Source organism: Euleptes europaea, chromosome 14, assembly GCF_029931775.1.
Source record: "Euleptes europaea isolate rEulEur1 chromosome 14, rEulEur1.hap1, whole genome shotgun sequence".
Taxonomy (NCBI): Eukaryota; Metazoa; Chordata; class Lepidosauria; order Squamata; family Sphaerodactylidae; genus Euleptes; species Euleptes europaea.
Window position 1 is genome coordinate 42,406,432 of NC_079325.1, and position 142,716 is coordinate 42,549,147.

General features: G+C 46.0%; 5 protein-coding genes across 5 annotated transcripts; 3 read left to right on the forward strand and 2 right to left on the reverse strand.

Annotated features, from left to right (window-relative positions):
- The first annotated feature begins 6,857 nt into the window (after positions 1-6,857).
- On the forward strand, positions 6,858-27,327 carry PHF19 (PHD finger protein 19). The gene is made up of 14 exons (XM_056860523.1): positions 6,858-7,037; positions 9,538-9,619; positions 10,549-10,644; positions 11,043-11,143; positions 13,785-13,933; positions 14,767-14,862; positions 16,163-16,231; positions 17,393-17,513; positions 18,177-18,244; positions 19,770-19,928; positions 20,898-20,985; positions 23,411-23,496; positions 24,148-24,243; positions 26,825-27,327. The coding sequence occupies exons 1-14, from the start codon at positions 6,858-6,860 to the stop codon at positions 27,177-27,179; spliced, it is 1,746 nt and encodes a 581-aa protein (XP_056716501.1). The 3' UTR covers positions 27,180-27,327.
- A 6,725-nt stretch (positions 27,328-34,052) lies between these two features.
- Positions 34,053-45,421, reverse strand: CUTA (cutA divalent cation tolerance homolog). Its single transcript, XM_056860908.1, has 6 exons — positions 45,335-45,421; positions 41,115-41,263; positions 35,231-35,290; positions 35,087-35,132; positions 34,578-34,627; positions 34,053-34,171 (listed from the first exon to the last, which is right to left on the reverse strand). The coding sequence occupies exons 1-6, from the start codon at positions 45,419-45,421 to the stop codon at positions 34,075-34,077; spliced, it is 489 nt and encodes a 162-aa protein (XP_056716886.1). The 3' UTR covers positions 34,053-34,074.
- Positions 45,422-48,874: 3,453 nt separating this feature from the next.
- Positions 48,875-67,020, forward strand: PSMD5 (proteasome 26S subunit, non-ATPase 5). The gene is made up of 10 exons (XM_056860657.1): positions 48,875-49,059; positions 55,071-55,215; positions 55,670-55,783; positions 57,835-57,963; positions 59,298-59,407; positions 59,906-60,048; positions 62,035-62,226; positions 63,968-64,077; positions 65,787-65,927; positions 66,737-67,020. Exons 1-10 carry the CDS (start codon positions 48,875-48,877, stop codon positions 66,992-66,994), a joined length of 1,527 nt encoding a protein of 508 aa, XP_056716635.1. The 3' UTR covers positions 66,995-67,020.
- Positions 67,021-75,007: 7,987 nt separating this feature from the next.
- Positions 75,008-78,687, reverse strand: B3GALT9 (beta-1,3-galactosyltransferase 9). Its single transcript, XM_056860145.1, has 2 exons — positions 78,682-78,687; positions 75,008-76,117 (listed from the first exon to the last, which is right to left on the reverse strand). The coding sequence occupies exons 1-2, from the start codon at positions 78,685-78,687 to the stop codon at positions 75,008-75,010; spliced, it is 1,116 nt and encodes a 371-aa protein (XP_056716123.1).
- Positions 78,688-96,054: 17,367 nt separating this feature from the next.
- Positions 96,055-142,399, forward strand: LOC130486846 (kelch-like protein 20). The gene is made up of 9 exons (XM_056860146.1): positions 96,055-96,115; positions 98,320-98,411; positions 108,161-108,344; positions 114,256-114,399; positions 117,260-117,393; positions 118,242-118,450; positions 119,978-120,084; positions 121,347-121,434; positions 142,127-142,399. The coding sequence occupies exons 1-9, from the start codon at positions 96,093-96,095 to the stop codon at positions 142,397-142,399; spliced, it is 1,254 nt and encodes a 417-aa protein (XP_056716124.1). The 5' UTR covers positions 96,055-96,092.
- The last annotated feature ends 317 nt before the right edge of the window (positions 142,400-142,716 follow it).

The following is a 142,716-nucleotide window of genomic DNA, read 5'->3' on the forward strand; positions in this document are numbered from 1 at the left end:
AGTATTTGGATGGGAGACCGCCAAGGAATACCTGGGTGGCTGTGCAGAGGAAGGCGCTGGCAGACCACCTCTGATGGTCTCCTGCCGTGAAAACCCCAAAAGGGGTCGCCGTAAGTCGGCTGCGACTTGACGGCGCTTCACACGCACACACCCCTGTTCGGATGGAGGATAGGCCCCTCAAAGGCCGTGATAGCTAAACAGAGCCTCCACGTGCAGAGGCAGTATACCTCTGAGTATCAGATACCGGGGGCAGACAATGGCCATTTATGTACTGGAGGTTTTGCCTTGGATTTGCTGCTCGGTAGATGCACATTTTTCCCATCGGAATGATCAAAACTCAAAAATAAGACCCTATGCAGAGTTTTGAGAATTCGGATGGGGAAAATGTGCATCTAGAGAGCAGCAAATCCAAGGCAAAACCTTCCATGCATAAATGGCCAATATGGGAAGGTTAAAGCCTTCATTTTGTCCTTTTTGAGATTTTCCCAGATGGCATCTGGCTGGAAACAGGACACTGGATTAGATAAATCCACAAGGTACTGCTTACACATCCTAAAGCATCATTTCAGGCAGCAGAAGAATGAGATTTCCCCCATTATTCCAGGCGAACCACTCATGATTCCATTTAAGGCATACTTTAAGGATGGCACAACTTTCTGAAATTTGCACCTGCTAAGAATAACTAGGGATGAAACTAAATTTCGCAGTCCTTCTGTTCTGACTCAAAAACCCATTATAGTCTTGCTTCTCCCTTGTCTGAACTATTGCCATGTCTAAATTTCACAGTCCTTCTGACTCAAAAACCCATTATAGTCTTGCTTCTCCCTTGTCTGGACTATTGCCATGTCACGATCTGTTTCCCCATGCTGAGTGATCTCCATAAATGTATGCATCAATTGCATATGAAGGGCAAATCAGGTCAAAAAGGTGCAAGTGAAGAAATGAATCAGGGGCTAAGAAAAAAAAGGCTCACATTGACAAAATGGGAAAAGACAAAGAAAAAAAATCCCGAGTTCTAACCTTATTAGCTGTAGCCTCTTGCGGGATTATAATGTGGAGGCAGAGAAGTGTCTTGCAAATGGTGCTGGGCATCTTTGCTGTGCTCAGCAGTTGTGTTATGTTTACATAATTTGGGCCCAATGGGTGCTCTACTATGACAACTTATCCCGGGTACCAGTTTGGAGGATTTTTGCCTCCATCTCAAGACAAATGATAGGAGAAAAAAGAAGAAATGGGGAGGTGGGTGGGGGAGACCTACAAGAGGTTATGTCTGCAAGTTTCCCCCTTTTTTGACACCCACCTGTCCACCTTCTGCTTCCTCTCCCTCATTAAGGATTTTAGTTCCTTTAATGAATTGCATGGGAGGGAAGGCAACATGGTATAGCGTGATCTCATCAGACCTCGGAAGCTAAGTAGGGTCAGCTCTGGTTAGTATTTGGATGTATGCTACTCAAGATCAATTGATCAAAGAGCTTCTAAGGGATAAAAGGAAAGTATTTGGATGTGAGACAACCAAGGAATACCAGGGTTGCTATGCAGAGGAAAGCACTGGCAAACCACCTTAGTCTCTTGCCTTGAAAACCCCATAAGGGGTCACTATAAGTTGACTGCAACTTGACGGCACTTTACACACACACACACACACACACACAATGAATTGCATGGACCAGAGTGTAAGATTCACTATGGCTGCAGGTAAGGATTTACCTTAGGTTTTTTTTTTGTTTTTTTTTTAAGATTCTGGTACTTGGACCTACTTTATCAGCCAGTTGTAAGGGCGAGTGACACAATGCGCCCCCCATCAACAACCTGTCATTCTAGTGTGCATGGTATAGAGTCAGAAGTGTGGGCTTCCAGAATGGTGTAGTGGTTAAGAGTGGTGGACTCTAATCTGGTGAACCGGGCTTGATTCTTCACTCCTGCATGTGAGCAGCGGACTCTAATCTGGTGAACTGGGTTGGTTTCCCCTCTCCTACACATGAAGCCTGCTGGGTGACCTTGGGCTAGTCACAGTTTTTTCTGAACTCCCTCAGCCCCACCCACTGCACAAGGTGTCTGTTGTGGGGTGAGGAAGGGAAGGACATTGTAAGCAGGTTTTAATCTCCTTAAAAGGTAGAGAAACTCAGCATATACAAACCAACTCTTCTTCTTCTGATACAAACGGAAAAGCCTACTTCTTATTTTTACCTAGAAAATTCCTACTTTATTCAAAAATTCCTGGCAACTGTGCCAGATTCCTGGCTTTTACACACACACACACACACACACAAACTGGCTGGGTGTGTCTGTGTCTCCCCCACTGGTTTGTTCATTTGCACTAGGATTATTCAGATGTGCAGGAGAGGGTCAGAGAGAGAAGTTACTTTGGTTCTGGCTTCTAGACTTTGAAGCTTGCAGGTGCTGCATGCTAGGCTCTGAATGTGTTGGACCTGGGGGCTTGCTGAGGTTTCTGTGTCAAGACCAGACTGGTGCTTGTTTTATCCCCCCCCCCCCAAGCCTTTAAACTGCACAAAAAGATTTTTTAAAAGGGCCCATAGGCACTGAGGGTCTCTCCTTCATGGGCATGCTGGCCCCACCTGTGCCTTTCTGAACCAGACAGATGACCAGGCCTTTTATTATGTATTTATTTACTGCCTTTTTATCCTGCCCTCCCTCCCAAGAAATTCAGGACAGGACACATGGTACTTTCTCCTCCAAGGTCATCCAGCAGGCTTCTGTGGGAGAGTGGGGATTCGAACCTGGGTTTCCCAGATCTTACTCCAACACTGTAACCACTACGCCATGCTAGCTGGGCGTTTCACAGCCTGCTAAATGTTTGACACATCCAGTTTGGCAGAAGATATAGTGAGGGCTATGCTATATGGGCTGCGTTCAACTCAACGGATGAAGGGGGGGGGGCAGGTGGATGCCGTTTAAGAGTGCCCAGAAGTTATATAGAGTGTTTCAATAATCAAGTTGCTTACAGTATCAGCAGTGATTCTTGCAATAACCCTATAAGGTAGGCTGGTATTAGCATCCTCATATTATTTATTCATGTATTTATTTTATGTATTTATAGCCTGCCTTTCTCACGGGGACTCAAGGTGGATTACACACAGTGAGCCAACAATCTTTATTTTACGGTCATTTGACCAAAAAAAAACACATCTAATCAAGAGTAACATAAATTTGTAATAAAACAGTATCAGTCAATCGAAAAGTCCACAAAATAAAATATATGAATAAAATCCCATATCTAAAAAGGTAAGCAAGCTAGCTTCTAAAACGTTTATCTATCAAATTGTACCTATTTGTACATTACATCCTTTTGGACCTTATATATAGCAGCACAAAATTTGGCCTGACATCTCGAAGTTTGTGTGTTACTATCTTCCAGTAGTAGTTGGATACAGATTTTATCAGGTAGCCCTGTATTATTTCTTAGAGTTTCTTGAATAGTCTTAGATCTTAACTCATGATGGAGAGTGCAGTATAAAAAGACTTGTTCAAGGGTCTCAATTTCTTCACCATTGCATGGGCAGACTCTCTCGGAAAGAGGAATTTTTTTATATCTGCCTTCTAGGTCGGCTGATGGCAAAGCTCCACATCTGGCTAATGTGAAAGCCCTTCTGAATTTGTTCACTTCCTGTGTCATCAGATATGGGGCTGCCGTCATCAGGTGTCTGAACTTCTGTGAGGCTATGAAACCAGGGGACCTTGCGAGGTCATGCTGTCTCTCAGTGTCCTCCACTCTCTGCCTTATTACTTTTTTAAACTGATCTCCACTCAGTGTCCATAGATCCTGGGGTGAAAACCCTAGTTTTCTTAATTGCACCTCCTCGGACCATTTGGACTGATATGCGTCCAGACTAATCATTGCAAGGAGGCCGGGTTTTTGTATATTTGGTTTGGCCCACATGTAAAAGGACATGAGATGGATTTTAGCTTCAATTCTCATCGTGCCTGTCTCCAATCGGATCATAGAATTGGAGACACATCTTGGTACTTGTAAAATAGCGCGTAAGAATTTTGACTCCACTTTTTCCAAGACCTTCAGGCCTGGGCCCACAAACCCCAAGTATGTACCATACAGTAGTTGTGCCAAAACCTTTGGCAGTGAGCCAATGCAATCACGAAAATGGGACATTCAACAACCAGTGCCTTAGGATTTTAGAAGTCAGGAACACCAGAAAGAACTGAAGCGTAGTATAATTGTACACATGATACATTAAGCGGTATAGAAATTACATAACTAGGAACCTACTTACAATAAGCTGGACACAGCAGTAGAGACGATGGTCCTTAATCGTTTATCCAAGTAAGTTTGTACAACCATTTTGTGCAGCGCAACCCTCTTAAAGGTAAAGGTAGTCTCCCTGTGCAAGACCAGGTCATTACTATACAAAAAAGCCCTCTTGAACACATGAAGCTGCCTTATACTGAATCAGACCTTTGGTCCATCAAAGTCAGTATTGTCTACTCAGACTGGCAGCAGCTCTCTAGGGTCTCAGGCAGAGAGAGGTCTTTCACATCACCTACCTGCCTAGTCCCTTTAACTGGGGATGCCGGGGATTGAACCTGGGACCTTCTGCATGCCAAGCAGATGCTCTACCACTGAGCCACAGCCCCTCCCTCTTGAGTAGATCAGTTTTGCATAGTTTGTGGAGGGCCAGGAGGGTGGGAGCTTTCCTGACCTCCGACCAGCAGTTCCACAAGATGGGAGTCACAATGGCTGTGGTGTTGTGTGTGTGTGGGGGGGATGTTTTGAAGCAGAGAGTAGGTTGCATAAGGCCAGTTAGTGAATTCCCGGGAAAGATGACATGTGAACCTGACTCTTCTGGATCCAGAGCTCAGTCTCTGTGCTACAGTTGAGTGGAATGAAACCTAGAGTTTAAAAGTTAATGAAGCACAGACACACACACACACAGTCATCCAGATGAAGGAAAAGCCTAGCTGCGAGAGATTTCATTCTTTCCAGGTTTGTTTATTGTATAATAACGGGTCTGAAAAAGAAAATCGGATGAACTCCAGACCTTATTCCTGGAAAACCGAGGCAGTTCTTGTAGTTTGGAACCCAGCACAGAAGGAGCGAGCCATGTTGGCATCCGGCCGGCCTCTCCCGTGTCTCTTTAACAAGCAGCAAGCAGTGCGTGCCCAGATCCTGCGACTCGGAGGTGCTGGCTCGTGACTAAGTAGCAGGGTCCAAAACGGGAGTGGCCAGGAAAGAGGGGGGTTTCCAACCTCCCAACCCTCTTGAGGGCTGAATAGGGGCAGCTGCTTTATTGGTGCACAAGAAGCAGTGCTGATTCTATTGGAACACAGATGACACATGGGTGGACTGATGGCTGCAGTTGGATGTAGAGGTGCGCCGGCAAAGCAATGCGCAGGCCAGGTTCCCTTTATTGAGTTACTTGTCAGGGCCTCAGATTTCCCTGGCCTTGTGCAGAGCCCCCACCCCATTCGGTAAAATCCAGAAAGCCCAGGCCTAAGAAGTCCTTGGTAAGGGCCAGCTGGTTGCTGAAACAGAGGGCTGCAGCTGCACCATTTAGAACACCAGGAGGAGGAGCTGTGTTGCGCCTGCTGTAGCTCAGTGGCAGAGCACCTGCTTTGTATTCCCAAGGTCCCAGGTTCAATCCCCAGCATCCTTAGTTAAATGGTCCATAGTGGCAATACTTTTCTCTGCTGGAGAACAGCTGCCAATGGAATAGACGGTAATGCACCAGAATGCTCTGATTTCGATCTCCAGCTGCTTTACATGCCATCTCCCCAGGTCAAAAAATTTCCTGCTACCCTTTGCCTGGGACAGACCCTGAGCAAGTGTCTTTCCATTGGCCAAACTGATCTTGCAGGCTTTACGGACATTCTTCATCAGGCAGAAGCATTCAAAGCAGGTTAAAAATAGATCTTGGCATGCAGTCCCCGCAGTTGGCTAACTGGTTGGATCCTCTGTTCTCTGGACCAGAAGAAGTCAGAGCAGGCGGTGGTTTTACGATGTGAAACCAAGGCAAATGTCATTCTGCTGGCAGGCTGCTTTCTCAATCCATTCCAGGGATATTGTCATCTTGAGGGACAAAACAGAGAGCAGACTGTATGACTTAGGCCCTATTAAACGCTTTGCAGAATCAGACTCGGGATCCAGCTGGTAACCTGGAAGGGAGAGAGCTGTGGCTCAGTAACAAAACACCTGACCCACATGTAGAAGGTACCAAAATCAGTCCCAGGCTGTACCCACTGGGAAATACCATCTTCCACCTGTGACTAGTCAGAGACCCAAGAGTAGCCCCCTCCAGCTCACTGCCCCATAGCTAACTGGATGTCCCCAGATCATCAGACTGCCCCCCCCCGCAACGAATAGCCTACTACCCTGACCCTCCAAACGCACCCACCTAAAATAGAAAATCTAAAACGGCGACCTAAATCACAACCCAAAAAAGCAACAAACAACCCTAACATTTCATATTTAATACAAAGTCATAAAATCAGCGACCAGCTAAAAGTGCGACAGTACCAATTAATATATTGAATAAGTAGGGTTGCCAACCTCCAGGTTGTGGCTGAAGATCTCCCACTATTACAACTGATCTCCAGGTGACAGAGATCAGTTCCCCTGGAGAAAATGGCTGCTTTGGAAGGTAAACTGTATGGCATTATACCTTGTTGAAGTCCCTCCCCTCCCCAAATCCCACCTTCCTCAGGCTCCACCCCCAACATCACCAGGTATTTCCCAACCTGGAGCTGGCAACCCTACAAATAAGGGAGAAGGGGCACTGCTTTCAGGATGTAAAAGAAGTCTTAACAATGTTCTTCACGAGGCAGTGAGTTCCAGATTCCATCATGGTGCCTTCTTTGTGTTTTAGTATCAGCGCCTCTACAGGCTCATGGAGAACACCAGCGTTAGGCATGTCTATGCAGCACCCAGACACCTTCAGCAACCCACTGTTGACTCTTCCACTAAGAACCAGAGTGGCCGGCAAGAGCTGATGATCAAGTTGACGGAAGGACAGTATGTCTTGTGCCGGTGGACTGATGGGCTCTATTACCTTGGGAAGATCAAGAGGGTAAGATCAAGTATTTCTTTTGCAAAAATTTGTTTCTCCTCTTAAGGTAGCAAAACTTCATTTATTCTCTTTGGAATCCTCTCTGGTGTTAGTGGTTAAGAGCGGTGGACTCTAATCTGGAGAACCAGGTTGGTTTCCCCACTCCTACACATGAAGTCAGCTGGGTGACTTTGGGCTAGTCACAGTTCTCTCCGAGCTCTCTCCGCCTCACCTACCTCACAAAGTGTCTGTTGTGGAGAGAGGAAGGGAAGGAGATTGTAAGCCGGTTTGATTCTCCTTAAAAGGTAGAGAAAGTCGGCATATAAAAACCAACTCCTCCTCCTGCTCTTCTTCTCCTTTTCCTTCTCCTCCTCCTTCTGCTCCTTCTCCTCCTCCTTCTTCTTAAGGTAGGTGGTATTTATCTCTGTTCTTCAAGTGCAATTCAGCCAAAGTTTAAACACGTTTTAGTCTTGAGTGCAGTGGGAGAATTCAACATCCCCATCTTTCCAATTTCAAACCACCAGGATTTACAGTGGCTTAACTTTGTGAACTGTGGTCCTAAGCAGTTGGTGGTTTGGCCAGGACTTCCTTTGAGTGGAGGCCATAAGTCATCAGGGTTTTCTAACCAGGGACTCTAGCAGAGGGATTCAACTGGCTCATTTTTTGCGCCGCCATAGTTTGTCAAAGAACGAAACTGCTGTTTGCTGTGTTTTGGTGCCACCAATGCTGATGGCCAGAGTGGGGTATAGCAGCTGCCAGCTGATCCAGGGTCAGGTGACATCAGGGGCCAATCAGATTCTACCTGGTCCAGCAAAGCTGCTGACTGTAGAAATTCCGCAGTCGGGGTCAACTTGATTTTAAGTGACATGCGCTTATCTGCCTGAGAACCCGGCCCCCACTAGCGGTGGTGTATCCGTGCAGAACAACCAGGAGGGGAAATGCAGATAACATAATAATAAGTTATTTAATTGGATTTATATTCATAAAAATAAAATATTTTTTAAAAAACTGCGGTAAAGTTCAGATAGCAGATTAAAATTGTATTCATCTTTAATCCAATTAAGTAAAGAACAGAAAAAAGAGGAAAATAAAAGCCATATCACAGCAGCGATTACAATTACATCAAAGAAAAAGGAAAATACATATGATATAGTAAGCATGATATAAGCAATAAACAATATATGATGATAGCAATAATTATTTGCAGTAAATAGTGATATAATAGTGCACATTAAATTGTGACTATCATAATAAATCATGGCATAAATCAGAAGATACCCTATACCAGTGGTTCTCAACCTGGGGCCATATGGCCCCCCCGGGGGGGCAGGATATTCCAAGGGGGCCATAAGTGAAAATTGCGTAAATGGGGGGCCAGGGCACAAGATTAGGGGGCCACAGAGGGAAGTGAGAAGTGATGAGTACAGAAACACATGAAAACCTAACACATGACTTTCTTCATTGCACTTCTATGCATCGTTTGCAACTGTGGATTTTTGTATCGCTGTAACCTCGTGCAACGGGGGTAGAGGCTTTGTTCTCCCTTGTATGTGAACATTGTTGTTTATTAGCATGTTGTATTCCCTTTTTGTGGGATTTTTTTTTTTTTTGTGTAAATTTCAGTTTCCCAATAAGAACCGCATGTGAGCATTTTGTGTGGCTGTTTATGCGTCTTTGTTCCTTGGCTATTTACAAACAAAAAATTTAAATAGCTACCTTTCTACAGGTAGGACAGGGGGGCCACAGGAAGGAAACAAGGTCGGAAGGTGGCCCACGGTCGGAAAAAGATTGAGAACCACCGCCCTATACAATACTTGATAAAAATAGTTTTAAAAGCTTGCAGTGAAGATTACTATCATAAATTTCTATAAATACTTCCCAAATAATGAGAAACGAGTTGACATATTATTACCATCTAACCATGATATGTTTAAATGTTTTCCTCCCTTTTAACAATATGTCAAGAAGATTTTTAATAGTTCATATGTATCATTTCAACCATCTCCTTCTCTGCTCCCAATTAAAAAATAATAAGTAGTATGCTTTCCATTTATCTTTTAATATTTATAGAATGTAGAAATTTCTCCATCTTCTTGTCTTAAATATTGCCTTTTTGGTATAAGCTGGTATAATAGGCTACAAATTCTTTCTGTATGTCTGTTGTTGTATATGCTGGTCCTTTTGTAGTTTGTATTTTGGCTATAATTCTTTTTTGAAAGGAATCTCTTAGTTGACTAGCCAAAAATTTACCTGGGCAATTTGCATGTTCAAAATATCTTTGTTTCGCAAATTTCAAATTTTTATTCATCTCCTCTGTAACCACCAAATTTAACTGACGTTTAAGGGCATTTATCTTCCATAAGATAGTAGTTCCCTGGCTCTCTTGAGATGCTTTCCATTTATCTTGAAGTCCTTTAATGGGTCTTTTATTCACATCGTTTGTTAATTTTGCCATTATTGCATATTCAGCTAATTTGCTTTCCTGCAATTTTTGAGTTTTCTGCTGTTTCCACTTTTGCAGGTGAGCGGTTCTAAGCAAAGCTGCCTGGTGACCTTTGAAGATAACTCCAAGTATTGGGTTCTCTGGAAGGACATCCAGCATGGTGAGTTTTTGGTCTTATCCCTTTGGCAAGAGTTGCTGAAACTAGAAGCAGGCAACCTCTAGGCCAGGGGTGTCGAACTCATTTGATACGAGGGCCAGATATGACATAGATGTCACTTGGACAGGCCGGGCCATGCCTTGCCAGCCTGGATCGGGACTGTGTGTGTGTGTGTGGCTGCCTCGGCTTGAGGGCTGAATCCAGATCTAGCCCATGGGCCATATGTTTAACACCCCTGCTCTAGGCTTATGCAGTCTGCATTTTTTGTTTTTTTAAATCCTCACAACAACCTTGTAAGGTAGGATAGTGACTGACCCAAGGTCACCTAATGAACTTTGTGGTTCAGATGGGATTTGAATTTGGGTCTTCCCTGCAAAACGCCAGCATCAGATACCCCACGCTCTCTCCCCTCTTCACTGTGGCTCACCCTCCACCTGGTGGACCACTAAAGGGGGGGGATATAAAATAGCAAAGAATTTCTTGCTCTGCCGCCAGAAAAACTCAGCATTCAAGGAGCACTGCAGAGATTATCAGGGGTGTGGGTACCTTCCTGTTGGTGAATGCCGCTGGCTGTCCACCCTCCGCTTGGCCACAGTTCAACCAGTGGGCCTTGGTTAACTTATGGACTGCAGTCAGACAGCTCACTCCTGTTCTGAGATGTAAGCGACCAGAACTGGAGGCTAAGAAGGCTGAGCTATCTTCTGGAGGTACTCCCAATGTCAGCCCATAATCACTGATGAGTGCAAGCCTTGTGTGCTAATCCCCCTGAGGTCCCAGCAGCTCTGTGGGATTCAGCTACGCAAGTGTTAGCACAACAGCATGAGATTCAGCCTGGGGGAAGTAGTGAATGCAAAGATGGGGACTGGGTTCATAGGAACCCTCCATCCCTTTACCAAGGCAGCACACCACTGGTCTCTCTTCCTCTCTTCTAGCTGGCGTGCCAGGCGAAGAGCCCAAGTGTAACATCTGTCTTGGAAAGACAACGGGCCCCTTAAATGATATCTTGATATGTGGAAAATGCGGTCTAGGTAAGAAGAAATGTCCCAGGGGTGGAGCTGTTGGGAGAGGAGCGCGAGGCAGAGAACGGCATCGAGAAAAAGCTCCCTGGTGATTCAACAAGCCCGATGTGGCATTTTAATGCGATGACCCATCTGCCAGGCTTTTCGCGCATGACTGTGGAGTTCAGTAAGCTCCCTTGCTGTGTATTGTGTAGTTCCCTCTTTGGCCACAGCTTTGGGACTTGATGTGAGAATCTTGATGGCAAAATGAAGTCAAACCCGGGCTTAAGCAGCTGTTGACATCTGGGGGGTGCCGTCTTCTGCACAAAAATCACAGCTGCACTGGTGGATCATCTTGTAGCTCCTCCCATCAGGAGGAGGAGCTTAGCTTCTGCTTTCACTTATGCCGCTCTGCCTCTCCCCTTCAGGTTATCACCAACAATGTCACATCCCAGTGGTGGGCAGCCGCGAAGGCTCCTTAGTGAGTCCTTGGTTCTGCCGGAGGTGCATCTTTGCCTTGGCTGTGCGGGTGAGTGGTGATGTGTCCTGCCATCCTTCTTGTCCAGAGTATGTCTTCTTTGGTGATGCTTGGTTACAGCATTCCCAAGCATGGCACTAGATTGACCAAATCCAGTACTCTGTCTCCAGCAGAGGACAGCTGGGTGACCGTAAAATGTTCACAAGCAGCACATAAAAGTAATAATCCTACCTTCTCATTTTCGCGACAGCTAATAAGGGGGCTGGCATGAGATAAATTTATAACATGATGAATCATTTGGAGAAAAATTTAGAGGGCTTTTCTCTCCCACTCCCAAAATACTGGAAACGGAAAGGAACCTGTTGGGTAATAGATTCAAGTCAGGCAAAAGGAAGTATTTCTTTTGTGGGACTCACTTGTGGGACTCACTGCCACATAATGTAATAATATCCACCAGTGTCAATGGCTACAGAAGGGTTTAGACAACCTAGTAAGATATGTTAGGCTGAGAAAAAGAGTAACTGGCCTAACGTTACCCTGTAAACATTACAGCTGAGGCCCAAACTAGATATTTCATGTTACACGTGACCATCATGGGGCCTTGCAGCAAATTGGCAGCTGCAAGTTTCCTGTGGGAACCCAATTCTGAAGCCCCACAGGAGCCTGATTCAGGCTGGGACCCCCTGCTCTGCAGTCGCAATACAAATCAGGCCCCTTCGGTCCTTCAGAAGTTGAGTTCCTGTGGGGAACTCATAGCAGTTGTCTTGCTGTAAGACCCCATGATGGTCATGTGTTACACGGAACATCTGGTTTGGGCCTGAATAGATATTTGAACCTGGGTTTCCTAGTCCACCGGTCCTAGTCCACTACTCTCCTCCGCAAAATTAAAACTATTGGCTTTAACTTCGACTCCTTGCTTATTCTTACTGAGGCAGAAGCTTTTCAAAGCTTTTCAAAGGATGCAGACTCTTAGAAGATGCTGGAACTGATGGAGATGGCGAAGCTCACAGCTTTGGTTAATCAAAATGATAATGTACAATTTTTGGGGGAATGGGAGGCGTGGAGAGTTTACTGTGAAAATCAGTTTTAAAGGATATTCATTGATTTAATCCCTTATAAATATATGCCAATATGATAAAATTAAGGTATTGAATGAAAATGGTAAGATTAGACAATATAAGTATTTGTTAAGTAAAAACATAAGGGGGATTAGTATTGTTAGCAAAGGTATACACAATTTATTTCAAGATAGAAGAGAGAGAGGGAAGTCAATATATTTTTTCTTTTTTGTTATTAACAATGTTACATGTTTTAACTGTTTTATACTAACTTCAGTACTATCTGCTCATTTACATGTTATAATATTAAATGAAAAACAATAAAAAAAATTATATATATATAAAAAAATGCAGACTCTTAGATATAGGACTTCAAGACCTAAATAGCGCTGGTAATAAAACATGCTCCCCATCAAATTTAGGGGTATCTTTTGACTTTTATCAGCCTTCCCCATACTTATCTCACCTGTCTGATCCTTCTCAACCTAGGGCCATTTCCCTGGCCAGAATTAATGTTTTGCCATCTGCGCTGCTCGAAGGCAGATTTTGGAAAATCTCTCTGTCCGACAGGCTTTGCCCTTGTGGCAACAATTGTATTGAAACGGTTGCTCGTGTCTTATTTTATTGTAGTTTCTACACAGAATCTCGTAACGAACTTTTAAGCCCCCTGTTGGTTAATAGACAGAATGTCTCAGATTCTTTTAACATTTCTTATTTATTGAACAATCGTTCACCCCAATATTGGAGACGGTGGCACAGTTTTTAAAGTTTGTTTTAAAAGCCTGCCAAACAGTTAATTAGATGGCAGTAGCAACAAACAGCGCTATTCGATGTAACAGTCTTTTAACTTTGAAGTTGAAGACTTTCTATTCCTTGGTTCCAACATCAGCCAAAAGAGAGACTGCAGCCAAGAAATCAGGAGATTGAGACTGGGAAGGGCAGCCATGAAGGAGATAGAAAAGATTCTGAAGTGTAAGGATGTGTCACTGGCAACCCAGATCAATTTAATTCATTCCATCGTATTCTCTATTACTATGTATAGGTGTGAGAGCTGGACAATGAAGAAAGCTGATAGGGAAAAAGTAGATTCCTTTGAAATGTGGTGTTGGAGGAGAGTGTTACGGATACCCTGGACCGCCAAAAAAAACCCCCAAATCAGTGGGTTTTAGATCAAATTAAGCCTGAACTGACCCTAGAAGCTAAAATGACTAAACTGAGGCTGTCATACTTTGGACATATTATGAGAAGACAAGAGTCACTGGAAAAGACAATCATGCTAGGAAAAGTTGAAGGCAGCAGGAAAAGAGGAAGACCCAACAAGAGATGGATTGACTCTATAAAGGAAGCCACAGCCCTCAGTTTGCAAGATCTGAGCAAGGCAGTTAAGGATAGGACACTTTGGAGGACATTGATTCATAGGGTCGCCATGAGTCGGAAACGACTTGACGGCACTTAAAACACACACACATACATAAAGGGCACTTCTTAATATCTCCATTCCTTTTGTACCCTTCTGTATTATGTTTTTATGCCAATAAAGGGATGATGATGATGATGATGATACTCTCCTCAGCAGAAATGATATATCTTCCTTATTTGTACCCTAACCCTGTGGCTGTTGTTGCTTTTCACAGAAAGGCGGGGCCCTGAAGAAAGGAGCCATCGCAAGGACTCTGCAAATGGTCAAGATGGTTTTGTCCTACAACCCGGAGCAGCTAGAATGGGACTCGCCTCACAGAACCAATCAGCAGCAGTGTTACTGTTACTGTGGAGGCCCCGGCGAGTAAGGCTGATTGGAGCATGGGATGAATGAAGCTAGCCAAAAGAGAGACATGATTGGACAGTAGTTGGGCTGTTGGGAGATGTCACTACGAGAACCGTCGCGGTATAGTGGTTAGTGTGTCAAACCTGGATCTGGAAAGCCCGGGTTCAAATCTCCGCACTGCCATGGAAGTTCTCTGGATGCCCCTTGGCCAGTCACTCTTTTTCAGCCTAATCTATTTCACAAGGTGGTTGTTGTGAAGATAAAATGGAGGAGGGGAAAGAGATGTTGTAAGCCGCTTTGGGTCTCCATTGTAGGAAAAGTGAGGTATAACTATGTAGATGAATGAATGCTTGACGGGGGAAAATCCTATTACATCATCCTCTTTCTCTTCCATAGGTTTCCAATTTTTATTGAGAGCCAGCATGGAGTAGTGGTTAAGAGAGGTGGTTTGGAGCGGTGGACTCTGATCTGGAGAAATGGGTTTGATTCCTCACTCCTCCACATGAGCGGAGGAGGCTAATCTGGTGAACCGGGTTGGTTTCCCCAGTCCTACACATGAAGCCAGCTGGGTGACCTTGGGCTAGTCACAGCTCTCTTAGATTCCTCTCAGCCCCACCTACCTCACAGGGTGTCTGTTGTGGGGAGGGGAAGGAAAAGTGATTGTAAGCCAACTTGATTCTCGCTTAAGTGGTAGAGAAAGTCGGCATATAAAAACCAACTCTTCTTATATTTTGGCTTGGGAGGGTGAGAAGGTAGAAATAATGTGCAGCCAGAGTGTACATGACTCCGGTGGCATTGGTCCTTCTTCATCCCCATTCCAATCTAGTTTTGTTTTGTTCCCCCCCCACCAGATGGTACCTAAAGATGCTGCAATGTTACCGCTGCCGGCAATGGTTCCATGAGGCTTGCACTCAGTGCCTTAGTGACCCCATGATGTTTGGGGACCGGTACGTTTGTCTATTGAAGACTGCTCACTTGGCTTTTCTGCTTCTCCTTTTCCTGTCACTTCTTATACCTGATGAATAGTTAGTTTGTGGAACTCACTGCCACAGGATGTAGTGATGGCTGCTAACACAGCTGCCTTTAAAAGGGGCTCAAAATTTTTGTGGAGGCTGGATCTATCTGTGGCTGTAAACCATGATGACTAAATGGTGCCTTCATGTTGAGAGGTGATATATGCTGAATGCTAATTCCATGGGGCGGGGGGAACTCACACATGAACTCATGAAGCTGCCTTATACTGAACCAGATCCTTGGGCCATCACAGTCAATACAGTCTACTCAGACGGGCAGCAGCTCTCCAGGGTCTCCGGCTGTGGTCTTTCATATCACCTACTTACCTAGTCCCTTTAACTGGAGTTGCCATGGATTGAACCTCGGACATTCTGCATGCCAAGTGGATGCTCTACAAACTGAGCCACAGCTCCTCTCCTGAACAATGGGGTGGGGGTTGGCTACTTGACCTGCTTGGGGACCTGATAGGGAAATGCAGTTGGCCATTGTGGGAAACATAACGCTTGGGTCTGATCCAGCAAGGCTCTTCTTAGGATCTACTTAAAAGGTACTCAAAGTGGCTTACCCAATCAAGATAAAAAATTGTATAACGCTCAATATAAAAAAAATACAATAAACATCACCCAAAACAAGCACATTTCAGAAAAAAACCCTGCTGCCATTTCTCCTCTTCCCGCGTCTCATCCACTCCTCCTCCTCCTTCATATTTCTGTTGTTAAATAATAATAATAAGTGCTATCAATGTGCCAGGAGACAGCTCAGTTTCATTGGATAAACTCAGGACACAATCCTTGTGACCAGGTTCAACACAAGGACTTTCCATCATATGGGCACTGGGAATTCCCCACTGGGAATTCAGTTCCCAGGGGCCTGATTTGAATTGGGACCATGGCCTGCAGAGAGGGGTGACTTAAGCCTCTCTCTGTGTGCCTTTTCCCCAACCTAAACTGAACAGACCTCTGCCGTCATCTTTCTTTGTAGGTCTCCCCATAGGTAAAGCTCAGAGTGGGGGAGGCGCATGGCACAAACCTGAGCTGCAGTGGCACATAGGTGAATAATGTATTTGGGTGACTTCTTGGAGATCCATGTGGGCGGCTTCTCTCACGTAGGTCACCCATCATTCGCATGCAGCTCCCAGCGTTACCACAATGAAGTGGCTCTTGTATGGCTTCATATTGAAGAGGGCCTTGGGGAAGACTCCCCTCCTTCTAATCATCTGTTATTATCTTTCAGGTTTTATGTTTTTTACTGTTCAGTGTGTAACCAGGGGCCAGAGTACATCAAACGTCTGCCTTTGAGATGGTAAGATCTTGGCAAGGACTTCCTCAGTATTTCATTACATCACATGATGCTTCCCCCCCCCCCACAACTGGTTATTAAGGGGCTAGTTCTCATAGTCATTTCCCCTGCCTTTTCACATGGTACTTTGAGGAGAATCAGCATAGCATAATAGTAGATAAAGCAGGCCAGAACCCTCGACAGAACCACTAGCTGCGCATGGAATTAAAACCTTCCTCTTGTTGTTTATATGCTGCCTGTCGTTCTGTTGATCCATCCAACTGATCTCCCCCTAGATTGTCAGGCACCATAGCAAAGTTTCTACAGCCAGAGTGATGTAGTGATTCAGAGCAGTGCTTTGGAGCGGTGGACTCTGATCTGGAGAACCTGGTTTGATTCCCCACTCCTCCACATGAGTGGCAGACACTAATCTGGTGAACTGGATTTGTTTCCCTACTCCTACACATGAAGCCAGTCACAGCTCTTAGAGCTCTCAGCCCCACCTACCTCACAGGGTGTCTGTTGTGGGGAAGGGAAGGTGATTGTAAGCCGGTTTGAGTCTTCCTTAAGTGGTAGAATATTCGGCCTGTAAAAACCAACTCATACCATACCAGAAAATATTTTTGTTAGTCTTTAAGGTGCTACTGGACTCTTGCCCTTTTCTACTACTGCAGACAGACTAACACGGCTACCCACTGTGAATCAACTCTACTTCTTCTTCTTCTAATGCAAGGGTCCCCAACATGGTACCCCCCGACACTTTTCTCGGTGCTCACCATGTGTTTTTAGGAAGTCGGTAAGGCCAAGTGGTGCTCTTGCCAACAGGTCATCTTATTTGCCACTGAAAATCTGATTGGCTATGCAGATTACAATAACGGGTCTAGAGCAACTGCCCTATGAGGAGCGGTTAAAATAGTCATATGGCAACGCAGAGATACACTGCCCTGGAACATGGAGTTTCCATTGAGCCATCTAGTCGATCTCTTCATAGATGGTCAGGCTTCATAGCAAGCAACAATCGCAACAGCTAATTGGTTAACGTTTGATAAGGCTGTTGGGGTCAAGTAATAGTGGCCGGATTCAGCCGGTGGACTGCCAATGGGTTACCCCAATGGAAAAATTACTCCCCCCTCGGTTCCCGCACTAGGAGGATCTTGGCTGCTATCATTTCCTTTGCACATGCAGGGTTGACGTTGTGCACCTGGTGCTCTACAACTTGGGCGTGCAGAGCAAGAAGAAATACTTTGACTTTGAGGAGATCTTAGCCTTCGTCAATCACCACTGGGACCTTTTGCAGCTCGGAAAGGTAAACAGCCGGGCGCTGTGATCCGTTTGCTAATGTCTTGGGTTAGCAAGGGTTTAGCACCTTGAAGCTGAAACTTGGGTTCCCCCCCGTGGCCATGAGGCGAATAACCTTTTTGAGTAATGCATACAGGACGACTGCATGAATCACCACTGCTATCTGTCATATTAACACTTCAGACTGTTGCATTTCCCCTTGCTCATTCCAACTCCCATTGAAGGCAGGTGGCTGCATGACCCTAGCTGCTCAAGATAGGGTGGGGTGTAGTGTCTGTGATCTAGGAGGTCTCTGGTTCAAATTTCAGCCACATAGTCACTCAGTGACCTTAGGCAAGCTGACCGCTGTCAGCCTCGATTCTCCATCTGCAATGTGGGGAACAGTAATGCTGGCCTACCTTCCAGGGCCGTTGAACGGTTTGCTGCGATAATGTATGTGAAATGCTTTGAACACAGAGAGGGCTCTAATGGTTATGGGTAATTCCTTGATTTTGATAAAAGTTCAATAAATTGTATCAAAGTGCTTATATTAAGCTAGTTAATACTTTGCTGTTTTGCATTGGCTTAAGGGGTTCACCCCTTTCTAGCACCATAAAATGTACAATCCTGGGAACTGCCTGCCATCCAAACCAACTTTTACAATGCTTTTGTCTTAAATTCTGCTTCCCAGTTGACTGGGACCCCCGTGGCGGAGCGAAGCACTCATCTGCTGGATGCACTGAATAGCTACAAAAGCAGGTAAGTGTTAAAGGCTGTTTCTCCATCCAACAAATTACTGTAGTAATACCAGTTTTGGGTTACGATTGGAGAGATCTGCGATCAAATCCTTGCTCACCCATAAGTCTCATGCCGTGACCTTAGGCCACGATCACCCCTCTGTCTTCTGGCCTTTTTATCCCATTTCCACTTGGAGGAGGTGACTGTACCTGTCTTATCGTCAAGCATGATTGAATGATCCAGTCACTCTTGATGCAGAGTAATGACCAGTCAGGATTCTTGCCACATCTCTGTTTGATTGATTTCTTCATCCCTCCTTGTAACCAGCCTTTGCCGGGAGTCGATCATTCAATCATGTTTCTGCATCGGGAGTGTGAATGATGCAACAGGTCCTGCTTCAGAGGTACCTGGGAGGAGGCTGCCTGTTGCAACCCTGTATGAGCCACTGCTCTAGGCTTGATTGTCTCCATTCAGCAGGCAGTCCTGAACAGAGACATGTTGGTGGGCTCCTCGGTGGTTATAAGATTCTTCATCCTGCGCACTTGCACCCTTTGGGGGTGAAAGACGGGAGTGTATTTTCAGGGGTATTTTTTTTTTAAGGATTTACCTCAGCTATCACACGTTTGGGTAACCGAATTGTAGAGCTATAGTAGTTCCTGTGTCGGGATGTTCTAATATGGCTGTTTTCATTTCTGGTGGTTCTCATCGTAACCAGTCTGCCTCATTTCCATTGCTGCTATTCATGATTTTTTGTTTCCTTTATGCCACTGTTACCCTGTGCGTATGTCATTGATGTGCAAGTGACAAAAAAAATTGAAAAATGTTAATGGGATAAGGTAGAGACCTGGATGGCCCAGGCTAGCCTGATCTCGTCAGATCTCAGAAGCTAAGCAGAGTTGGCCCTGGTTAGTATTTGGATGGGAGACCACCAAGGAATACCAGGGTTGCTGTGCAGAGGAAGGCACTGGCACACCACCTCTGTTAGTCTCTTGCCACGAAAACCCCAAAAGGGGGCCGCCATAAGTCGGCTGCGACTTGATGGCACTTTACACACACACAGAGAAACTGGTACAAAGAGAAAGACTCGCAGTTTCGTTTCTTGCAAAGGAGAAATGGAAGTCGAATGGGGATATTCTAACTGAACCAGCCAGCTGATGCAATTCAGTCTCTACCCTAGGCCTGTACATCTTCATATAATACAATTCTAATTTTTATGTATTAAGAAATACATATTAATAAATGGGATTTTTCTGGAGTTAGCAATGGCCATTTATGCATGGGAGGTTTTTCCTTGGATTTGCCGCTCTCTAGATGCATATTTTCCCCATCCAAATTCTCAAAACTGCATGGGGGCTTATTGTTGAATTCTGAGAATTTGGATGGGAAAAATGTGCATCTAAAGAGTGTCAAATCCAAGGCAAAACCTCCCATGCATAAATGGCCAATGATTCCTCCTGCTGTAAACAAAGCACGCAAACAAGCCCCTTGTGCATCACCAGCTGGAAAGACTTTAATGGATTCTCTGCCCCCCGCCCCCGTCTTGTAGGTTTCTCTGTGGGAAGGAGATCAAGAAGAAGAAATGCATCTTCCGCTTGCGCATCCGGGTCCCGCCCAACCCGCCTAGCAAACTCCTTCCCGAGAAGGCTGATAGCAGAGTTTCTGAGACGAAGAAAGGAGGGGGCAGCAAGCATTCCCACACAAACAGGTCTGTGTTCTGACAGAGTGGCCCCCAAGGCTGGATCTACACATGCAGTGGAATGAGCTGGTAGAGTCCTCTCGTGCCAGGATGGATTGTACCACTTCAGTCTGCAGGAGGTGCTGGTGGGGAGAATTACATTTCTTTTAAAAATTGCTCTCCTGTGTTCAGAGATTAGCTCGTTCAAAACTACCAGTGAGCTGGGCTAGAACCTTTCTCTCTGATGTACTAGTTTTCTTGTGTCCTGGCTGGCCGTGGCTAGCTTGATCTCGTCAGAGGTCAGAAGCTAAGCAGGGTTAGTCCTGGTTGGTACTTGGGTGGGAGACCACTAAGGAAGTCCAGGGTCACCATGCAGAGGCAGGCAATGGCAAACCACCTCTGTTTCTTCTCTGGCCTTGAAAACCCGACGGGGTTGCCATGAGTTGGCTGTGAGTTGGTGGCACTGCCCACCACCCCCAGTTTTCTGCACACGGAGTTTTTGTGTGGTGGAACACTCAACCGTGATACCTCCCCCGAAACCTGCAGTCTGAAGTTATACAGTTTGTTCTCCCATCTTAGGGTTCGACCCCCTCCCTCGATACAAGGTGTAGATCACTTTATCTCATACTAAAATAGTTACGCTCCCTGCCATGAAAATGGTAAAAACTGGCCACCCGCTGACAAAGCTGAAGTCTGTGTATTAAGAGGACTCCCTAGGAATGCAGAACAACATGACTTTGTTTATTCACTAAAAGACCAAGTGTGTGTGTGGGGCGGGGAGGGAGGAACCTCAGAAAAACATGCTGTAGGGATGAGAGGAGGGAGGAAAAACTGGGAAGGGAAATTAGCCTGCAGGGAAATTAGCTTGAAGTCCCTGAGCGCATATTGAATCTCTTATGAGCCAGGGGTGGGAGGGATGGGATTCCACAAAAACACATCACCCACCTGTCAACTGTGTACAGAAACTGAGACTGTGACTTCTGTTTTGTTTTTCTGCAGTTCACTGCCACATGAGCTCCAGCAGGAACGAAGGCAGGCAGCCCGGAGGAAAAGATCCAAATTTCTCTTGGAAGATGCCATCCCCAGTGTTAGTGTCTTGACATTTGAACAAGGAGCTGTCCGTCACTTTGATTTCCTGGAGGCTTTTAAAAAAATCCTGGATTTCTTCAACCTAGAGCGATAGAAACTGTTTTAATGCTTTATATGCTTGGGAAATGGGAGTGGCTGTGGCTGTGAGCCCCGCTTATAATTTTATGGCGGTCAGGTGTGCTGTCTTTTACACATGTGCATTGAGAGTTCTTGCTTTCTTCTTGAAGCACACCTGAGTCCTGGTCTACACTTGTAGCAGACTGAAGGGATAAAGTGTTTGGGCGGTAGAGTAGACTGTACCGTGTCACCTTGCAAGTTATGCATTTTTCATTGATCCCACACATTAAAAAAACAAAAAACCTCCCTCAAGTAGAAACTATCAGGATTGGGAGTGGCCTGGGCCAGACTCTTTCTCCCTGATATTATAGCTTCTTACTTGCAGGGAGTTTTTTTTTTAAATAGGGGAAACTTCCAATATGTGAGAGGCCCTCTTGCAATGTGACTTGGTTTAGTCCTCCCCAGCACCTTGGGATTGTATGACTTCGTTCTGCTGCTTGGAAAAAGAACAAAGAGGGAAATGAGAGATCAGTTTAAATTACTATGAACACTGTCAATAGAATGAATCCATTTTATAGATTGTTTGAATCAGGTTTAAATCATCATGAGTAAAACTGTAAAAATATAGTTTCCCCAATGCCAAATGAAAACATTGGCTGCACTCAGAAATCACAGCAGACCTCAGTTTGCTCCTGATGGGCATGAACATAGTTTGTTTGCTGCATCTACAAGCACCCTCCTCATCGTGGTTGGAAGCTGCTCGAATGTTGATTTTGAATGTTGAGTTTGAATGAACTAGATTTCCTGAGCTCTTATGATAAAGCATGTATAGTTTGCTCCCCCCTTTATTTAGGTTTGTCATATCCAAGGGCCTTTCCTGGATATTTAAAATATTTAACTTTACCACAATATAGAAGAGCGTTTACGTTAGCCAGGTTAAACGCAATACCTTCTCAGGTAAGGTTACTATTAGAAACTTCCTTACTTGAATAGATTATGTTTGTGTCAGTCGGGGCGAATAGATAAATTGGAGCATTGTCGTTTGTAATGTATGTCTTACTCGGATGTAAGAGAATTATGGATTTTGTCGCCTCTTCAAGGGAAGGTAAATATACCTACTGGAGAGAAACTGAGAGTGCAATATAATAATATGAATAAATAAAAGATTCTGAGTCTGGAGACGGGCTATTAGGATTGTTTGTAACTTTATCAGTGTGATACTGCTCAAAGCCATTGGGTCAAATGAGTAGTTTCATTTAAGTGAGCATCCCTCCTCCTCACTGCTTCCTAAAACTTCAATCGTATCTGGGAAGCGTTTGATCAAACTCCAGTTTGCTGTTCTGTGTGAATGGTGGTACCTAAACAAGCTGAAGTTTGCTTCCTCCCCACAAACTGGAATTCTAAACCACAGTGTGATCCCAGTTTTGGATTCTGGTTTGTGGGAAGGAAAAAAAATTCCAGTTTACTTGGGCACCTGCATTCAGACATCACGGCAAATTGGAATGTGATCAAAGGCTTCCGAAACCAAGAAGCTTTCAACTTTGCTAGTGCAAAATGGGGAGGAAGAAACATGTGGGCACAACAAAGAAATCATGTTCATGCTTGTCAGGAACAAGTAGAGGGTAGCCACGATGTCTTAATACAGCTGTTTTTGTTCATAATACTTTGGCAGAAAATTAACAATTACACCCACATCAAAGCTGCATCGCAAGAGCACCTGAGAACTTTTGGCTGCAACAGAAACAAAACCAGCTGTCGATTAGAGAAGAATCCAATGAAATTCATTAGCAGTTCCATGAGGACAGACAAAAGTACTTAATACAGTGGACACCTAACCTGTGGAACTCACTGCTGCAAGATGTGGCAATGGCCATTGGCTTAGATAACTTGGTTTAGTATTAGCCTTTTCTGGTACTCCTCTATTTATTGTCTCATTCTGGCGCAGTTGTCCCATTTTCTTATTTATCTTCAATGTTTTTAAAATGTTGCATATAACTTTGGAATTCGTCCCAAAGTGGCCTATACATTTTTAGCGAATAAATATGGGTGCACTCTTTGCTAGGAGATCTGCCTAAGTTTTGGCACGCTGAGCTAAGCACTGCCTGGCATCTCTGCATGGTCACCCTCCAAATTGTGCTGTCTGCTTAGAACTGAAAAACGGAGGTGGGCAATCCTGCGGCAGGTAAAAAAAAAATGCATAGTTGGTAAACCACATTAATCTGGCAGGATTGCAAGTGGTGCCGGCCCACTTTATGGGGTATAACGGTGCAGATGTTGTTCAGAAAGATAGCTCTGGACTTGGATCTTCCAGCTTTAGATTGCTTTATAAATTCATGCTTCTGTCCTGTTTCTTTTGTCTATCTCAGAGTGACTTTGCTTCTGCTTGGAGCACAAACCATCACCTGGCCAGCATCTTTGATTTTAGTTTGGATGAAATTCAGAGTTTGAAAAGGTACCTGCTTTTGCAGTATGTATGTATGTATGTATGTATGTGTGAGTGAATATACATACATATACATATATATACATATATATGAAAAAAATTAACTTAGTCCTGAAAAAGAAAGAAAGATATGAGGTTTACAGCAGGACTGTTGTAAGAGAGGGGCCATCATCAATGGGAGAGCATATACTTTGCATGAAGAAGGTCCCTGGCATCTTCCAGTAAACATGGATCAGGGGTTACAGAGCCTGGAAGAGGACTTTCTCTGCGTGTCTGATATGGTAAGATAGCCTTATATGTAATTTGCTTGACAAGGGTCAGTACTGTTCACATGTTACAGTGAACACAGGTACATCTTGTAAGAAAGCCCCGATGTGTATTCACTTTACAAATCAAAACTATACCTTGAACATAATGTGTGAATTATAAAGAAAAATCAAGTACACAGATTGTTCATGTGCTCCCTATAATTGACAAGTGGCTCGTTGGTGGAATACTGCTTTGCACCAAAGGCTATCAGGTTCAGTTCAGTCCCTGGCATTTCCACATTAAGGATCTCAGGTTTGGGGGAATGTCTGAGGCACTGGAAAGCCACTGCCAGTCAAAGTATTTTGTTACGAAAGCAAATAAAAACATTGTGACTGTTTTTCTTCTTTTCAGTGCGAGCTCGAGCCAAACGTTCCTTTCGGACGTAGATTCCACGGATGCTGCCAGCACTTCAGGTTCAGCCACGACCAGCCTGTCCTACGAATCGAGGTTAGAACTCTGCAAGCATTTTCTGTGCTTCTGCATTCTGAGGGGCTGTGGCTCCGCGGCAGAGCATCTGCTGGGCAAGCAGGTTCAATCCCCAGCATCCCCAGTTAAAAGAATCAGGTAGTATGTGATGCAGAAGACCCCTACCTGAGACCCTGGAGAACCACTGCCAGTTAAACAATCCTGACCAAGATGAACCAATAATCTGACTCAGCCCCGTTCACATGTTACAACAAATGCATGCTCGCTGGGGAGGGGCCATGGCTCAGCGGCAGAGCATCTGCTTGGCATACAGAAGGTCCCGGGTTCAATCCCTGGCATCTCCAGTTAAATAGGCCAGATAGTAGGTGTTGTGAAAGACCTCTGCTAGCTGGAGTAGACAATGCTGGCCTATGGGACCAATAATCTGATTCTGTATAAGGCAGCTTCATGTGTTCATGTGATACAGACCTCCTGCCGCTAATTGCTTATGCCCAGGTCTTGACCCCCTCTTGGCTGCCTTACCTTTCTTGTGTGCCACATCCAGACTGGTGCAAACCTGCAGGTTGGATTTGGCATGCAGAAGGTCCCAGGTTCAGTCCCCAGCATCTCCAGTTAAAGAATCTCGGATAGCGTAACTTCTGCGGAGCTGTTGCCAGAGTAGGTAGTTTGGGGCCTTTGATCAGATTTGTACAAGGCAGGTTTGTCATTTGGTCAAGTAAGGGAAATTGCATCAATTATTTGAAAGGCTGCCACTGATTATACACATCTCAATTTACTTCTGCATGAGAACATCTCTTTGGGAGCGTCCATACTCACAACCAGCTACTTCGTACACAATGTGCAAACAGAAAAGCAGCTTGGGTGGGGAGGTGGGCTATTCAAAAAGAAAAACAGACAGAAGAGAGAAGATTATTTATTGAGCTATTTAAACCCTGCTTTTCTACCCAGTGGGAACGCAAAGCAGCTTACAACAACATTCTCCCATCTACCGTTTTATCCTCACAACAACCCTGTGAAGCTGGCTTAGAGTGTAAATAGAATGTAAGACATAAAAATACGTAACACACAAAAAAGGCCATGAATCAAAAGCACAATTTAAAACTGCCAGTAGGCAGGAAAACTGAATTTATGGAATGCCCGTCCTGAATAAAACCATCTCGAGCTGCCTCCTAAAGATCAAGAGAGCTGGGGCCATGTGCACCTCCCTGGGGAGATGGTTCCATAATTGTGGGGCTGCCACCGAAATATTGCTGAGCTGGTGTGATTATGAGCATGAGCTGAGATCCAGAAGGTCCCCTTTTGAATTTTTTACAGTAAGAGTTGTTCAGCAGAGGAATCGGCTGTCTGGGGACGTGTTGAGCTCCCCCTCACTGGCAGTCTTCAAGCAGTGGCTGGACGAACATGTGTCAGGGATGCTTTAGGCTGATCCTACATTGAGCAGGGGGTTGGACTAGATGTCTCATATGGCCCCTTCCAACTCTTTCTTTCCCCCTGTTCTTAGACCAAGGCCTTGAACAATAGAACCATAAAAGTTAAATAAGACCCATCTCTAAAAACACCTCCCTTTGACTCTTTTCTGCAGCCTCCAAAAACTGAGCAACAAAATAATTACACTGAAGGTCAGAATCCTCTAAGAGGAACTGAACTTTTTGCTCTAAAGTTGCTCGAGAAAATGCGGACCATTTGTTAAAACATGGTATAATCCATTTTAGCCTAAGTTGGTACACATAAGGACAATGCAAAAGGATATGTACCAAGGAGTCCACTGATGGAAGAGGGCAGGGACGTAGCTGGACTGAAAAAGGGATGCTTAGTATTCAGCCCAGCAAAACCATCGAAAAAGGGCAATTAAGTCTTGAATACATAAAGAGCCTACATAACTTTGGACTAACCAGAGAATCCAGATAGGAAGGAAGATTTCCCTTACATAACAGGCCCAGGGCATGGGGAGAACATGTCCTTCGAGCATCAAAATGAGTGTAGCTCTTACCTCTAGGATAGATCAGTTTGGCCACATGTTTTTTTACATTGATCTACAGAAGAAGAGTAAAGGTCTTCATCTTCAAATTTACAAGGGATAGCTTCTGTTCAATATGCTGGAGCTAGGGAGCCTTATAAGAGTCTTTGAGGGTTAAGCTTACCAAGCTATCCTCCGGGGCCTCAAAAAACCAATAATTAAAGGCGCGTACCCAGGCACAAGCTTAAGACCAAACTCGTAATGAAGGGCTGATGATGAAATGCACCTGGGGAGCCCCTTTCAACTCTATGGGCACTTTCACACAGCCCAAATAATGCACTTTCAATCCACTTTCAGTGCACCTTAACAATAGTATGCAAGTCGATTTTGCCAGTTCACACAGTAAAATCCACCTTCAAAGTGCATTGAAAGTGGATTGAAAGTGCATTATTTGGGCTGTGTGACAGTGTCTTATGAGTCTATGAAATCCCGCCTCTGACATGCACTAATTAGGCCAGCGGCTGTCTCTCAACCTCCTTCTTCCATCTGCAATATGGGGATAATCATACTGGCTTTACAGGGCAGCTTGGACGCTAGAAATGCTGGGTAAGTATTAATTGTTGATGTATTATTATCACCTTCTAGCAGAAGGAATGTGGGCAGTCGGAAGCGCAAACTCTCAGTGAAGACCTACACAGCAATAGAAGCTAAGCAGAAATGCTTGGAACACCCCCAGAGGACCACCCCCGGTTGCTCCTCGGAGGAGAGTGAGGCCGCCTGTGGCCCCGATCGCCTCAACGCCGCCATTGACAGCCACACCTTCGAGAGCATGAGTGAAGATGACTCCTGTCTCTCACACCTCAAGTCGTCCATCAACAACTATTTTGGCGCCGCTGGGAGGCTGGTGTGCGGGGAGAAGTATCATGTGTTGGCTCGGAGGGTGACTCCTGAGGGAAAAGTGGAGTACTTGGTGGAATGGGAGGGGACCACTCCCTACTGAGATGGCGGGCTTGGGTGTTGCGAGAAAGGGAGGGAACTGACTCAAAGGAGTCATGGGATCGGAAGCTGAAACTGGATTGGGTGGTGACTGTCTTAGACATGTCCCCCTAATGCTTTTTCTGGGCATCTTGGGCAAGTGTCCCCTTCATAGTACCCACTGTGATGCTGGGAGAGACCTAGATGAGGTAGACAGGTCATGTTGGGAAACACGATCGTGTCATGAGCTGGAAAGGATCTGTGTCGCTTTTAATGCTGCTGCTTTGTGAGGGGAAGAAAGGGATGGGTTGGGCCAGTACAAATAATATTATCCAGTCATGTTCCCATAAGCTGGCTTCTTCCAGAGAAATCTGATTTTGCTCCCAGGCAACAAATAGGGCAATTGGGCCACCTTTGAGGGATGAAAAGATGGTTGAAAACAACTAATTTGCTTCAAGAAGCAGAGGTCCTCCATCTTAAATATAGGAAGAAGGCTGAATGGTGTAAGAATGGGTGTAGCACAATGGGTGACGGCCATGAAGTCCTAGGTTCAAACCTCACCCAGGACCTGAATTCATTAGAAAGGAAGGCTACAATACTCTCAGCTTCAGCCCATTCCCTCTCCCCCACACCCGAACCTGGCAATGTGTGGCCTAAATTACAGGGCAATTTTAAGGATGACTGAAATAACATACCAGAAGTGGTTTGAGCACTTGTAAACCTGTTACGTCAATGCTATATGTTACAGTCCGTCAGAAGGCTCCTTGGCATAGAATCACAGTCCACCTCTGAGAAAAAGAATGGAAAACAACATGCTGCTACAGTGGATAACCAAACATGGCTATTTCGTCTACACTATCTTTAATTTTAATTTGATTTGAAACCAGCGAGTGGAGTCAGTTTGCAGCGCTTCAAAATATGTGTCCGACCCCAGAAATCTTAGACAGGAGACCCGAGTCCTCTTTGAGGGTGCTGAGCAGGGGAGATTGATCTGAGAGGAAGAACAAGCTCAGGGGGGTCATTGAAAGATCCCCCTACAGCTCCCTGTATCCTTCATTCCAGAGAGTCGTTCTCTGTGGTTGGCAGAGACATCCTGGGGGAAGAAGTACCGTTCTAACAGACAACAGTTCACGAGCAGAGGCTGTGTTCTCCTTGTTTACAAAAAGGATATTTTCCCCAGTTAGGTCTCTATTTCCATGCTAACATTTGATACAGTGGTTTTGAATTCACTGGTTTTATGTGGCGATGATCCTTCAATCAATCAATACCTTTATTGGCATAACCGTAACAAATGCTACTTAAAATTTACCCGTTGAAAGACCACGATATCTAGAGTATTTGCAATTATCGCATCGTCAAGTAAAGCACGCTGGTGGGTAAGCCCATTCCGTGCGATGTTCCTAATGAAGCTTCAAGAAATCTAGCTGCCGACCAAGTTACATGAGTATTACAATCATTCAGCAAATAGCGTAGGAGCCTCTACTGTCTTTTAGAAGGGGTTTTATATATTTCTCTCTTGCCAAGGTATGTAAATTGCAGTGCAAAAGGATGTGGGCTGCTGATCTAGGTTGTGTTTTGGAGCAAAGCTTCTTCTCATAAGGGGTATTGGTACATCTGCCTTACTGCCGACGGTAGAAGATTTAAACGCGCTAGCATAAACTGGCGCCTTTGAGTTGGAAGAATGAGGGAGGAGAAGTAGTTTGACAATCTGCCTCTTCCTGGGAGAATCCCGAAGTGCAGAGGTGCGTTGATCCTTTCACACAGAAAGGACTTGCTGGCTGATCTGCTATCGGATTTGATGGGGGATTTCCACCACCGGTACACAGCTGGGCTTATCACTGTCTCTGCTTCCTGGGGATAGGGTGGGTATCAAAATTGTTCAGACGCTTCTAGAACAGAGAGGAAGCTAGGCTTCTCACTGACTGACTCGCTCCTCAGCGGGTATCAAAGCTGTTGAGGCACGTCTGCAACAGATGGAAAACTGACATTTGACGTGCACATAATCGGAGGTAATTCCTGAGGGGTATCCATGTGAGACTACACTTGTAGTCTGAGAGAATATGATTATGAAAAAGGGACCCAAAGAAGACATTCCTTGATGCAAATGTTTGCCTCTTTGTTGCCCATGCAACAAGGAAATGTGACAGACCCCTTCAATGACTAGTACCCTTTCACGAGTGCCTATGTAACTTTTTTTAAAAACAAAAATCATCACCAGCAGAGGGGGTTTGCAAAGCCCTTTCACCTTAACTGATTTCATCTGCATGTTCCTGTTGCACATAATACTTGTAGTCATTGCAGTTTAGCGAACATTAGTCCCAAGGAGAGAAATGTGGAGCCTCTAAAAATGTATTTGTTTGCAGGGTTGTTTTTTTGGATCGGTTTCGATTGATCTTTTAAAAATGCTTTTATGCACCTTCTTAAAGAAAAAAACTATATGGTTTCTCAAATTGCTGCTTTTTAATAACTGACTTTTGTCATATTCAAGTTGTAATTAATATGTCAGATATACCATTAAAAAGTCTTTTTTTTAAAAAAACTTCTCCAAGCGGTTGCAATCTCAAAAGAAGAGTTGGTTTTTATATGCCAACTTTCTCTACCACTTAAGGGATAATCAAACCAGTTTACTATCACCTTCCCTACCCACAACAGACACCCTGTGAGGTAAGCGGGGCTGAGAGAGTTTGGAGAGAACCTTGACTAGCCCAAAGTTACCCAGCTGGCTTCATGTGAAGGAGTGGGGAGGGGCCGTGGCTCAGTGGTAGAGCATCTGCTTGGCATGCAGAAGGTCCTAGGTTCAATCTCTGGCATCTCCAGTTAAAGGAACTAGGCAAGTAGGTGATATGAAAGACCTCTGCAGAGCCGCTGCCAGTCTGAGTAGACAATACTGACTTCGATGGACCAAGGGTCTGATTCAGTATAAGGCAGATTCATGTGTTTAACCCAGTTCACCAGATTAGCATTCACCACTCATGAGTGGAGAATCAAACCTGGTTAGAGTCCACCGCTCTTAACCACCACACCATGCTGGCTCAGGGGTGGCTGCTTCAGAGAGGGGGATTTTGGGTGCCATTGAGGGTAGCTGAAGGAGAAGGACAGAATGTGACTATGGGTATAACCCATCAGTCTGTTCTGTGCAAGAACTGAAACCAGGCCAAGCACATGAACCGCCCAAGCACTATTCCCTTACTGTAATGGCTAAAAGAGAGAGCTGTGATCTGGGAGATCCCAGGTTGAAACCCTTCCCCTCTGCCTAGAGGTCACAGGCATTGCATTCAGCCTCAGTCCCCCTTCCATTTGCAATATGGGAACACAAATACCGGGCTACCTTACAGGGCGGTTGTAATGATTATGACAAAGTGCATGAAAGGCATTGAAAGTGCCACAGAGAAGTTAAGCATGCTTTGTATTTCTTCTAAGAGATACTGATCACAATGGCTTAGTTCAGACAGGCCACGTCACGAGGTCCTGGTACTCCCTGCAAATCATCTGGGAGTGGCTGAGGTTCCCCACCACGTTTAATGTCACACCGTCGCCCCATCAAAATCCTGCACATTCACACACTGAGTGAGACACTAAGAGCCCATTCCTGAAGGGAGCCCCTGAAGCTCCTTAGGAGCCAGCGTGACCTTGTGACAGAATTAGGTAGCATCTACACCAGCGTGGGGGCAAACACGCCGTGTCTGGGCACTACCAGGGCATTCCTGGGGGAGGAGCTGCCAGTAGGCAGCTTCCTAACTCCCTTTTCCCCCAGGAATGCCCGCTCTTGTTGCACCACCTGTTTTGGTTTTGCAGCCCCGTTGTAGGCAATGTGGGATTTCCCCCGTTTTCCCTATTTTAATATTTTTAAAAGTATTTTTTTGCCTCCACAGCAGCCGGGAAGCCTCTGAGGAGGTGGTGCAGCTGTGCTGCTCCTGGCCGCTGTGGATCTGCCCCCCCTTCAGGATTGGGCTGAAAGAGTGTATACTCAAGAGTAGGTCCTAGTCAGTGCAATGGGACAGAAGTGTTATCCTCTGGGCCATCAACAGCCTTACCCCCTTCTTTACCCTTTCCCTGATCTGGTTTCCTTCGGGCAATCCCATTTGTTCATTGGGTTACGGTTCTATTGACGGTTTTCATCACTGTGCCCAGACCAAAGTGAAAATACCCACCCTGCTCAGGCTGCAAGCCAGGCACACCCCAGGGAGTCCAAGTACACTCGGCAATCATAGTCATAGCAAGACACTTATGTATCCTTGACAGATTTAAATGTGGTGCTTGCATTTCCATTTTTGAGCAAAAACAAAGTCCATTTCTAGATAAGTACATTTTGGGCATCCTTGGTCGTAGATGCTATTCCCCCTCCCCTGGCAGCTGCATCTGTCATCCTAGCTTAGCCATTGCTCTCTGTGTTTTTTTTCTTTAAACGACAGCTATTAAAACCAGCGCATAAATGGATTTCTAAAGAAAAATACCATAAGCCACCCGAGCTTTCTCCTCCAATGGAATGAGCGTTGCAAAATGTGTCATGAATTTCTCACCAGTCCAGAGAACATAAACAGCTTAATCTCTTTCCCCCAAAAAACTGTATTTTGCAGGCATTTCTCCTTTTCTGTTAAGTGTGTGTATGTGTGTGTGTGTTAAGGATCCATTTCCAGATGTTGTTAAGAGCATTGTCATCTAATGGACCAACAGCAGATTAAAGAAGCACATCCCATGCTTTGGCATTTATCATGCAAGCAGATTCTCTAGAAGTGCCGCTTTGGAGAGATGGAAACAGCAATTTGTAGCAACCACATTCCATTCGCTAAGACTCAACAGCGAGGGCAAAAGGGCACAGACAATCCATTTGTCTCTAGGCAAATGGAAGGGGGTGGTGGTTTCATGTGCATGCTTCTATAATTGTACCTGGGGCAAAGCTAGCATGGCCAGGTTTTGAAAGACCAGGGCACAAAACCAGGGAGAAGGCAAACTGGATTGATTGATGGATGTTGCTTTTAACATAAAGTGGGACCTGGGAAAGGAGTACCTGTTTGGCAGTATCCTGCACAGGTCTGAACTTGTAGCCGGCCACAACAAGGCTGAGTGATTCTTGCGCAGAATGTAGATGCTGAATCCAGCTTGGGGATAAAACACGTTTGTGGTTACTCATTGACTGTAAAGATATGTATTGCATGGTAGGAATGGTGGACTTGGCTGGAGAGGCCTCCATGCTTTAACAAGGAGCAGTTTGTTTGGAAGATCCAGGGCAAAACTTCGATGGGCACAATCAAATCACAAAAACGTAGCTTTAGGCCGAGCTCGCTTCTTGAGGCATGTGCAGCAACTGCTGCTGTCTGACAGCAGCACCTGTACTGTGGAAGCACAGTGCTGTAAACTTCTCAAAGGTCATTTATGCATGGGTACTTTCACTCACATTCACCCCCGTCTGTCCCGGTTGTTCCTTGGAGTTATGCATGAGTTTTCCCTCCATTAGAGATGACCTCGCTGCCAGCCCTCACAAATCCTGGACCTTCCTGTTCCTCTGTTAACCCCATTCTTCCCTCTCCCCTGAGCTCAGCCTGGGTGAAATCTCTGTGCGTAAGGCAAAGTGTGGGACATGCAACCTTAGTTTCGCTCACAGCCAATTACAAAGCAGCATGTCCAGAGGCGGGGATTCAAATGCTTCCAGGGACGTCTTTCTGAGCAGAAGAAAGGCTTTTTAAAACCGAGGCTTGGATTTCTCCCCGCCCCCTCTCTTTTCAGATTGCTCCGATTTTTGTTTTCTGTTCTTAAAATGCTTTTAATGCGGCAATTGGGTTTGCGCGGGGGGGGGGGGGAGGAACTTTTCTCTCACTACAGCCAATTATGAAGCAGCATTTCAAGGCGGGGATTCAAATACTTCCTGATTTGAGCTTGGAGACTGCTGATGCATAGACTCCCAACAGGAAAGTGTGGGTCCAGCCAGCAACGAACCTCAGGTAAAACTCCCATGCATAAATGACCAAAGTCAGCTGCATCAGCATGAAGGAGCCAGCTGTAAAGCACACTACTGAAAAATGCAGCAAGATCCAACACTATGCTTGGAAGTATGCAGATAACCTTTGTTGAAAGCTCTGCAGCCAGAGGATAGGTCCAAGGCAAAACAGAGAGGACTCTTATCCCGCTTGCCAGTGACTTCAGGCAATATACTGGTGTGTGTTCCTGACTGGGGGTGAGGCTGAGAGACAGGGCTGAGCCTGGAGGGGTAAGGGGCCTGGTTGGAAAGGCCCTAACCAGTATTAGAGACCCAGAGTGGGGAAGGAGGAGGACCAAGGTGCCAGGACCCCCACCCTTTCCCCAATTCTGAGGCCATCAGGAGTCATACTCTGCTCCAATAGGGTGGCAGAAGATGGGGATCCTGTGCCAGGGTGAGGAAACCTCACAGTGCCCATTAGGGATGCTAGCTCTGGGTTGGGAAATACCTGGAGATTTTGGGGGCAGAACCTGGGGACGGTGGAGTTCGGGGAGGGGAGGGACTTCAATGCCACAGAGTCCAATGGCCAAAGCGGCCATTCTCTCCAGGCAAACTGATCTCTATCGGCTGGAGATCAGTTGTAATAGCAGATCTCCAGCTAGTACCTGGAGGTTGGCAACCCTAGTGCCCCTGTGCTGGTTCCCGACATTTCAAGTAAGAGAAGCCATCTTGCAAGCAGATCTGAATGTGAGGGCTGAACATTTCCAACTTGCTCCTTCAGTGACTTTCCTTGTGGAATCATCTCCAGGTAACGTTTCACGGAAACCAGCCCAGAGGATTGCTCCAAAGTTCCAGGGGCTTCTTGAGCTGGATTCTGCCCTCTGATGCTCTCCAAACTCACAAGGAGATTCCTTCTCGGCTCTCTGTATAGACGAAGGCTCATGCCAAGGAGCAAAGTGTATTCTCTGAGAAGGGCCGTCCCATGTCCCAACGACACCCATTAATCCTATGGAACACTCTCTTTGATCCACTGCAGATAGGCTGGGTTTCCTTGGTCAATGAGCAGGCTGATGATTTCAGGTACCTCAAAAGGATGTATGGATCTGAGAGAGGAGACACACACACAGGTAACATGAATGTCTCTAGCCGAAGTAAAACCAATCCCTATGGTTAGGAGGACTAGTTGCAAAGTACAAGGCCAGAAGAGTTATGTAAGTTTATGTAAGCAGGTGTCTGGATCTTTTCTGAATAAAATCCCCATGGGCAGGAGTAATTGCTAAGCACAAGGACAGAAAAGTTATGTAAGTTTATGTAAGCAGGTGTCTGGATCTTTTCTGAATAAAATTAAAATATGTCAAAAGTATTCCCCCCTGCTACACCTTACAAATGAGCACATTTTTCTTTTCTTTTTTAATTTGAAGGTTCTAGCCTTCATGGCTGCAGAGAAGTTCTTTGAGAAACATTATTTGATCTCAACTGATTTTTTTTTACCCACTGTACAAACCTCACCTGACGTAGTCTGACAACTCCCTGATTTTAGATGTCCTCGTTTTCACTAGCTGAAAGGGAAAGAGAAAGCAAGAGGATTAGGAACTGTCAGGGAATGATCACGTCTTCCGCAGAGGTGGCCTCCAGTGGACCATTTCTGAAGTTGGTGGAGCTGAAATGAGATGTTGGATCCTTAGGAATTTGACAAGATTTCAGAGTTCAGCTCTATCTTCTACAAAGCAATGTGGCACAGCATCCAAAATGGGATACTTAAAAAAAAAATGAATTAGAAAAATGTTTCCAAGCAAATCTAAGCAAAGGCATAATTGTTAAGGGGCAGACATAAATAAGTAAAATGGTCACCTAATCAATTCTTGATCATCTTGATCATTTAATGGGTCATTGTTCAGCAGGTGATAAGGAGGTGGGAAGCAAAATTTTAATTCACCTTGGCCAGTGGGAAACCTGTGGCTGATCCTCCATCCCTTCCAACCTAGGGACTAACGTTAGTACCCTTCTCTGATGCTTACCAGAAGTATCTCTGTAGCTTCTTCAATCTCCCCTTTCCAAATATACCTACATAAAAAGCCAAGAAGAAAGCCAGCTTTTAAAAAAAATCCATGCAGATGCATGATTCTTCTGGAGCAGTCAAATGGGCTGAGCGTTGGACTCACATGGTTGAAGTTTTGGGGAGGATGTTCACACAAGCAGCCAGTTTCCGGTCCATAATCGCCCTAGAAGAAACAGTCAAAGTGCATTTACCTGCAAGTATCCTTCTTCCAGACTGCCATGTCATTCAGGCTCAGCACAATGTCATTCATATTGTGCTGTGTAGTTTAGCTTTCATTACTACTTACTGTTATGATTACTACGAGTTGGTGGGCTGTGCAGAATCTGCAGGAACAGTTAGGAGATCAGCCCTCCTCATAAATATTTGGGAGGAAGGAAGCTGATTTTTCTCATCCCACTAGGGTTGCTTGTTCCAGGTTAGGAAATACCTGGAGATTTGGGGGGATGAAGCTTGAGGAGGGCGGGATTTGGGGAAGGACTTCAGTGGGGTATAATGCAATACACTCTACCTTCCAAAGCAGACATTTTCTCCGGGTGAACTGAACTTTGTTGCCTGGAGATCAGTTGTAATCCCAGAAGCTCTCCAGTCACCACCTGGAGGTTGGCAAGCCTGCCTTTTCTCCTTTATCTGACACACAGGCTGGTCTTAGTTGTCCCACAGAAGCACACTAAATACTCATCCCACTGTTTCTTAAATTTACAAAGCCATTTGCCTGCATGTTTGTGTCCTGTGAGTATGCAGAGACTCACTGTTTGTAATTGGCCCTATTGTGTGGCTTTTGTCATCTGCCGAGGGGCCAGCCAGTTTATTAGGGATGTGGTGGCAATGATCATGATGCCAATGACCATTTATAGAGGGAGGACCATAATTGTATAAAACCCAGACATCACCTTAGAGCGTTGGCCAACACTCTAGAAACTCTATGGTATTTTCATAGAGATTCCAGAGTGTTAGCTGATGTCTGAAGTCTAGTCTGGTTCCCCCCCCCCACTGTTTTTTCACTGGCCCAAGAGGCGAGTGCTTTGGCTGGAGAATGCAGGCACTTGGCACCTCCACCTCATTTAGGATTGCTTTATTGCCCTCTTCTTTTACATTGGCCTTGTGCTCTGATTTAGGTGTCGGTTCAGTGTTATGCAGTGCACCGATTTTTAGGCTGTGCATTTCCCCCCCCCCCAACATTTACGCTTCTTTTCTTATATTGGTTTGCATGGCAAATGGACTTTCAATTTCCATTCTGTTAGCTGATTGGCTTTTACAGTGCAATCCTAGAGTGACTTATCCCCCCCTTCTAAATTTACTGGTCAATAGGCTTAGAAGGGTGTAACTGGGTTTACAATTGTATTGTGAATTACCTTTTGTACTGTTGTGAGTTCATCACTTTTGAATATTAGCTACCTTGAGGATCTTTGAACTGACAATATAAAATACGTTACATATTTAATTCTGAAGTATGCCCCCTGCCTGCAGATACTTAAATCCACAGATAGGGGCCCACTCCCTAAATTTGCAGAAAAGTCTGAAAAGTTTAAAAACAAAACACCAGGGGGTTTAAATACCGACACCGGCAGCCTTGCTGGGGCCGGGATTGTGGGCAGCACTGGTGGGGGTGGGGGGAAGGAAACCACAGCAGGCTCAGCAGTGGAGGCTGGGAGCTTCACTGGGCCCAGGATCAGTGGCGGTGATGGGCAGGGGAGGAAGGCGCCACGATGGGAGGGAGATGGGATTCCCCCACCCACAAGGGAGAGACAAGATTCCCCCCACGAGTTTTGCAATTCCCCCCTTGTATTAGATATTCACCAGCAAGAGTGCAAGCGGGAATTCATGTAAAACTTTTATGAAGTAGGAGCAGCTATAAAAGCCAGAGTTCTGCATTCAGTCTTCCATCAGCTACTTTCTTATCCTTAATATCAGACTTCCTTTACTGGGTCTATTTATAGCTTTGGGGCATTTTTTATTCTCCTGCTTTCAGGTCATATGACCACCACGAGAATGCTTGTGACTAGTAGCCCAGATGCAGCTCTGCACATTGGGAAGTTGGGCAGATAAATAGGGTTGCCAGCTCCAGGTTGGGAAAAACTGGAGATTTTGGGGGTGGAGCCTGAGGAGAGCGGGGTTTGGAAAGACTTCAGTGGGTTATAATGCCATACAGTCCACCTTCCAAAGTGTACATCTTCTCCAGGTGAACTGATCTCTGTTGCCTGGAGATCAGTTGTAATCTCCGGAGATCTCCAGTTAGCAACTCTGCATAAAAACTGATGCATTTATGCAAAATAGCTTAGGGCGAAGCTGCTCTTGCCAGGAAATGGTGATCTGCACAGACATCCTAGCACCAATTCCAAAATCTGCAAAACTCACCAGCTAAGCAGGCCAGCAAGAGATACCATGATTAGGATCTGCTGGGTTTTAAAAAACTGATTAGCAGCCCCACATAGTTGCGAGGGAGATCAGAGATGGGCTGCTGGCCATGATCTTGTGCATCTCATTTAAATAACCTTTTATTTCTGTTTCAGTCTGTTGTAGATGGAGGTTAAATTGGGGGTGAATAATTAACCAACTAAAGCTATCAAGAGCTTGAACATTGGCAACCTGGGTTGAAAACTTAACCTTTCCACCAGCAAACTACAGTGATTTTACCTTCTAACTAGTTAGCTAATTCTTATATTGCCTCATGTGTATTTATTAACTATTTGCACACCATTCCCAGAATTTGCAGTGATGCAAAAAAGGACCCTGAGCAAACCCTCAGTACCTTGAAGTCTTTTTTTTTGGGGGGGGGGGTGCCCACAGACTCTGCTTACTGCTCATTGAACTGGGTGGGGGTGGGGAGAGGCATGAACAGCAGCACAGTTTACAAAGAGGCACTCTGGTAGGAACTCACCCTTTCTCAATAAATGGCTCCTTCATCAACAGAGATGCAGTGTTTGAAACAGAGGGGACCATTCAAGGCAGCTCCAAGCTGGATGTTGGGTGGAATGCTACTACACAGAGCACTGGGCACATAGAAAAGGTTTTCCTAGGAAACTGCAAAGGTGTGCTTCCCCTCACCCGTGGCGCATGATGGGATATGAACAGGACTGCCACTATTTTAAGAGTGCTCTGTTCGAGCCCACAAGCACCAAAATTAGGCGAAGGATTCAGCATCCGGACAATCTAAGCACCTCTTACAAAATAAACCCATCAGAGGTTATTTGCCATATGCCTTCAGTTTTGTGTTTTTTTTTTAAACTGCAAGTTTCTAGCCTACACAGCTTTGGCTTTCTGTAATGCCCTAGACTCAGCCTAAACACAAGGGCGATACAATAAAATTACGGCAGAAGAACGAAAATGCCCATTTTGCCCGGATCAAATAGACTCCCTAGCCCACATTGTTTTAGCATGTCCACAAAATAATATTGTACAAAATAAATATATCACTCCCTGGATAAAGCTGCTAAAGACACTTTCTGAGAAGCGGATACTGTGTTATCTGCTGTCAAATAGGTTGGTCTATTGCGTGAGAGATGTGGCAACTTTTCTGTTTATAGCATCAAGGAAAATTAACTTTTTATTAACAAGTTTTATTTCGATACAAAATCAGCTCTAAATAAAAATCAAAGTTAGGTTAAAATAATAAAATAAAATAATAAAAGTTGATGATTCTGGGAGGGATGATTTGAAGAAGAGGAGGAAAGATCTTCTATGGGGAAAGGTTTTCAGTTAGCCATTTATGAATCCCACTAGACCAGAGGCAAAATTTGGCTACTTGAATGGTTATCTCCCAAGAGGAGTCTGCTAGGAGAAGGGAAACTTTAGCTTCTTCCGATCTCCCAGGAAAGGATGACAATATGGGGAGAATGTACTGCGATCTTATATCGCTGTAGAAGGGACACTGCGGCAGAACATGTTCTATTGTTTCCACTTTCTCTATTTTGCATGGATATAGTCTTTGATGATAGAGAATATGAAGCGGTTGGTGGATAGCCAGTGGCTGTTAAATCTAGGGAAAAGAAAAGAAAAAAAGCTTCTGGTCTGGCTATCTTCCATTCTTTGGCAGACAGCAAGTTTCTAGTCCACATGTCTGCAAAGGTAGCCTTGAAAGCGAGGCGGGGAAAGGGGGCTGAACAAGGTCTTCAGTGTCCTGTGAAGCTCCTTCCATTGATTAGGAGAAACAAAATGAATCATAAGCATTGCACAAATAAGGAAATTTCTGTAATCAGCATAAATTGTGTGTGAGTGATGTGCTGTCAGGTCACTTCTGACTCATGATGAACTTGTTACACAGATATAAAATTGGGGGGTTTCTTTGATAAAAAATACAATCATAATATTGTAAGGCTCAGAGGAGGGTGGGGCAACAATACAGCTAGATGTGGCATCGGCTTGGGGTGATGCAATCCAAGGAGGGCAAATGCCTCTTATTCAATTCTCCATCCTCATTGGCACTACGAGGGAGAACACACAAATCTCCTGGCAAGGTGCCCCGGTAGGCAGGACCAACGTTTTAAATTGCCCAGCTGGCAAAGATCCTTGGGCTGGCCCAGGCCCAGCATATAGAAGCCTTTGTTTTTAGATGCTGACAGTCCTCTCTGAGGATTAGCTAGGCTAAATATTTAAAGACATGACGACCAAATAACTGGAAAAGGAGTCCTGCGGCGACAGGATCAATGTAGCTCTCTCCAAAGGGATTTCCACCAAATGCAAACTGCCTACAGTTTGGTTTGTCCCTTTGCCGCCGATTTTGGCAGGGCATCCCTCGGGCATGGGTGAAGAAAGCCTTCCACTTTCCAGCCTTAAATAATATTAAAAAAAGAGGTGACAGGATTTTTGCCTGCCTGCACATCTGCATTTCTGCCCCAATTACCCCAATTTTACCCCAATTTTGGGTGGGAACCTGTTGCATTTAGCCTCTATCACCTTATATTGCTGTGATTGTGTATAAGTGTAATTTTGTTTTTGAATACATTTCAATACAACTTGAATTTAAAGTCTTTGAAAAGTGTGCATCCTTTTAAAGAAGCGGTGTTTTCACAGATGGGAAGAGGTGGTTGCTAAGTGGGGTAGTGAAAGAGAGGTGGTGGCGTTAAATAGCCGAGGCTGACAGACCTTGTGAGAAACTGGATTCTTACCTAACAACCAGTGTGATGTCATGGTTAGCATATCAAACTACAGCCAGAGAGATCTATGTTCAAACCCCAGGTGCCTCTAGGAAGCCCACAAACAAGACAACTGCAGCAGCATTACCCTGCCTGTGTTCCACAGCACCTAATATAATAGGCATGCTCCCCTTATACCACAGGGAATAGGTATGCATCATGACTAGTAGTATTCGTTTTGACTAGTAGCCATGGATAGCACTATCCTCCATGAACATGTCCACTCCCCTCTTAAAGCCTTTCAAGTTGGCAGCCATCACCACATCCTGGGGTAGGGAGGTTCATAATTTAACTATGCTCTGTGTGAAGAAATACTTCCTTTTATCTGTTTTGAATCTCTCACTCTCCAGCTTCAGCAGATGACTCTGCGTTCTGGTATTATGAGAGAGGGAGAAAAGCTTCTCCCTGTCCACTCTCTCCATACTATGCATAATTTTATAGACCTCTATCATGTGTCCCCTTAACCACATTCTTTCCAAGCTAAACAGCCCTAAGCATTTTAACCGCTCCTCATAGGGCAGTTGCCGAAGCCCCCTGATCATTTTGGTTGCTCTTTTTCTGTACCTTCTCAAGATCCATGTATGTTGTTCTAGGCTCTCTGGAGGAAGGGTACAATTTTAAAAAATCTGGCCAAGAGAGACTTCACTGCTTCATATATTCCAGTGTTGAAAGCTAACTCTGAAAACAAATATGAAGCTAAACTTTGGCTCCAAATAAGCTTTGACTGGCCTCTGTTTGCATTGCTCGGAGGAAATGCTCTGCCTCTGCAGCCAAGACAAGCTGCCTGGTAGTTTATCAACAATGAGTTCAATAATTCATAGTGCACAAGACGCGAGAACGTGTCCGTCACCCTACCTTGCAATTTCTCTTGCGATTTGCTCATTGGGGCAGTTGACGAAAGCCACAGAATGAGTCCCTGAGATGTAGCTGCCGGTCAGAGCTGCGTGCAGCTGGAGGCTGATTGTTCTTAGCACTGGATACATCAGCAAAGATAAACCCATGGCCTAGTGAAGGGGGGGAGGGGAGAAGTCGATCCGTTAATGAACCACCTAGAATAGGTTCTCAAGTCTTGCAGGAAGGCTGGGATAACAAATTTAATTGTAAAAACAGACATAGGTTTCCTCATTTAAAATTGTGACGCTCATCAACTCCCAAACAAATTAGTTTTACAGGGTGTAAATGTTAAGCAACCCTCAGAGCATCCTCGGACCTGTGTTTCTGCTTGGAAGGAGACATGCACAGAGCAGTGACTCACACAGAGATGCACATGGATCCTCCCCCTCCAATGTTTTGGTATGGATTTGCCTCTAGTCTACTGTGCAATAGGACAGGCAGCCAGCAATGGCAGCTGAGTCTACTGCACAGCCAAGCCCACCATGGACCCTCCTGCTTCTACTCTGGTTGGCCTATCAATCTGTCACATTTTAATGCAAGGAGTTCAGGACAGTATATCCTCACAACTAACCTACGTAGTAGGCCATGCTCACTGGCCCATGGTCACCCAATGTGTTTGATGGCTAAAATACAGATTTGAACCCAGGCCACCCTCTGTCATGACCTTCCCTGGCTCAGCCTTGAAGTGGGAGGAAGACTCTTCAAAGGAAGACTCCACAAGCGCTGAGGAGTCCTTCTCGTGGTCCCTGTCATCCTTGAGGCTCACTGCCCCCCAGAGGCTGCAGAGGCTTCTCTAGCACCGCAGGCTCCGGTTCAAGAGCCAGTGGATCAAGCCGACCAAGAACCTCCTGAGAGGACTGGCCCACCTCAAGTACTCCCAGAGCCTCCCCCAGGAAGAAACAAGGTTGAGAGCCAGATTCAAAGCATGGACCGAGAGAAGGATCACACACGCCTGGCAGCTCAAGGCATCCCACACACATCAGTCTTCTGCAGCACCACACTATAGGTCTTTGTGACCCTGGACCTTACTTTTGCTAAAGGAAGGATTGAAGCTGTCAGCACTGCATATAAGTCTTCAGCTAGACGTTACCTTTGCTGGATCAACAGTCCTCCTGTTTAATTTGCATGAGTCCTGGATGGGATCTGTCAGCAGCGTTCCTGCTCAAGCTAACTTGGCTATCCATTGAAGGACTTGGGCCTTTCTGGTTGGCCGGGTAAAGAACAGGAGACCCAGATCCATGTGGTTGCCAGTGGGATCTATAGGGTTGCCAGCTCCAGGTTGGGAAATACCTGGAGAGTTTGGGGGTGGAGCTAGGGTTGCCAACCTCCAGGTACTAGCTGGAGATCTACTGCTATTACAACTGATCTCCAGCCAATAGAGATCAGTTCCTTTGGAGAAAATGGCCACTTTGGCAATTGGACTCTATGGCTTTGAAATCCCTCACCTCCCCAAACCCTGCCCTCCTCAAGCTCTGCCTCAAAAACCTCCCACTGGTAACGGCGGCGAGAGTGGCTTTGGCATCACTCTGGAAAACTAACAATATCCCAAAAATTCAAACATGGATAGATAAATCTTTAGAATGTATATCAATGGCACAATTAACGGAATATATGAAAGATAATACACAAGAACAAAATCAAGAGAAATGGAAATCTTTTTACGAATACATCAAAACCATCAGATAAAAAGACCAATCAAACCAAGTTATTACCCAGATAAGAATACTGATTTGTTTAGATACAATAAGTTGGGATACTATATTTTATATATTATAGAGGGGTAGACATTTATATATGTTAACAAAATGATATGTTATTAATATTTTCCTTTCTCCTATCTTTACCCCTGTATACCCAATTAATGGAAAAATAAAAAACATATGCAAAAACAAAACAAAACCTCCCACTGAGGGGGAAGAGGGACCTGGCAACCCTAGGTGGAGGCTAAGGAGGGCAGGGTTTGGAGAGGGGAGGGACTTCAATGTCATAGAGTCCAATTGCCAAAGCAGCCATTTTCTCCAGGGGAACTGACCTCTATTGGCTGAAGATCAGTTGTAATAGCGGAAGATATCCAGCTACCACCTGTAGGTTGGCAACCCTAGGGATGCAGTGAGTGGACTATGAAGACCTGGGTTCAAATCCCTATGCTGCTAAGAAGCCTGCTTCTTGGAACAGCCACTTTCTCACAGTTTTGTATGCCACTCTGAGAACCTTAGAGGAAGTATAAGTTCTATGGAATAGGAAGGGAAAAGGGAACAGGGACTCCAAGGCGGGTGCAGGCTTATTACCATAATATGATTTATTTATATTGTTTCAGAATTAAAAAAAAAAACTTTCAGGACTCATGAGAGTGCTGGGTGGGATGGGATTGTACAAGTTATACAGGCCTACACCACCCCAGAGAAATTATGCTTGGGCTTTGCTGTTGTGCTTTTAAGCAGGGAAAAAAATCTATCCCCCTGCATCGTTTTCCTGCCACAGGAATAGGACAAAATGTTCCCTAGTTATGCTTAGAAGTTTTGCAAAACACTATTGTATTTACATCATTTCTACCCTGCTTTTATTGCCAAAAAGGACCAAAAGCAGCTTGCTATTGCTATCCTCGCCTCCATTTTATCCGCACAACCACCCTTTGAGATAATTTAGGCTGAGCCCAAGGTCACCTGGGAGTTTCCAAGGAAGAGGGGATTTGAACCTGGGACTCCCCAATCCTGGTCTGACACTCTAACCATTGCACCATGCTTGCTGTCACTGGCCAGGGCCGCAGGATACCTATGTATGTGTTAAATTGATTTCTGTGCCATAGTTTACACATAAGACATAACAGGAGAATTTGAGGGGAATAAGATGGTAGGATGGATTATACCACTTCAGAATGCAGGGGGAAATTCCAGATTTCAATGTTTCTTTGCCTGAAAGCATTCAAGGTAAACAGAAAACTAGCAGGGCAGAAAGAACCCTATCTCTTTGTCTGCTGTGCTGATTTCTGTTTACAGAGAGAGTTTTTCTTCCCTTTAAAAAAAAAAGTAGGGGATCATTCCAAAACGTGGTCCATCACTCACAGCGTGGTGCAGCCCCTTTCAGCACTTCACCTTTCTCCCATCTCATTTTCCTGAATGTGTGATCTGGCTCTGAGAAAGATCCCCCAGTTTAAAACTGCATGATGAATTAATTGTTGAACTTTTATTTTATGCTAAACCTTAAAAAATACTGTTAAAATTAAACACTGCTTTAAATATTTTCAGTCTTCAGAGTGATATGGTGGCTACTATTTAACAACAAAAATCAAAGGACTATTACATGCATTTAAAAATATTTGTTAGTCAGAAAAGCAGCAGCCTTGGATATGTTCTCATCATATGGGCAAAAAAACAGCATTCAGCTTCGGGAAATTAGATTTAACATTACTAGCCAAATGCACTGAAACATCATCTCACTACTCAGTATTATTCAATTTTCTTCCAAGGAGATTTTAATTTCTGAGATAAGATCATGGGTTATTACAACATTAAAGTGGGGAAGAGTCCTGTGATAACTTTTCCTCTTTAAAAAAAAATTATGAAAAAATTCCTTCAATTCGTGATTGGAGAGGGAAAAAATGTATATGAGGATGGCCAAATTAACAGAATTCTTACATGAGAATGATATGGAAAAATTCAAAAAAACTTGGGCAAAGGCCATCACATATTGGGATAAAATGGCAAAAATGGATTTTACTATTTAAGTTAGTGAGTTATAGAAACAAGTTTACTTGCTTTTCTATTATTACTATTAACAATGTTCAAAACTGTTTAGACACTTCTGCGGAAGTCAGGTGAAGGGTCACTTTTTAAGGTGGGTGGAGGGTCAAAAGGGTATTTTTGCTTTGCTGAATTTTATAACTTTGTATAATTATAACTGATACTTTTCTAATTGATACTCTTTTGTATTTTTTGTTATTATTGTATTTGTTTATCTTGTTTTATATTACAAAAATAAAAAAAATTATACAATGAAAAAATAAAATAATTATGAAAAAATTCTACTTGGCCCTGACTTTAAGGGTCTCTCCCGTGTTTTGCCATGCCACCCTGAGCAGAATAACACCCTTCTAAAACGACGGAAGTCCCTGCTAGGTTGCGCTGTTGGTCAATTTCACCCCCACTTCATACATTGGAAAGAACAAGGGATGCGAAACTTACCAGCAGCAGAGTCAAGCATCCTGGGCGGGAGTTGGAAGCGCTCAGAAGCGCCTGGAAACGCTGGATGAACCAATCTGTTTTCAACATCCTTCCTCCTTTTCTCGCTTCCCCCCCCAATCTAGTACATGAATGCGCACCACCCCTCTCTCCGTCTTCCTCCACCTTTGCACACTCGATCTGCTCAGGGGTTCGCTGGAAAAGTTGGCTGTTTGCTTTGCAATACAAATGCAAAGCGAACGGGCGGTTGGCAGTCCCCGCCCCACAGCAGCTGGTATCCGCCTCTGTTCTTTAATCGGACCGCTAAAGCCAGTCTCTGTCGACTTCTCTATGTAGCCTCCCTTGCCCACCTCATCCTTGCAAGCCACCCTGGTCCAGCTTTTTTTTTTTTTTTTTTAGTATTTTACTGGGTTGGCCATTAAAACTATGTGTATGCTTAGTAACTGATTTCGTAAAGATAAAGGTAAAGGTCCCCTGTAAAAGCACCAGGTCATTCCTGACCCATGGGGCGTCGTCACATCCCGACGTTTTCTAGGCAGACTTTGTTTACGGGTAGAAAAGGGCACCTGGATGGCCCAGGCTAGCCTGATCTCGTCAGATCTCAGAAGCTAAGCAGGGTCAGCCCTGGTTAGTATTTGGATGGGAGACCACCAAAGAATACCAGGGTTGCTGTGCAGAGGAAGGCACTGGCAAACCACCTGTTAGTCTTTTGCCATGAAAACCCCCAAAAGGGGTCGCCATAAGTTGGCTGCGACTTGACGGCACTTTACACACACACAGAAAAGGGCAAGAGTCCAGTAGCACCTTAAAGATTAACAAAAACATTTTCTGGTAGGGTATGAGCTTTCGTGAGCCACAGCTCACTTCTTCATCTGGTACGGTATGAGCTTTCGTGAGCCACAGCTCACTTCTTCATCTGAAGAAGTGAGCTGTGGCTCACGAAAGCTCATACCCTACCAGAAAATATTTTTGTTAGTCTTTAAGGTGCTACTGGACTCTTGCCCTTTTCTACTACTGCAGACAGACTAACACGGCTACCCACTGTGAATTTTGTTTATGGGGTGGTTTACCAGTGCCTTCCCCAGTCATCTTCTCTTTACCCCCAGCAAGCTGGGTCCTCATTTTACCGATCTCAGAAGGATGGAAGGCTGAGTCAACCTTGAGCTGGCTACCTGAAACCAACTTCCCTTGGGAACGAACTCAGGTCGTGAGCAGAGCTTGCGCTTTGCGCTGCCGGTTACCACTCTGCGCCCCAGGGCTCCTAATTTCTTAGGAAGGTGCAAACAAATATAAACGCATGCACCATAGACATATTTTTACATGTGTAGATGCTTTGAAAATACTGGGCTCATTGGTGGCCATCTCTCAAGTATGTTCAGACAGCAATCCTAAACAAGTCTAATCAGCATACTACTCAGATCTATTCAATTGAGCTTCCTTCTAGGCAAGTGTTCTTAGGATCACACACAGCTAGTTTGTACTACTTTGGCTTTTCATTATGTCTTCCACTGTGTGCATGTTTGTAAATGCTTGCAAGTAGTATTTGAGCGTGCAGTTAGTAGATTCCAGACCATTTACTTCCTGGTACTCATATCTGTCTAAGATGGATGGTGGATTGGAACCCAAAGTATAATTTATTACCAAGTTAATTGCATGTAAAACTTTCTTCTAAAAGCTTTTATTTTTCAACTATATATTATTTTGCTTTTACTTTTATAACCTCTCTTTCTCCCCAGTGGGGACTCAAAACTGCACACATTGTTCTCCTCGCCTTCATTGTATCCTCACAACAACCTGTGAGGCAGGCTAGGCTGAGAGTGTATGACTGGCCCAAGTTCACCAAGCAAGCTTCCATTGCAGAGTAGGCATTTGAACCTAGGTCACAGAAGAATTCTTCAATTAAAAGTTCAACTAAAATATACTAATCTGCCTTATACAAAACCTGACATTTCTTGATCTAGTTTACGGTTGTTTTCTGTAAGCAGCTTCTCAGTAAGACTGTAACTGCAGATGTCAGGGGCGGCCTGAACTTTATGCAAAATTTTGGCTCTATGCTTCAACCCCAGCCATCTTGGCTGAAAAACTGTAATCTCTCCGGGATAACCATGCTTTGCAGAATGACTGTGCCCCGACCCACCAGATTTTGTCCAGTTTCACTAATGAACCTCCATTGGTTATGTTTTCAGCAGGGAAAGGGTAATGGGTCATTGGCTGTGGATTTCAAATAAAGCCAATCTGGTTCTTTTGTGAAGGGTCAGGAAAAATATTATTACTGATGACCTCTCATGAGGACAATAGCTACTACTAACCTCAGGCTCACAGTGTACTCATCCTCTGTATGATGTCATTGGACTTCATATTTATGGAGGGGATGGGGAATATGAAGGAAATATTATCATAATGCATTCATTACTCATGAACCAGTAGGTTTAGAGTTCTATGAGATAAAGGAAGTTAGGAAATAAAATAAAATTAGACTTGGGGGGAAGGTTAGCACTCTCAGATTTTAAATAGATCTCAGACTGAAAGGGAATTGTTGCAGGCGCTGGGGAAACAATTACTGCTCGTTCAACTAGGGTTGGCTGAAGGAAATTAGATTCTTTGTAATGATTAAGCAATTTCTGTTTCATGGCTGCCTGAAAGAAATGCATGGAAAATTCTACTGACTCCTAAATCTCTGTCTCAGGTTCGAGCTGTTAAGATATGAATGTCATTGTTTTTAAAAAGATACACATTCTGTAACACGGAAGTTATGTGGAAAAACAAGATCAACCCTCCTCCCTAAGGAGCTGGCGGGTTGACGGACAGGCAAGGGACCCCCGCCTCCTCCCCCCCCGCCTTTTCCCTGTCGGCCAATCAGGACCTCGAGCGCCCAGGTGACAAAGGGGGCGGGTCCCTCCTCCCTAAGGGAGCTGGCGGGTTGACGGACAGCCAAGCGAGCCCCGCCCCGTCCCCCCTGCCCCCCCGCCTTTTTCCTGTCGGCCAATCAGGAACTCGAGCGCCCAGGTGACAAAGGGGGCGGGTCCCTCCTCTCTAAGGGAGCTGGCGGGTTGACGGACAGCCAAGCGAGCCCCGCCCCGTCCCCCCTGCCCCCCCGCCTTTTTCCTGTCGGCCAATCAGGAACTCGAGCGCCCAGGTGACAAAGGGGGCGGGTCCCTCCTCTCTAAGGAGCTGGCGGGTTGGCGGACAGCCAGGCGAGCCCCGCCTCCTCCGCCCCGCCTTTTCCCTGTCGGCCAATCAGGACCTCGAGCGCCCAGGTGACAAAGGGGGCGGGTCCCTCCTCCCTAAGGGAGCTGGCGGGTTGGCGGACAGCCAAGCGAGCCCCGCCTCCTCCGCCCCGCCTTTTCCCTGTCGGCCAATCAGGACCTCGAGCGCCCAGGTGACAAAGGGGGCGGGTCCGCCTGACTAGAGGGACGGCCGCGAGCCGGGGCGCCTTAGTTACGCGGCCGCCCGGGTCGCGAAGGGCAGAGGCCTCGCGAGGCTCCGCCCCTTTCCCTTCCCGCCCTCCTTCCTCCTCCTCCTCCCTCCCCGGCCACATCCAAGATGGCGACGCCCGGAGTGGACGCCGCGCTGGAGCTGCTCCGGCGCCTCTCGGGGCTGCGGGATCCCGTGGAGGAGCTGCGGGAGCTGCGCGTGGCCGTGCAGTCGCTGCCCCCCGGCGCTCTCCTGGAGCGGGGGCCGGAATTCCACCTGGACGGGCTCTTCGTGCTCATGGCGCAGGGTGACAGGTGCGGGCGGGAGCGGGGAGCCTTGGCTGCGAGGGCCTGCAGGAGGCGGCCGTTGGCTTGGCTTCTCATCTCCCAGTTCTTCGCTTCAAACGCACATGCCGAAGAATACACTTCCAATCCGCTTTTAATGCCCTTTGCGGCTCGATTTTACTGTGGGCGAAAACGAATGGGAGGTTTTGCCTTGGATTTGCCCCTCTCTAAACCAGTGGTTCCCAACCTTTTTTTGACCAGGGACCACTAGGACTTTTTTGTTCGGTGCAGGGACCCCAAGGTTCAAAATAAAAATTCCGGGAATTTGAAAATAAACTTTAATCATAGCTGTTAGTTAAACATTAAACTTAGAATTATATTTTAATATATATATTTTATAATAGAAAACTTTTAATTGAAAATATTAATTTATTATGGGTTTATAACTTTGTTTCGCGGACCTTAATTTAGTTCTCGCAGACCCCTGGGGGTCCATGGACCCCCGGTTAGGAACCAGTGCTCTAAATGCACTTTTTCCCCAGCCAACTTCTCGAAACTCAAAAATAAACCCCCAGGCAGAGTTTTGAGAATTCAGATGGGGGAAATGTGCAGAGAGAGCAAATCCAAGGCAAAACCTCCCAGTTTTGGGGTGCTTTCACAGGTGCTGAATAATGCACTTTTCGATTCGCTTTCAGTGCGCTTTAAGGATCGTCTGCAAGTGGGGGGGGGGGGTTACCGCACTTGTATTCCCAGCGATGCATTAAGAGTTTGAAAACGTTATAAAAAATACTGTTCGCACTTTCTATGTATTCCCATCGATGTATTAAGAGTTTGAAAACGTTATAAAAAATACCCTGCCAGAAAATATTTTTGTTAGTCTTTAAGATGCTACTGGACTCTTGCTCTTTTCCTTGCTTCAAGTTTGAGCTAGGGTTGGCTTCCATGCGGAATCGTCGAAAGCTGCCTTGGGGTTTGGAAAAGGGGGCGTGCAAATACTATAAAAGGGACAGCTGTTTGAAATAACGTGGCTGCCGCCTCTTTGAAAAGTGTTTTGGGGTGCTTTCACAGGTGCTGAATAATGCACCTTTTGATTCGCTTTCAGTGCGCTTTAAGGATCGTCTGCAAGTGGGGGGGGGGGTACCGCACTTGTATTCCCAGCGATGTATTAAGAGTTTGAAAACGTTATAAAAAATACTGTTCGCACTTTCTATGTATTCCCAGCAATGTATTAAGAGTTTGAAAACGTTATAAAAAAATACTGTTCGCACTTTGTTTGGCCCCTTTAGCTGTGAAGACATCTTCCAACCATTTTTTAGCCGTGGTATCCAAAAACCCTTTTAAAGCGATGTTTTTTATAAATTTTCAAACTCTTAATACATCGCTGGGAATACAAAGTGCGGTAACCCCCTGGGTTTTGCCATTTCACTCAGGGTGAAAACGCACTGGGAGGTTTTGCCTTGGATTTGTTCTCTCTGCACATTTCCCCTATCTGAATTCTCAAAACTCTGCCTGGGGGCTTATTTTTGAGTTTTGAGAAGTTGGCTGGGGAAAATGTGCATTTAGAGAGTGGCAAATCCAAGGCAAAACCTCCCATGCGTTTTCGCCCACAGTAAAATCGAGCTGCAAAGGGCATTAAAAGTGGATTGAAAGTGTATTCTTCGGCATGTGTGAAAGCGCCCTTAAACTTGTTGTGTTGCTGGTGTAATTTATTTGCTTGCTTTATTTTTGTTTAAAGCATTCGAATACCATGTCCAAAAAACTCAGTGGGATTAATAACAGCATGAAAGCGGAGTAGCCTTTACCTATATGATTATGCTTTGGTTTCCTCCCCAGTGGGGAAGTCAAGAGGCTCACAACATCGTCCGCCCCTTCTTTTATCCTCGCAGCAGCAAGCCATTGAGATAGGCTAGGCGGGGTGTGACTAGTCCAAGATCGCTCAGCAAGTTTCTATAGCAGAGTGGGGATTCGAACCTGGGTCTCTTGGATCCTAATCTGATACTCCAACCACTGCACTGTGCTGGTTATCTTTATTAAAAGACGTGAAGATGTTGCTTGTTTTGTTTAAAGTGGGTTTGACTATTCACTTGCTTGTCTGAGTGTGTATTTGTATCAATATTTTTATCTTGTAAACAGCTTTGTCTATATTTTAGGGAGAAGTGGCTGAGAAATAGCTTACATATTTTCCCCCTTGCAGGGTAGCTGCACCAGTCTCCTATAGTCAGCAGTGTTGTGGCATTTTAAAGAGCTATGGATTTACTTTTCTGTCAGCTTTCTTGACCGGAGCCCAATTTGTCAGAGGCATGAAATGTTAGTTCTATTATTAATTTGGGCTCTATGTAGTAGTTGTCTTGCATTTCAAGATTTTTTGCCCCCCCCCCGCTGCATTTTTCTCCCTCTGTGTCCTTGCATACCAACTGAAGATAATACTTTGTGCATGTGACTCCCGGTGTTCACCTCCTTTTGTAGAAGCTCAGACCAGGCTTTAGTTGTGTCAGAGTTAAAGGGAGAATCTCATGAAAACAGTATGTCCTGGGATATATTAAGACAAAGGAAATGATTGGCAGGAACTTCCGTGAGCTTTGTCAGATGTGCCAACAGATGTGCCAATGCTTCACACAAGGATACAGTACAGAACAGTACAGGGGTGACCTCAACTGGAGACCAGAAGGCCCATCTTTCGAAGTTGGTGTGTGGCATGACATGCAGAATATAGCGGAAAAAGATCCAATCTAAACAGTCGGCAGTCCAGTCAGAGTGGATGTGAGCCACTCCCAGCTGTTAATGAATTGGCAAACTACGTGTGAATGGTGTCCATATCCAGTAAGAAGGCACCAATGCTTACAGTAGTGAGCGAGCTAATCTCCTTGTTAAATCTGCACATAGATCTCTTTGCAACAGCTTCCTGTTGCAAGACTCCCTTTGTACTTCCCCCCCATAGGTTTTTATTGAAAGAAGAAAAAAATCCATACTTACACACCCATACATACAGTGTAACAAGCCTTCCAAAGGGAACCGTATATTAACAACCTTAATAACAGCTGAGCAATCACATGTCATTCTTAAAAGACTATGTTATGAAAAATTCATTTGTTTTAAATTAAAGGCTATAGTTTTTCACTACATATTTACGTAACAGCTTAGTAAATCTTTGATTATAATTTCATAACCATTTACCATACGTATAAAATTAGTCATCTTACACATTGCTTCCTGCTTCTAAGAAGCCACCTATGTATTCCACCCTTTGTTATTACCTACCTATTGAAAACTATTGTTCATATGAACTATTGTTCATATTCAAATTAATCTTCTGCACAATATCAGAATTAAAGTTGAACATATTCGTAGTAAAGTTTCAATTTCTTCTGAAACTCCCCCTCAGGTCTTCTATTCAGCAAATGCGGCAATTTTGCCACCACTGCATATTTGGCCATTTTCTCTCTCCACCTTTCTATCTCTGGTATTTCTTCTTGCTTCCACTTTGATTCCAGGGCCACTCTGGCTGCTGTTATCATATAACTAAACAGATCCCTTTGTGCTTTTGTGTGTGTTTTTCCCCCCAGCAATGTGGCAAACTTTGCTGTTGAATGTCTGATGAGGTTGAAGTGGTTTCTGGAGGTTTCCGCGATTCAGTTTTTAATTTGTTTTTGTTTTCTTGTGTAGGAACAGTCCAGTTTGACCAGTGTAAAGGACAGAAGAGCGTTACAGGCACACGGTCATGTTAGAAGATGTGCAAGTAGATGAGGCCTTGGTAGTGTATGTGGTTACTGGGTATTGAGATCATGTGTCTTGAGTAAATACGGGGATTGAATTGATACCAGTGTTAGGTGCAGGATCTCGAAACCAACAAATGGAAACTCAGAAAGTAGTGGGGCATGCTGTAAGCCTTCCTGGCATTCAGTAAAAATCTTAAAGATATCTGTGCTTCAGTAGCAAAAATTGAAAGGAAAACTGCTGATCTGGAAGTGACTAGTTAGAGCGGTTCCTCAGTGGAACAGGCTTCCTCGGGAGGTGGTAAGCTCTCCTTTCCTGGAGGTTTTTAAGGTTGGGTGGCCATCGGTCAGCAATACTGATTCTATGACCATAAGCAGATGATGAGAGGGAGGGCATCTTGGCCATCTTCTGGGCATGGAGTAGGGGTCACTGGGGTGTGTGGCGGGGAGGTAGTTGTGAATTTCCTGCATTGTGCAGGGGGTTGGACTAGATCACCCTGGTGGTCCCTTCCAACTCTATGATTCTAGTTCACCACAGAAAGTAACTGTTGTTCTGTTCATCTGTCCTTGTGAACGAACAGTTAGGAGTGGTCTACACCAACCCCAGTTCATTCACTCTTTGGAGTGAAATTATTTTCATCTGAATGTCATAAAGCACCTGTTTCTTGTCATATTGGGTAATAGTGTTTCCCTTATTCCCCCCTTATTATCTCTCTGTATATTTCTGTCTACTGAGTGCATGTGAGGAAGTGGAGTGTAGCTCTCCGACGCTCCCGCCACAATCAATATTTTCGTATATAAGGTATTCCAAGGCACTTACTTAGATATCAGAGTGGTTCCCTGACTTCCCATCTCATGGCTTACCTAAAATTTAAGATTGGTGCCTAGAAACTTCTAATAAAACCTCATACTAATCCAAAACATTGATGGTGGCTTAAGATGGAAGCCTCTAAATGCTGAGTTGCAAGTGTTGATTTTTGTTCTGAAGTGTTAAAGCTCTGTTACAACAAAAACGCAAATACTTTGACGTGCATTACTGGTTTTTTGTGTGTGGGGGATTTGTGTAAGCCACATTGGCTTGGTGTGGGAGCTGAAAAAACCTGTGACCCACCGTGATGTTGAATCATATCAGCCACGTGTGGCAGCCCACCAAAAGCTTGATAAAAAACAATTCCAATGCTCAGGCCTGCAGAAACAGGTGTTGGAGCACCCGGCAGGCAACAACATGGAGCTGGTGGGATGAGTTTGTCATGGTTGAATTGTTACCCCCAGCATGGCCTCATGGCTTTTATTTCGGACTCTGAGTAGGAAGATCAATTCTCAAATCCCCCACTAAGCTGTGAAGCTCACTGGGTGACCTTGGGCTAGGGGCTATGTCTTGGCCGGGCATTTTTTGTAAGAAAAAAATGGGATGTGTGGAAAGGACACCCTGCTTAGGTACATGCTGCCTTTGGCTCATGGGGGTGGGGGGAAGGGCAGAATAACATGTGTTGGATCTGGGTCTGAGTTACCCCTTCCACCCAGCTGCCATAGTTGAAGCCAAAGGGGAAAAGCAGCCAGGCCCTTTTCATTAGGCCTGAACCCCAGACCTTGCTGAAAACCCCTTCCCATTACATATCTTTATTGGTTTTTAAATTGATTGCTCGGGAGCCAATGTTTTGGCTGAAGAAGCTGGTTAAGAAAATAGAAAGGCGGGTAAGAGGTATTAAGAACAGCAATAAACCTTGTGCATGGGAAGTGTGGCTACTATTCTGCGGGTTTCTACCTTACTTTGAGAAGCTGGGTCGTCACTGGTGTTGGTTGGTCTGTCTAGTGGCATAATTGATTAGAGTTGTGGGTGACAGACTGCATTAAGCTTGTTATATCAAAACTGTGACCTTAAAATTAATTATGTTAAAATGGCTGAAATTGGATGTAGCCATTTGGATTATGCTTCTGGACTGAGTTTTATTAACAGTGGAGTCCCTAGTTAACTGTTTATTGGCACTACACCGGCATGGTGTAGTGGTTAAGAGCGGTGGTTTGGAGCAGTGGACTCTGATCTGGAGAACTGGGTTCGATTCCCCACTCCTCCACATGAGCAACGGATGCTAATCTGGTGAAGCCGGTTGGTTTCCCCACTCCTACAAATGAAGCCAGCTGGGTGACCTTGGACTGTTCACAGTTCTGTTAAGAGCTCTCTCAGCCCCACCTATCTCATTGGGTGTCTGTTGATGGGGGGAGGGGAAGGGAAGGTGATTGTATGCTGGTTTTAGTCTGCCTTAAGTGGTAGAGAAAGTAGGCATATGAAAACTAACTGTTCTTCTTTTAACCCCTCTTGCGAAACAGTGAGCAGATCTCCTCATGCATTGCCATCCTGGATCGGCTCCTCCAAGCCATGGATCCCTTATATGTAATCCGAAACTTCGGGGATCAACTTCAGAAAGGCCTCTTCCATCATGATGATTTGGTCAAAATTCTTACTATATCTCAGGTAGGTGCTACATCTTTTTTCTTTTTTTTCTTTTTTTGCCATTAAGTCACATCTGACTTGTGGTGACCCCATAGCGTTTTCAAGGCAAGAGGTGGTTTGCCATTGTGGGGAAGCTCAGGCTAGCCTGGGCTACCCAGGTCAGGTGCTACAGCTTGCTCTTTCAGAATGGCACAGCTGAGTCGGGATCTAGACACAGGTTTTCCCAGTTCATCTTTCTAACCTGTATAGCACTCAGTTGGCATACCACAGTCTTAATGCCCTTGAATGTACTAGCTGAAACTCAGACTGCCAGTTGTTCGGAGAAATCTCGATTTATTAGTCATGTGTCTAGATCTGCATAGGTCAAGGATCATGCCTGTTGATGGGAGGGAAAAGTTGGGATGCTTTATTTAACTACGCAAACATGCAGCTGTCGGGAGCTGCTCTGGTGTCTTATGCAATGTTGAATGTTTAGGTTGGAAGAATAGCCGAAGACCAGCTTGCAGTTAAAGAAATCCTCAGCACTCCAGAATTGCTGAGGCAGATCATTTACTGCATTGCTGCAGAGAAGATGTCCGTGGCCCGGGAGGTAAGAGATTCAAGCTGATGCTGAGTTGCAATGCTTTTGACTGTAACAAAGATTTGTTAATGCTTCTGTCTTTTTAAAAAATCCACCCTTCAGATGTGAAGCTCAGGGCGGCGTGCATAATTCCTCCTTGCCACCACCCAGGTTGATACGTGAGGCCGAGAAGAGGGAGGGGCTTGCCCTAGGACACCCAGTGAGCTTGCTGAGTTAGGAATTTCAACCCAGATCTCCCCAGTCATAGTCCAGCTCTCTAATTGCTAAATGACATGGGATGCCCGATGAATGTCCTTTGTAGGTAGCTGGTTCTCTTAGACCTTTGGTGTGCTACCAATCTTGGAAATAGGTATGTGTGTCCTGGGCAGGCTATCAACACTATATAGGTGGTGAGTAGAGTTGCTATCCTCTAGATGGTGGCTGGAGATCTCTTGCTATTACAATTGATCTCCAGGCAGCACAGGTCAGTTCTCCTGGAGAAAGTAGCCTCTTCGGAGGGTGGACTCATTGGCATTATACCCCTTTGAAGTCCTTTCCCTCCCCTAACCCTGCCCTCCTCAGGCCCCATCCCCCAAATCTCCAGGTATTTCCCCCACCCGGAGCTGGCAACCTTAGTGGGGAGTCTTTTATTTTTTGTGAGATTATTTGCAAGACTTGTCTGTTTTTCCCCTCTGGTTGCACAAAACAAGTGACCTAGAAGAGGCATTCAATCTGTGCCAAGCACAGGATTCATGTTCTTGTATTCGGAATTACGGAATCTATTGCTGCAAGATACAGCTAGTGCTCGGATTAGCAAAATCGTTGCGCTCCCTTGGCGGTCCTAAAGAGGGCTTAAAGGCAGATATTTATCTAGTTAGTTATCAGTGGCGATTATCCGCGAAAGCTAAATGGAGCTACCATTGCGAAAGTGAGACCGCATGCCTCTCAGAGCCAGAAGCTAGGCACGGCAGTACTCTTCATGCTCCGCTTGGCACCTTCCCTGAGGCATCTGGCTGGCAGCTATTGAAAGCAGAATGTGGGATTAGGTGAGCCCTTCAACAGATCCAGCAGGGCTCTGACGTGCAAGCTTTATTTTTGCTGCGAAAAATGTCCCAACGCTGGATCCAAGATTGCTGACAATAAAACAGTGTTGCGAAGCCCGTAAAAATAAAGCGCAAGCCGAGAGAGCTGTTTAAAAAACAACAACCAGGCCAGCTTCTGAATGGCACCTATTTGTCATGGTCTGGGCAGCCACAGAAAGGAATGTCCATCCCCAATGTCTGGGCAAATGAGACAAGACTTCGCCTGGTGTCAGGTAGAGAAGGCGCCAGGCAGTGTTCCATAAATGGGCATTGTTGCAAAAAGGGGCTTTTGCTTCAAACTCCTGTCTAAAGATAAGGGAGGGGAGTTATATTGTTTTAGATTGTAATGGCCTGTGGCTTATACAATAAACTTGATCTGATAAGAGGGGACCTGAAGTTGAGCCGGGGAGAAAAGACTTGGAAAATATCTTTTCCTATTGGTTAAGGAAGGTTAACTTGAAAGGGATTGGCGAACTGGAAGAATGATTGGTTTGTAGTACAAGAAAATAATTACTTGGATTGCCTGTGAGTGGTTGGGCTGGTGACCTACAAGTACGATTGGTTAGAAGTTGCGAAAATGTTTTTGGGTCTTTAGCAAGCAAAAGCATCTGAAACACATCAGATATAGTTATTGAAGTATCCAAGCAGGGTGTTAGAAAAATGTTTTAGGGTCCTTAGGAGGCAAACGCATCAGTAGTTGAAGTATCCAAGCAGGATACTGAAATCTAACGCTGTACATTTAAAAAAAAATCTAGTTTAGTTCACTTTATATGTTTGGAAACTAAACAAAGTGTTGTTACCATTTGAACAAAGATAATTCACATCAAATGTAATCCAACATGTTGAGTTTCAAATGTAGGGTAGAACCTGATGCTTATCCTTCCTCAGATGTTGACAACTTGAATATATTGCATGCTTAATGAAGACTGTGTTCATTTTTTATTCTGTCGTCCATTGCTGCTCCTGTTCTTACTTTCATAGCCATTCTTTATTTTCCAGGCCATCAAGTCCCTGTCAAGGACAGCAGAATCCCCTGAAGGGCTGGAGGTGTTGCTTGCTGGCAACTTCCTGGTTGACTTGAAAAACGTCATGGCCAAGAGCGATGTCATACGCTACCGAGTGTACGAGGCAAGAGCCTTTCCTTCCTTGGTGGCCTGGCTTTTTAATAAGCCTCAGTGGATAACAGCTGAGGGGTTGCGTTGTATACAGGAAATGTTTCTGTCCTTCTGGAAGGAAGCAGCTGAAAGATGACAGAGCATATCTTGTTGGAAGGGCATTGTGGAGAACAAGAGGAATAACCTTCCTCTTCTAAAACTTGAGGAATGCAGGGTTTCATTGATGGCAAGATAGGTTATGGGTTGGATCCAGTCTAAAATGGAAGTTTCCATTGATTCTTCCCTCCTGCTGCAGACTTCTTCCATGGTTAAGTAAAACATCAACACACGACAGGGAGGAGGGCTAATAACAGTGAGGGAATGGCAGGCCAAAATGTTTTTTGTTTACTGAGGCTTTTAAAGTCATTATATAGTGTGCTTTTAGTCTGAAAGCTGACAGAAGACGTGTTAGGGCTTCCAAGCAAACTGAAAGATAATTAAGTCTGCAGATCCAGAAGGCGTACACCGGAGGGATCTTAAAGAACTCAGATGTGAAATCATTGATCTAGCAAGCATGTGTTTTGTTGCTGAAATGGGCCCCTGAGTAAGAGGACTGGAAAATAAAATGTGTCAGCCCAGTTTTTAAGAAGGGGCTCCCGGGGGGCTCCAGGACACTACAGGCTAGTTACCCTAACACCTAATCTGGGTAAATTAGTAGAAACCCGTTGTTAAGGAGACTATTAAGCATGTGGAGGATCCAAGTCTGGTGAGGGAAATCATAATGGCTTCTGGCAAAGGCAGGTGCTGCCTAGAGAGGCATGGCACATCCGAAGGATGAGGCTTGACCAAGTTGGGGGAGGGCAACTTCTGCAGCTTCCTTTACGGACAACATGTGAGAAATCAAGAAGAAGAAGAAGAGTTGGTTTTTATATTCCGACTTTATCACTTAAGGAAGAGTCAAACCGGCTTACAATCACCTTCCCCTCCCCACAACAGATTCCATGTGAGGTAGGTGGGGCTGAGGGAGATCCAAGAGAGCTGTGACTAGCCCAAGGTCACCCAGCTGGCTTTATGTGTAGGAGCGGGAAAACCAAGCCGGTTCACCAGATTAGCGTCCACCGCTCATGTGAAGGAGCAGGGAATCAAACCCGGTTCTCCAGATTAGAGTCCACCACTCTAAACCACCGCTCCTAACTGCTACACCTCGCTGGCTTTCAAGCTGCCTACAGGCTGACGTGCTGGTTGTGGCAGCTTCATGCGGCTCTGAGTAGATTTCTAAACGAATGAGCATGCAATTGCGATGGATCGTGCACAATCGTCCTCAGCCCTTTCCCCTTCTAAGTCTCCCTTTCCTGTGCTTTGTCTTAGCTCGTTGTCAACATCGCCTCATCGTCGCCGGATTCTCTGAACTACTGCGTGAACAGTGGCTTGCTTTCGCAGCTGATTGAGGAGCTGACCGGGAACGACATGCTTGTCAGGTGTGTGACAAGATGTAGAAGCCAATCGGAGGGTAGCCGTGTTGATCTGCAGTAGAAGAGGTGGGCTCGACTCCAGTATCACCTTAGAGACCATCAGGATTTTGGGTGAGGGGGGGTATGAGCTATTGAGAGTCATCTCTCCCTTGTCAGATCAGTATATGATGAAGGAAACTTTGGGCAAAAACGCACGGTCGCTTTAGCCTCCTTTATTCCCTCATGCAGCCAGGATTCAGCCAGGATTTGGGTTTGGCCATAGTAACGTAAGAATTCACCTCCTCCCATCAAAAAAACCTTAATCTTTTGGCTGCTTTAGGCTAACCTTTGAGCCTTAAGAGTGCCAATCAAGTATAGGCCTTCCAGAGTTGTAATTTTCACACAGATGCCTTTGGGGTGAGGTGTTGCTGCTGCTGTCGTGAGTTCGTAGTGAAATCTGACACTGATCAAATGCCAAAGGAATTTGAAACAGCTTCTATGACTGTAATATTTTCCATATTGCAGAGCTACCTGTATTGAGATGGTGACGTCTCTCGCCCACGCTCCGCATGGGCGTCAGTATCTTGCCCAGCAAGGAGTCATCGACAAGATTTCCAACATTATCATTGGGGCAGAGTCAGATCCTTTTTCCAGCCTCTACTTGCCAGGTGACATAGTGTTCTTGTTCACATGGTTTATTTTGAGTTTAATTTCGATGTGGTGTTTGCCATCCTTTTTAAGGGCATGCAGGAGCGTGCCAGAGGCTCACAAGGAAAGTTCAGGTTGTCAGAGGAGTCCTATGGTCATTGTCTTCATCCCCCTTTTTTAAATTATGCCCCCATATATTTCTTTTCTGACTGCAGACAATACACCCCCCCAGAGTATGTCTAGACCAGTCAAGCTGTTCAACATCTTATTTGTTTTCACCCCATCCTCCTTTTGTGCTGCCTGGAGTTCTCTCCCATTTTGTTCTCACAAGGACCCTGCAAAGTAGGCTAGGCAGAGAGAGATTGAGTGAACCAATGGTGTCCCCCCCCCACCATGAGTAAGCTTTGTGGTGAGTGGGGATTTGAACCTGAACACATGAACATATGAAGCTGCCTTATACTGAATCAGACCCTCAGTCCATCAAAGTCAGTATTGTCCACTCAGACCGGCAGCGGCTCTCCATGGTCTTAGGCTGAGGTCTTTCGCATCACCTACTTGCCTAGTCCCTTTAACTGGAGATGCCGGAGATTGAACCTGGGACTTTCTGCACGCCAAGCAGATGCTCTACCGCTGAGCCACGGACCTTCCCCAAGTCCTCATTCAGCGCCCTAACACCTATGCCACACTTCCTCAATCAAAAGTGCCCTTGGAAAGGTGTTGTCTCGCATACCAATATTGCGGCAGGTATGAGCAGTGGGGTGTCTTCTAAGAGGAGAGCCCAGAATGCTGGCAAGGGGTCCACCCGCTTAAAAAGGGCACAGGCTCCAGGCCACAAGTTGCCACACCTAGCCTTAACTAGGCAGGGTAATAGTGAAAGAAGACGTGTTCTTGCAATATGAATCAAACACTTTAAAATTCAAATTATATATTCCTAGTATAAAATAACAATTTTACTGCATTACCAATACTGCTTTAAGTCTAAAGGTCGAAGCCTGTTCATGTCAGTTTTTTGTACGGGATGAACAAAAAGACCTAACTTTGAGAAAATTCTCCCTCTGTCGTCTTCCCATAATACCATTTGCATATATCTTATAAGTAAATAAATATTTTATTTGTAGATAGCCAAAGGCCATTACAAAGTAAAGAAGATTATAAAACAAGAAAATTATACAATAAAGATAAAATACAAAATGCCATACAAATTATGATAAAACAATATAATTAAAATATACCCTAGCTGGCCATCAGTTCTGGCTAGTTACATTCTTTGACACACATCCTGTAACTTTAGGCATTCCTGTTACTTTTAATTCAACTTGCTTCCCCTGTTTAGGGCTGTTTAGCTTGGAAAGAAGGCAGCTGAGGGGAGCATGATAGAGGTCTATAATATTATTCATGGTTTGGAGAGAGTGGACATAATACTAGAACGTGGGGTCATTCGCTGAAGCTGGAGGGTGAGAGATTCAAAACAGATAAAAGGAAGTATTTCTTCACACAACGCATAGTTAAATTGTGGAACTCCCTGCCCCAAAATGTGGTAATGGCTGCCAACTTGGAAGGCTTTAAGAGGGGGGTGGTGGACATGTTCATGGAGGAAAGGGGTATTCATGGCTGCTAGTTAAAATGGATACGAGTCATGAAAAAAATAATTTAAAAAATGTAAATGATGCTAGTCATGAAGTATGCCTGTTCTCTCCAGGATTAGAGGAGCATGCCGAATATATTCTGCCTGTGGAACACAGGCAGGATGGTGCTGCTGCAGTCGTCTTGTTTGGCGGCTTCCTAGAGGCACCTGGTTGGCCACTGTGTGAACAGACTGCTGGATTTGATGTTCCTTGGTCTGATCCAGCAGGGGCTTTTCTTATGTTCTTATGCTTTGGTATAGGGTTCCCTTCGACGTTTGCCTTAGGGACTTAAACATAATAGCTTTAGCTGTTCTCATTTCTATTTGGGGGTGCTATCCTGTAGGGTGTGCTGAACTCCTGTCCTTCCTCTGCGTCTGGCAGGCTTTGTGAAGTTTTTTGGCAACCTGGCCATAGTCGACAGCCCAGAACAGGTCTGTGAGCAATACCCCGTCTTTATGAAGAAGGTCTTCAGCATGGCGGAAGGCCACGACCCAACCACGTATGGTGTGGCCGTGGATACGCTTGGGATCTTGGGTTCGACCTTGGAGGGGAAGCTGGTCTTGCAGAAGCTGGGTGAGTATAGCTGATGGGTCATCTGAAGAGGATCCTTTACAGAAATAAAGGAGGGTGAAGGGTGAAAAAAAAGCTCTGCACAAATTTAAACTTATTAATAATAAAAAAATAATATTCAATTTTTAGGCTGCTCTATCCCAACAAGTCGGGCTCAGAACAGCTTACAACACATTACACAATTAAAACCCAATACAATATATAGTTTAGACTAAAAGGCCTCCACGGGCCTTGTGCTATTTAGCCCCTCCTCGCTCTTCGGCAGCCGGGAAGGCTCAGCGACAGGAAGAGGAAGCCCTAGCCGCCGAGAGCTACTACGTGAGGCCGGTCTCCCCCTTGCTGGGCGGAGGGCGGCCGGCAGCGCAGCAGGCCTTGGCCGCAGCTTCCTCCCTGCCTCGCCACCTCCGCCTTGCTTGCTCACCAGATCTGGAACTTGAGCAGCGGCCCCGTGGCATAGGCCATGCGCAGCTTCTTGGCCAGCGGCAGCCCTCCCGGCTGGGCCAAGGCCCAGTCCAGCCCCACCGGCAGCAGCAGCAGCAAGGCCAGTGCCTGCTTCATCGTGCCTGCCCCCCACCCCCGCTCCCAGCCGACGGAGTCAGGAAACCCTTAAAATACTGTGTACAGTTCTGGTCACCACACCTAAAAAGGAATATTTCAGAGCTTGAGAAGGTGCAGAAAAGAGCAACCAAAATGATCAGGGGACTAGAGCAACTGCCCTATGAGGAGCTGTTAAAACATTTAGGGCTGTTCAGCTTGGAAAGAAGGCGGTTAAGGGGAGACATGTTAGAGGTCTATAAAATTAGGCACAGGGCCATCTGCTGAAGCTGGAGGGTAAGAGATTCAAAACAGATAAAAGGAAGTATTTCTTCACACAACGCATAGTTAAATTGTGGAACTCCCTGCCCCAGGATGTGATGGCTGCTGTCTTGGAAGACTTTAAGAGGGGAATGGACATGTTCATGCAGGAGAGGCATATTCATGGCTGTTAGTCCAAATGGCTACTAGTCATGATGTATACCTATTCTCTCCAGGATCAGAGGAGCATGCCTATTATATGAGGTCCTTTGGAACGCAGGCAGGATAATGCTACTGCAGTTGTCTTGTTTGTTGTCCTAGAGGCACCTGGTTGGCCACTGTGTGGATAGACTGCTGGACTTGATGGACCTTGGTCTGATCCAGCACGGCCTTTCTTATGTTATGTTCTTATGAAGAGATTTGGCATACTCCAAGGAATCAAGAGGGGGATTGGTATTGTCTGTGGGACAAGATTGCTAATATGTGAGCAAGGAAACAGTCCCGTAATTACCCAGGAAATGTTTTCTGTGGTTCCTTTCTTTGATCTCTGATCAGCCCTTAAATGGTGTAAGTAGGCTGGAATGCAAAGCAAACTAAGGGCAGGTTACCCCAGGAGATTTGAGATCCAAGAAGTTTCTAATTCTACTGGGGGAAAAAAAAACCTGAACGCTTGACCCTTCAGTGGTTGTTGTTACTTAGCTTAGTTTGGATAGAGATCAACGATGGGCCTCAATGCAATGTGGCCAGGAATTTTTTTTTTTTTTTACGCATGGGGTGATGAATGTGCAGCTGGCCAGATGATTCCTTGAGAACTCAAGTTAGCTTTATACTTTGCAGTTCCCAAAGACTCCAGTTGTCAAGCTCTCGTTATCACTTTTCAGTACAAACTAGGTGGGCACAAAGGAAGAATTTTGAAGGGAAAAAAAATCTACTCCTTATATCTTTCCAGGGAGGCGATTTCATCACATGCTAAATCGAATGGGATGTCAGGCAAAGAGCGCCCCGACAGAGGTGCGGGTCCGATGTCTGGATGCCCTGGCATCTATTTTCTACTTACCTGTAAGCTGTATTAAATTAGAACTTCCTTCCTGTTTCTTATGAATAACTCTGTGTGTCAAAGAACTGCTGATCAATTTTGAATTGACTTGCTTTGTTTGTTTCCCCCCTGTCTCCCCGATGGGCACTCAAGCCACTTCATTCTCCCCTCCTCTGTTTTATTTTATCTGCACACCAGCCCTGTGAGGTCACCCAGCATGGGAGGCCATCCACGACAGAGGATTTGAACCTGGGTCACCCAGATCCATCCAGATCTTAGTCCAACACTCGAACCACTGTACAGGCTGTATCTCCTAATCTGAGTATGATTTTCCTGCCACCATCTCTTTCGAAACGAATCACTTGTGAGGCATAAACAAGACCAGGAGTTACTTTCAAAGATGCTTTTACTTATGAAGTGTGTACAGAATATCAACATTTCAGTGGTGCTGAAATGAATGTGTGTGTTAAGTGCCGTCAAGTTGCTTCCGACTTATGGCGGCCCTATGAATCAATGTCCTCCAAAACGTCCTATCTTTTACAGCCTCGCTCAGGTCTTCCAAATTGAGGGCTGTGGCTTCCTTTATAGAGTCAATCCATCCCTTGTTGGGTCTTCCTCTTTTCCTGCTGCCTTCAACTTTTCCTAGCATGATGGTCTTTTCCAGTGACTCTTGTGTTTTCATAATGTGACCAAAGTATGATAGCCTCAGTTTAGTCATTTTAGCTTCTAGGGTCAGTTCAGGTTTGATTTGATTTATAACCCACTGATTTGGTTTTTTCTACAGTCCACGGTATCTGTAACACTCTCCTCCAACACCACATTTCAAAGGAATCTACTTTCTTTCTGTTAGCTTTCTTCATTGTCCAGCTTTCACACCCATACATAGTAATAGGAAATACGATGGCATGAATTAATGTGATCTTGGTTGCCAGTGACACATCCCTACACTTAAGAATATTTTCTAGCTCTTTCCTGGCTGCCTTTCCCAGTCTCAATCTCCTTCTGATTGCTTGGCTGCAGTTTCCCTTTTGTTTGATGATGGAGCCAAGGAATAGAAAGTCTTGAACAAACTTATCCTCATTGTCAGCCTTAAAGTTGAGTAATTCTCCTGTAGCAGAAATGAACAGCTTGAACAAAAGAAACCTTATGAAGAGTCTTAATTCATAACTAAAGAAAGAAAGCATCCCAGATGGTCCTGAGACTTGAGAGGTGTATTTTAGTTAGTGGTTTCTTGGAGCATTAAAAACTTAAGATGATAACTTTTGATCATGCCTGGGCTTAAGTCTGTTAAATTACAGACTCAGGGAATTTCAAAGGCTCCTAGCCAATGTGTGTATGGGAGGAGCGGACTCGTTTTCCAATAGCAAGCAGTGGGCAAGTGAAGCCCTGTAGCCTCTAATGTGGTGGAAAAGTTGGTGGCCTTTGTACCTCCTGGAGTCCCACCTGTGTCAAAATGAGGATTTCTAATTATTCTAAGGAACAATCCTTACTGGAAGCTTTTCACACAACCCAAGGAATGAACCCCAAAACGGCGTCATTCCAAGCATATGTGCACAAGAAAAAGGAAGTTGTAACTCGGTGCTTTACCTGTAGAACTTTTACAGCAGAACAGATTTGTGAGATCCTCATTATATATCCCAGGGTGAACTGATGTCTCCGAGACTTGGTGTTTCTGGATGAAACTTAACCGGGAATTGTATCTTCTACCAATTTTTTTTTTTTTAACCTACAGCCAGAGCAGCAGACAGAAGACTTCCTGGGAATGGTAGAGTCCTGGTTCTCCTGCCTGTCTAGCCAGCCGCTGGAACTCTTCAGGGGCATCAGTACCCAGCCGTTCCCTGACCTCCACTGTGGTGCCTTACGGGTCTTCACTGTAAGTGCCCCCCTTTTTCAATGGGTCGGTATGGCTAAGGGTTCTTTCACACATGCCGAATAGTGCACTTTCAATCCACTGTCAATGCACTTTGCAGCTGGATTTTACTGTGTTCATTTATGCTTGGTAATTAGCGTGTTCCAGGCTGAAGTGCCCCGCATATTTTTTTGAGTTGTTCACACTGAACTGTCATTCAGGAAGCGAGTGCAAAGCCGGTTCATACCTGCTTCGCATTTCTTAAGAGCCCCTTTAACACGACCTTTTGTGTTTCTCCGCCCCTGCCTCGAGTCCCCTCAAGGAAGCATGCAAAATCACAGCCGCATGTTAGCTATGCAAACAGCAGTTGCTAATGGAAAGAACGAAGGAGCAGGCGAGTGGGGGTGGAATTTCTCCTTTTGCTTTGGGACTGTGAATAGGCATTTTAAAGGACGCATTTAAAAAAAGAGCTTTGTGCGAGCATCAAAATTGATCCTGCATAAATAGCCTGTGTGAAACAACAAAATCCACTTGCAAACTATCGCTAAAGTGGATTGAAAGTGCATTATTCAGCATATGTGAAAGGGTGTGTTTGAAGGATGTGATGAGAAAACCAGCATTCAGTAGAAGTCAGTGGCACAAGGAGAGTGAAAGCAAAGATAAAAAGATCATAATGGAATCAAGAGGTCATGGGAGAAAGCCTTGTATATGCCATGAATGTTCCTGCTGCTTCCTGCCACTCTGTCTAACCCTAGAATTTCAGGTTTCTTCAATATGCTTGTCGCAGTTAGGGTCTCGAGCGCTAATTTTAATGTGTTCCTTCAATACTACAGGCCATCGCTAACCAACCCTGGGCCCAGAGGCTGATGATCGCTAGCCCAGGCTTTCTGGAATATGTCGTGGACAGATCGGTGGATCCTGATAAGCCTTCCAAGGAAGCCAAATACGAACTCGTCAAGGCCCTCGCCAGTTCCAAGACAAGCGCGGAGATCTTTGGGAACCAGCATTTTCTAAAGCTTCAGGGTTATATGCATGAAGGGCCTTATTACGTCAAGGCTCTTTCCACCCCGGCTGTGGAAGGGGCTGATTAATGCTTGCCCAGGGACGTAATTTCCTTTCCAGGAATTCCAGGAATGGCAAACTGATGTCAGGCTCCTCCAGAAGAGGGGGTTTGACTTCATGGGTGCGCAGGAAGGGGGAAAAAACACCCGAGGAAGCAATTGGCGTGTGATTGTGTGAGTGTTAAAATTTGAAATGACAGATAACTGGGTAGAAATGTTAAGGACCACATTAGGTTATGCAGTGTGGGTAATGTAACAAAACTTATTTGGCTCATTAGCGTTAGAGTTGGATGCTTCGATAACAGATGACATGTATCGGCAGGCTCTTACGATCTTTTCAGTGTGCCGGGGATTATGTTTGTGTGTGTTTGGGAGGGGGGAATTCATCCATTTAACCAACCCGATGCAATGGAGCGGCCAGATTTAAATATTGAGTGCAGTGTGGAAGGGGTTTTTACGCACCCTTGACCCTAAATGCAGCTGCAGTCCAGTGAGGCTGCTTCAGGTACATGAGACAGGTGAGTCCTCTACATGGAGGGGACAGCGTGGCCTGCCATTGCCAGCAGTGGCCTGCCTATGTGCTGTCTTGTGGGAATTAGCTTTTGTGCGGCAACGTGTCCCACTGATCGTAACGGAGCAAAGAGGGAAAGCATTTGCAGAAGCTGTTCATGATGGTACCTGTTACTAGGCTGCATCGATTTACGCTGCAGTTGGCACCTCCATGTTTACTCACCTGCTTGAAGTTGTGTACAGTATCCATGCATATGGGGAAAAGCCTGTCCTAGAATCTTCTTCCTAATGGTCTGATTCTGTATATGTAAAAAGGACTTTCCCCGTCCCTTTCCCTCCTTGCAGTCTGAAATGGTGCAATTCGGCAGTAGCTAACACTGCTGTGTGCGCTTCAGCTAGCCTGTAAGCTCTTCTTCTGCGGAGTGTATGTTAGATAGGGGTCAGAAGTCACATTGCTGGATGGCTTGAGTCCTTCATTCTTAAAACTAGGTAGAAGTGACACTGTTTAACTAAAGTAAAGATTATGGTGCTTTACAGAGAAACCAGAATTTGAATCAGGGGTGTTCTCTGTTGTGGATGACCTCCCATGCTGGGTGACCTTCCAGGGCTGGTCGCGGACAGATCGGTGGATCCTGATAAGCCTTCCAAGGAAGCCAAATACGAACTTGTCAAGGCCCTCGCCATTTCCAAGACGAGCGCGGAGATCTTTGGGAACCAGCATTTTCTAAAGCTTCGGGGTTATATGCACGAAGGGCCTTATTACATTGAGGCTGTTTCCACCCCGGCTGTGGAAGGGGCTGATCAATGCTTGCCCAGGGACGTAATTTCCTTTCCGGGAATCCCAGGAATGGCAAACTGATCTCCTCCTCCTCCTCCAGAAGAGGGGATTTGACTTCATGGGTGTGCATGTAAAAAGGTCTCCCCCCACTCTTTCCCTCCTCGCAGTCTGAAATGGTGCAATTCGGCAGTAGCTAACGCTGCTGTGTGCTTCAGCTAGCTTGTAATCTCTTCTGCTGAGTGTGTGTTAGGCAGGGGTCAGAAGTCACTTTGCTCTGGATGGTTTGAGTCCTTAATTCTTAAAACTAGTTAGAAGTGATGCTGAATCAGGGGAGTTCTGTGCCACAGCTGTACTGGAGCCGCGGATGAAAATGGTTGTAACAGAGTCTGTGTGTCAGTCTGTTTGAAAAGCCCTAAAACCTATCCTTTTTTAACCACACTTGAACAACAAAACACATGTGTTCCCTGTTATATATATATTTCAGTTACAAGATCTGCATTCCAACTGTTAACCAGGATTCCAAGCGCAGCTTCTACAGATGCAAATTGCATGGAAACTTGTTTCACGTGAAATGTCCCCAGCCTAGTGCATTGCTAGTTAGAGCTGCGCATCTATTCAGAGTCTAGCTTGCTGAATTGTGGCCAGCGCATGAAGTTTGGGGAGTCTTGCAGCTGTTTTCCAATGCAAAATTATTCCAACGAGTCCCTTTGATTGTTTCAGTTAGCGGAGTGCCTTCTTCCATAAGTGATGAGCATGTGATTTCATTTTTTCAGAGTTTTCTTCAAGTGGTATGGATTATTGGCGTGGAGCTCAGTTAGGAAACGAGGCCTATTTACCCTATAGCCATTGGTCAGTTCCCTGCACTTGTATCCAAAATTAGGCTGACATAGGGCAAAAACGCATGGTCGCTTTAGCCTCCTTTATTCCCTGTTTCAGCCAGGATTGAACGCAGTTCGGCAAAAACGCATGTGTTCGATCCTGGCTGAATCCTGGCTGAAACAGGGAATAAAGGAGGCTAAAGCGACCATGCATTTTCACCCATAAAGTGACTTGGGGCTCTTTGAGGTCAGACTGCATTAGCTGCCCTTCCAATAGGACACAATGAATCCTTTCTGACTGCCCCTGCAAGCAAGTGGTGTTAAGCTACAGAGAATTTGACAACACCCTGTCAGTATCCCGTGGGGTCAAAGGAGTGTTTATTGGACAGGGGAAAAGGACTGGGAAGGAGGAGAGTCGTAAAACAAGAATCTTTATTTAGTGGGCACAAGCGGAGTATTTTTTTAGAACTAGAGCCAGGCTGCGTTGCCACTCTCAATTGAATTGCTATGTTGTTCTTCTCCCCTTCCCTGCCACGTGTTGCTGCAGGAAACTGTGATGTTACTTTGTCGTGTCTGTGGCTCTCCCCCCTTGGTCATCAGCTGCTTGGGGTAGTGGGATGTACAATGGGACAATGTTGTAGTGGGTACTTACTACACAAGGAGGGAGGTGAGAACATGACACAGCGCTGGGTAACCTATTATTAAGGCAGATTATGAGCGCTCCTTCATCCTGCTTGCAGCCTGTACCAGTGCGAATGCTTGCAGGTAGGCAGCTTTGGATTGTTAGGAGGGAGCCATAAATTGTCTTCTAGTGTGGGGTTAAAAATATCTCTTGGTTTTCAAGATAGGTCACTCGTTTTGGGGGATGATGTCTGGATTGTGGGCAGCTGTGGTTCACGACTTAACATAAAATTTAGCTAGCGCAAGGACTGAATCATTTTGATCACACGTTGTGCCATAATTGGGATGCTTGGAAGGAGTTTAATGTTGGAAACCAGAGAAGAGCTTAGAGGCAAGCCTAAAGCATTTCCCTTCATAGGAACACAAAAGGTAGGATTCACACTAGCTTTCTGCCTGGCGAATCACTACTTCTCGTCATACCAGAACACAGCAACATACGGACATTTTTCAAGGGTTTGCTATGCCACTTGTAGGCAAAGGAGAGGGATTGTATCCTTTCACATTTTGCAATGCAGTATTGGGATAGATCTCCCTGTTGCAATCATGCTTGTTCATTCAATGGTGTATGCTGTTGTATAGCCAGTGCATCATTGGTAATTTGCCTCTGTGATGCTTTCGAAGACCTTCAGATAAACTTGTAATTCTGGAAATGTCAGACTTTTTTTTCTGTAAAGGAAAATCATTTTCACAATAAGAGGAGCTGTGAAAACTGTCGAATTTTGTCTATGGAAGCAATGGTGAGAATACAACCTTTCCTTATGTGTACTGTGGTGGCAGTGCTCATAATTTAGCCAGTTCTGCTGAGATCTTGATAAAATATTTCAGCCTTTGGTCTCTCCCTTCTTATGTATGGTATTTCTTTGTAAGGCATATCTAGAAGAAGAGTTGGTTTTTATATGCCGACTTTCTCTACCACTTAAGGAAGAATCAAACCGGCTTACAATCACCTTCCCCTCCCCACAACAGACACCCTAGTGAGGTAGGTGGGGCTGAGAGAGTGTGACTCACCCAAGGTCACCCAGCTGGCTTCGTGTGTAGGAATGGGGAAACAAATCCAGTTCACCAGATTGGCCTCCGCCACTCATGTGGAGGAGTGGGGAATCAAACCCGGTTCTCCAGATCAGACTCCACCTCCCCAAACCACCGCTCTTAACCACTGTATCACGCTGGCTCTCAGAAAGGGGTTTGCGTCTGTTTTCAAACACAATTTTGCCCCCACCTTTTTTGTGTACATCTACACTTTCAGGTGTATATCTGGATGTGTCTTTTTACCTAAAAATTTTTTTACATGTGAATCTGTTCTTTCAAGTAAAGTTAAACTAAATAATGAACAGCACCAAAACTGACAGATTTCTGGAATGGGTTTAGCAGTATTTCCATATCACAAAGTCTGCAGGGTTTTTTTTTGGAGGGGTGTGCATGGTGTATTTTGAGCAGTAGGTCCTTCCTGCAGTCTATTTTGTGACAGCTTACCATGCATAACTGCGAACTTCCTACATGGCAGGCTCATGAAATTCTATCTCAGCCGCAAATACAAGAATCCTTTCAACTTTTGGAGAGGTGGACTCTGATCTGGAGAACCGGGTTAGATTCCCCACTCCTCCACATGAGTGGCAGAGACTAATCTGGTGAACTGGATTTGTTTCCCCTCTCCTATACACGAAGCCAGCTGGGTGGCCTTGGGCTAGTCACAGCTCTCAGCCCCACCTACCTCACAGGGTGTCTGTTGTGGGGAGGGGAAGGGAAGGTGATTGTAAGCCAGTTTGATTCTTCCTTCAGTGGTAGAGAAAATCGGCATATAAAAAACCAACTCTTCTGCAAGTTACGTTTCAGGGGAGAAAGGAGCTCTCCCCCTTTCTATATTGGAGGTGTATGCTAAGAACTACTAGGTTTCTCGGTCTTCTCCCTCTCTATATCACACCATCTTTTTTCATGCCCATCTGAAACCTTCCCTCCATCTATAGCTCTCCCCAAGCCAATGCAAGATGAGGAAAGCAATAAGCATCCCCCCCATTCTCTGCCTTACTTGTCGTGACATGAAGCGGGCAGGCAAACTCTGTCTTCAATCACTGGCAGGCAGGCAGGCTGGCTGAATCTGCTCGGCCCGGAAACATTGCTCATTTGGAGATTCTCTTGGGATATCCGCTGTCCTTTTCTTTACTGGCTGGCTGCTGGTGAACTGCGATTTGCCTGAAGGATTTTGGCAGTGTTTCTTAACCCAGGGTCCCTGGCATTCTGGGGAACATCAGTAAAAGGACTAGCAATGATGGGAAAGGTACAGGTCGCCAAAGGCAAGCGTACTTTTAAAAATCTAAAAAAAAGTCCTGTCTGTAGCTAGAAGGCTTGGGGATAGCAATGAGATGCTTTTTGAACCTCTCCCTCGGCGCATTTTGACGGGGATGACCTCAGAATGGGAAGCTTAGGTGTATGGAAGAGACAGTTTGCCACTGAAGCTTAGCACAACGGCGCTAAATGTCCCTTCCCCTTGGAGAAGAAGAGTTGGTTTATATATGTCGACTTTTCTCTACCACTTAAGGAAGAATCAGACTGGCTTACAATCACCTTCCCTTCTCCTCCCCACAACAGACACCCTGTGAGGTGGGTGGGGCTGAGAGAGTTCTGAGAGAACTGTGACTAGCCCAAGGTCACCCAGCCGGCTTCACGTGTAGGAGTGGGGAAACCAACCCAGTTCACCAGATTACCCTCCGCCCCTCATGTGGAGGAGTGGGGGATCGAACCCAGTTCTCCAGATCAGAGTCCACTGCTCCAAACCACCGCTCTTAACCACTACACTACACTGGCTGATCCAAACCCCACAGCAGGCAAGGACAGGCAAATATTTATATCCCACCTTTTATAGGATCATAAGAGTTGGAAGGGGCTATACAGGCCATCTAGTCCAACCGCCTGCTTAATGCAGGATCAACATAAAGCATCCCTGACAAGTGTTTGTCCGACTGCTTCTTGAAGTCTGCCAGAGGAGGAGCTCACCACCTCCCTCAGCAGCCACCTCCACTGCTGAACTACTCTCACTATAAAAAATTTCTTCCTAATGTCCAGCTGGTACCTTTCCACCTGTAATTTAAACTCATTATTGCAAATTCTACCTGCTGCCAACACAGACAGCTCCATACCCTCCTCTAAGTGACAGTCAGATACTTAAAGAGAGCAATCATGTCCCCCTTCAACCTCCTCCAGACTGAACGTTCTCAAGTCCTGCAGCCTTTCCTTGTAGGGCTTGGTCTCCAGGCCCCTGATCGTCCTTGTCGCTCTCCTCCGTACCCGCTCCATTCTGTCCACATCCTTTTTAAAGTGAGGCCTCCAGAACTGCACACAGTACTCCAGGTGCAGCCTGACCAATATGGTGTACAGCGGGACGATGACATCTTGTGATTTGAATGTTATGCCCCTGTTGATGCCCCCCAAGACCCCATTAGCCTTTTTGGCCGTTGCATCACACTGACTGCTCATATTCAGCTTACAGTCCGCCCGTACCCCTAGATCTTGTTCACACGCAGTGTTACCCAGAAGTGCATCCCCCATCCAGTATGCATCTCATTTTTGTTACCCAGATGCAGAGCTCTGCACTTTTCGTTGGATTGCATCTTGTTCACATCTGCCCACTTTCCCAGCGTGTTCTCTAGTGTGTGCTCATTGGATTCTATCCCTTCCGGAGTGTTTACTACTTTTCTCAATTTGGTGTCTTCTCCAAATTTAATGAGTAGTCCCTCCACCCCCTCATCCAGATCATTTATAAAAATGCTGAAAAGTACTGGGTGCCAAACCAAGCCCGGTGGCTCCCCCTGGACACCTCCCTCCCAATCAGATGAAATGCCATTGCCAGCTGCTCTTTGGGTGCGGTTCCCTAACCAGTCCCATGTTCACCTAACTATCCTAGAGCCTAGTCTGCGGTGCTTCAGCGTAACTATCAGAACATCTTGTGGGACCCTGTCAAAAGCTTTACTGAAACCAAGGTTAGCCGCTTCAACAGTGTTCCCACAATCCAGTAAGCTTGTCACTCAGTCGAAGAAGGAAACGAGGATGGTCTGGCAGGAGTAGAACTGTCTAAGGGCCCTAAGTGGTCTGGGGCAATTGTACCTGCAGGACTGTCCCTCCCGATACACCCCTCAGAGAATGTTACATTCAGCTGGGAACAACTTGCTGGTGGTCCCTGGCCCAAAGAGTGTCCAGCTATCCTCAACCAGAGCCTTCTCGGTTCTGGCCCCGGCCTGGTGGAACTCTCTGATGAGACCAGGGCCTTGCAAGACTTGATGCAATTTCGCAGGGCCTGCAAGATTGAGATGTTCCACCAGGTCTGTGGTTGAGGACAGCGACCATTTCCATCTTGGCTGGCCTCCCTCCCTTCCCTTTCACCCTGCCTTTTATAGTTTATCAGTGTTTGGTTGGCACCTGCTACCGGAATGAAATCATTAAGGGGCGCCACTAGAATTTTTTTTAATGTTGAGAATATTATCTGTAATTGTGATGTGTTGAATTGTTAAAACATGTGAGTTGCCCTGAGCCCGGCGTTGCTGGGGAGAGGCCGGCTAGAAATAGGAAAATAAAGATAAATAAGCTGGTAGGATCAAATCTGTGCTGACTTCCCCAGATCACCAAGTTGACCTTCAGATGCTCACAGATTGACCCCTTTTAAATCTTTTAAAAGTCGGTGGAGATGACCTTGTGGGGCTCTGCAGGTAGGACTGGAGGACAAAACGGGACAGCGTGGCCAATCAGGAAGGGTACGCCCACCAGTGTCAGGGACCAGCATACGGACTCCTCTGATGAGGAGGCAAAGACTCAGAGAAGGGGAGAGACAAACACCCTCCCACCAATTAGTAAGAACGCCAGGAAAAGAGACAGCAAGTCCTGCATAACCATCACGTTGTCTAGAAGACAGACCTTTCTCTTCGAGAACCTTTTTCAAAAGTATATTTTAATGGATGTTATACTTTTATTTCTATAAGTTGGCTTCAGAATCGACGCTTTCGGCTGAAATGCATCCTAACAAATTGATAATAGTTGATAGCCCCGTGCAGTCATTGGCGAGGAGGTGTAAGAAGCCCCCCTCTGCCTCTTGGTAGTGGGACAACCTGTGCTGGGGTACGGCTATCAAAAAGGAAACAACTTCACACAAGGTATAACTAACCTATGGAACTCTGCCTCAGGGAGTGATGGCTGCTAATAGTTTTTGCAAACCGTTGGGTCAGTCAATTGGGCACGTCAGACTTGGGACACCATCTGAAGTTCTGACATTTAATCAGCAAAATGAAGAGCCTCGTTCTGTAGGTCATCGACGTTCAGGTATTTAAATCCATCCAGGTAAGTCATGACTCGGCAGGACACCAGCCCATAATAGGTTTCCAGTAAGGTGCAGGCTTTGCCGTCACTAACTTCTTCCCATTCTTGGACCAGCTGGCTATCTCTGGAGACCACTGAGGTGAAGATGAATTTGTAGCAGCACCGGTTATATCGGATGTGTTTTTTCCCAGAAAACCGAGAGCTGTGAATAGGTGTCACACCAGCATTTTTTGTACAGGTTCCCACAAAGACTCCGGGAGGCATCGAAAGAGGGACTTCAGGAGATGTTACATAGATCATCCGTGCTACGTCCTGTGAAATGACAAACGCTGTTGCGCTGCAGTAGTCGGGGTAGTATTTCTCTGGATATATTTGCAGGGGGACAAAGCTGGGACTTTGAGGGTCTCTGTTGGGCAGCTCTTGATGGACCACTCTCCCTAGATAGATGTTCTCAAGGTGAGTTCTCAAGCTCAGCAAGTAGTCAACCAAATTTGCAAGGTGAACAAACATCTCCTCGTCAGTTTTGAGAATGAACCTTGCCCCAGGACAGAACGTTACACTCCACTCCACTGCAGTAGCGGTCTTCAATGTTTGGTTCTCAGGTGAATCGAGGAAAGCTCCTTCAATAAGGTCTTGATGCTCCTGAAATTCTTTGATGACCTCCAACTGGGTGGCTTCTGAAGAAGGCTTCCCTAACACGAACAAGTTAACAGTGCTGTAACCTCTGGTGTCTGTTGTGTTAGCCCATGTTTGTCGGATTGTGTTGCGCCTTGACACATTTTCAGGGTTGCTGAATGTGAGAACCAGGATGAAGACCTCTTTGTGGATACAGGCGTCTGAACTGCTGATGATGTAAGCTTTCGAGATGTTGGGTTTCAGGGGGGACATGTCCAACTTTCGTGCTTTCTCCCTGGCATCGAGCATCTTCATGTCAGTGTAAGTAGTGGGAAGGGCTCGTAGGAAGTATTCCTCTACAAGGTCAGCCCCAAAGAGCAAAACATGGAAAAGCGCAACATTAAAGAGGATGAAGCAGCACTGGTGAGTCCGGAGCCGGCAGAATTTTAACTGTGAAGGAAAGAGGAGAGTATTGTCTTCTGCTCAATATTTGGCATCCCTGTTCCACCCAAAAAAACATGGGAGCTGCTTCCATGTGATAAGATTTCACATAATGTGAATATTGTATAGTTTACAGCATAGAATAAGAGTGTGCGCAGGCAATAATCTCGCCTTTCTCCTGGCAGTTATGGCAGAAGGAGAGCATTACTGGATTAGACGAGGTGTCTGTCCAGTCCCAGAGGAGACAACCAGGTGCCCTGGAATTCCTACAAATGGCACAGGGGCCAAAGTAGTTCCCCATTGTCTCCCAGCCACTGGTATTCACAGGTACACTTCCTCTGAACATGGAGTTTCTACTTAGCCAGCATGGTTGACAACTGTTGGTGGCCCTCTATGAACTGGTCCCTATGAATTGGTCCCAACCCCCCTTTAAAGGTGTCTAAGGTCAGTGACCATCGTGTCATCCAGTGGCAGTGAGTTCCACAAGTTTGTTACGTGTTGTATGTGTGTGTTAAGTGCCATCAAGTCGCTTCTGACTCATGGCGACCCTATGAATGAAAGTCCTCCAAAATGTCCTATCTTTGTTACATGTTATATGGGGGAAAATACGCTTGTGTGTCCTATATGTACTGCCCATCCACAGGGGCTTAACCTTCAGGCACTGAGGGGGTGGGTCAACTGCCAACACTGCGTAAAATTGCAGAATGGAAATACGGCATTAACAGTAAACATTTGTAAGCTGTTCCCCATTGTGTGTGAATCTGTGGACGAACCTTGCCTGAAATGTGGCGCGGCCACCAGGAAATGGGAGAAACTGCTCTGGGCCTCTATCCGATCTGTAGGCTCGCTAAAAGCATAACCATCCTTGGAATATCTGATTTAAATAAACTTGCATATGGGAAAGGGCTACAGTTTGGTGGTAAGTTTCTGCTTTGCCTGCAGAAAGTCCTGGGTTCAGTTCCTGGTGAGTTAGAGGGTCTTGACTAAGCAGCTGGTTAGAAAGCGTGTCAACAGAACATTGCTAGGTGTGAAATGTTCTTGCACTCTATCTGCTGCCTTTCTGCTAAGCTGACAGCTTTCATTTCAAACTTCAAACAATTAAAGCACGACACCCCGGGAGGCTATTATCAAAAATCACTCACCATTTACAATTGGGGAGGGAAATAGCCACCACTAAGTGCTGGAATAAAAGGCAACTTCAGTACTTATGGGTTTACTCTAAAATTGGCAATGCCCTCAATTCTCTGCTCCACCAACTTTGCTTCCCTACAAATGTAGTATGATCCTGTTCATTTTTTTTTTTAAAGCAACACAGCAGAGGTCATTGGGTTCCCTTATCAAGTAAGTTTGTATAGGATTGTGGCCTTTTATTTTAAAGCAATTAAAGCAGGTGGCCTTTCTTTAAAATATTTTTTACCAAACTAGTTCAAAATGGCTTGGGAGGGGGGCAGAACCAAACTCAATTAAAATGAATTGGGAAGAACAATAAGATACAGCTTTACCACCACCACTATCAATAAAGGCAGAGTTCAGTCCAAATGCTTGAAAAGAATGAAGTCATCTTGCCTAAAGAGTGAGTCTATTCTTAATTCTAGAGCTTGGGAACCATAAGCTGTGTTCTCTCCCTCCCACAAATGAGGCCAGTTTCTGATGTGACTAGGGTTGCCAACCTCCAGGTAGCACCTGGCCCTCTCCCACTATTACAATTGATCTCCAGATGACACAGAAACCTGGAGAAAATGGTTGCCTTGGAAGCTGGACTCTATGGCATTATGAACACATGAAGCTGCCTTCTACTGAATCAGACCCTTGGTCCATCAAAGTCAGTATTGTCTACTCTGACCGGCAGTGGCTCTCCAGGGTCTCAGGCCTTTCATATCACCTACTTGCCTAGACCCTTTAACTGGAGATGCCAGGGATTGAACCTGGGACCTTCTACATGCAGAGCAGATGCTCTACCACTGAGCCACAGCCCCTCCCCAAGTATTGGGATCTTTGTGTGTATGGCCTGAAGTTTGTTGTATTATCCTCTCCCTGGAGGAGAACATCTGTATTGGCAGCAGGCCATAAAAGAGACCCAGTTTGGGAATATTTTACACTCCACTGAAGTCCCTTCCTGCCCCAAACCCTGTCCCTCCTCAGGCTCCACCCCTAAAATCTCCAGGTGTTTCTCAACCCGGAGCTGGCCACCCTAGATGTGACCAAAGTAGTCTGCTAGATATGGAGAACTGAGCAAGTGCCCTTGGTCAGATCTCAGATGGCGAGACAGAGCAGCAGTCCATTGACTTCCCTAATATTTTATCCTGTCTCTTGAATTCTATCAGTAATATACCCTGTTGTCTAGTGGAGCAACCCCAGCACAGACCCTTCTCAGTCAAAGTATTGCTACACCAACATTGCATTTTAGCAGATATAGTATCGATGCTGCATCCACAAGAACCACAAACCTCAGATCATCGGCTCTGCAGAGTTAACAGCCTGGCTTAATCTTGAGCTACCGCTTCAACATTTTGCAATGAGAAGTGTACAGTGAAGGGTTTTTAATAACAGCTGAAAGAAAGTCAGAAGCTTACCTGCATGATGTTGGTTCTGCTGGAATCTCCAAAGATCAGGTGTGTGGTTTGGAGCTTAAAGGAGGTGTTTCTGCATCGGAGGCTACGTTAGGTATGTAGGTCTATCAGGATAAAGTTACCTCTGTGTCAGCCAAGTTTGATTTTTCCATTCAGCTCTGAGTCCGAGCAAAGGAAACATAATTCCGGAGAAGGCTGATCATGTTGCAGGCGTATCACAGTAGTATAATTAGTCTTTTGTGCTTTATTAATTTGAGATTAAAGATGCTGTGCAAATGAGAAGAGTCCTGCCTGGATCAGACCAAGGGTGCATCTAGTACAGCATCCTGTTTCCCACCGTTGCTATAACCAGATGCCCTCAAAAAGGCCTATATGGGAGCCAAGGCTGCCTGTCATTGCAGTTATTTACAGGTATTCTGTCTGTGAACATGGAGGTTCCATTTCACCATCATGGCAAAATCCCTGATCCTGATGCAGTGACTAATGTTAAACTTGAACTATAGAGAAGTAGATTCAAATCCCCCTCGGATGCAAAGCTTACTTGCCTTATTTGTTTGATTTATAAAATGGGCCAGTCTCAGTCGAAGCTGCCTTACAACATGGTGGTTTGCATAATTTCCCCTCTTTGTCTCCTTTGAGTCTTGCGGAGAAAGGCAGACTATGTGGAGAAATGCCTTACACCCCAGTATTAATGCCGATGTTGATAGCCCTTTTGGGTTTGCACTCCGTACGGGCCCAGAGGCTATAACGGACTCTTTGCTGACTAGCAGGAGAAAAATGGAGAAATAAGTTGGGAGGGTACAGATCTAGCCAGTGCCATGGGAATGGACAAAGAACACCAATGGGAAGACAGAATCCCACCAAAGCTATAGAGATTCTGGAGGCCAAAAGCACAAGTGAACAGTTCCTGCAGCCAGGCAGGGAAAGAGGGTCTTATAAGGGGTAGGCTAAGGCAGATAACAAAAGCCCTTTGTCTGTTGGCCATTTTACACTTGGAGGAGGACATTAGGAAGAATTCTCTAACACAGCGGTTCCTCAGTGGAACAGGAGGTGGTAAGCTCTCCTTCCCTGGAGGTTTTAAAGAAGAGGTTAGAGGCCATCTGTCAGCAATGCTGATTCTATAACCTTAAGAAGATGACGAGAGGGATCGCATCTTGGCCATCTTCTGGGCATGTAGTTGGGGTCACTGAGGGTGTGGGAGGGGGGGAGGTAGTTTTGAATTTCCTGCATTGTGCCGGGGGTTGGACTAGATGACCCTGGTGATCCCTTCCAACTCTATGATTCTATGAGGAATCCATCTCGGCCCCAAAGGGAGCACATGGCCCCGTACTCCCCGGGTGATCTCAAATACTGAAACCAAGGTAACGACTGATTTCTAAATGCTTGCAACTCCAAGAATGATACTGCCTATCTCTTATTACCGTCTTTAGGGATATGCAAGAGACAGAGTTTAGAGGACTGCGTTTTATTCAAATCTCTCTTTATCCTTGTTCATTCTGTAGTGTTTGTAGATGCGCCGGTGCGTGCCTTTTGTTTTATTAGTAAAGTGCTTTTCATTTTTAACGCGGCCAGTCTGATCTCTGTGACTCATGTTAAGCCCCTGTTCAGTCCATGGGTACCAGGACCAGAAAGGGGTGGTGCAGCGGTTTAATCCTTCTTCCCTAAAGTGCCCAGTTAAGGGTATTGGTCCCCCTTGGTCATGAGTGCAAAAGGAGAGGGAGGCACAAACACAGAGCTAAGCCTTTAAGTGGCAGTGGGTGCCTGAGCACAAACCTTCAGGCTGGAACCATAAAAGGGAAGTTGGTTTAGCTGGTGGTGGCCAAAATACCCAGAGGGGGAGAGAGAAATGAGGAGTGGAGGTGAAGACTTGCAGGGTAGGAGACCTGGGAACAGCGGTGTAACTTCCTCATTCCCACCCAGGGGAGAAATCAGTGCTTGTGGGACCCATTCCTCACAGATGAAAGAAATATATTAAGACAGGAGCCACCTTGAAATTCAAGTAGATGACTCTGCCTTAGAAGAAGAGTTGGTTTTTTATACCCTGCTTTTCTCTACCATAAGGAGTTTCAAAGTAGCTTACAATCACCTTGCCTTCCTCTCCCCACAACAGTCACCTCTTGAAGTAGGTGGGGCTGGGATAGTTCTGAGAGAACTGTGACTTGCCCAAGGCCACCCAGAAGGCTTCACATGGAGGAATGGGGAATCAAACCCATTTCTCCAGATTAGAGCCCGCTGTTCTTAACCACTACACCATGCTGGTTTATGGGGTTACACCATAGGTCAGTGATGGCGAACCTTTTAGAGACCGAGTGCCCAAACTGCAACCGAAAACCCACTTATTTATCACCGAGTGCCAATGCGGCAATTTAACCTGAATACCACCCCCAGAGGGGGCCCAGAGGGAGAGGCTAGGGTTGCCAAGTTCCTCTTCGCCATGAGTGGGAGGTTTTTGGGGTGGCGCCTGAGGAGGGCGGGGTTTGGGGAAGGACTTCAGTGCCATAGAGTCCAATTGCCCGCCGCCAGCAAGGGAGGGGAAGGAGGCGCCCCAGAGCCTCCGCCTGACTTCCTGCCCCGCGGCTCGCCAGCCACCAGCCCTGCCACAGCGCCCTTCGTCTGTGCACGGGGCTGGGCCCCCCCAGCCGCCTCCCACGTGCCCGGGTGAGCAGCAGCAGGAGGAGGATCCCCCGCCTGGCCGGGCCTCGCCGCCACCGCCTCCACCCACGCCTTTCAGAGTGGAGCTCCGGCGGAAAGGAGGCCCGTCTGGCGCAGAGGGAAGGAAGGAGGGAGGGAGCCCAGCCTAGCTCAGCGCCCCTCTCTGCCTGCCTGCCTTGCCCAGACCCCTAAGCCCCCCACCCGGAGGGGATCTCCCACCCGGCCTGCCTGCCCCAAGGGGGGATGCGGCGAGAGGCGAGCGAGGTAGGGCAGAGGGCGCCTCCTTCGCGCCCACCGGCCAGCCACGCCCCTCCGCCTGAACAGGCCCAGAGGGTGCCGGAGAAGCCGCCGGCCATGCCGAGTGTGGGCGCCCGGCTTCTGTTCCCTGCTCTCCCACCCGCCTGGCTGGCCGCGCACGCTCCCTCCAGCGGCGGCAATGGCGGTGGCTTCTGTGGGAGAGTCCGGGGGCCACCGCCAGTGATGTCGGAGGTTCCCCACCCCTGGGCTACAGCCTCCCCCATCCGGGGCAGGGCAGAGCCGGAAAGGCCAGCGGCTTGAAGGAACCGCGTGTGCCGGCAGAGAGGGCTACGCGTGCCGGAAGTGGCACACGTGCCATAGGTTCGCCAACACGGCCATAGGTCCATCTAGTCTGGTATTATCTACCTTCACTGTAAGTCTCAAGTGCAGAAAAAGACTTCACCTGCTCCCTGAATGGGAGGGTCGGGGCCTGGGCCCTCTGCTGGCAAAGTAGGTGCTCTCACACACAAAAAAAATCAGCATAGGAAGCCAAAATATAATGAAATCTCCTATTTCTAATAGTATTTTAAACATACAACGAAGAAAATGACGGTGGTCCTAAAATGCACAACTTGCTAAGACACTTTAAAGTCCAAAACAAATCAAAGAACCCACCCCAATCCATTTGGGATTTCTAACCTAATTTGGAAGACTACATTTGCTCTACACCCCCCCCCCCCACATTAGGCTGGAGCAAATGGGTGTGTCCATAGATGCTCGCTAGCTGTCTTACACACACAACATACACCAGTTCTTTTCAATCCTCTCCCCCACAATGCATCACAGGTCCTGGCCAATCTAGGCTCTGTAATCCTGACTGCAGGAGCCTGCCAGGAAACAGCAACTGAAGGTCAGGTGCTATTTACATCAGAGGTATTCATCATTTCCCCTGCAGGGTTAAAAAAAGTATCGATCTGGGAGCTATGAACATAAGAAAGGCCCTGCTGGATCAGACCAAGGCCCATCAAGTCCAGCAGTCTGCTCACACAGTGGCCAGCCAGGTGCCTCTAGGAAGCCACAAACAAGACGACTGCAGCAGCACCATCCTGCCTGTGTTCCACCGCACCCAAAATAATAGGCATGCTCCTCTGATACTAGAGAGAACAGGTATGCAATATGAGCAGCATCCATTCCAACTAATAGCCATGAATACTCCTTTCCTCCATGAACATGTCCATTCCCCTCTTAAAGCCCTCCAAGCTGGCAACCATCACCACATCCTGGGGCAGAGAGTTCCAAAATTTAACTATGCGTTGTGTGAAAAAAATACTTCCTTTTATCTCTTTTGAATCTCTTATCCTCCAGCTTTAGCAGATGACCCCATGGGATTTCCCCAGCCTGGCTGTGTCCATCAACACCAGTCCATGCCCATAAATGTTAGCCCTTCCTAAGATGAAGCTATTTCCCCTGCTCTCATCCATAATGATATCAAGTCAGGCTCTTGCTCCATTAAGCTCAGCATGCCGATCCTGGCAAAGTTCTCCAGGGTTTTCACATCAAAGTGATCCTATCTGATCCTCTTTACTTGTCTTATAGGTAGTAAGTCCCTGGCTTATGATATGATGTAGCTCCTCCTTTCTGTTTACCCAGCTTTTCATTCAGAAATCTGTGATTACTTGTTCCTAGGATCCCTGGAGGATTTCCATTTTTAAAGCCTCTACTCTTAGAGGGTTTCGAATTGTCGTACACAACATAGCCGGCAGAGGTCAGTATCTCATTACAAAGCAGATGTGCCTATTAAAGCCCTTTGCGATCTGTTCTGCTCTCAGATTCAGAATGGACCCCCCTCCCCAAATCCACAACGTGCATTTATCCACACAGAACCCACTTCCACTCATTCACCCAATATATGGAGCGGGGCCGGTTCTCTTGCTCAAACCTCTACGAAATATTAAGCCTTTTAAAATTGGAGGGCACGCATCTATGTAGTATGGGATTTTAAAAAGGTAAAGGTAGTCCCCTGTGCAAGCACCAGGTCATTACTGACCCATGGGGTGACCACACATCCCGACGTTTACTAGGCAGTGTGAGAGATCCCCCTCTCTGAGTTTGCTTCTCCAAATCAGTTGCTCAGACGTTGATACAGAAACAATAGATTTATTGAAGCCTTCAGGAGATGAGACAGGCACAGGTAGAAAGTTGCAAGTGAGGGGCTATACGGGTTTACAGAATATATTGACTCCAGGGCACTGGGGCACTGGGGTTCACACTTATTGTTATGGGAAGTTACAAGCTTGGCATAATACAAAACATCAGACGGATCCCAGGAAGTCTGGTGCGGCTATCACACTTCCAAGGCCGCACCGGCCTGAGGGAGTACTGGCAGGAAAACAGCGGGGGGGAAGATACATGGGCCATCAGGCCTGGCGCCTGAGACCAGAAGGTGTGAACTGCTTTTACGAGTTCACTGATAATACCGCAGGTGATGGAAAGCAGAGACACAAAGACAGAGACCCTCACATTCTGCCCCCCTTAAGGCCCCCCTCCGGGAGGACGAGGCTTATCGGGATAAGCGAGGTGGAATTCTCGGACCAAGCGAGGAGCTGCCATGTGGGGTGCGGCCACCCATTCGTCATGAGCGGAGCCAAGGTTTTTCCAGCGAACAAAGTAAAACAGTTTCCCTTTCTTCCATTTGGAATCTAAAACCTTGGATATTTCCAAATGGGTATCCCCTCCTACTACGGTAGGAATCTCATGAGCGGGAGGGGGGTGGAACTGGGGAGCTGCTACATAAGGTTTGAGGAGGCTTATATGGAAGACTGGATGAACCCCCTTGAGTGTCTTAGGGAGACTCAGTTCCACGGTAACCTCGTTGATTACTCTGGTAATGGGGAAAGGTCCTACATAACGGTCGCTCAGTTTTTTGCAGGGGCGAAGAGAGCGGAGGTTTTTGGTGGACAGATAGACTTGCTCCCCCACCTTGAGTTCCCATCCCGGAGACCGGTGTTTGTCCGCTTGTTCCTTGTACTTGCTTTTTGCCCTTTCCAGATTTTTGAGCAACCATGGCCAGGTGGATTTAACCACCTGAATCCACTCCTGAAGATCAGGGGTAGACTGGAGCTCTGGCGAGACGGGGGCAGAACCGAAAGGGCCAAAATCCGTCCCGTATATAACTTGGAAGGGACTAAAGCCGGTAGAGGAATGAGGCGCATTGTTGTACGCATATTCGGCAAATGGCAGCAGGTCAACCCAGTCATCCTGGTGGAAATTTACATAGCAGCGCAAATAACATTCTACTACCGCATTTACTCGTTCTGTTTGACCATCCGTTTGGGGGTGATAGGCGGAAGAAAGGCCCTGTTCCTCCACTCCCATTAACTTTAGGAAAGCCCGCCAGAATTTGGCAACAAACTGGACCCCCCGGTCGGAGAGGACCTTCCTCGGGATCGAGTGTAGCCTGAGGACGTGCGTGACGAACAGTTTAGCTAAGCCCTGGGCTGAAGGAAGACCTGCACATGGAACGAAATGAACCTGTTTGGAAAAGAGGTCTGTGATAACCCAGAGAACCGTTTTCCCCCGACTTGGAGGTAGGTCGGTGATAAAATCCATGGCGATGACTTCCCAGGGACGGGAGGGGTTCTCAAGCGGTTTGAGAAGCCCCGGGGGTTTTCCCATCCGTTTCTTGGCTGTGGCGCAGGTGGGGCAGCTGCGCACATACAACTCCACATCAGATCTCATACCGGGCCACCAGAATTGCCTTCGAACCAGGTGAAGCGTTTTTACGAAACCAAAATGACCTGCTAGCCTGGCCCCATGTACAAGTCCCAATACTTCTTTGCGAAGGGAAGATGGGACATATAGTTTCCCCCCTTGTACCCACCAAGTGTTGGTTCGTTCCAAGCCAGGGGGGAGGAGATTGTGCTCCTCCTCCTGCAAGGAGGCGTCCCGGAGTCGCTGTTGGAACACTTCCGGGATACCTTTGAGCGTAGGGGGGGTCTCCGGTTGGCGGGCTTGGGATCGGGTGGTGACGGCTAAGCCAGGGACTTCCCCTCGCTGTTCGGGAGTGAACAGGGAGTCGACGGGGCGATCGAAATCGTTGCGATACTGGGGAAGTCGTGACAAAGCATCAGCTAGGGCATTTTCTTTGCCAGGGACATGTTTGAGGGTGAACCGGAATTTTGCAAAAAATTGGGCCCACCGAATTTGTTTGGCATTGAGTTTTCTAGCTCCCTTGAGAGCCTCAAGATTCTTGTGATCTGTGCACACTTCGAACGGCAGCTCGGCCCCCTCCAAGAAGTGTCTCCATATGGTAAGGGCATGTTTGACCGCTGCTGCCTCCTTCTCCCAAATGGCCCAGTTGATTTCGGACTGGGAAAACTTTTTGGAGAAGTAGGCGCATGGTCTTAATCGTCCCCCCTCATCCCTCTGCAATAGGGCCCCGCCCATTGCTACATCCGAGGCATCCACCTGCACCACGAAGGGCTTGGTGCAATCCGGGTGAGCCAAAACGGGTTCGGATGAAAAAAGTAGCTTCAAACGTTCAAAAGCTTGCTGGCACTGGGGAGACCATTGCAGACGGGCTGAGGGGAGTGCGGCGCTAGCCCCCCTACCCTTGGTACGTAACAGGGCAGTGAGGGGAAGCGCAACTTGGGCAAAGTTGGGAATGAAATTCCGGTAAAAGTTGGCAAACCCCAAAAACTGTTGAAGTTGGCGGCGGGTAGTGGGGGTTTCCCAGTCCCGCACCGCCTGGACCTTGGCGGGGTCCATTTCCAACCCTTGGTGGGAAATCACATACCCCAAAAATGTAATAGAAGGTTGGTGGAATTCACACTTGGACACCTTAGCATACAGTTTGTGCTCCCGCAGCCGCTGGAGCACTTCTCGCACTAGGCGCACATGTTCTTCCATGGTCTCAGAGTAAATAAGAATGTCATCGAGAAATACCACCACCCCCCGAAACAGTAAATCATGCAAAACTTCATTAATTAATTGCATAAAGACACTCGGAGCCCCCGAAAGTCCGAACGGCATGACCAGATACTCAAACATCCCAAAACAACTGGAAAAGGCTGTTTTGGGTTCGTCTCCTTCTTTGATGCGAATGCGGTGGTAGGCTTCTACCAAGTCCAGTTTGGTGAAGATTCGGCCCTCCTTTAATTGTGCTAGAAGGTCAGGAATAAGAGGGAGGGGGTAAGCATTAGACTGGGTGACTGCGTTCAGTCTGCGAAAGTCAATACACAGTCTTAAATCTCCCGTCTTTTTCTTTACAAAGAAAGCTGGGGCTGAATAAGGAGCCTTGGAGGGGCGTATGAAACCCCTCGCCAGATTGACATCCAGATAGTCCCGCAATACAGTCTTTTCACTGGGGCTCATGGGGTAAACCTTTCCCTTAGACAGTTTGCCTTCCCCTACGATCTCGATGGCACAGTCCGTTTCTCTGTGGGGAGGCAGTTCGTCGCACTCTCTAACATCGAAAACATCAGTAAACTGCGAGTACTCAGAGGGTAATTGAGGAGAGACTGGGGCGGGGGACCCTACCAGTGCGGCGGCTGGAGTTCTGAGTACCCGTTCCCTGTCATGCAACCCACAGGGGTTTTCGGGGAAAGAAAGCACCCGTTTAACCCAATCGATGGAGGGATTGTGTCCCCTTAACCAGTTCATCCCCAACACCACAGGGGTTACAATAGGGGCGATGGTGAAATACAACCGTTCCCAATGTTCCCCCACGGACATAATCACGGCTGCAGTTCTGTGGGTCACAGGGCCCCGTTTAAAGTCACTCCCATCCATTTGGGAAAAACGGAGGGGTCCCGGAACCCGCTTGCGCCGGACCCCCAACATCTTGGCAGTTTCCTCATTTATCATGGTGCGGGCACACCCCGAGTCGACCAACGCGGGGACCTCTAACGGGGGACCCCCTTTGGGTAGGGACAGATGAACACGCACAAATACATTGTCCTCTTGGGCGCTTACCATCGGTGGAGCTCCTTGCACAACGATAGGGACGGTCTGCTGCGGAGCCCCCTCTACAGCAGACCGACGGCGTTTTGTGCCGGCTGTTCCCACTCTTCCTCCTCGCTGGAAGAGGGGGACGGGGTGGTGGCTTCCGGGGAGCCGTCCGAATCAAAGACGGTATTTGTAATCCGGGACCCCGATGGGACCGTAGAGTCGGATGCCCCATCCTGGGGGCGCGCGTGGAGAGCGGAGGGTGCGCCGGAGCGCCGGCTCAGTGGTCCACTTCTGCGGCGCGGCTGGCTGTCGGCGGCCGGTTTCGTCGGCTCGGCCTGGGTTTGGCGGGGGGGGGTCGGACGGCCTGAGCGAGAGGGGCATTGCGATGCAAAGTGACCCTTTCCCCCGCAGATCAGGCAGACGCCGGCCTCGAACCGCTTGCGGCGTTCCGCGGCCGAGAGACCCCCGCCACCCCCTTGCCGGAGTTCCCGGCCACGGTCACCTCGGGGCCTGGGGTCTCGCCCAAGCCGTTGCTTGGACAAGTTCAGGAGTTGCTTGCGATTCTCGATGTCAGCAGCATGGCGAACCCAACCTTCCACATCCGGGGGGTTCCCTTGCATGAAGGCCCAATGTTGGAGGTCTGGGTTGAGACCCTCCCTGAAACACTGTACCAAGGTAGCTTCACTCCAGTCCAGAATTCGGCTAGCCAGTGACTGGAACTCACTTGCATACTGCGCCACCGACTTAGTCCCTTGGCGCAGTTGCATCAGGGAGGCTTTAGCCCGCTCACCCAGAGTCGGGTCCTCAAAACGGTTTCGGAGTGCTACCATGAACTCGTCCAGGGTTCGCAGTACCGGCGAGCGGAGTTCATACTGCAACACCATCCAGGCAGCCGCCTCCCCTTGCAGTAAGGAAGCCACGTACTGCACCCGGGACTCCTCAGAAACGAAGGTTCGGCCTTGTTCCCGCATAAAAATGTCCACTTGGACCATAAAAAAGGTCAATTGGTCTCCCGACCCGTCATACGTGACTTTCAGGTCCCGACGGGCCGGGGGGGCAGGGGTTGCGGGCGGAACTACCGGCGCCCCGTCTGGGGGAGCACCGGCTGGAGGGGGGCCTTAAGGGGGGCAGAATGTGAGGGTCTCTGTCTTTGTGTCTCTGCTTTCCATCACCTGCGGTATTATCAGTGAACTCGTAAAAGCAGTTCACACCTTCTGGTCTCAGGCGCCAGGCCTGATGGCCCATGTATCTTCCCCCCCGCTGTTTTCCTGCCAGTACTCCCTCAGGCCGGTGCGGCCTTGGAAGTGTGATAGCCGCACCAGACTTCCTGGGATCCGTCTGATGTTTTGTATTATGCCAAGCTTGTAACTTCCCATAACAATAAGTGTGAACCCCAGTGCCCCAGTGCCCTGGAGTCAATATATTCTGTAAACCCGTATAGCCCCTGACTTGCAACTTAATGTGAGAGATCCCCCTCTCTGAGTTTGCTTCTCCAAATCAGTTGCTCAGACGTTGATACAGAAACAATAGATTTATTGAAGCCTTCAGGAGATGAGACAGGCACAGGTAGAAAGTTGCAAGTGAGGGGCTATACGGGTTTACAGAATATATTGACTCCAGGGCACTGGGGCACTGGGGTTCACACTTATTGTTATGGGAAGTTACAAGCTTGGCATAATACAAAACATCAGACGGATCCCAGGAAGTCTGGTGCGGCTATCACACTTCCAAGGCCGCACCGGCCTGAGGGAGTACTGGCAGGAAAACAGCGGGGGGGAAGATACATGGGCCATCAGGCCTGGCGCCTGAGACCAGAAGGTGTGAACTGCTTTTACGAGTTCACTGATAATACCGCAGGTGATGGAAAGCAGAGACACAAAGACAGAGACCCTCACAGGCAGACTGTGTTTACAGGGTGGTTTGCCATTGCCTTCCCTAGTCAGCTACACTTTACCCCCAGCAAGCTGGGTACTCATGCCACTGACCTTAGAAGGATGGAGGGCTGAGTCAACCTTGAGCCGGCTACCTGAAACTGATTTCCTTCGGGAGCACTTTTTTTAAAGGTATGGAACCCCCCTCTGTTCTCCCAGTTGATCCTTTCAGGGGTCCATCTGTGAGAACTACAGTCAGTTTCTCTTTACTCATTACATAGGCGTAATATCTAAGGCTGAAATACTTAAAACATTTGACTAGATTAAGTAATTCATCGCTACCACCCTTTAAAGATAAGTCCTGTTTAATGTAAGAAACCATGTCTTTAAAAAATCCTTGGACACTTTTTAAAAAAATCATAGGGATTTAAATGGCCAATTGACGTTCCTCTTCCTATTCTCACAGGAGTGGTATTGTCTCAATTCTGTTTGATCTTCCTTTGGACTTTTATGCATGGCTGTTTCACTCACTGTCCCCCCTCCAACGCCTTCGGGTCTTTATTTGGATTATGCATGCCGTTTCCGACTGTCAGAGGTCGCCTCGCTCTCCCTCTGCGTTTCCCCGCATTTTGCCTGTGTTTTGAGGGACCTGTTTTATCTCAAATTTGAACATTTTCCTAGCTGAAATCCTTTCTATTCCCCCACAAGGAACAGTCTGCTCCCACTCAGTAAGCTTTTAATCAACAAGCGGATTAGAATGCATATAATTAACTGCCTGAGGTCTCTTTTAACTGGCTCGAATCCCGAATACCTAGTGCCACATCTACATGGTAGGGTTGCCAACCACCGGGTAGAGCCTGGAGAACTCCTGGAATATCAGCTGATCTCCAGACTTTAGTAGTAGAAGAAGAACTTTAGTAGAAGACTTTAGTAGAAGAAGAAGGAGGAGGGGAGGAGGAGGAGGTTATATGCCAACTTTCTCTACCATTTAAGGGAGACTCAAACTGGCTTACAATCACCTTCCGTTCCCCACAACAGACACCCTGTGACTTGCCCAAGGTCACCCAGCTGGCTTTGTGTGTAGGAGTGGGAAAACAAATCAAGTTCACCAGACTAGCCTCCGCCACTCATGTGGAGGAGTGGGGAATCAAACCCAGTTCTCCAGATCAGACTCCACCGCTCCAAACCAACGCTCTTAACCACTATACCACGCTGGCTCTCTTTAGAGGGTGGACTCTATGGTGTTATACCCTGCTGAGGTCCCTCTCCATCTCAGATTCCGCTTTCCCTAGGCTCCATCCCAAAGTCACCCAGATTTTATCAAACTGGAGTTGGCAAGCCTAACCTGTAGCAGCCTGCTCCTGAGGCCACAGTGGTTGAAATACAATAGTCAGGGATTTGCAGCAAGAAGCTGTCTGGAATAGAGTTTTTCTCCCTGCTATACTAAGTCTCCCCCTACTTGCATGGAATTTGTTAGGGGCATTCAAAAACGGTGTTCTCTCCTTCCAAGTCTGAAATGGTACAGTCAATTCTATCACCTTGTTGCCCTGTATGTATGGATCAGTCCATTGAGAGGTTTTCTTGGGGGGGGGGAAGTGACAGCTGAATTCGTAGCCTGACACCCCCCCAACCCACGCGGTCTGGAGCAGAGGATTAGTTGGCCTGCCAAGAATGCTGGATTCTCATGGAATGTGGAAGAGATCTTTTTCCCCACAGGTGCACAACTCACTCTGGGGTAAGCAGACGGCTTGGCGAGTCGAACAGCTGCTCTGGGGATTGTCTTGGGCAGCTGGGCAACCTCCCCGTTACATCAGGTTGTGACGGGTACCCCCAAGGGGAGGGGAGGCTGCAGAGCCGGTGGATGCACAAGCAGTTTCCAAATACCTACCACGTGAGCAACAACTCATGATAACCATCCTCAAGTTCTTGAAGGGCTGTCATGTAGAGGATGGCGCTGGGTTGTTTTCTGTTGCCCCAGAAGGTTGGACCAGAACCAACGGGTTGAAATTAAATCAAAAGAGTTTCCGTCTAGACATTAGGAAGAATTTTCTAACAGTTAGAGGGGTTCCTCAGTGGAACAGGCTTCCTCGGGAGGTGGTGGGCTCTCCTTCCCTGGAGGGTTTTAAGCAGAGGCTAGATGGCCATCTGTCAGCAATGCTGATTCAGACAGATGATGAGAGGGAACGCATCTTGGCCATCTTCTGGGCATGGAGTAGGGGTCACTGGTGGTGTGGGGGGGGAGGTAATTGTGAATTTCCTGGATTGTGCAGGGAGTTGGACTAGATGACCCTGGTGGTCCCTTCCAACTCTATGATTCTATGATTCTAACTGTGTTTGAAGGACAGGGTGTTGTGCGGCTCCTTTGTCTCTGCCTTGATGCTCTGGTGTTTCTCAAGTGCTTTACTCTTAATTACTACATCTAATTGTAATACTTTAGCGACTGTTAATTGTTGGTTTAGGCAAGGCGTGGAGGGTTCAGTCAAGGATAAGTGAAGGGAACACAGAGAGATGAGTAACAAAAGAGGGAACTGGCTCCTGATGAAGAATAGTCAAGCACAGGGGTGTTTCCCCCCTTGCCATTCAGTATGCAATTGCTATATTTGCTCGTTCAGTTTCTGTTTGTTAGGTTAGTCCTTTTCAGATGTTACATCTGGGGATATCCAACTGTCCTTACTGGGAGCACCTGTCATCTGTTATCTTGATATGCATGGTCACCATTTTGTCTGAAACAGGCCCTATATACTGAAGCAGAAAATAGGTGCAGTGCTGCTGGCCATTTCAGACAAAATAGCAGCCAAGCAGATAGGGAGAGTAGGGTTGCCAACCTCCAGGTACTAGCTGGAGATCTCCTGCTATTACAACTGATCTCTGGTCCATGGAGATCAGTTCACCTGGAGAAAATGGCCGCTTTGGCAATTCGATTGTATAATGTTGAAGTCCCTCCACAAACCCCGCCCTCCTCAGGCTCCGCCCCCAAAACTTCCTGCCATTGGCGGAGAGGGACCTGGCAACCCTAAGGAAGAGGGATGTAGGATAGCCAGCCCTGTGGCGGCAGATGCTGGAAGATTTGGGGAGGGTGGAATTTCAGGTGATGTGATGTCCCATCCTCCATGATGCTCTAGGAGTTGGCCCAATCTCTATGAAGACCATAGACATAGAGGATTCCTAGTGCATCACAGAGGATGTGATGTCACTTCCAGAAGGGGGCTTGGAGGACATGATGTCACATCCAGGCGACACTTTATGAATCCCTGCAATCTCTATGGTATTTGTAATTGGGGAAATTCTTAAAGCGCTGTCATCAGTGCTCCCCCTCCCTTTTTTCTCCTGCTCCTCAAGTCATCAAGGCCAGAGGATGTGGGGTGGGGGATTACCCATTATCTGCAGGCAAATGGAGAGCCTAGTCATTAAGTAGTTGATGGTTCTGATGCTTATGGTTGCTGGGCTTCTGGTAAAGGTAAAAGTCCCCTGTGAGAGCACTGGGTCATTCCTGACCCATGGGGTGACGTCACATCCTGACATTTACTAGGCAGACTTTGTTGACGGGGTGGTTTGCCAGTGCCTTCCCCAGTCATCTTCCCTATACCCCCAGCAAGCCGGGTACTCATTTTACTGACCTTGGAAGGATGGAAGACTGAGTCAACCTTGAGCCGGCGGCTATCTGAAACCAACTTCCGTCGGGACTGAGCTCAGGTTGTAAGCAGAGTTTTGGACTGCAGTACTACAGCTTTACTACTCTGCGCCATGGAGCTCCTGGTACATGTGGCTATAACATCTGACAAAGTCTATGACCTCCTTGGCAACCCATTGTGTTTCTCTCTGTGTGTGTGTGTGCTTTTTGTCTCTTTTCAGACCAGGTTCGTGGCAATGCCTTTAAACCGTAAGGTATGACTGAACGGCCCTGACCTGGATGGCCCAGGCTAGCCTGATCTCGTCAGATCTCAGAAGCTAAGCAGGGTCAGCCCTGGTTAGTATTTGGATGGGAGACCACCAAGGAATACCAGGGTTGCTGTGCAGAGGAAGGCACTGGCAAACCACCTCTGTTAGTCTCTTGCCATGAAAACCCCAAAAAGGGGTCGCCATAAGTTGGCTGTGACTTGACGGCACTTTACACACACATGACTGAACGCACAAAGCTGCCTTACGTTAAGTGAGGCCCTTGGTCTGTCAAGCTGGACACTATCCACTGACCGGCAGAGACTCTCAGGGGTCATGGGCAGAGGTTTTCCTCATTTCCCACTGCCTGATTCTTTAAGTGGAGATACTGAGGACTGAAGCTGGGAATTCCTACCAGGCAGAGTAGGTGCCGTGTCCCTGAGGCTAGGGTTGCCAACCTCCAGGTGGCACCTGGAGACCTCCCGCTATTACAATTGATCTCCAGATGACCAAGATCAGTTCCCCGGGAGAAAATGGCTGCTTTGGACGGAGGACACTATGGCGTTGTACCCCGATAAGGTTCCTCCCCTCCCCTCTCCAGGTATTTCCCAACACAGAGCTGGTAGACAAAGCCCAGTGGAGGTTTCTTGGGCTACCATGCTTTTAAATTTCCCTTCCTTTCTTCTCCTTCTTCCTTAATTAATTCCTGTTCTCTGGCTCCATTCAGGAATCAATATCTCATTTTAGGAGCAAGTGATGTACTGGTTAAGAAAATTAAGCCAAAACATCTTCAAGTGAAGCAAATTTTTATGACGCTCATAAATACCAGGCAAGTGAAGGTGGCGAGGTGACAGCTTCCCCCCTTGGAGGAGGTCAGATTCACAGGCCACTTGCAGACATTAAAACAAGCCCCTTGGGAGATGCATGCCTGTTGCCATGGCGAAGGATGGTGACCTAGTTGGCTCACCTTCTAGCACAGAGATTTTCTCCCAATTCAATTATGGGACTTGAAAGCTCTGCTTCTCCTCGGGCCTTGGATCTATTAGTTCAAGGTCTTCAATTGTTTACTTCATGCTGCTAGTTTGTCGGAGTTGAAAAATCTACCCACAATTCTTACTTGGAGCGGTGGAGTCTGATCTGGAGACCTCCGGGTTCGATTCCCCACTCCTCCACATGAGCGGCGGAGGCTAATCGGGTGAACTGGATTCCCCACTACTACACATGAAGCCAGCTGGGTGACCTCGGGCAGGTCACAGCTCTGTTAGAGCTCTCTCAGCCCCACCTACCTCGCAGGGTGTCTGTTGCGGGGAGGGGAAGGGAAGGTGATTGTAAGCCGGTTTGAGTTCTCCCTTAAGTGGTAGAGCAAGTCGGCATATAAAAACCAACTCTTCTTCTTCTTCTTCTTTTTGTTTTTGTTAATATGAAAATATTCCCCTACTTGACTTGGAAAGTGCAGTGTGTTAGCTGTTCTTTCCTACTTTGCACTGTTAGCTTCGATCTGGACCAGGTAAAGAAGAAGCTGGAGAGTGGGATTAATTCAGGTGTCTAAAATGTTGGTTCGCAACATGAACATTCATGGCTTTTGATGGCTCTGTGGTCCTGGGATGACTTGCATGTGCAAATGGGTGATTACATTATATGCCAATAAAGGCGTGTGTATGTGTGTGTGTTATCCCAAAATCACCAAGATTGCCCCCGCAAAAAAAAATCTCATTTTTTTTCCTATTGTGGATGGCTGCTGTGCAAAAGCCATCTAATTGTGTAAGAAAGCAGCGTAATTGCACAAATCGAATGCATCCCAATTCACCTGGATGCATCCAAACAGTTTGCCAAACTGTCAGCTTCCTGCTTTCAACAAGCGAGTGGGGTGTGAGCTGAACCAGGGACTGTCTGAGCAGCGCAGTGTGTAAGTGCTTCATTGGCTGACATCCAACCCTTTTTAGCCTTGTCTCTGCCCCCATTCAGATGGGAGTTTTGGACCAAGGGTCCTACATTTGCTTATGCAAATGTGCCACTGTAGATTGAAGGCATTGGTATACAACACCGTCTTGACATTTCATGTAAACAGCAACAGAGTGGCAGTGGCCCCTTGACAAAGCACCTGCCTTGCACCCAGAAGGTCACAGGTTCAATCCTCAGCATCTCCATTAAAAAACAAACAAACTAAGTAGCAGGGCTGGGACAGATGCCTGGAGAACTACGGTACTCTAATCTGGTGAACCGGGTTGGTTTCCCCACTCCTACACATGAAGCCTGCTGGGTGACCTTGGGCTAGTCACAGTTCTATTAAGAGCTCTCTCAGCCTCACCTGCCTCACAAGGTGTCTGTTGTGGGAGGGGAAGGCGGTTGTAAGCCGGTTTTATTCTGCCTTAAATGGTAGAGAAAGTTGGCATATAAAAACCAACTTTTCTTCTACCCTACCAGCCAGAACAGACAATACCAAACAAGACAAACATTTGGTCTGTCTTGGGATAAAACAGCTTCAGTTGCTCATATTACATGTGACCTGGGGTCCATGCGTACGGGCTTGACTTGAGCCTCTCTATCTCCAGCTGGCTACCAAGTCCTGAGCTGGAATAAACAATCATCCCAAGGATATCGAGTGTCTTGTTAGGCTCAGCAAGACCCGTGGCCTTCGGCTAGAACAATGGCTTGAGCGGAATTTCACAAGCACATGGCTGGGTCCTGCCCACCCCTCCCGGGGCTTGGATCAGCTCCCGGCATTCCTATTTTTGGCTTCTGAGTTTGCATATAAGCCTGTGGCTTTGCCTCCAGATGACGGGTCGGTCTTTCTTTGCGTTGAGTAAGGAGCATCACTGGTGTGTGAGGATGGGTATCTATGAAGAAAGAGGGTGAGTACCTAAGCCCGTTATATCTCAAACTGGTGAAGGAGTTAAGGCCCTTAAAGAGATGCTTGAGAGGACAGCATGGTGCTTGTACGTGAATAGCTTTTTGTCTTATGAATGTTGTGTGTGTTAAGTGCTGTCAAGTTGCTTCTGACATATGAATCAATGTCCTCCCAAACATTGATTGTCTTTAACAGCCTCGCTCAGATCTTGCAAATTGAGAGCTGTGGCTTCCTTTATAGTGTCAATCCATCTCTTGTTGGGTCTTTCTCTTTTCCTGCTGCCTTCAACTTTTCTAGCATGATTATCTTTTCCAGTGACGCTTGTCTTCTCATAATGTGACCAAAGTATGATAGCCTCAGTTTAGTCATTTTAGGTTCTAGGGTCAGTTCAGGCTTGATTTGATCTATAACCCACTGAGTTGTTTTTTTGGCAGTCCACGGTATCCGCAACACTCTCCTCCAACACCACATTTCAAAGGAATCTACTTTCTTCATTGTCCAGCTTTCACACCCATACATAGTAATAGGGAATACGATGGCATGAATTAACTTGGTCTTGGTTGCCAGTGACACATCCTTACACTTCAGAATCTTTTCTAGCTCCTTCATGGCTGCCCTTCCCAGTTACAGTCCGTTAAGGAGAATGTTAAGCAGTCAAGAATCAAAGGCCTTTTATGCATGGGTGTTTCCCTCACCTTCACCCCTCCAATGACTTCAGGTCTTTGTTTTGATTATGCATGCCTTTTCCGACCATCAGAGGTCACCTCGCTCTCCCCCTGCGCTTCCCTGCATTTTGCTCACGTTTTCAAATTCGAGATAAAACAGGTCCCTGAAAATGCATGCAAAATGCGGGGAAATGCAGGGGGAGAGCGAGGCGACCTCTGACAGTCGGAAACGGCATGCATAATCAAAACAAAGACTCAAAGTGGTCGGAGAGGGGACCGCGAGGGAAACGGCCATACATAAAAGGCCAAAGTTTCCAAAAAGCATGGGGTAAACCTGCTACTTTAAAAAATCTTACCTTTCCTTCAGTTTGGCCCAAGTTTGTCTGGGCTTGGGAGCTAAGCAGGGGTCGACCATGGTCAGTACTTGGATGGTAAACCACCCAGAAAGTTTGGGGATGCTATGCGGAGGAAGGCAATGGCAAACCACCTCTGCTCAACTCTTGCCTTGAACACCCCATGGTTGGGGTTGCCATGAGTCAATTACGACTTGACAGCACATTCTTTTTCTCTTCCTTCAAAGAATGGAGAGGCCGTAGCTTAGAGGTAGATTGCAGGCTTTGTATGCCGAGAATCAAGTTCGGTATTGCGTACTCGATTGGCAGCAGCTCTCAGGTAGAGGTCTTTAACATTACCTGACACCTGAGTTTGAAATGCCACGGATTGGACCTGGGACCTTCTGTATGCAAAACACATGCTCTGCTACTGAGCCACAGCCCACCCCAATATGTAATCCTCTCCTCCATCTTATCCTCCACAGCCCACTGAGGGAGGTTGATCTGAGAGAATGACATACCCTAGATCACTCACTACGCTTCTTGGTTGTGTGGGGATTTGAACCCAGATCTGCCTATTCCTAGCTTCAACAATGTAGCCAACACACTACTGTTGCCATTGTGTCATGGCCTATCATCACCTTTGGGAGGGCCATGGCTCAGTGGTAGAGCATCTGCTTGGCATGCAGAAGGTCCCCGGTTCAATCCCCAACATCTCCAGTTAAAGGGACTAGGCAAGTAGGTGAAGTGAAAGACCTCTGCCTGAGACCCTGGAGGGCCACTGCCAGTCTGAGTAGACAATACTGACTTTGATGGACCAAGGGTCTGATTCAGTATAAGGCAGCTTCATGTGTGTTCATGTGGTCGCTTCCAGGTTTTTGAATTAACCCAACTTTCTTTAGATAGTCTCCTACCAGCCTCCGGCTTTCTGCTTGCTCGTCCCCTTCTTGATTTGGATGCCGTCAGAGGCTTTTAAAAATACCCTTGCATCTTTTGTGGGGTCAAGAAGGATCAGGTGGCTCCTTTTAAAAGGTGTCTTAAATTGGCCAGGCTTGTGCCCGGTATTCACTTTGTCAGCTCTGATGTTTTCAAAACCAGAGACTTAATCCTCCCAAGATGGAGTGCAGTTTTTTGTGGTGGATTTTTGTGGTTGGGTGGTGGTGGTGGGGGAGTTGATGTGGTTCTCACCAGCATATGTTGTGTCACTGTAGAGAACTGCTTAAACCGAAGAGGAAGTTGTTTGGCCAGAGAACCCAAGATGCAGCTTCCAAAAGTGACCATCAAGTAGAGCTGCTTTATGCTAGTAAGTAAATTATCTTTTCTGCCATTTTTGTTTGGGCGAAGAAGTTGTCTTTGTGAATCTGGGACCGGCAAATATAAGCATAAGTTACTCCATGCTCTCTGTTTAGCATCAGTCTTAAGGAATCCCACATTTAATTAAAAGATAGCAACCTTGGAGACTTTTCCAACTGGATAAAATAAAATATCTCCAAATTTAGCGGTGTCATGAAAAATAGTTTTTATTTTGGAAGAATCTGCAGCTTTAAGGAAGAGTAGGTTCTATCCCTAAGTAAAGGGGCTGAGTTACCTCCCATAGAACACGTTGTCTTATCTGTTATTATGGGTTGGATCCTAGGAATCCATTCTGCTGGTTTACAGCACTTTTCCGGTGTTTTTGTGAAGAATCCAACCCAAAATTTTTATCCCACTATGTCTCCCAGGTGTTTAGGGAGGCATACCTTGTTCTCCTCTCCTCCTTTTTATCTCACAACATCCCTGTGATGTAACCTACCCCTAGAAGGAGAGACTAAATCATGCTGCAGGGCCTGGCAAAGAGTTGAAGTTGGTCTCCCCAGTCCCATTCTAACCATTTGGGTTGCTAGCCTCCAGGTACTAACTGGAGATCTTCCGCTGTTACAACTGATCTCCAGCTGATAGAGATCAGTTCACCTGGAGAAAATGGCCGCTTTGGCAATTGGACTCTATGGCATTGAAGTCCCTCCCCAAACCCTGCCCTCCTCAGGTTCCTCCCCAAAAACCTCCCCCTGGTGGCGAAGAGGGACCTGGCAACCCTACTAACCATGCTAGTTCTTATCAGAATGAGGACCCCAATATAACTGTGAACGCTCTCCCTGGGAGAATTTGTTGGTTGTGAATCTGAAGAAGGGAGAAGAATTCTCTTGAGTACCCAAACAGCAATGCTGAACATTTGTGTTAAGATGCCTTTAATTACTTGGGGAAGTTTCTGAGTTACAATCACTGATAAGACCTGGTCTAAGATACATAATGTGGTTGCTTTGTTAAAAATCACACTTTTTTCCTTGGGAAAATACCCTGCAGGTTGGTCTTTCCTTAAAATTCTAGTGAAACTCCACACAATGTTCCAAACTAGGATAATTGTAGATAGGACAGATGTTCTGCACATTCACACACACACACCCATTTGAGGCAGGGATATAATTGCCACTCAAATATTAAGGGTTTCTTCTCTGAGCTCAGCTTGCGATGTGATTTATTGATTGTATTGCTACACTTTGTAGATGAAAGAGCTTTCCTTGAGTGTTTTACTTGCCTTAAATCTTTTCATAATTGTGAGGATCAGCTTATCTTTGGAAGGAGGAACTGCTGTGTTTCCTATACATACAGACAAGAATAATTTTAACCGTTAATCTTCTGAATAAATCAGGTTAAACCCCCAAAACCACAAGCAGAGCAGATCTTGGTCCTTGGTACAACCTTTTACACCCTCCCCAAAGCTGATCATGGATGTTGGGAGAATCCATGGAAACAGCATCCTAAATAATAGTGGTATTTTCTGCTCTCTGTTTCCCTGAGCAGTAGGATGTTTTTAGGGGGCAGCCTTTTATGCGGTTAGTTTTCCTTGTCTGGAGAGAGCAAGTCAGTAGAAAGCACTCTTGATTTACAACGCAACCCTAAGCAGAGTTGCTCTCTATCTTAACGTAGTGATTTAAATTGACTTAGAAGGGTATAATTCTATAAAGGATTGTACTGTTAGTAGTTGTACACTGTTGGCAGGTAGGAAACATATAGGTGAAAATAGAGTTGCCAGGTCCCTCTTGGCCACTGGTGGGGGTGGTTAGGGTTGCCATCTCCAGGTTGGGAAACTCCTAGAGATTTGGGGGTAGAGCCTGGGGAGGACAGGGGTACACTGTCATAGAGTCCACCCTTCAAAGCATCCATTTTCTCCAAGGGAACTGGTCTCTGTAATCTGGAGATAAGCTGTAATTCTGGAAGGTCCCCAGGTCCCACCTGGAGGCTGGTATCCCTAGGTGAAAATGCTATTTTTTTCAAAACACATAATTCTCTCAAAGCACACCAGGACTAGGTGGTGTGAACAAGGAACTGGGAACCAGCTTCACTCTCTGAAAGAGATCTGATGCTGGTCATTTGGGCTGGAGAGCCTTGAAGAAGAAGAAGAGTTGGTTTTTATATGCTGATTTTCTCTATCTTTTAAGGAGAATCAAACCGGCTTACAATCTCCTTCCTTTCCTCTCACCACAGCTGACACCCTGTGAGGTAGGTGGGGCTGAGAGAGCTCTAAGAGCTGTGACTAGCCCAAGGTCACCCAGCTGGCTTCATGTGTAGGAATGGGGAAACCAACCCAGTTCACCAGATTAGAGTCCGCCGCTCATGTGCAGGAGTGGGAAGTCAAACCCGGTTCTCCAGGTTAGAGTCTACCACTCCAAACCACCGCTCTTAACCACTACACCATGCTGGCTGAACCTGGGTGGGTGTGACCTGCATTCCAGGCTCTGTCAACAGCAGCTGGCCATTAATGCCTCTTAAGTATTTGAGCTATCATGCTAGAGAGAAGGTCAGGTCTTCTCATAGAAGGTCAGGCCTTCTCATTGCATGGCTAAAACCATAATTTTTTTTAAAAAAACAACCACAGATTTTTTTGGGGGTGGAGCAGGGAATCATGATGTTGTGTAAGAACTGTTCTCTATATTTTACAAGATATAGGGATAGCTTTCTAAAAAAAAGCTTTCTAAAAATAGGCCCAGTGGACTTGGGTTACAAGCTTTTCTCGTAACTTCTTAGGATCATGCTTAGATGTTTATCACATCTAAATATCCTACATACTTTGTGATCCGGTCAGCTTGGAGAAGAGGGTGTGTTCTTCCAGAAAGGGTTGCGGGGGGTAGGGGCAACTAGGAAAAGGCATGATGTATCCATGTCCATCCATAGATGCCAATAAAAATTTAGAACTTTGCTGCTATGGGCAAAGCATACCCTTCTGGTGGGGTTGCAAGGTCTCCCCTGGCTACTGGTGGGAGGTGGAGGCGAGGGGTAGGGTTGCCAGTCCAGGTTGGGAAACTCCTGGAGATTTGGAGATGGATCCTGGGGAGGACAGGGACAATACTATAGAGTCCACCCTCCAAAGCATCCATTTTCTCCAGGGCAACTGATCTCTGTCACCTGGAGATGATCTGTAATTCTGGGGGATCCCCACGTCCCACATAAGAACGTAAGAAAGGCCATGCTGGATCAGACCAAGGTCCATCCAAGTCCAGCAGTCTGTTCACACAGCAGTCTGTTCACACAGTGGCCAACCAAGTGCCTCTAGGAAGCCCACAAGCAAGATGACTGCAGCAGCATTATCCTGCCTGTGTTCCACAACACCTAATATAATGGGCATTCTCCTCTGTTACTGGAGAGAATAGGTATGCATCTTGACTAGTATCCATTTTGTCTAGCAGCCATGAAAATCCCTCTCCTCCATGAACATGCCCACTCCCCTCTTAAAGCCTTCCAAGTTGGCAGCCATCACCACATCCTGGGGCAGGGAGTTCCACTGGGAGGCTGGCATTCTTACATCCTGGACGGGGTTATGGACTGGGTAGGGCCAGTGGAAACACATCCCTCTCAGAACATGGCGTTACAATATCTTTTTAAAAGCCTTTAAAACATCTTTCCATTTATAGCTTGAGAACTTCTATTTAAAGTAGGAAAATTTATGAACTAAAGAAGGTAGGAGAAGTTGGCTTTCTCTGCCCCCTCAAAAAAGTGGGGGATGCTCCAAACTCCGCAAAGCTGATCCACCCGCTGTGCCCACCCTAGATTTTCCCAGTGAATGTTTCAAGATCCCTGTGTTGCCCTAAAGGAGGGTACAGCATCAGGGCATTTGGAGAATCAAAGGGTGGCTTAAGGAAGCCAGTTACTTAAGGAAAGTTATTTTAATAAGTACATTCTACTTATTTTTAGTTGTGTTTCTGGGGTTAATAATAATTCATAGACACAAAAATACACACACATACGTAGGCTTGTCAAGGAAGTTTTAGATGTTTCAGATTGTTAGGAGGACAGGATGGATTATCCCCATTCATTGTTAAGGAGTTCCCTGCCCCAACCATTGGAAATACGATGGCTCCACCTAGCAAGGAAGGCAACTTTGGTCCTGAAGAAGAAGAAGACTTGGTTTTATATAACGACTTTCTCTACCTTTTTAAGGAGAATCAAACCGGCTTACAATCTCCTTCCCTTCCTCCCCCCACAACAGACACCTTGTGAGGTAGGTGGGGCTGAGAGAGTTCAGAGAGAACTGTGACTAGCCTAGGTTTGCCAAGTCCCTCTTTGCAACCGGCGGGAGGTTTTTGGGGTGGAGCCTAAGGAGGGCAGAGTTTGGGGGCTCCAATGGCCAAAGTGGCCATTTTCTCCAGGTGAACTGATCTCTATCGGCTGGAGATCAGTTGTAATAGCAAGAGATCTCCAGCTAGTACCTGGTGATTGGCAATCCTAGACTAGCCCAAGGTCACCCAGCTGGCTTCATGGGGTATAAACGAAACAAATAAATACATTTCACAGCTGGACTTTCCATACTGGAATTCGAAATGTGTAACTGTGCCTTAAAAATCAGCCATGGGAGGAGTGAACAGGATTGTGGCTGACGCTTCTCCACCACCCTTGAGCCATTCCCCTAATCAGGTTAAGTCCTGGAATGCAAAAACAAACAAACATATTTTCAGTTAGAAAAAGGGTTGGGGTAAATAGTTGACATTCCCTCCCCAGTGCTGCGGCTCTGATCTAGACCAGCCCCCCCAAGCTACTTGGTTAAATTAACATCAGGTATACTAATGGGAGCCCTGACCTGGATGGCCCAGGCTAGCCTGATCTCCTCAGATCTCAGAAGCTAAGCAGGGTCAGCCCTGGTTAGTATTTGGATGGGAGACCACCAAGGAATACCAGAGTTGCTGTGCAGAGGAAGGCACTGGCAAACCACCTCTGTTAGTCTCTTGCCATGAAAACCCCAAAAAAGGGGTCGCCATAGGTCGGCTGCGACTTTAAGGCACTTTACACACACACATACTAATGGGAGGATACCAGCATCCCGTATAGTTTGACCCTTGGTGTTCATCCACTTATGCATTTGTCCACGTGTGGGTTAGAGGGGAGGTGTATCCATTCCCCGCTTAGATGTGTAGCCTCTGAAGATCCTGGGGTAGGGTCTAAATGCTGAAGAATAACTGCAGCAATTCCATCAAAGATCATAAACAAGGTGCCCCTGAAAGGCAAATCTGGGAACAAGGCCATCCTGTGGTTGCCAGGCCCCTCTTTGCCACCAGTGGGAGGTTTTTGGGGTGGAGCCTGAGGAGGTTGGGGTTTGGGGAGGGGAGGATTTCAATGCCATAGAGTCCAATTGCCAAACAATTAGTCCGTGCTGCAAGAGATAAATCTCTCCCGTCAACTGCAAAGAGCAAGCCGTTCCTGTCAGCTACAAGGAACGGGCTACTCCCGTCAAGATAAACAGTTAATCAACCAACTCTACCTCCACACGGCCTGAATACGGATTTTGACCTATCGTGCTTTGTTTAAAAAGATATGAATGCCTATATGGAATAAATGCTAGTCCCCTTTAAGAAAAGAATGGGTAACTTAATGATCTCTCTGCGCCTGGAAACTATTAAGGAAGTAGATGTTGTAAGGTTAGTATGGATACTCCTAGGAACCTGTTGCTGTCGAATTGGAGGTTTTATACCATGCAATCTAAGGTATGTCATTGAGATCCATGTTTAGGACATTATGAAATTAAAAATATATATTGTATATGAGATAGTCTCTGTAATAGAAAATACCTCTGTTCTGTAATGATTATAATTTATTTTTATAGAAATAATGGAATGTTAACCGAGCTGAAGAAAGCGGATTGAAACGTGTCTTGTATCCGGAAAACACGTCCTCATATTTCATATTTCATATTGGTTCCATTTTTGGAAGCTGTATATTTTTTCGTCCTACTGTGGAATATCACTATTCAGTTTACCCTGATATTAAGGGATAAAAGTGCTTTTAGCACACTTTATCAAGCCTTCATGTGAAATTGACAAGAAAAACTTTCAACGGAGTTCCCTGCGGGAGCTTGATTAATTTACTGTTTATCTCAATGGGAGTAGCCGGTTCCTTGTAGCTGACAGGAACAGCTTGCTCTTTGCAGTCGACGGGAGAGATTTATCTCTTGCAGCACAGACTAATTGTTTGTCTTGACACGAGTAGCCTGTTCCTTGTAGCAAACGGGAGCTGCTTGCTCTCTGCAGCCGGCAATAGCGGCTTGTCCAGCACGGACGTGGACTTTACTTAATAGGACATTCTTCAGGAACCTTGTTCAACACAGTAGGGTGATGTTAACCCTCTGGGCATTTTTTTATTTTTATTTTTACAGAATGGAAATGATGTAATTTGGTTTTGTATGTGTGAAGCTAACTCATTAAAATAGTCCTATGGTAGCTTTGTAGTTTATTACCGGTATACTATATTACTTTAGCTATTAATGAGCTACTAGAATTTGAAAAAAACATATATTGTAATAATTTTTGAGCAGTAGTGCTGTATAAATATTGCTAATACTGTTTAAACAGCACCCATATAGTGTGAATTTCCACATATACTACCTGGAGGTTGGCAACCCTAGGCCCTCCCCATCCTCACCCTTCAAGAAAGTGAGAGGAGGGAGCGTGGTTTGGCTGCTAGTGGCAGGAACAGAGAGCCAGCCTGCTGTCGCACCTGGGGCCTGATGCAGAAAGAGAGGCGGCTAAAAGGAAGAAGAAGAGTTGGTTTTTAGGCATATAGGAGCCTGTGTCAGGCGGACCCTCCCATATAGTTTGACCCTTGGTATTCATGCACTTATGCATTTGTCCACATGTGGGTTAGAGAGGAGATTTATCCATTTCCCATTTGGAGATTTAGCTTCTGAAGATCCTGGGGCAGGGTCTAAACCCTGAAGAGTAATTGCAGCAATATCATCAAAATGCTAATCAAGGCGCCCCTGAAAGACAAATCTGGGAGCAAGCAGGAGTTGTGTCTTACAAGCATTGGGGATCAGAAATCAAGGGTAAATGGGGGCAGTCAGCCCCAGGCAAATGGCCCCTGGTAAATGGAGGCAGTCAGAGCGCTTGGAACTCTTTCAGATTTTACAGAGTCATTCTATGCAGCTTTACTTAATTTGATCAAAACCCTATTGATGTGAATGAATATAGTCTGGTCTAACTGCCTAGGATCGCACTGTCAATTTTTTTAAAAAAATCATGGCCTGTTAATGAAATGATCATTATTTGTCTTATTTACTTGTAGCTGGCCTTTGTCGCTGTGACTTAGGGTGGATTAGACGGTGCAAAACAATGCAATCAAAAAGCATGAGGAATCCAACAAGCAATGTTTTTAGCACTAAGACTACAAAATTAGAAGGAATGCAGAAAAGCATCGGATGTGATACATATGTGATGTAGCGTATGACCCACAATCATAAGTGGGGAGAAAACTGTTCCTTTTGTCAATCAATCAATCTGTGCAGAACAGATCAAGGATCCCTTCCCTGTCCTGATTTTATTTATTTATTTATTTCAAATTTATAACCCGCCCTCATCCCTAGCGAGCCAGGCTCAGGGCGGATTTAATGGGTGATCTCTTCTTTCTTTAGGACTAGACAGGGTTCCTTCTCCTAATGACATGTGAACCCTCATTGCTGGGAAAGATGATGCTTTGTTGGTTGTCAGGCTGTCAGCCATCAGGGAAAGTTCACACCTGTCTCTGGAAATAGAGCTGCTAATGAGGAAATCTATTACTTCTTTTTAAAAAAGGGAGACAGAGAGACAGAGCTGGCAATATATTCTCAGCAGCATTTCTCTGTTTCTTGCAAAAGTTGAACAGTAAACCAGTGACCCAGGAGGCAAAAGTTTCAATTTGTGGGTGGTTGATAGCAGGAAACAATTCTTGTCCAGCATTCAGTGAGTTCACACAAACATGTAGCTCTTCAACCATTGCCTCTTAATCAGCTCATATCCCTAGTGATTTTAGAAGACGTTGGCCTTTGTATTTGTGCTGCTGAGAGTTGCACAGTACAAGATGATGGGGCAGCAACAAGCATGATGGTGACATGGAACCTCCATATTCCATAGCAGTATACCTCAGAATACCAAAAACAATGGAAAAATCATAGGGTAGAGGTGTTACCTGCTTGGTGGCTTCTTAGAGGCATCTGCCTGACACTAATGTATATGGGGCACTGAGCTAGGTAGATTTTTGATCCAGTGTCTTAATTTTCTTAACCCTTGCAATGTTGCACAAGACTCTGGGATCTTCTTCTCAAGTTGCATGCTGTTTTGTTGGCACTCCCCGAAAATATTGGTGCCGTAAGTGGTCACTTTCAGTAGTTTGTTTAGTTGGGCTGGCCTGGTTTTCCTGAATTAATTATTAAAGAATTGAGCATACATACATTCATTACTTTAATCTCATTTAAGCAGAAAATCTGTAACTGGGACGAACTGCTTCAAACTGCAAGTGGGGTCTCATGACCTAATGATTGTGCAAAATTCCCTGCATATAGAAAACCGGCTTGATATGGAAAAGGACTATCCTTCTCTTTGATGTGCTAGCTTTCCACATTTATGGAGATTGCTGGTCTTGCAACACAGTTAGGGCGGCGGATGACATCTTGAAACATTGCCTAACCTATGTCACAGGGCTATTATAATAAAAAATAAAGGGGGTTCCTACAAAAATGCAATAATAAACAGAACTGCTTTTGCTAGCCAGAAACTTCTTGCAAATCTTTGTTTCTATCAGCCAGATCCAGTTGGGAATAGCAGAGTGGGGGGTGTGCATTCGAATATTCCAAACAGGGGAAAAAAACCCCAGCCATCTGGATGAAGCTGAAAAACCAAAATCTTGAAAGCTGAAAAATTGTCAGTCTTTTCCCTGCTTTTTGGCTTCCCCACGGCTCATGTAAGGGCACGGGGGTGGGATTAATTTTTTTAAAAGCACATCCACAAGGGAATCGGAAACAATTGAAAACTCCATTGGATAGATGGGGAACCCCCTTTGCGGGACCATAGAATTGGATCCCCTGACCCAAACTTCACCAAACTTGGGGGGCTCCTTCTAAGGAGAGTCATCTGCAGCTGTGTTGCAAATCTGTTGCCTCTACCTTGAAAAACAGCCCCCACAGAGCCCTAAAAAATCCCCCATAGACTTTAATGGAGCTGAAAATTTTTGGATATCTGGAAAAAAGCTGGAAAACCCCATTTACCAGTATGAGTATTTGGCTTTTTTTTACTTTCCCAAAAATTTTTCGGGTCCAATAAACCCGAATCTGAAAAATACCAGAACAAATTGTGCACTCCCCTATAGCAGAGGTCTAGATCACAGTGGTGGTGGTGGTGAGGTAATCAGATCAAGTAAAAGCAGCAGCAGAACCTTGAAAATGTAAAGCTCCATATAAATGTTTGTGTAACTTCTCAAAATTTTGGTTCCACCGACCTTGCTCCATTGTCCGAAACCATCCATGTGACATGCCAAGGCTGCATTCGAGCATTTTTCATTCTGCCCTGATTGTGTATGCACACCGTCATTTCCTCCTGCCCTTTTGAAAAAAGATGGTTCTGATTGTTGTTGGGGTCACTGGGTGTGTGTGTGGGGTGGGAGGTAGTTGTGAATTTCCTGCATTGTGCAGGGGGTTGGACTTGATGACCCTGGTGGTCCCTTCCAACGCTATGATTCTATGATTTCACTGATCTCCCCCCTTCCTCTCCTGTTTGGTAGTTGGCGGGCTGAGCCACGGCAGCAGCGTTAGCGGTGTGGAGCGCTACAACCCCCTGGACCACGAATGGAAAGTGCTCGGGTCCGTCTCGAGGCACCGGAGTGGCGTCGGAGTGGCTGCCCTAAATGGCTCCATCTACATGGTGGGTGGCCATGATGGTGTGGTGTGCCGTAGCAGTGTTGAGAGGTAATTCTGCAGTTGGATTATTATTGGCGTGCTTCACTTGTAGTCTGCCTTTCTTGCTGAGGCTCAAGGTGGAAACACATAAATGCTTGGGTATCGTTTGCCTTTAAGGAATGTCAGTTCTGCGCAAAGTGCTCTGCATGCCCTCGTAGTCTGCCATGGTTCTTTGCAGTTGGCTTCCCAGGGCAAATCCTCCCACTGCTCCAAGTTCTGTCTGCTCCCTTGGCTATGTTTAAACTCCAAAACTTCAATCTTTACATTCTAAGCAAGTGAAGTGTGACTGCTAGGTAATAGCCATTGGCTGCCGATGTTCAATTAAACTTGCAACTTCTGGCCGTTTGTGCCAATCTTGAGAAGGCACCTGCAGCTACAGAGTGAGAGGAAAACCTGGAGGAAAAGTCACGGCTGTGCAATGTTAGGAGATAACAGGTAATGCCTCCCAATTAACTGAGAATGAAGTTATGGGAGAAGACCGAGATGAGTAGTCCCTCTTGGCTGAGAGAGGTCTTTTGAAACACCGATCGTATCTTTTAAGTGCTGAGTTCTTAGTATCTGGCGGTTCTGAATCATCCCTCCTGAGCTGCCCAATCAGACATTTGAGAAGGGCCTGAAGTCGTTGTCGAAGGTCTGTAAAATAGCTGTGTGCATAGCAAGATGACAGCAATAGGTTTGAGTTTCCAGAAGCAGACAGACATAAATATCTGCCTTGATGAAGGACTCAGATGTTTGCAGCATTAGCAATGCAACAAGTTGGGTGTCATTTCTCCATTCCTTTTCAATATATCAGGGTAGCGTAGTAAAGAGCGTGTTGCATTTGGACTAGGTAAACCCGGGTTCAAGTCCCTGCTCAGGCACCAGTGTCACTGGGTAATTTTGGTCCAGCTTAGCCTATCATAAATGGCTGTGAAATGAAAAGGGAAAATCCCTACGTGATATTGAATACCATTGGTGGAAGCGGAAGTCACGAAAGTGAAGGATAAATACAAATATTAAAAATGAACAGGAAGGCCCTCAAAAAATTCTTGTTGGGTTGGACCATGGCTTCATCTAGAGGAGCATCCTGTCCCCAATCTAATGCTTGCTGGAAGCCCTCAGGGAGAGTTCTCCTCTGTTTGTCCAGCGGCAGCTGGTATTTGGCAAGCTGCCTCTGAACATGGAGGTTTCATGTATCCATCAGGGCTCATAGCCATCAATTGACTTCTCCTCCATGAATTTCTCAGATCCTCTTTAAAGCCAATGAAGGCAATGGATGTAAGGGCAATGAATTCTACTGGTTACTGCTGCTTTGGGCGAAGGACTTCCCTTTGTTTGTTCTGAATTTACAGACTATCAGTTTTGTTGGGTGACCCCCAAGTTATGCTCCTTATGGGGAGCATTCCACAACCATTAGAAGTCTGATGGAGAGTTACATGAGACAGGGCCTTCTCTGTGGTGGCACAGGGAGATGTTGCAAGTCCCCTTTTCAGGATGTACATTTGGCTCTGTCCCTTTTAGCATCAGAAGGCAAGTGAAGACCATCTTCTTTTGGGGACTGGATTTAGTGGTGATAGTTGCCACCTCCGGGTTGGGAAATACCTGGAGATTTTTGGGGTGGAGCCTGAGGAGGGTGGGGTATGGAGATGGGAGGGACTTCAATTCCATAGAGTCCCATTGCCAAAGCGGCCATTTTCTCCAGGGGAACTAATCTCTGTCGCCTGGAGATCAGTTGTAATAGCGGGAGATCTCCAGCCACCACCTGGAGGCTGGCAACCCCAGTGAGGAATGGTTCTACACAACCTCCTTAATTTTACAGGTTACGTTAGAGATATGCTTGTAACACCCTGATTTTCCTCCCAAGGATCAATGGCCTCCAACTACTAGAGACTGCTAAAGGCCTTTCTCTGCTTGCAACCGTTGTTGGGCGCATCAAAAAATGGAGAACTGCAATGGCTGATAAAAATATCAGCAAATATTCAAAAGGAATGATAGGATTTTGGCCTGTTCCTAATTGGAATCCCTCTGTTCTTTTTTTGGGGACATCTTGTGCTCGCACCAATAACAGGGATGGAATGAGAACCTTCTTGCTACTTTTCTAAGGCCAATTATGCATGGCTGTTTCCTTGCGGTCACCCAGCTGACTTCTTGGGGGCTTTGCTTTGATCACACTTACATTTTCTGACCACCAGAGGTTGCCTTGCTCTCCCCACACATTTCTACATATTTTCCCCATGTTCTCTGGATGCGGGCTAAACACGAATCGAGAAAACACAGGCAAGACCCATGGAGATACGTCCGGAGAGCGAGGCAACCTCTGACCATCGGAAAAGGCAAGCATCATCAAATCAAAGCCCGAAGAAGTCGGTGGGGTGATCGCAAGGAAACAGCCGTGCATAATTGGCCTAAAACATGTCAAATCCTGAAGGGCTCTCCTCTTTCTTCCCTTGAGCCTCACTGTGGCACACGAGCTCCTGGCAACACCGAAAACCGGCTTCGCACTTGGTTTGTGACATACCGCAAGTCACAGCGCGGGTAACTGGGTAATACCCTGAGGGAGAAAGCTGAGATGCTGGCAGCAGGCAATGAAGACCCAAAATATCAGTATTAACACAGTCTGTTCGACTCCAATGTCTCGTTATAGAAACGAGGCCAAGTTATGGCCCTCACTTAGGGTTGCCAACCTCCAGGTGCTTAGTACAAGAATATGCTGAGATATCTGCAAAAACAGTTTGTATTGGAAAACCAAACAAACAATAACAGCAAAGTGCTATATACAGAAGTGACAAATCACATCAGTGAAGTGCTATGTACATAAATTGCCATGAGCATATACAGCAATCTAGGCATATATTTTTCGTATCCTAAATGCAGGTAGATGTTCAATGGATGTTCATATTACTGAAGAACAAGATGGAATGCTGGGATACGATCATTTCGGGAACCTGTTACAATCTTTGTAAGAAGCAGTGCACCTGGTCTGCTTTAAAATTCTTAAGACTACTGTACTACAGATCTTTATGAAAATTGAATATAGCAAGACCATGTATCCATATGAGGAACTTATTAATCTTCATTGAAGTGAACACATACACTTATGGTGAAATATGTGGGACTGAAGAAGACTCCGAAATGATCGTATCCCAGCATTCCATCTTGTTCTTCAGTAATATGAACATCCATTGAGCATCTACCTGCATTTAGGATACAAAAAATATATGCCTAGATTGCTGTATATGCTTATGGCAATTTATGTACATAGCACTTCACTGATGTGATTTGTCACTTCTGTATATAGCACTTTGCTGTTATTGTTTGTTTGGTTTTCCAATACAAACTGTTTTTGCAGATATCTCAGCATATTCTTGTACTAATTTCCTAACCTATGGTAACAGTACAGAGATGTTTGTTTTTTGTTGGTAACCTCCAGGTACTAGCTGGAGATCTCCAACCGATAGAGATCAGTTCACCTGGAGAAAATGGCCGTTTTGGCAATTGGACACTATGGCATTGAAGTTCCTCCCCTTCCCAAACTCCGCCCTCCTCAGGCCAAGAGGTGGCAAAGAGGGACCTGGCAACCCTGCACTCACTGATCTTTTCTGTCCTCACCACTGGTGGATTCAGAAGGTATCTGCTAAATCTTTCACTGCAGAACCAAGACATCTTTATGCAAATATCAGCATCTGCTTATTCTTACTTCTGCCTCTGAGTCATGGGGTGGGTGAAGAGCTAAGGAGCCCCTCCTTCCTGGCCAATATTAATTGCATTAGCCCTCCTCATTGTCTTGAATTTACTGAACACGCTTTCAAGTCATAGGGGCTAGAAACCTGGATGAGTGTTGCGGCCAGGATTGCTATCCTATATTTATGCAGAATTGTGCAATGTTATTTAATCAGGGACAGTCCATGTGCATAGTGCTATATACGTTGCAAGAAGAGAGCCATCTGGCACAAGGGGCTTAGGATCTGAAATCGGGCATATGGGTGCTGAAGGTATCAATGGATAAATGGGAGCGGATAGTCCTTCCTTCCATTTATTCTTACTTTCAATGGAGAAGGGAGATTAAAGGTATTATTTCTCTTAGCTGTTTTATGCAGGGCCCTGTATTGGCCCCTCTTCTCGTGGGTAGCAGCATTCATGAAATCGAGCGAGAGTGGTTTTGGTTCAAAAATTCCAGTTTCTAATCTAGTGCCTTTCTGATCAGGACAAAACTGCAGGTGTCCTTCCCCAATAGGGTTGCCAGCTCTGGGTTGGGAACTAACTGGAGAATTTTGGGGGTGGGGTTTGGGAAGAGGAGGGACTTCAATACCATAGAGTCCAAATACCAAAGGGGCCTTTTTCTCCAGGGGAACTGATCTCGGTCGCCTGCAGATCAGGTGGGAGATCTCCAGCCACCACCTGGAGGTTGGCATCCCCAGTCGTTGGTCAGCCTTTGCCCACTTACTGGCAGCAGCTCTTGAGGGTCTTGGGCAAGGAAAGCCTTTTCCCCCTACCTAAGACCTTTCTTGCTGGAAGTGCCAGGGAATTAACCTGGGTCTTTCTGCACGCTAAGCAGTTGCTCTCCCACTAAGCCATGATTTGCCCGCTCCGGAGCAGAAACCAAATTTGTCCCTTTTCTGGCCCCATTGTTACAGATCCCTATAATATAAGCTCTCTTGCCGCTCCCCCCCCTCCAGTCATAATAGCATCCTGCTATGCTGTCTGTATTGATTGCATGATAACTGCTCTTTGTTTGAGTCTCTCAGCCTCCCCTGGGTTCCTTTAGCACACAAGTTATTGCTGTTCTGTCTGACTGATAGCTTTGACAACCCAATTACTGCTATATTTCTTGCTAAAAGTATGGCTCAAAGTCCCCGGCTCATTCCACAAGTGTTTCATTTGAGGGCTGGAATTCTGCGTCTAAATATACATTTAATTGAGAGAGCGGGCGTGTGTCAGAAATGTGTCATGTCATATTTCCAGCACTGCGTTGTTTCTCGGCATGCCTATCGCCCTTCCAGAAGGGATCGTTTTTTGCTGAAAGGTTAGCCCAGCCACCCGGAGAGGCAAGCCAAGAGGTTGGCTGGGGTCTTATTTTGGATTCCGAGGTCAGCTTCCTTGCAGCCGCTCTTTACTCTGCAGCAACCTTTCCTCCTTACATGGAGCGCGAGGGGAGCTTGCCCACCTCAGCAGCTTCTAATGACTGATGTTTCCATTTTACTTTTATTTTAATATTATTTTTATTGAGTTTATATAGGATACAGAAAAGGAAAAGGGGGGGAAAGAAATATAACATATCATGATCCGAACATAACATGTTCGGGTTATCCCACAACCCCAGTCTTACCCCCAATTATATTTCGACCCTTATTGATCTTATAGTATTTACCATACCTATACTGACGGTTCAGTCAAATTATAATTCAGATTTTTCTATCTACTTAATCTTCAACATCATATATCTCTTGTCTTCCCATAAATGTATTTGCACATTAAGGACCTTATTCTAATATATCATTATCTTCTAGTACTTCTTCTACTACCTCTACTTGTTATATTCCATAATTTCAAATCAAAATAAACATAGCACTCTAATTTTACACTAATATCCCACAGGTATAACCTCTTATTCATTTTAACACCTCAACATGTATTATATACATATTTCATCACACATATCTGTCATGAAAAGGTTGCCATCTTCGTTTGTAGTCATCTATTGACTTCTTCTGTAGCAGATTCGATAGTCATAGAATCATAGAGTTGGAAGGGACCACCAGGGCCATCAAGTCCAACCCCCTGCACAATGCAGGAAATTCACAACTACCTCCCCTCCACACCCCTAGTGACCAGAAGATGGCCAAGATGCCCTCCCTCTTGACATGTCTTGACATGGACGCAAATTCATGCATTTTGGTAATCCACTCTGCTAGTTCACGTTTTACTTTTTCCAACGCTGCAGGTACAAGCCTGAAACCAACTCGTGGAAGCGGGACGTGGCCCCCGTCAGTGAAGCCAAGCGGGATGTGGCTGTTGCTGAGCTGGGAGGCTACCTGTACTGTGTCGGTGGCTATGATGGGCTGTTATGTCTCAGCACCACGGAGAGGTAGGCTACATCTCACGGATAACCTGTGTGGTAGTGGAACACCATTTGTGGGGAGCTACAGCACAAGAGGGCCAACCTGTGGCATTGTTTAGCAGGGTTTTTCTTGCACTTGACAGGGCATCTCCTGTGGTGGCTCCTCAGCAATGGAATGCCCTCCCTGAAGTGGATCGCCTAGCACCTGGCGTGTTAAAGCTTTACACACCAGGCGAAAACTTTTCTGCTTGCCCAGACAATTCGTTATGTGTCGGACAGAGCAATCCTGAAGGGGGGAGGGGAAAGGGCATAGGAGCCGGCGTGACCCCAGCGCCACCGTAGAAGCCACTGACGCCGTCTAAACTGTCAACTATGCTGGCAAAGGAGAACTTAACGCAGGTGGGGGAGCGGTATGGCAGCGTCTTGGTTGGATGGCTATGGCGCTGCCAGAGGAGCGTGGCTCCGGCACAGGGGCTTGCACCGGTGCCAAAGGGTGGGCTCCCGAGGGCAGAGCTGACTCTAGTCAGCTTGGGTGGCATAGCTCTGTGGAACTCAATAGAGAGTTTCACTGGGTTTTCTTTTAACTTACATTTTCGGCTTGCTGCACCTGGCAGCAAGCCGCTCAGGAGGCGGCGTGGCTGCGCCGTCCCCAAGCCCACCCTAATCACCCCCCACTCTGGATTGCGCTGTTAATCCTGCATTTGCCATTTCTGTCTCTGTTGTTTTTATAATTGTATTGCTCCAGTGCTTTTATTGGCTTTATTCCTTTACTTCTACCTTGATATGGCATCTAAGTATCATTCTGCTTCTTTTATTATTTCAGATTCCCCCCCTGCTCATTTTAATGCTTTGCAAGCCCCACCCCCATGAGCAGTTTTTAAAAGGGGGAAGTGGTCCATAAAGGTTTTAAATAGTAATAAATAAATAAATGACGGCAGCCCACAGTCCTAGATATGGCTAAGGCTGCTATGTTTATCAATTAAATCTTTTGATCAGTTTTTGAACAGATGCCCCTGATTGCTTTTATACAACCTGAAGCTGTCAGGGGACATCGTAGAGATCCCCGTTCTCTTTTTCTCATGAGAGTGCCTCTTCCAATACCATCTGCACAGAGACATTCAATTCTCTCACACTTACACCTATCCATAGCACTGTAGACGATCTCTTGTCTCATATGTGGGAAGGAATGCTTCTTCTCATGGCATAGAAGAGGCATTCTTCTCTTTGTTGTGAGAGGGAATACTTCTTCTAATATGGTGTCTGCCATTCAGCAACATTTTAATGGCAACCCTACTTTGTTTGTCTTTGCTTGCAAAAGGAACATTCACTTCTTGTAACAGATGATGACAAAACCTATATATGTACAGCTCGGTACGAATGTGAAATGAGGAAGGCTTCCTAAGTTCAAAATGAAAGAGAAAAATCCAGAGGCATGCTTGAAAGTCAATGCTGGAGAAGGACTTGCCGAGAGTGTGTGAGAGAAGAAAATGTACAAAGAAATATTTGATTAAAGATTGGGAGGGATGAGGATTGATGGAGACGTGTGAAGAAGAGGCAATCAAGTGTAACCGGGTACATTCTAAGAAACGGGAGATACCAGTCTATGATATAATTGAAAGGAAACTGGAAGGCCGAAGGGCAAGCTCTGGATATGATGATATAAATCAAAGAGGGCTGGAGATGTTGTTATGCAGACCTGGAAAGGTGTGCAAAAGACAGGCGAGAGTTGCTGAAGACAAGGCTACAAACGGAGATAAAAGATGAAGGGAGTAGCAACAGGAATAAGTCCCCCCCAAAAAAATTCATTTTCCTGTGCAGCTTAAAATTGCAGTATATTCAGGGATACTTCCATCCTCCACAATTGCAGAAAGCACAAGATGTTGCTGCCGTAGCCTTCCAGTCAGGACAGGACAACCTGGCCAGACAGCGGGGAAGAAGAAAATGTCAAATTTCCCATCATTGTTATTTCAACCCGAAAAATCCCTGTTTTGATTAGATTTCTCTTGTACAAATCAAACCCAGGACTTCCTATTTTCAATCATTTTCTGCTTCCTTACACCAAGGGTTCCCAGCCTTTCTGAGCCTGTGGGTCCCTTTAGAGCTCTGATGCAGGTTGTGTTGAAAATACTAACGCTGAGACGGTAGTTATTAATCAAAGTAACAAACCTTATCTAGTCTATAGGGAAAAGGTAAAACGGGAAATTCCTGATAAAACAATAAACTCCTAAGCTCTACATAGTCGGCTTACTAAAATGTTAGGTTACATACCAACAAGCAATTAGGCACGGCCGGCAAGTGGCTATACGACTGAGTTACAAATTAGCCATTTTACTAAAATCTCTACAGGAGACCAATCGAGCTCGTTAACCAACTCAAACGACGACGTAATTCAAATTGGCAAATCAGTTTGTCAGACACACCAAATAATACATTGGATTGGCTAAAAGCCAGATTACACTTCTAGGTCAGGTCTATGATGTTGCTAAACAAATACATTAACCCCATAATGACTAAATTTAGATCATGACTATTACAACAGGTTGGTGGGTACAACAACGAAATGGCTGCTGCTAAATGCTGCTAAAATCTACGCCTTTCAGCGTTCTGCATGCAACTGATTGGCAGTGATACATACAAATACTGTATACGTTCCACATAAACTTGTACAATAGCTAGGGTTGCCAGGTGTCCCCCCCCCCTCGATTGGCAGGTGTCAATTTCCATTGACTGTTGTGTATCTGAGATCTGGGATGAGGTTTTGGGGGGAAGGGAGAGAGTATAGTTTGAAGCAGAATTGAGCCTCACCACCTTCTGCTTCCCAGACCCTACCCAGTAAGCACTGCTTTTAATGTTCACGCATTCTCATAATTGTGCATGTGCTTTTTAGGTATGACCCTCTGCTAAACAGGTGGTGCAGGATGGCACCCATGAATCGCCGCCGGAGGGGCTTAGGCTTGGCTGTGCTCGATGGTTACCTGTATGCCATTGGGGGGTCTGATGGTTGCTCTCCATTATATTCAGGTAATGGGAAAGGCTGGCAGCAGATCTGCTTTAGTCTGAGAATGTTTGGAAATAAAATAATTTTACTCTTGCATTTTCAGTGCTAAATAAATAGAGTGATGTGCTCTCTTGCATTCCACCTTCCCCCAAAACAGCCTTGTCTGATCAGGCTAATTTTACAACTAATGTTCCCAACAATGCCTCAGCAAATGCACGTAGGCAGTGCCTGAGGAGGGCAGAGTTTGGTGAGGGCATGATGTCACTTCTGGGTGATGCTCTAGGGTGCCTCCCCTAGTCTCTATGATTTTTACCATAGAGAGTAGGGAAAATTCCTTGAGCATAATTATATGGTGGGCATTTTCCCCCTTCCTCAATTTCTTAGGGGCAGACAATTGAGGCTGAGGGCAGGTTATTCCCTACCCAGGTAGGTAAATGAGAAGCATACCCACAGTATCCTTTACCCCTGAGCCACAGCTCCTCCCTATAAGGTACAGATCCCTTCTCTTGCTCTGCACCCCAAATAAAGCTTGTCCAGGTCAAAACTAGCCCCTCTTGCACCCACAGTAAGGATCATGCTCTAAACCACTAGCCTTCTAGTGGCAAATCAAGGATGGCCTCATTGAGGTTCTACTGGGGGAGAGTGCACTAGTGACATACAATCTTGTGATAATATATTTATTTACAAATATAAAGATTGATCAGACATTCGAGAGGTGTGGGAGCAAGTTCACAGGCAGGCTAACCCTAAAGCACCCTGAATTCCTGACCTGCCAACTGCTGCTTTCAGTGGTTCCAATCAACACCTGTCCGTGTATGGTAGAACCGGCAACTGAGAAAGAGGGTGCTTAACACTTTATCTTTTGTCTCAGTGGAGCGTTACAATCCCACTGAAGATCGGTGGACCCCTTGCTCTCCACTGCGGACCTGTAGAGAGTACCTTGGATGTGCAACCTTTCAAGGGAAGATCTATGCTGTCGGTGGGCGGGATGACATCACAGAACTGCACAGTGTTGAGCGGTTTGATCCTGTTGCCAATGAATGGTCTGCCATAATGCCAATGCAGTCCAAGAGGAGTAAGGTAATAGGCCACAGCTATGTTATGGAAACTTGGGGTGAGTGATGGTTGGTTAAACCAGCAGGTGGTAGCCCTTTTCTGAAGGACTTTTTATTTCTCTAGTGGGGACCCCCTCTGGCTTTTAGCTCATGTTTTGCACATCAGAAATTCTCAATAGCACACACTTTCCAGGATTTCAAAGGGAAGTAGACTGAAAAGCATAAAGCCATTTAACTGTAACCAAAGCTTTCACTGCTTGATAAAAGGCAATGCCCTCTTTATCTTTCCAGCTTTGATGGACAAAAAAAATTAAAAGTTATATAGCTGTTCCAACATTAGAAAGATTGTTTCAAGGAAGCTAATGTCAGTTCAACTAAGCAGTGCCTGCCAAGTGTTTTCTATCTCAGTCTATCTCACAAGTAAAAACACCTGTCTGTGAAATACATCAGTTACAGACTTAATACAAAATATCTATTGTTTATATATCCTAAATTTTCTTATCCATGTTGATGTTTTATCTGCCAAGTGTATTCCTGAAACCTCCCTGACAACCAGACTTTACCTTTACCCCAAAAGAGAAAAAGAAACAGTTTAAAGTTTATAATTCAATAAACCTCTCATTTGTCATATTCTGACATACAAATAAAGGATTTTGGGCAAACCTCTCATCTTCCTAAGTGTGGGACAGAAAAACAATCCTGATTGTTGATTTCTAGCTGGCAGCTCATGAAGTTCTTGCAGCACATGTATGTAGTGGCATTCATAAGGCTGGACAGGGGCAGTCTTAACCAACTGGCAACCAGGGCAACTGCTCCAAACTCTGTGCTCGATGACAACCCAATCACCCATGTCCCTTCCCCTCTGACACAGAGCAGGATCCCACCATGGCTCATGCCTTCCCTGTCCAGGGCTTGTATAGCCGATGACAGCAGCAATGGTAGCTCTCACTCCCTCAAATGAGGAGAGGGCTGCCCCTTGCTTGTCCATGGCAGGAGAGGTGGTAGTGATTCTCTGAAGCTGTTATTGCCGCCATGGCCAATACAATCAAATGGGGTCCGGAGGTTTACACTGCTTCTCTATGGAGGAGGGGAGGCAACCCCCCTTCTGGACCGCATAAAATCAGACCCCCCTGATTCAATCTTCACCAAACTTCGGGGTTCATGGAAGGAGAGTCCCTTGAAGCTACCCTGAAAATTTGGGAACTCTACCTCCAAAAATACCTCTCCCAGAGCTCATTAAAAAAAATTCCCATAGGAAAAAGCCTGGGGAAAGCCGAAGCAGAAAAAAGCCGAATACCTATTCAGCTGATTTGGCTATCCGGCTTCATCTTTATTCCCAGGTTTTGGCATTCAGTAAAACCAAAACCTGAATATTGCCGAAACGGCTAATTTCAAGTTTATTTTTGGTTCAGGTTTACTGATCTGCACAACCCTACTGGTGATCAGATTCTTCATTAACATTTACGTAAACAGGGGTTTTGCACGGAGCATTGGCCTCTGCCTTAATTATTAATTTAAAATTTGAGTATAACTGCTTTTGTTCTTAATGCAGGTGAGCCTTGCTGCTTCTAATGGCTACCTCCTAGCCATTGGGGGATACGACGGCACCGTTCATGTAACCACAGTAGAGGCATTTGACCTGGAGATGAACAAGTGGAGGTAGACTGGTGTTTTGAAGCTTCCGTACTTTCTAAACTTCCCCGATGAATGTCTTCTGAAATCCCCAAAGTTCTGAAAGCAGCAACCCATTTTTCTTCTTCTGGAGCAAAACTGGTGGTTTTACTTTTTTAGAGTGTATGAAAGTAAAGATAATCCATCCCATGACAAGCCAATCCCTGAGTTTCTTCATGAGTCTCTGCTCTCAATTCCCTTCTGATTGGAAGGCGGCAAGCTCAGATCAGTCACTCGGGCAGATGCAAGAGGTTCCCCCTCCAAGAGGCTAATTCTAATGTATGGAAAGTGACTGAACAATTTGCTCACACTTGATTCTTTGTTTTAGAATATGCTGAGTCAACCTTGAGCCAGCTACCTGCAACCCACTTCCGCCGAGATTGAACTCAGGTTGTGAGCAGAGCTTTTGACTGCAGTACTGCAGCTTACCACTCTGTGTCACGGGGCTCCAAGATGGGACCCAACTCTAAACCCGAAATTCATCTATGTTTTTTATACACTTTATACACATAGACTGAATGTAATTTTAAACAATATTTTTAATAATTTTGTGTACATTGAACCATCAATGGCACTGCTGAGGGCCTGTGAGTAATGCCTGAAAGTCAGCTGAAAATTTCTGGTTTTCAGGTCATTCCTAGGGTTGCCAACCTTCAGGTACTCAGACAAACATCCTAATACATATACACAGTCAAAAAACATGGACAGTCAAGTGCAAACATCAAAAGTCCAATAATCCAATTTTCATATGAGACGGTGGTTCCACAAAGGTTCCCACGAAGCCACGGAAAGGTGGGGATACAGCCGTTTCTTATGTTAATCTCTTCTTCAGTCCCCCATCTGGACTGTGTTTTCACTGGTTCCTAAGAATGGCTGGACTCATATGATCACCCCAAGGCTGCTTTTCTGCAGAGTTTTTATTGATGCATGCATGCATGCACCTTGACAACGAGGAGGGAGAGAGGCACAAAGGGATGGTAAAGCGCATAGCACACTGCCCAGGTGCAAAATTTGGAAATAAAAACAGATTGATGGAGGCTGCATTAGTTCTAGGTTGAAAATGAAACCACGTAGTGGTCTGGAATTCAAAATCTAGGCAGAAATTCAGACAAGGACTTCCTAAGTGTTCCCACTTGTTCCCCATTGGATTTGTGAAGCTGGTTTTTTTCCTAGGTCTTGGATATGGCCGGTGTCTTCATGTTAAGCCTCTCTGCTGCGCTGAATTTCTGTTTTTCCGCTGTTTCTTGCAGGCGCTTTGGCAACACGCAAACGAGCCACCCCGGCGGAGGTGTTACTGCAATCAAAATGGCTCCCTACGATCAGGAAACTTCCCAATTGGCCCGGATAAGATAGAAGGCCAGTTCTGCCTTCCGGTTTGGTGGGACAATTAGTGAGGCCTTAACAATGAAAGAAGAAGAGGAGAGGGGTTGGTGGCAGGAAGGGACTAAGGCCAATGAGACATTGCGTGGCAAAGGTGGGGTAGGATTTCCCTCCTGCCTGAACAGACGTTCAAAAGTGTGCATTTTGCAGGAGGTAGAAGGGAAGTACTTCATCCTCCCAATGCCCATTGCATGTCTCCCCTCCTTTCCTCCCCCCCCCCAGCCATTAGTAGGGTTGCCAAGTGCCTGGTGGTGGCGGGTAAACTACAGCCAATCCACCTGGCTGCCCGCCAACCACCTGAGGGCCAGCGGGCACCCCATGCATGCGCACACATGTGATGCGCCTACATCACTTCAGGGTTTACCCTGAAGTGACGTGGACGCTTTAGCAAATTCAGCCGAAACCCTATGGTTTCCATAGAGTTTCGGCCAAGATTGAGCGAGCGTCCACATCACTTCCGAGTAAACTGGAAGTGATGTAGGTGCGTTGGCGCGTGGGCGCATTGAGCCAGGCGGGCGCCCACACTGTGCGCCCCAGAAAACCTCCCGCCAATTGACAGACAGGACCTGATAAGCCTAGCCATTAGGGTTGCCAGCCTCCAGGTACTAGCTGGAGATCTTCTGCTATTACTGCTGATCTCCAGCCGATAGAGATCAGTTCGCCTGGGAAAAATGGCCGCATTGGCAATTAGACTCTATGGCATTGATGTCCCTCCCCTCCCCACACCCCGCCCTCCTCAGGCTCTGCTCCAAAAACCTCCCACCTGTGGTGAAGTGGGACCTGGCAACTCTACTAGCCATACTTGGATGGGAAAGGAGCCCCTCTGGGAGAAAAACAGCCTGAAAAAGGAGTCCCAGCAGGGAAGGCTGCTGGAGGGGGAGGGTTAAGCACCTTTCCTCCACCCACTCTTTCATCCCCACAAATGCTGTTCCTACATTATCAGAAGTCCCTTGTTTGCAGCATTATGCTTACAGTGTGGTGGTTATATGCAGTGGAAGGAAGAGGCAGAAGGAACCGTACCACTTCAGATGGCAGGTGCAGGATGAAACAGCAGCATGCTCCCTAAAAGGAGAAAGCTAGCACAGCAATCAGAAGGCAAGGCTCAATCCTTTATCCCTGATGTCCTAGATTTTTAATTGCGCCCCCCCCTTTTAACATAGGGAGCATTAAACTGGCATTCTTCACTAGTGGTCTGAATTGGTAGCATTCTCTACCATCTGGTTCTCTTTGTAGATGAAGACTGGTTCACACCTGCAGCAGAATGTGGTGGTGGCATGAAGCAGCTAAGACTGGAACATTACATGCCGGTGGAGGGTCACGTTGTTAGTGTTCCTCTGCTAGTTTATCATGGAGCTGGCTAGTCTCTAGGACCTTCATTCCTGCTGTAATTTCTTTTACTTGGCAGGGAGTTCTTACCACCCTGTACCTGCAATCTGAATGGGCATTGCCTCCTTTTCCACTTTGGGATTTTACCACCTGATTCTGCTCCTCGTGTGTAGTCGAGGTTGGGTTCACACATGCATTAGATGGTTAGGACTACCCCTTTTCAGATTGCAGGCAGGGGACCGCATTTTGGGATGTGCCCAGGTTTGGTTTCAGGTTTGGAGGGGCCCTGGACAGAGAGTTCCCAGGGCCCTGCTCTCCTCTTCTGCCCACCACCATGCCCCCACATATGCCCTCATTCCCTCCCCCCACCACATATCTCCCACCTGCCTGTATGTCCTTCCCTTGCCCACTTGTGAGATCTGCTACTGCCTGTGCTTACCACTGCCTGAAGCCCTTTTCCCAGGGCCTCTGATCAGTGTGTATAGCTGGGAGCATGGTGGAGTGCTAGCAAATGAATGTTTACTACGAATAAATTTGTTCTCATACTATATTTTATGTCTTTGATGTTTGGGAATGATTTCATGTTAGACTCTCAAAAGGTATAAAAAGGGACATGAAATTGAAAGAGGTTGGAGATTCTTTACCAGACATTCTGTCTGCTAGAGGGTTTCCCGGTATGGCAATGGTCTTTCTATGGTATCCTGTATTCTGTAATGGGGTTTGTAAACTCTTCTATTAATTTTTAAACATTGTATTCAGAGCTGTTAGAATTTCATGTAACCTAGTTGGTTCTTCTATACATTTATATATTATTGTTCACATTATACTCTTAGTTACAATTTTAGAAGTTTTGTTATGAAACTTTAGCAATAAAAAGAACTTAATTAAGTTCAAACGGGTTGTGTCATTACCTGGGGTGGATGCGTGAAGCAAGATAGTATATCTCTTAGTGAGATATAACTTCTGTAAACATAACCACTAATCACTAGGGTTACCAGGAGGTAGAAGGGAAGTACTTCATCCTCCCAATGCCCACTGCATGTCTCCCCTACAAACACTCCCCCACCTGCCCTTTTTTCCTTCCCCCCCTCTAGCCATTAGGGTTGCCAAACTCCAGGTACTAGCTGGACATCTCCTGCTATTTCCACTGATTTCCAGCTGATAGAGATCAGTTCACCTGGAGACAATGGCCGCTTTGGCAACTGGACTCTATGGCACTAAAGTCCCTCCCTGCCCCCAAATCCTCCTGCCGGTAGCAAAGAGGGACCCGGCAACCCTATGAATAATGCACTTTCAATCCACTTTCAGTGCACTTTGAAGCCGGATTTTACTGTGTGAAGTGGGAAAACCCACTTGTAAATGATCATTAAAGTGCATTGAAAGTGGACTGAAAGTGCATTATTCAGTATGTGTGAAGCACCCTTAATTCCTCAGACGGCATCTAGTCCAGTGGAATGTTACCTTACAAGCTGTGGTGTGAGTAATAAGCCATAAAGCAACTGGTCGCAATCTCTCTGCTTCCTGGCCTCTTTATTTTTGAGCACAATTTCTAGGGAGGGAAGATGGCAGCCCCCAGTGATCTTCGCATTTAATGTTACTATGGTTATTAAATTCTTGAATCTAAGACTGGGGACAATTAACTTCTAGCTTCCTTATTACAGTAACTGCGCTCTGCATGTCATTCCAATTTAATGTAAAAATAAAGATTACCTATTAGGGTTGATTGCTTATAACACAAAGGATGCCTTTGGCGTCTCTACTGACTCCCGTATGAATTCCTACAGTGCCCAGTAAGCCCTGATGCCTTCATATATTTTTCCTTCAGCTCCAAACCCTGTAGAAGTACAAAAATCAAATATATCAGTACTGAATGGGTAACCTCATTTTTACCGCTGCATGATCAAGAAATAGCTCTAAGACAGGGGTGTTCATTCCTGTTGAACGCATGGCCACTTTTGTCATTTTGAGGATGGGGAGAGTCGGCGCCAGCACAAATTGGCTGCACTTTGCTGTGAGTGTGAGCGAGAGGGGGGGATAATCACAAAATGGTTGCTACAGGAGGGCTGGGTCCAACCATGAAATGGTGGGAGGTAGGGTTGCCAGGTCCCTCTTCGCCACCGGCAAAGGTTTTTTTGGGGCGCAGCCTGAGGAGGGTGGGGTTTGGGGAGGGGAGGGACTTCAATGCCATAGAGTCCGTTGCCAAAGTGGCCATTTTCTCCAGGTGCACTGATCTCTATTGGCTGGAGATCAGTTGGAATAGGAGTAGGGTTGGCAGGTCCCCCCTCTCCTCTGGTGGGAGGCTTTGGGGGCAGAGCTCAGGGGATCGCGCGCGCGAGCGAGCATCACTTCTGGTTTCCACCCGGAAAAGCCACATTGCGAGTGGTCTTTTACTACTGGTAAAAGGCCCCTCGCGATGTGGTGCTTCCAGGTGTAAACAGGAAGTGGTGTGCTGGGGTGTGCAGCCACGCAGGCACGTTTGCCCGCTGACCCTCAGCTGGTCGACAGGCAGCGGGGTGGATTGGCAGGGGTTTGCCCGCCTCCACCGGGCACTTGGCAAACCTAAATAGGAGGCAATCTCCAGATAGTACTTGGAGGTTGGCAACCTTAGTGGGCGGTGGCAAGCCACATATCCTGCTAGGATGGAGGCAGCTGTTTTTGAACGGATGTACCTTGGAGACACACAGAGGTGATGCTTCCTGGGTTCTTCCGAAACTGTTCTTGTTTCAGTGAGGGGGAAGTGAAGTGCCTGGTTGTCTTATAGAGTCCAATGATAGGCAACAAGGAGGAGGTTAAGTTAAAGCAACAGTTCTTTATTTAGCTCAGGGGTTCCCAACCTTTTTTTGACCAGGGACCACTAGGACTTTTTTGTTCGGTGCAGGGACCCCAAGGTTCAAAATAAAAATTCCGAGAATTTGAAAATAAACTTTAATCATAACTGTTAGTTAAACATTAAACTTAGAATAATATTTGAATATATATTTTTATAATAGAGAACTTTTAATTGAAAATATTAATTTATTATGGGTTTATAACTTTGTTTGGCGGACCTTAATTTAGTTCTCGCGGACCCCTGGGGGTCCACGGACCCCCGGTTGGGAACCAGTGATTTAGCTAAACACAGACCTGGGGTGAAATAACCCACAAATAAGATGCAGAGTTACTCCCCAGAGAACAAAGGAAGCTCAGTATCATTTATGCATTCGGATGGGGCAGGCCCATAGCTGCTGACAAGCAGATTGATACACAAAAGCACCAATACACATTAGGTGTGTACTTCACATTACTTAGCATGGCCTATAGATATTGCCCGAAGGCGTCTCTAAGCAAGTGCTAGGTCTTGTGATCTAGGAAGTAGAAAACACATTCCTGAGGTTTGAGGTAATTCAGAGCTCTCTACTGGTGAAAGGCCGTACTAGGAACGCAATGCAATCTGTTGGCCTCCCACAGTTGTGGATGTCAACATTCCCAAAGCCTCCATGTGTGTGCGCATGAACACATAGTGTTCTATACCAGCCCTTATATCTGGGCATTACAGAAGAAAGCCAAGGCTGTCTCATTGCTTTGGGAAAGGGATGTTTTGTAAAAGAAGCAAATGGGCTTTTGGATCCATGCTGTACGGAACCACGTATTTTAAAAATAAAAATATTCTGATTAAACCTGCAGATAAGGGCGGGGCAATTTGTATTTTGAATGTTAAAGACTATGAGGACGAATGCTACAAACAACTAAAAATACAGAATATTACAAACCACTAATGTATGATCCCACTCTAAAAATACAGAAAATAATCAAAACAGTCATTTATGAGGCATTAGCCCTTGATAACATCACAAAAAAAGAAGCTGATTACTGAATCTATAAATACCCCCAAATACCAACATTCTACTTACTTCCTAAGATACATAAAGGGGTTTTGCCACCTCCAGCGCGTCCTATAGTGTCCGGTATAAACGGACTCTTAGATCTGATCTCTAAATATTTAGAGAGCTTCCTACATGGGATCGCTGTAGCAACCTCTTCTTATTTTTTAGATACTACAGAATTCATCACACAGGTGGAACAAATAACAACAAAACCAGGAACTGTAATAACAACACTTGATGTTGTTTCATTATATACAAATATACCATTAGAAGAGGCACGAACCATAACAGAAAACCACCTGCAAAGCAGAGTTAAAAAAAAGCCACCTACTCATTTTTAATGGATTTATTTGATCTATTGTCAGAAAGTAACTTTTTCAGATTTAAAGATGACATGTTTAGACAAATAAAAGGTGTGTCTATGGGCTCTGCAGTAGCACCCTCCATAGCCAACATATACATGAATTATTTTGAACACAAATACATTTATAATGATACATTTCAAAAACATGTTATATTTTTCCGACATTTTGTGGACGATTTGGTAATGATCCTGGACAGTGAAGAGGCTTTTGGGGGGGTTTTCATGGCAAGAAAACCCCCTTTTTTGGGGGGGGGGTTCATGGCAAGAGACTAACAGAGGTGGTTTGCCAGTGCCTTCCTCTGCACAGCAACCCTGCACAGCAAATAAAAAAGGTCGCATTAAAGGGGCTCTTAAGAAATGCGAAGCAGGTATGCGCCGGCGTGAAGAACTCAAAAAAAAAAAATTCGCAGGGCACTTCAGCCTGGAATGCACTGCTAATTACCAAGCATAAACGGCCTGTGGCAATATACCCTCCCCATATGCTACCTTCCCCAGGCTCCACCCCCAAAATCTCCAGGTATTTCCTAACCCAGAGCTGGCAGCCCTATATGACAGGGCATAAAAGGTCAAGGGAAATAGCCAGAAGAGGAGGAGACCTTGGGAGCTGATCCTGTAATACGCTGGGTGATCCTCTCTATCTCCCGCCTGTGAACACACACCTTCTCCCAAGTCAGGATGTTGGTCCACCTAGCTCAGCAGTGTGACTTCTGCCAGCAGGAGTTGCCAGGGATTGAACCGGGGACCTCCCGAATGTGCTCCTCTGCTGGATTTAGCTGTTTGTGTTCTTTTTTAATTGGACTAATTTCCTATTAAGTAACTGCCAGGCAGCGCTGGGGCTTTATTCTTGAAAGGCAGGCAGGATAGAATTTGTTTTTAAACAGAGATACTGACCCCTTAGGACCTGATGTTTTCATTGAGATCTATATTAAAGGCCACTGCTGGTTGAGAGGGGGAACTCTACGGATATTAGCTTTATGGGGGAAAGACTCAGCTGTTGCCCCACAACATTTCGTTCTTCCCTCCCTTGCCAGGAAGTGAAGCCGCGGAAGCAGCAACACTAGTTGTTTTTGTTTGAAACGACATTAATTAGCTCATCGGAGAGAAATAACATTCATTTTAGCTCCTCCACATTTTATTTACTGCCTCTCCCCCACCCCACCCCCAATGTGTAAATCAAAAAAAATTGAACAGCATGTCACGGAACATGTTGTGCATTATGCGCTCTCGTTGAGCAGCCAGAGACACATTCAATGTGCCTTCTGGGCTTGTCATGGAAGTGGCATGCAAGAAGTTCTTCAGTTTCATGTTGTTCTCTGCCCTGATTCCATTTTGATCCATTATAAAAACATATTTGGAAATTGTAAGCTGTTCCCTAAAACTCTTGGAGGAAAGAAGAAGAAAATAACCAGTAAGGGGACCGAACTAGACTACCGAGGGTTGCCAGCTCCGGGTTGGGAAATACCTGGAGATTTGGGGGGTTGATCCTGAGGAGGGCTGGGTGTGGAGAGGGGAGAATCCAAACCACTGAAAAACATAAAAATGAATATAAGAGTAAACAAACTTTGGTCATCCTACCCATAATTCACAGCAACAAGATGGCAGCCGGTTATACAGCAGCACAAAAGTTGCCTGGAAGTCTATATATAGGAAGTCTATATATATGCTTTCAGCATTCACCTGAAAGCACTTTTCCAACAGTGGCTAAATTCTCAGCACGAATGAATGGATATTAGCAATGTTCTCGAAGTTTCAAAACTCTGCAATTTTGCTAAATTAATGAACAATTTCTCCCAAGGGCTGAATAGGAAAATGAGCTGGCCTGACACTCACCACCCACTAGAGGGCAGTGCAGAATTTACATGCCTACCTACGCTTTCTAGGATATGTGCCATCTTATTAAGGGCTTCAAACTGGAGCGCTGTTTCCGAGGATTATAAAAAAAGGTTATTTCACACGTAGGCAGGGAGTCATTGTTTTTTTTGATACTGACTTTCTCCATCATGACAATCGCCCCCATCTCTTCAGTTTAATGAAAAGCAAAAGCAGCTTGGAATGTCTGCTTGTTCTGACCTTCAGAGGGGGTTATATACTTCCAAGTTCCTTGATTTTTTAAAAAAATCCTGTAACTTTTTGGGGTTTCTTTAAAAATGCTGCCTATAAAACAAATCCTCCTGCAATTCTCTCTTGAACTCCATCAACTTTTTGAAAAGCACCACTACAGGGATAGCTGACTGGTGGAGTATGGTTTGGATTTGGGTCCCCAGGTAATTTTCACAGCTCTTTGCTGTTCTGTGAACGTATCAGATTGCTGGATATGGAGCCAGAGCGCTGGTCCGTCTTGTTTCGCACTGTCTACTCCGACTGTCAGCAGCTCTCCAGCGTCTCAGGCAGAGAAATGCATTCCCCAATGCCTGAGATCCTTTAACTGGAGACCCTGGGGATTGTTCCTGGGATATTCTGCAGGCACAGCCTGTGCTCTGTCACAGAGACACAGCCCTTCTTCTGGAGTGGAGGAATATTCCTCTGGATATTTCACTTGGATATTTCACTTAGTGAGATTCCCAAGTTTACGTAATGATCTCCCCTCTAGGGGTTTCTCCATGCCCAGATTTAGGAACGGTTATTGGTTCTCTCTCTGTTAGCTTGTGTTCCTCCAGTGGCTAAGTAATAAGCCCTTGAATTTCCCTAGTAACCCCGGTTCCAGGTGCCTTCTGCCTGCTCACACCTTGAACACTACTGAATTCTATGAACATACTGTTGGATATCTCTCTTCTAAACTTACTTGATTCTGTACCTTACCTGCAATGCCTATGTAGGGTTGCCAGGTGCCCGCTGGTGGCGGGCAACCCCCCGGCAATTGCCCCCTCTGCCCGCCAACCACCTGAGGGTCAGCAGGCAAACGTACATGTGCGCGGTGCTTCCGGTTTAGAACCAGAAGTTTCGCCTCGTGGGGGGCCTTTACCTCTTAGTTTGAGTGGTACAGGGCCACTTTACCACTCAAACTAATAGGTAAAGGCCCTTTGCAAGGCGGCACTTTTGGTTCTAAACCGGAAGTGCCGTGCGTGCGTTGGCGCGTGCGCGTGCACACACACACACACACACACACACAAAATCCTCCCACCAGAGGAAAAGAGGGACCTGGCAACCCTATGCCTATGTAACTTTCCTCGCGATGCCTCAGTGCAAGCAAGAATGACCTGAACCAGCTTAAGTGTCTATACCAATATCAGCAGCTATGTAACAGTGTAGTAAGTATATTTAGTCAGCATTTGCTTTTGTTATTTTTTATGCCAGCGTGCCTTAAGATTCTGTAAGCCTGTATTTTAATCAATTTGAACCTTTTTATTCTTCAATAAAGCCTTTACCTTTTTAAGGTGGTTTGTGTTTACTGACCTGGCTCGGTTTCTCTACAAACCAGGCTGGAGCTTGGCAAGGGCTCAGTCTTGACACCACCTTTTTCAAGAAGCTTTCGGTATAACCAATTAGCCCCCTTTCCTTTATGAAACTTAGCCTAAAGTCCATGGGACAAATTCTTCCCTTTTACTCCTGCACCCAACTCATTTACTGTCTACCTTGTGCCAAATTTTGGATTGTAAACTCCTTAGGGCAGGGACCTATCACCTAGTACTCAATAAAGTGCCATACTGATTGAAGGCACCAACATTATTATTATTATTATCATTATCATCATCAGCAGCAGCAGCATTATTTTGTTGTTGTTGTTGTAATTGCTGCATTAACTCTCTGGCTTGTTTGTGCAAAGTGAGAAGAATTATTTCAGATCTTTGGGTAACATAGTGGAATGTCAACACTTTGGATAAAGGAATGGGGAAATGTGCCTCTTGTTGTAGGGACTGCTGGCATCAAGAAAAATCTGTCTGTCCTGGACTGCAGGTCACATAATTGCTTTTTAAATGTGAGGTCACAGGCATAGCAAAAAGAAAAAAAAGCAGGTGGTTATTCTGGGGTTCTTTTTTAATTTGCAAGATTTTCCAGTCCTCTAACCTTCCGTGCAGATTACAACTCAGGTTAACAGGACTAGATATAATTTCCAAGGGGGTTATCTTTGTGCATGTCTCAGGACTTTGAAAGTATTGTGATCACTGCAAAACTTCTTACAGACCTGTTGTATATCTTTGCATGGACTCTGAATCCATCCATCCAGTGAAATTAAAGGAGAAGCCCACATTCTATGTGTATTGGGGTTGCCAGGTCCCTCTTTGCTACCGGCAGGAGGTTTTTGGAGCGGAGCCTGAGGAGGGTGGGGTTTGGGGGAGGAGAGGGACTTCAATGTCATAGAGTCCAATTGCCAAAGTGTCCATTTTCTCCAGGGGAAGTGATCGGCTGGAGATCAGTTGAAATAGCAGGAGGTTTCCAGCTAGTACCTGCAGTTTGGCACCCCTAATGTGTATGCCAGAATGCATGGAACTTCATTTGGGACTGGGCTGAATGTACATTTTTACTGGAATCCCCTACAATCATGAGGATTAGAAGCTTGCTTTTTTGAGAACAAGACAAAGCCAAGGAGCCGTTTTTTTCTGCCAGGACTCCAGGGTCTCTATCTGACATTGGACTTTGTGTTCCACCTCTGTGCTTTGTGACAGTTGACTCACCGCCTGCCTTTTTAAAGAGCCGTCTGAGTTTGCTGTTGTGTGGTTGGGGTACATTCAATGACATTTCCTGCCCTTGGCTCGTTCCCTCCTGGAAAGCGGTTGTCAGAGGATCCTCCCTGGGGATCAATCCACTTCAGAACGGGAGAACTAGGAAGCCAAAAGAAGAAGGTGTTGACAACCCCAGACAGGGAAACGGCTTGGCCCCAGCTGCCTTGCTGTCTAGAGGCAGCAAAGAGGGCATCAGTGAGGAAAAGGAAGGAGGGCAGGGGGGGTTGCACAACCCCCCAGCGCTACAGGGGAGCTGCTGGGGGGGGGGGCTGCTTTCTTCACACGCCACTGGAATCTAAATGTGCATCAAGATGAATGCTCCAGTTCGCAACAACGGAGAACTCTGCCGCTTGCTTGCTTTGCACGTTTATTCCTATCTGGCCAGTTTGCTGAGGTGGAAGAGATTTTAATGAATTTTGGAAGAGCATTAGAAAAGCCCTGCTGGAGCACACCAAGGGACAATCGAGGCCAGCATCCTGTTTTGCACAACAGCCAACCAGATGCCCCTGGAAGGCCTGCAAACAGGGCATGAAGATGGATGGAGGGTACATCAATTAAGCGAATGTTGCCTTTGATAATCAGCTTAATGAATATACCCTTCAGTGCGTCTGATGAAGTGAGGTCTGATTCGCCAAGGCTTATGCTAGAATCAATTTTGTAGATAATCAATCAATCAAGTTTTATTTCGATACAAATTCAGCTCTGGATAAAAAATCAAAGTTAAGTTAAAATAAAATAAAATAATAAAAGTTGATGATTCTGGGAGGGATGATTTGAAGAAGAGGAGGAAAGATCTTTTATGGGGAAAGGTTTTCAATTAGCCATTTACGAATCCCACTAGACCGGAGGCAAAATTTGGCTACTTGGATGGTTATCTCCTGAGAGGAGTCTGCTAAGAGAAGGGAAACTTTAGCTTCTTCCGATCTCCCAGGAAAGGATGACAATATGGGGAGAATGTACTGTGATCTTATGTCTTGTAGAAGGGACATCACTACATTTTGCATGGGCATAGTCGTTGATGAAAGGGAGTACGGAGATACCTGCCTTCCAGGAGAGCTGAAGGTAAGGTGTTGAAACTCCCAAGAGTAAAGGCCCTTCGATATTTGGCTACTTCCAGGAATCTAAGGTAGTTGTAGATAGTCTTTAGGGGGCTTCTGAAACCCAGTCTTATTTTGCTGGTACAGACTCACACAGCTGCCCTTCTGGAATTCCCCTCCTCACCCATTTTACTGATGGTTTTTTAAAGGTGTGCTCTTTAAACATAATGAGTAAATGAAACAATAGCCTGAGGCACTATAAACACTGATATTTATTTCAATATGAGCGTTCAGGGCTTGCTTCCTTAGATATCGGAAGAAGTGAGCTGGGACTCACGTGCGAGTAATGTTCCGTCAAATCACAGCTGACTTATGGCAACTCAGTAGGGTTTTGAAGGTAAGAGACTAACAGAGATGGTTTGCCATTGCCTTCCTCTGTATAGTGACCTTGCTATTCCTTGGTGGTCTCCCATCCAAATACTGACCCTGCTTAGATTCTGAGATCTGACAATATCACATCTTCCATCTTAAACAACATTAAGACATTCGTGGGATGCAGGAAGACCAATGGTGGTGCACTTTACCCAAGCTAGGGTACCTCCAAGTTGCTTTTGCGGGCCTCCCTAAATGACTGGGATGAGGCATAAGAGAGAAAGAGGCTTTGATGGACCCTGCCCCACCCTGTTGAATGCCGAGCCAGCATGGTGTAGTAGTTAAGAGCGGTGGTTTGGAGCGGTGGACTCTGATCTGGAGAACCAGGTTTGAGTCCCCACTCTTCCACATGAGCGGCAGAGGCTACTCTGGTGAACCAGGTTGGTTTCCCCACTCCTCCCCATGAAGCCAGCTGGGTGACCTTGGACTAGTCACAGCTTTCTTTGAGATCTCTCAGCCCCACCTACCTCACCGGGTGTCTGTTGTGGGCAGGGGAAGGGAAGGTGATTGTAAGCCGGTTTGATTCTTCCTTAAGTGGCAGAGAAAGTCAGCATATAAAAAGCAACTCTTCTTCTTCTGAACTTGGAGGGGGGAGTGTTGGGGGGTGTTGGCACACAGCAGCACAGGCTGTAGGTGCTGTTTGCACAGTCTGGTTCTGGGGCAAATCCTCTGTCTGCTGGCCAGCTGGGCAGACCTCAGAAGAGGGTGACAAGGAGGCAGAATTTCCAGGGAGCTGGGTCAACCCCAGGATCAATTCTGAACAAGGAGAACTGCCCCCTTGGCAAATGACAGACTGTCCCGCCCTTCACTATATCTGGGAGAGGCCAGGGATCAGTGGAAGAGCATTTGTTTTGCGTGCAGAAGACCCCCAGTTCAATCTTCAGCATCTCCAGGTAAAACGATGAAGTTGTAGGAGATGTGGAAGAAGACCTCAGCCTGAGACCCTGGGCAGCTGCTGCCAGCCTGAGTAGACAATACTTTTGACCAAGTTTCTGATTCAGTATAAGGCAGTTTCATGTGCTTGTACATTTATGTGAATGTGCACCCGCTAGTCACTGGCCATTTATGCAGGGTCAGTTTTGATGCTCGGTCAAAGCTGTTTTTTAAAAATGCAACCTTTAAAATGCCTATTCACGGTACCAAAGCAAAAGGAGAAATTCCACCCCCCCACCCGCCCGCTCCTTTGTCCCCCCGTTTGCATAGCCATTAGCAATAACCGTTTCAATAGCTAATGCGCAACTGTTATTTTGCATGCTTCCTTGCCAGGATTCTTCGCTGTGGGGATGCAGCAAACACAAAAGGTCGTGTTAAACGGGCTCTTAAGATATGCGAAGCAGATATGCGCCGGCTTCGCAGTGATGGCTTGAATGACTGTTCAGCCTGGAACGCTCTGCTAATTACCAAGCATAAATGGCCATTGTGTTTACTCCGAGGTGAATTTGTATGGTATTGCAGAGTCTAATATTACTTTATTTGTTCATTTACTTGCTATATTTATAGCTCACCTTTCTTGGACCAGAGCATCCTTACACACTGTAGAACATGTCCCCGCTCCACCTACTTTGTTTGCTAATCAGAATAATAATTAAACATACCGCCCTGTAATGGGTAAGGTCAGCGTCTGCTCATTCACCTGCAATCTCTGCGGGGGGCTCTCGCCTTGTGGAATGGCCTGCCGCACATGCTCAGAAAGGCTCCTGCTTTTCTATTATTCTGTGGAATGCGTACAACAGAAATGCACAGGGGACGTAGAAACCATGGAGTGTATTCTTATTTGCTGCCCTTACTGTGAAGAGGTGTGGCAAATGTATTCGGCCTTGGACTAACAGGCTCTCAGATGAGTCAGAGAGGGCAAGGAAGTTGCTCTCAGATGAAAAGCCAAGGGCTTTTGTAAAAGGTAAAGGTGCAAGCGCCGGGCCATTCCTGACCCATGGGGTGACATCACATCCCAATGTTTACTAGGCAGACTTTGTTTACGGGGTGATTTGCCAGTAGCTTCCCCAATCATCTACATTTTACCCCCAGCAAGCTGGGTACTCATTTTACCAACCTCGGAAGGATGGAAGGCTGAGTCAACCTTGAGCCGGCTACCTGAACCCAACTTCTGTCAGGATCGAACTCAGGTCATGAGCAGAGTTTTTGACTGCTGTACTGCAGCTTACCACTCTGGGCCACAGGGCTCTTAAGGGTTTCTGTTGACACTGCTACATTTTGTGCTGCCGCGTCCAAAGTTAGGCGCAAATTGTTGGGATGACCTGCCTTATTATCTATGTTTATAGTAGTGCCCTCTTAGGATTTTATGTACTCTCCAACATATTTTATACTTGGAATTCCTGGTTTTAATATTTTGATGTTCTTTTGTATATGTCTGGCTAGGTACTGTATCAATAAATGACTGACTGAATGTACATGTTGTCAAAATATTGTCGAAGGCTTTCACGGTCAGAGTTCATTGGCTCTTGTAGGTTATCCGGGCTGTGTAACCGTGGTCTTGGAATTTTCTTTCCTGACGTTTCGCCAGCAACTGTGGCAGGCATCTTCAGAGTAGTAACACTGAAGGACAGTGTCTCTCAGTGTCAAGGGTGTAGGAAGAGTAATATATAGTCAGAAAGGGGTTGGGTTTGAGCTGAGTATTGTCCTGCAAAAGTATTGTCCTGTAAGTATCAAGATAATGTGCTAATGAGGGTATGGTATGTTAATATGGAACCATTGTATCCTGAAGTGATCTGTTAATGTGTGTAATCCAAAGCTAATCTGTATGGCTATTGTTGAATGTTGTCTTTGTCTGGAGGTTTTTCAGGGCAGGAAGCCAAGCCTTATTCATTCTTAAACTCTCCTCTTTTCTGTTAAAGTTGTGCTGATGTTTATGAATTTCAATGGCTTCTCTGTGCAATCTGACAAAATAGTTGGTAGAATTGTCCAGTCTTTCAGTGTCTTGGAATAAGACCCTGTGTCCTGTTTGTGTCAGTCCATGTTCAGCCACTGCTGATTTCTCAGGTTGGCCAAGTCTGCAGTATCTTTCATGTTCTTTTATCCTTGTTTGTATGCTGCGTTTTGTGGTCCCGATGTAAACTTCTCCACAGCTGCAAGGTATACGATATACTCCTGCAGAGGTGAGGGGGTCTCTTTTGTCTTTTGCTGATCGTAGCATTTGTTGTATTTTCTTGGTGGGTTTAAACACTGTTTGTAGGTTATGTTTTTTCAAAAGTTTCTCCATCCTATCAGTGACTCCTTTAATAAATGGCAAGAATACCTTTCCTATGGGAGACTGTTTTTCCTGAGTTTTCTGATTTTTGTTTGGTTTAATGGCCCTTCTGATTTCATTCTTGGAGTAGCCGTTTGCTAGCAGTGCGTGATTTAGATGATTAGTTTCTTCCTTGAGAAACTGTGGTTCACAGATCCGTCTTGCACGGTCCATTAATGTTTTGATTATTCCTCTTTTCTGTCGGGGGTGGTGGTTGGAGTTTTTGTGTAAGTAGCGATCTGTGTGAGTTGGTTTCCGGTAGACCTTGTGACCTAACTGAAGGTTTGATTTACGGATGACAAGGGTATCAAGAAATGGGAGTTTACCCTCAATTTCCTTTTCCATGGTAAACTGAATGTTTGGATGGATATTATTAAGATGGTTTAGAAAGTCCATTAATTTTTCTTCACCATGGCTCCAAATGGTAAATGTATCATCTACGAACCTGAACCAGACTGTAGGTTTGTAAGGTGCTGATTCTAATGCTGTCTTTTCAAAATATTCCATGTAAAACCAGATTGATTAACCAGATTTTTCCAGAAGATATAACAGCCTTATTTCACCATTGTTTGACAACAAGTTATTTCCTATGGGATCAAGAATTTTATGAACAGATTGATGGAGTAGCTATGGGAAGTCCACTCAGTCCAGTAATAGCAAACTTTTACATGGAATATTTTGAAAAGACAGCATTAGAATCAGCACCTTACAAACCTACAGTCTGGTTCAGGTTCGTAGATGATACATTTACCATTTGGAGCCATGGTGAAGAAAAATTAATGGACTTTCTAAACCATCTTAATAATATCCATCCAAACATTCAGTTTACCATGGAAAAGGAAATTGAGGGTAAACTCCCATTTCTTGATACCCTTGTCATCCGTAAATCAAACCTTCAGTTAGGTCACAAGGTCTACCGGAAACCAACTCACACAGATCGCTACTTACACAAAAACTCCAACCACCACCCCCGACAGAAAAGAGGAATAATCAAAACATTAATGGACCGTGCAAGACGGATCTGTGAACCACAGTTTCTCAAGGAAGAAACTAATCATCTAAATCACGCACTGCTAGCAAACGGCTACTCCAAGAATGAAATCAGAAGGGCCATTAAACCAAACAAAAATCAGAAAACTCAGGAAAAACAGTCTCCCATAGGAAAGGTATTCTTGCCATTTATTAAAGGAGTCACTGATAGGATGGAGAAACTTTTGAAAAAACATAACCTACAAACAGTGTTTAAACCCACCAAGAAAATACAACAAATGCTACGATCAGCAAAAGACAAAAGAGACCCCCTCACCTCTGCAGGAGTATATCGTATACCTTGCAGCTGTGGAGAAGTTTACATCGGGACCACAAAACGCAGCATACAAACAAGGATAAAAGAACATGAAAGATACTGCAGACTTGGCCAACCTGAGAAATCAGCAGTGGCTGAACATGGACTGACACAAACAGGACACAGGGTCTTATTCCAAGACACTGAAAGACTGGACAATTCTACCAACTATTTTGTCAGATTGCACAGAGAAGCCATTGAAATTCATAAACATCAGCACAACTTTAACAGAAAAGAGGAGAGTTTAAGAATGAATAAGGCTTGGCTTCCTGCCCTGAAAAACCTCCAGACAAAGACAACATTCAACAATAGCCATACAGATTAGCTTTGGATTACACACATTAACAGATCACTTCAGGATACAATGGTTCCATATTAACATACCATACCCTCATTAGCACATTATCTTGATACTTACAGGACAATACTTTTGCAGGACAATACTCAGCTCAAACCCAACCCCTTTCTGACTATATATTACTCTTCCTACACCCTTGACACTGAGAGACACTGTCCTTCAGTGTTACTACTCTGAAGATGCCTGCCACAGTTGCTGGCGAAACGTCAGGAAAGAAAATTCCAAGACCACGGTTACACAGCCCGGATAACCTACAAGAACCAATGTACATGTTGTCGTTTTTTTATGAAGGAAATAGGGCTGAAATACAATGGGATGCCATTAGAAAGGCATCTTTTTAGAAAGGAGATGCTTTTAGAAAGGCAACCGGACTGTAGTCTATTCCACTATTTATTGTATATACTGCCTTGCTCTTACAGCATTGTCCTCTGTTTTTGCAATTTTGTTTTCTGCATTGTTTGTGGCTTATCTTGCCTGCACTGATTTGCAGCTTTTGTAATGCTATGCCTGTTGCAGTGTTCATTGAATATAGTGTTTTGTGTTGTGCAATCCACTTCGACTCTCAGTGAGATGGACGGCTGTAAATAAATATCAGGCATGATAAACAGGCTGATCTAATTTAAAAAAATAGAATTATATTTCTGCAGGGGTACCTCAAGAAAATATTTTCGTTCAGGTTAATTAAACCTAAATCCCTGGAAGATTGTCATCTAGGGTACTTAGAGTTTTAGTCCCAGAAGAGGTTCTATTCATCTCTTAACTAGTTTTCATGGCTGCTCAGTGTTCCAGCCGCTTGCTGTAAAGAAAGTGCTATGAGGATTATCAAGGAAACTCAAACATTCGGCCGAGCTTAGATTACCTGGATTTCAGGTAAAGCTTTTGACAGGGTTCCCCGTGATGTTCTGATAGGTAAACGGGTGCACTGCAGACTATAGGATAGTTAGGTGGATATGGAACTGGTTGGAGAACCTCACCCAAAGACTGGTTATCAGTGGCATTTCATCTGATTTGAGGGGCTGTGGCTCAGTGGTAGAGCCTCTGCTTGGCATGCAGAAGGTCCCAGGTTCAATCCCCAGCATCTCCAGTTGAAAGGGACTAGGCAAGTAGGTGATGTGAAAGACCTTTGCCTGAGATCCTGGAGAGCAGCTGCCGATCTGAGTAGACAATACTGACTTTGAAGGACCAAGGGTCTGATTCAGTATAAGGCTGCTTCATGTGTGAGGGAGGTGCCCTGTGGGGTGCCACAGGGCTCAGTTCTGGGCCTGGTACTTTCCAATATTTTTTTTATAAATGATCTGAATGGGGGGTGGAGGGACTACTCATTAGATCTGCAGATGACACCAAATTGTGAGGAGTAGCGAATACCCCGGAAGATAGAGATAGAATCCAACAAGATCTGAACACACTGGAAAAGTGGGCGGATGCGGACAGGGTGCAATTCAGTAAGGGTAAGTGCAGAGTTCTACATCTGAGTAACAAAAATGAAAAACTTGCATACTGGATGGAGATACACTTCTGGTAGCAGTGTGTGTGACCAAGATCTTGGGGTATGGGTAGACAGCCAGCTGAATATGAGCAGTCAGTGTGATGCAGTGGCAAAAAAGGCTTACACAGTCTTGGAGTGTATCAACAGAGGCATAACATCCAAATTGCAAGATGCACTAGTCCCACTGTACACCACATTGATCAGGCGGCACCTGGAGCACTGTGTGCAGTTCTGGAGGCCTGGCTTCACTTCAAAATGGATGTGGACAGAATGGAGTGGGTGCAGAAGAGAGCGACAAGGATGATCAGGGGCCTGGAGACCAAGCCCTACGAGGAAAGGCTGAGGGACTTGGGAATGTTCAGACTGGAGAAGAGGAGGTTGATGGGGGACAACATGATTGCTCTCTTTAAGTATTTGAAAAGCTGTCACTTAGAGGAGGGGGGAGAGCTGTTCCTGTTGGCAGCAGAGGATAGGACTCACAATAATACATTTAAATTATGGGTGAAAAGGTTCCAGCTGGATATTGGGGGGGGGATTTGTATGGTAAAAGTTGTTCAGCAGCAGAATCAGCTGCCTAGGGAGGTGGTGAGCTCCCCCTCACTAGCAGTCTTCTGCAGATAGGGTTGCCAGGTCCCTCTTCCCCACCGGTGGGAGGTTTGGGGGGCGGAGCCTGAGGAGGGCAAGGTTTGGGGAGGGGAGGGACTTCAATGCCATAGAGTCCAATGGCCAAAGCGGCCATTTTCTCCAGGTGAACTGATCTCTATCAGCTGAAGATCAGTTGTAATAGCAGGAGATCTCCAGCTAGTACCTGGAGGTTGGCAACCTTATCAGCAGCGGTTGGACAAACTTTTCAGGGATGCTTTAGGCTGATCCTGCACTGAACAGGGGGTTGACGGCCTGTATGGCCCCCTTCCAACTCTATGATTCTTTGAGCTGCATGTACAGGGGAATCTATAAACGATCAGCCGGGTTGCGTCCCTCAGGAGTAATCAGTTGCGGGTTTGCATGGGGATTAAGCATGCTGGAACTCACCTGTGTGTTAAGTGCTGTCAAGTCGCTTCTGACTCATGGCGACCCTATGAATCAATGTCCTCCAGAATGTCCTATCTATGACAGCCTTGCTCAGGTCTGGCAAATTGAGGGCCGTGGGCGACCCTATGAATCAATGTCCTCCAAAATGTCCTATCTTTGACAGACTTGCTCAGGTCTGGCAAATTGAGGGCCGTGGCTTCCTTCATTGAGTCAATCCATCTCTCGTTGCGTCTTCCTCTTTCCCTGCTGCCCTCAACTTTTCGCGCGTGTGTGTGTGTGAAGTGCCGTCAAGTCACAGCCGACTTATGGCGACCCCTTATGGGGTTTTCAAGGCAAGAGACTAACAGAGGTAGTTTGCCAGTGCCTTCCTCTGCACAGCAACCCTGGACTTCCTTGGTGGTCTCCCATCCAAATACTGACCAGGACTGACCCTGCTTAGCTTCTGAGATCTGACAAGATCAGGCTAGCCTGGGCCATCCAGGTCAGGGCATTGACTTTTCCTGTGTGTGTGTGTTAAATGCCGTCAAGTCGCTTCCGACTCATGGCGACCCTATGAATCAATGTCCTCCAAAATGTCCTATCTTTGACAGCCTTGCTCAGGTCTGGCAAATTGAGGGCCATGGGCGACCCTATGAATCAATGTCCTCCAAAATGTCCTATCTTTGACAGCCTTGTTCAGGTCTGGCAAACTGAGGGCTGTGGCTTCCTTCATTGAGTCAATCCATCTCTCGTTGCGTCTTCCTCTTTCCCTGCTGCCCTCAACTTTGTGTGTGTGTGTGTGTAAAGTGCCTTCAAGCCACAGCCGACTTATGGCGACCCCTTATGGGGTTTTCAAGGCAAGAGACTAACAGAGGTAGTTTGCCAGTGCCTTCCTCTGCACAGCAACCCTGGACTTCCTTGGTGGTCTCCCATCCAAATACTAACCAGGGCTGACCCTGCTTAGCTTCTGAGATCTGACAAGATCAGGCTAGCCTGGGCCATCCAGGTCAGGGCATTGACTTTTCCTCTGTGTGTGTGTGTGTTAAATGCCCTCAAGTCGCTTCCGACTCATGGCGACCCTATGAACGAAAGTCCTCCAAAATGTCCTATCTTTGACTTTTCCTAGCATCCCTTTAAAAAGCCATTAAGCCGTGCACGTTTCGATATTGCCTGAAGATGGCACCAGAATGCAACAAACCCACGCATTAAGGATCAAGGAGCCAGAGAAATAAAACGTGGGTCTTAAAAGCGCGCAAGTGATAGCTGTAGACGCCTCCCGCCCCTAGAGTTTCCCTAGAGGGATGAAGGGTTCCTAGCAAAGATTCCCCGCAGCTGCATAATTGCCCGCCGGGCAGGAAGAAGCAATCTCATTTGCGCCTCTGGCGTAGCGAATCTCAACTTTTCCCACCCCCGACTTGTTGATCCCTTCCTTGCCTGGAAAAGGCGAGATCGAGCCGGGGAAAGGGGTTGGCTGCTATGCCCGGGGGATCTTCCAGAGACGCATCGAGCGCCCTCGCTTTTAGCGCGAGCAGGATGGAAGCGGCCAAGGGCCGGGAGGGCTGGGCATCCTGGGCTTGGACGGGCAGCTGTGGGGAGTCCCGGGGGGTGGAGGGCCGAGGACCCTCCTGGTGAACTGCAAGCCCGGCGGCCTGGGGGGAGACGGAGATTCCCCGCCAGAGGATCTTGATGCTGTCTCCGACTGCTGGAGGTGCGCCCATTCGGATGTGGAGAGATGCCTTGCCCGGAGGAAGGTCGAGGGCTCCAGGGCAGCTACCAGCCCGCCGCCCCGCAAATGAAAGGGACCGGATCCTGCAGCGAATGCTACACCAACCAGACCTTTGTATTTGACGATGGCTGCTCACACAGGTAATAAATGCTTGGCATTTTTTTAAAAAACAACAACAACAACAAGCTTATATTGTCTTTGAAAATCCTTGCAACATAAGATCAGTCTAAATAAAGACCCTGCCCAGTCTTCTGCTTCCAACAGAGGTCAGCTGGGTGCCTGCATGAAAGCCAAGAATGTCCTCCCCTTGGTTTGTCCTGTGTGTGTGTTAAGTGCCGTCAAGTCGCTTCCGACTCATGGTGACCCTATGAATGAAAGTCCTCTAAA

Bases quoted from the DNA above. Each gene is read 5' to 3' on its own strand.
- PHF19 (XM_056860523.1), top strand. From the start codon at position 6,858: ATGGAGAACACCAGCGTTAGGCATGTCTATGCAGCACCCAGACACCTT. The intron at 7,038-9,537 runs GTAAGATCAAGT...CCACTTTTGCAG, and splicing joins ACCTTGGGAAGATCAAGAGG to GTGAGCGGTTCTAAGCAAAG. The intron at 17,514-18,176 runs GTAAACAGCCGG...TCTGCTTCCCAG, and splicing joins ACCTTTTGCAGCTCGGAAAG to TTGACTGGGACCCCCGTGGC.
- CUTA (XM_056860908.1), bottom strand. From the start codon at position 45,421: ATGTTGAAAACAGATTGGTTCATCCAGCGTTTCCAGGCGCTTCTGAGC. The intron at 35,291-41,114 runs GTAGGGTGACGG...TGTTTCTTCTAG, and splicing joins ATCGCAAGAGAAATTGCAAG to GGCGATTATGGACCGGAAAC. The intron at 34,628-35,086 runs GTAAGCATCAGA...TTTCCCTTTCAG, and splicing joins AAGCTACAGAGATACTTCTG to CTAGTGAAAACGAGGACATC.
- PSMD5 (XM_056860657.1), top strand. From the start codon at position 48,875: ATGGCGACGCCCGGAGTGGACGCCGCGCTGGAGCTGCTCCGGCGCCTC. The intron at 57,964-59,297 runs GCAAGAGCCTTT...GCTTTGTCTTAG, and splicing joins TACGCTACCGAGTGTACGAG to CTCGTTGTCAACATCGCCTC. The intron at 60,049-62,034 runs GTGACATAGTGT...TGCGTCTGGCAG, and splicing joins TTCCAGCCTCTACTTGCCAG to GCTTTGTGAAGTTTTTTGGC.
- LOC130486846 (XM_056860146.1), top strand. From the start codon at position 96,093: ATGGGTATCTATGAAGAAAGAGG. The intron at 108,345-114,255 runs GTAATTCTGCAG...CCAACGCTGCAG, and splicing joins TGCCGTAGCAGTGTTGAGAG to GTACAAGCCTGAAACCAACT. The intron at 118,451-119,977 runs GTAATAGGCCAC...TTCTTAATGCAG, and splicing joins TGCAGTCCAAGAGGAGTAAG to GTGAGCCTTGCTGCTTCTAA.